At 34.5% G+C, this 112803-nt stretch overlaps 14 protein-coding genes and 1 non-coding gene across 19 annotated transcripts; 3 read left to right on the top strand and 12 right to left on the bottom strand.

Moving 5' to 3' along the window:
* Positions 1-16801: 16801 nt before the first annotated feature.
* On the bottom strand, positions 16802-20572 carry LOC125806901 (putative disease resistance protein At4g19050). The gene is made up of 2 exons (XM_049486657.1): positions 19954-20572; positions 16802-19857 (listed from the first exon to the last, which is right to left on the bottom strand). The coding sequence occupies exons 1-2, from the start codon at positions 20570-20572 to the stop codon at positions 16802-16804; spliced, it is 3675 nt and encodes a 1224-aa protein (XP_049342614.1).
* Positions 20573-26044: 5472 nt separating this feature from the next.
* LOC125806798 (AUGMIN subunit 1) lies at positions 26045-30233 on the bottom strand. The gene is made up of 7 exons (XM_049486550.1): positions 30198-30233; positions 28396-28750; positions 28169-28301; positions 27949-28083; positions 27587-27710; positions 26466-26603; positions 26045-26381 (listed from the first exon to the last, which is right to left on the bottom strand). The coding sequence occupies exons 2-7, from the start codon at positions 28673-28675 to the stop codon at positions 26274-26276; spliced, it is 918 nt and encodes a 305-aa protein (XP_049342507.1). The 5' UTR covers positions 28676-28750; positions 30198-30233; the 3' UTR covers positions 26045-26273.
* An 868-nt stretch (positions 30234-31101) lies between these two features.
* Positions 31102-40645, top strand: LOC125806792 (condensin-1 complex subunit CAP-D2). The gene is made up of 16 exons (XM_049486543.1): positions 31102-31293; positions 31457-31815; positions 32433-32593; positions 32678-33863; positions 33963-34154; positions 35185-35826; positions 35922-36098; positions 36503-36570; positions 36660-36882; positions 36966-37065; positions 37223-37338; positions 37409-37466; positions 38212-38363; positions 38472-38673; positions 40155-40313; positions 40391-40645. Exons 1-16 carry the CDS (start codon positions 31158-31160, stop codon positions 40489-40491), a joined length of 4032 nt encoding a protein of 1343 aa, XP_049342500.1. The 5' UTR covers positions 31102-31157; the 3' UTR covers positions 40492-40645.
* A 3418-nt stretch (positions 40646-44063) lies between these two features.
* Positions 44064-47832, top strand: LOC125806899 (putative disease resistance protein At4g19050). Its single transcript, XM_049486656.1, has 2 exons — positions 44064-44676; positions 44762-47832. The coding sequence occupies exons 1-2, from the start codon at positions 44064-44066 to the stop codon at positions 47830-47832; spliced, it is 3684 nt and encodes a 1227-aa protein (XP_049342613.1).
* Positions 47833-48409: 577 nt separating this feature from the next.
* On the bottom strand, positions 48410-50692 carry LOC125806898 (putative late blight resistance protein homolog R1B-16). Its single transcript, XM_049486655.1, has one exon. The coding sequence runs from the start codon at positions 50690-50692 to the stop codon at positions 48410-48412; it is 2283 nt and encodes a 760-aa protein (XP_049342612.1).
* A 4703-nt stretch (positions 50693-55395) lies between these two features.
* Positions 55396-55458, bottom strand: LOC125807153 (small nucleolar RNA snoR60). The gene has a single exon (XR_007441647.1). It is a non-coding gene; the product is annotated as a small nucleolar RNA snoR60 (small nucleolar RNA).
* A 1673-nt stretch (positions 55459-57131) lies between these two features.
* Positions 57132-58939, bottom strand: LOC125806897 (uncharacterized). The gene is made up of 2 exons (XM_049486654.1): positions 57623-58939; positions 57132-57533 (listed from the first exon to the last, which is right to left on the bottom strand). The coding sequence occupies exons 1-2, from the start codon at positions 58937-58939 to the stop codon at positions 57132-57134; spliced, it is 1719 nt and encodes a 572-aa protein (XP_049342611.1).
* Positions 58940-60906: 1967 nt separating this feature from the next.
* On the bottom strand, positions 60907-64587 carry LOC125806896 (putative late blight resistance protein homolog R1A-3). Its single transcript, XM_049486653.1, has one exon. It carries the CDS (start codon positions 64585-64587, stop codon positions 60907-60909), a length of 3681 nt encoding a protein of 1226 aa, XP_049342610.1.
* Positions 64588-68149: 3562 nt separating this feature from the next.
* Positions 68150-69899, bottom strand: LOC125806895 (uncharacterized). Its single transcript, XM_049486652.1, has 2 exons — positions 69349-69899; positions 68150-69197 (listed from the first exon to the last, which is right to left on the bottom strand). Exons 1-2 carry the CDS (start codon positions 69897-69899, stop codon positions 68150-68152), a joined length of 1599 nt encoding a protein of 532 aa, XP_049342609.1.
* A 1103-nt stretch (positions 69900-71002) lies between these two features.
* On the bottom strand, positions 71003-73129 carry LOC125806894 (uncharacterized). Its single transcript, XM_049486651.1, has one exon. The coding sequence runs from the start codon at positions 73127-73129 to the stop codon at positions 71003-71005; it is 2127 nt and encodes a 708-aa protein (XP_049342608.1).
* Positions 73130-75615: 2486 nt separating this feature from the next.
* Positions 75616-77625, bottom strand: LOC125806893 (disease resistance RPP13-like protein 4). The gene has a single exon (XM_049486650.1). It carries the CDS (start codon positions 77623-77625, stop codon positions 75616-75618), a length of 2010 nt encoding a protein of 669 aa, XP_049342607.1.
* A 675-nt stretch (positions 77626-78300) lies between these two features.
* On the bottom strand, positions 78301-79479 carry LOC125806892 (probable disease resistance protein At4g19060). The gene has a single exon (XM_049486648.1). It carries the CDS (start codon positions 79477-79479, stop codon positions 78301-78303), a length of 1179 nt encoding a protein of 392 aa, XP_049342605.1.
* Positions 79480-83149: 3670 nt separating this feature from the next.
* Positions 83150-93267, top strand: LOC125806841 (cystathionine beta-lyase, chloroplastic). 2 transcript variants are annotated; one of them, XM_049486592.1, is made up of 14 exons: positions 83155-83212; positions 83451-83503; positions 84126-84282; positions 84374-84522; positions 89303-89373; positions 89464-89555; positions 89810-89897; positions 89975-90086; positions 90224-90320; positions 90410-90491; positions 91254-91371; positions 91612-91719; positions 91837-91939; positions 92849-93267. In XM_049486592.1, exons 1-14 carry the CDS (start codon positions 83155-83157, stop codon positions 93022-93024), a joined length of 1464 nt encoding a protein of 487 aa, XP_049342549.1. In that variant the 3' UTR covers positions 93025-93267. The 2 variants fall into 2 exon arrangements, with proteins under 2 accessions (XP_049342548.1, XP_049342549.1); XM_049486591.1 differs by lacking the exon at positions 83451-83503 and having other exon boundaries at positions 83150-83212.
* A 388-nt stretch (positions 93268-93655) lies between these two features.
* LOC125806871 (uncharacterized) lies at positions 93656-100338 on the bottom strand. Of its 4 annotated transcripts, none has more exons than XM_049486627.1 (9): positions 100184-100338; positions 99541-99604; positions 96926-97031; positions 96264-96431; positions 94559-94844; positions 94356-94486; positions 94189-94278; positions 94035-94111; positions 93656-93834 (listed from the first exon to the last, which is right to left on the bottom strand). In XM_049486627.1, exons 2-8 carry the CDS (start codon positions 99586-99588, stop codon positions 94050-94052), a joined length of 891 nt encoding a protein of 296 aa, XP_049342584.1. In that variant the 5' UTR covers positions 99589-99604; positions 100184-100338; the 3' UTR covers positions 93656-93834; positions 94035-94049. The 4 variants fall into 4 exon arrangements, with proteins under 4 accessions (XP_049342584.1, XP_049342585.1, XP_049342582.1 ...); XM_049486628.1 differs by adding an exon at positions 97132-97276 and having other exon boundaries at positions 94356-94844; positions 100184-100314; XM_049486625.1 differs by having other exon boundaries at positions 94356-94844.
* A 2858-nt stretch (positions 100339-103196) lies between these two features.
* Positions 103197-105407, bottom strand: LOC125841104 (two-component response regulator ORR9-like). The gene is made up of 5 exons (XM_049520117.1): positions 105182-105407; positions 104696-104796; positions 104364-104441; positions 103813-103883; positions 103197-103687 (listed from the first exon to the last, which is right to left on the bottom strand). Exons 1-5 carry the CDS (start codon positions 105285-105287, stop codon positions 103363-103365), a joined length of 681 nt encoding a protein of 226 aa, XP_049376074.1. The 5' UTR covers positions 105288-105407; the 3' UTR covers positions 103197-103362.
* Positions 105408-112803: the final 7396 nt, after the last annotated feature.

The raw sequence follows: 112803 nt of genomic DNA, 5'->3' as shown, positions 1-112803 counted from the left end.
ATTGTGTGTTTGGTAAGGAAACAAGGGTGAAGTTTAGCAAGAAGGTTATTCATAAAATCAAAGATAAATTAGATTATATACATTCAAACTTGTGCGGTCCAAACAATTTCCTTCAAAAGTGGTGCAAGGTACTTTATGACTTTGATTGACAATTACTCAAAAATGGTTTAGGTGTATTTTAAAAAAAATAAAAGATAAGGCATTTTTAACATTTGTTAAATGAAAGACGATGTTGAGAGGCAAATTGAAAGAAAAGTTAAACGTCTTCGAACTGACAATGGATTGAAATTTTACAACTTAGAGTTCAATAAATTTTGCAACATGGAGGGCATAGTGGAACACTACAATAAAATGGTATTGCAAAACATATGAATAGAACACTTTATGACATGGTACAACATATGTTTTCACACTCATGTGTTAGCAAGGATTTTGGGCTGAAGAAATCAATATATTTTGTTATTTTGTAACACCTCGGAACCTAGTAGCTAAGTAGGGGTCCAAGGGAAAGGTCACAACCTAGAATTTGAGCCTTGGCACCCTCCATAAGGCCACACGGATCGAGAAGGGCACCATGAGTCATGGAGACCTTAGGCAGTAGCTAGCCAAGGGAGGCTCACCTCCCACGAGCACCTTGACGGCTCATGATGGTGCCCGTGAAGGTGAGGCAATGAGCTCTTTAAGGCTGCCCAAATTGAGACCCTCTTCATGAGCCACTTGATGGCTTGTGACGGCCACTACGGGTCGTGGGAGAGGTTGTGTAAAAGAGTTGGGTTTTAGGGGTTGAGTGGTGGCAAGCCAAGCCACTAGTCAAGGGACCATGGTTGCCACCATGGTTCGTGAAGGCCACCACGGCTCGTGGTGGTGGTTCGGCAGGATTTTCAGGGGTTTTTGGGTTTTTTTCGATTTTAAGTGAATAAATACTATGTCATTTTACCCAAGCCTAGGACCCCTACATAAGTGATTTAAACCCCAAATCTCACCCATTCAAGTCATTATTTCTCTCTCTAGAACTTGAAGAAGAAGAAAGAGTTCAAGCTAGGATCAAGGTCATGTCTTCATTCCTCAAGCATTTGTGGGCTTTGATATCAAGGTATGATGTTTTTCATCCATGGAGCCCCTAAGATTCCCCAATTGAAAGGTAGAAATTCTCCACTTTGAGTTAGGGTTTTTTTCTAATATTGTGGGTATTGATGAATGTTGATCCAATTGATTGATTGTTTATGCTTGAATTGAGTGAAATACATGTTTTTAGGAAGAATTTACATATACTCATCCTTAAACCATGTTTCTAGGTTGATTTTGATATAGATGGGTTTGATGCCATGAAAGGCAAATTTGTGAATTTAGATGTATTCTTACAGGATTGATGAGATACATTAAAATTGCTTAAGATTGAAGCATATATGATGATTGTAATATACATTGCTTTGAGAGTGAAGCATATATGGGGATTATGAGATGTACTACTTTGAGAGTAAAGTTTATGTCATGAATTGTTGATTATAGATGTAATGACAGTGGAAGGAATAGTTTCCACATGAATTACTTTAAGTATAAATGTTAAAGGCTTTCTCACATTGAATGATTTTAGTTTGAAATGATTGCTCACCTAAAATGAATCTAGACTAAAATTCTAAGAAATATATGAGGCAAGAGGCGAATACCTATGTCCATTAGATGAGAAGGATATGAGGAGAATCCCCATATTTCTTAGAAGAGAGTAAGAGGCGACTACCTTTATTCCCTAATGTTGTACATGGATGCAATTACCCATGATCCATTATTGAAAGATATGGAGGCGAATACCCGTATCTTATATTAAAAGATGTGGACGCAAATACCCGTGTCTTATTATGAAATGACATGGAGGTGAACACATGTGATTCCTTATAGAATGATGTGGAGGCGAATGCCCCTATCATATGATGTTGGGCATGGAGGCGAATACATGTGATCCCATAAGATGGCCACAAAGGCAAATACTTGTGACCATATATGTAAGGCAAGAGGCGACTACTCAATAGCCTTTATGTAAGGCAAGATACTACCATTAGCCTTTATAGGAAGGCAAGAACTTGATTCCCATGTATATACAAGATAAGCTAAAGACGAGAATTATAGGGGATGAGCTTGAATGATGGCCTAAGGTTGCCTATTATGATGAGTAAGACTAGTGGAGGATTTCCCATGTCTTGGCTAAGTATGCTTTGAGGTTACTTGAGAAGTATTCCTTTTATGTTGATATGATCTATTATGTACATTGATTTTGCTTATGATTTATTGTCTAACCCTTATGTTTATGTTGATGTTTATGCAAACTATCATATTTAGTACATTCTTGTAATAACACATACTCTTGCTTACATTTCTTATCCAAATGTAGGGTCTGGCGTTCCTGACTTTCATCCTTGTGGCTAGGATCTTAGTAGAGGCAAGACTTGAAGATTGGTGAATCCTCACATCATTCGAGGATTTGGCCACCATTTCCTTATGTTCTTTCATTTTATGTTTTGAACATTATTGTATGGGTTGTGTCCCAGTGACTCTTTATATTAGATGGTTTTGAGACAATTGTATAAGACTTCCCTTCGTTTTATAAAACTTTGATTGTGTTGAAAATGGTTTTAAATTTTACCCTTTTTCTATTATCTTGACTATGAAAGCTAAGTGGTTTATATAAGGCTTCTTGAGGTCTTGTATGTCATGTTACATCTAGGGTGTACCCTTGGGTCGTGACATGGTCAATAGGTCCATCTGCAGCTATTAAGTTCAAAACTCATTTTGAGGTTTGGTCCAGTTCACTTCTTGATTATTCATATTTAAGAATATTTGGTTATCCTGCTTATGCTCATGTGAGGGATGGAAACTTGAGTCGAGGCCAAAAAAACATATTTCTGAGATATGCAATTAGAGTGAAAGGTTACAAATTGTGGTGCACAGATCAAAAGACTCTGGGGTTGATTATCAGTAGGAATGTGACATTCAATGAATATGCCTCACTAGACATCGGAAGGAAAAGACAATAGTGGAAGCATATCACAGTGTTAGTGACCGTATAGAGCTAGAAGTTGAATCTACACTAGCTTAGCCCAATAGTTCAAAAGTGGAGGGGGTGCAAGACATTGATTAAGATGACAATGATGATGCACCCATGAAAAAACAATCATATAGTATTGCAGTAGGTACGAAAAAGAAAGTGATCAACCAACCAAAAAAATTTGCATACAAATTTTATAGAACTTGTTGTATCAATTGCAGAGATCATTGACGTGTTTGAGCCTAATATCTATAAATAAGATATTTCTAGTTCAAAAGCATATCAATGAGTTGGTGCTATGGATGAAGAGATTGTGTCTCTTCAAAAGATTCAAACATGGAAGTTTGGATCATTGCCAAGAGGACAAAAGGTAGTCAAATATCATTTTATCCAAGATGTTATATCTAAAGGGGTTGTAAATGTGAAGAAATTGTCTACACATGATAATCCAGCAGATATGATGACCAAAGCAGTCCCGATCAATAAGTTCAGGCATTGCTTAGATTTGATTGGTGGATTGTACTCAGTAAGCCCTTTGGAGGGCCGAGGCAAGACAAAGAAACTTTATTTCAATTGATGAAAGGAATTCAAGCCAACGGGAAGATTTGTTAATTATGTCCTGAATTTTTCCCTTTGTATATTTTAGGAAACTATAATTACTATTAATTTAAGATACCATTTTTCCTAATAGATTTGGAAAAGGAAAATATTGTCCTTATAGGATTGGAAAAACATTTCCCTTCTAGGTTTGGGACTACTTGGGATGTATATATAAGGTATGTAGTTGGGGATTCTAAAACATTGTCAAATTTGTTCTCTTTCTTTCATAGTGGAAAACTTAGTGGGCATTCGGTATTCAATTCAGAATTATCAAATTTTAGGTTCGATAATTCGATAATTGATAGTTAAAAGTAGATACTAAATATCAAAATTTTCATTTTGGTTCGGTAATCGATAAATTAAATTTTGATTTGATATGGTATTCGGTAATACCATATTGAAGTTGTAGTCGATTAGATTACAAAGTTAATACTGTTTCTCCAATTATTTTTATTTTTTATGTGGAGACACAATATAATAGAAGGTCAATAAGTAAGAAGACATCAAGAAAAACAAATAGATACAACTAAAAGACATGTATTTGGGTTGTTTATGTTTATTCTTCAACTTTTTCTTTTGACTTGTACTAATGAGTAATGAACATGTTGATATATGACTTTCATTAAATAAATAATTCGGTATTTGGAAAAAATGCCAAATACCAAATGGTACTAATGTCTCATACCAAACTCATACCCAAACCCGAATACCATAATTCTAAAATTTTTACTCATGAATACCATATCAAATACCCAATTACCAATTATCAAATAACAAAATATCTCGATTCAATTCAGTAATTTGATTTTCGGTATTCCATGCCCATCCCTAGAAAACTCTCTTTGTTTTTGTTAGGCGGAGTAGGCCTAGCCGAACCTCATTAAATACTTATGTTATTCCTCTACTCTATTTTCTTCATTTGTAATTGTGTGCTAGTTAATCCATGATATTTCTTCAACATTTAGTTTAGGACTACAACATTTAAAAAAATTCTTTACTTTTTTAAACTTCAAGTCAAAATCAAACAAACAAATTAAAATGGAGGAAATATTTCTTTAAGGTCTTGGTTTCCTTTAATGATTTCTTTTTTAATCAAGCCATTAAATAGTCTTGGTCTTTGTCTATTTATCAAGCTATCGATGTTACCATAGTGACAGGGGCGGATCTACGTGGACAGGTGGGGGTGCCACGGTACCCAGTGATCTCGGAAAAAACGGTGTATGTATATGTATATGTAAAATAATTAAATATATATTAACTTTGCCACCCAGTAACTTTGCCACACATTCAATGCGGATTCGAACCTCGGTGCAAGCACCTATTTTTTGCTTGCTTCTTTTTTTCTTTTCTTTTTTGTCTTTTTCATTAATGTGTAAAGGGCTTTAATTTTTTTTTTCTCCATTCATTCTTATTTATTTACTATTTTTTTTTTTTACTTTCTCTTTCACTAATTATTAATCACTTGATATGAGTGTTACGTGTTTATTCTTTATCAATTAATGAGTACTGAATTATGAACATCAAATAAATATTATTAAGAATACATTTAAATAGTAGTTTTTAAAAAATATAAGTTTTAAAAATGATGACTATTATTATTAGAGTTTTTTTTTTAATTAAAGGTTCTTTCGATCTTCACCGACGTTCTTGCTAAGTAAGATGATTAGGCTTAAACTACAAATTTTATTCTTTCCCTATTATATATCTCCGACAACACATAAAGTCAATGAAATATGAATATATTAAGTTAATACTGTTAGATGGTTTATACAAGCTCATATTTTAATGTGAAAATTTTTTTTCCCTCAAAGTTTCAGCGAATAAGACTTCTAATTCCAAAAAGGAAATAAAAACGGAATTGTTTAGTTATCTCTAATCTCAGAACATCTAAAAGAAAATATTACTAACTTGCATATTTGATTGATTTGTTTATAAAAATAAAAAAAGATTAATAATTCGAATTGTAACCCAAAATTAAAGAAACCAATCCTTTTATCTTACTTGAACGATATGGCACCCACGACCTCCAAATTCTAAATCCGCCTTTGCATAGTGAGGATTATAATATTTCCTCAACAACGTGAGAACATGGCCTATAGTGTTCTTGATCATTTGCAATTCTTTGTAGTCTATTGTCTTTCTTTAAACTTTAATAATGTTTTTCCACATCTTTAATAATCATTTGCAATTCTTTATAGTCTATTGTCTTTCTTTAAACTTTAATAATGTTTTTCCACATCTTTAATGATCATTTGCAATTCTTTATAGTCTATTGTCTTTCTTTAAACTTTAATAATGCTTTTCCACATCTTTAATGACCATTTGCAATTCTTTATAGTTTATTGTCTTTCTTTAAACTTTAATAATGCTTTTCCACATCTTTAATGATCATTTCCAATTCTTTATAGTCTATTGTCTTTCTTTAAACTTTAATAATGCTTTTCCACATCTTTAATGACCATTTGCAATTCTTTATAGTTTATTGTCTTTCTTTAAACTTTAATAATGCTTTTCCACATCTTTAATAATAATAATAATAATAATAATAATAATATAAAGTCTTGGTCATTGTTATCAAATAATCTATATATAAAATCTTGATCATTAATGTTTAATTTGATCTTGTTATCCTTCCCGTATTTACCTAATCTATATATAAAGACTTTATTATAATATAAAGTCTTGGTCATTGTTTTTTTAATAATCTATTGTTGTTTTTAACTTTAATTGATAATTAATTTAGTTATATCAGTAAGTAATCATAGTTCAACTATAAAATATGAATACTTATATCACTACAATAAAATATTTTTAAGCGATAATAAATATGCACATTAATCAAGAGTGTAAAGTTTTTACTGACATAAGTTAATTGTCATTTGATTCAATGTCTCTATAAGTTTCAAGGATATTTACAAAGAATTTTAATTGCCTCTAAAATATATTTAGCGACAATTAAGTTAATATCATTTTTTTTTTATGTGGTGCACCAAGCTAGGGAGGGGTAATGAGAAGAACAAAAGAATCGGGATTGACAAATTATTAACTTTACAACAAGTATTGGGTTGTTGGTACTGAGAAGGAACTTTAGGTTCCAAATTCGAGTTCTGGACATGAATTAGTTGTTTTTATCATGTTGTAATTTACCTTTCAATATGGGGTTTTTTTCATAGAGTTAAAAGCGGAATTTTCGCAAATAGTCACTATAATAAATTTAATTATGCTTCATAGTTATAGTTTGCATATTTACGAGTTGTAGCTATCGTTTAAGCTGTCTGGTTTGTATAATTTGCGGGTATGTTTGTATAATTGAGTTGTTTTTGTATATACTAGAAATAACGAATTTATATAAACACAAACATTTGAACTTTAAGCAGTTATACAAAAGTTTACAAATTATATTATACAAATTTCGAATTATACAAACTCGAAACCCCAACCCACGTAATTATCACTGAATGTTGGTCGCGAGTGGTAGTTAACTAAACCTATAACTATGATGACTAATTAACTAGTATATATTTTCCTAACCATGTAATTTTTCCTAGAGTAATTTACCTTTTAATATGGGTGTTCTTGACGCGAATCCAGAATATTAGTCAGATCTCGAGGAGGATATCATACGACGAATAAAAGTAAAACACATTACAAGTATTTCAACTTCGAGCATGTGGTATGCAATCGTCTTTGCTAAAAAAAAGGCTTCATCTCTAATGTGGGACAGTTCGACACAAATTTAGAATAGTCAAACCCAAAACCTTTAACTGAATGCAGGGTGAAAATAAAAATATATGATGAAGGTCTCTAGTTTAAGCCCTAGTACCTAAGTACGGAGTCACATTTGTCAGAAAACTTCAAGTCAAAATCAAACAAACAAATTAAAATGGAGGAAATATTTCTTTAAGGTCTTGGTCTTCGTTTAACGATATATATTTTTAAACAAATCATTAAATAGTCTTGGTCTTTGTTTATTTATTAATTAAGTTATCTTACCATAGTGAGGATTATAATATTTCCTCAATAACGTGAGAGAACATGGCCTATAGACTATAGTGTTCTTGATCATTTGCAATTATTTATTGTTTATGGTCTTTGTTTAAACTCTAATAATGCTTTTCCACGTCTTTTCACATCTTTAATAATGATCATTTGTAATTATTTATATTCTATGGTCTTTGTTTAAACTCTAATAATGCTTTTCCACGTCTTTTCACATCTTTAATAATGATCATTTGTAATTATTTATATTCTATGGTCTTTGTTTAAACTTTAATAATGCTTTTCCACATCTTTCTTTAATATATATACGAATTTTGTTCTCTTTTTCTACATAATCCCATTTAATGACTATTAAATTTTGAACTACAGTTAAATTTTGACTACTAAACATTTGCTTAAATACATGGAGGGTATAATTTGTCTGTTCTTTTGTCTTATAAATTGAAAAGCAATCATATTTTTTAGTTAAATATTATTAAAGGTATCTCTTACACCATTAATTCTGTATTCAGAAAATAACAGTTGCAAAAATTTAGGGGAGTTCTATTATAAGCCTCAACCCCCACCCCCCCCCCCCCACCCCAATATGATCCATCACGTCGTAGATTTCAACGTTCACTACCTCCTAATATATATATATATATATTTAATTGAATACACAAACAAAAAAAGAATAGTCATAATTAAATACTTTTGCTAATTTTAGGAAGAGAGATAATTTTACATAAATTTTTCTGCTAGTTTTAAGGAGAAATAGTTGGAAGTTAGAAGAAAGAAAGAGTACTAAATATTTTTTAGGGCAAATTACAGAAATCACATACTTTTAAGGCAAAATTACAATCTATCCCTTAAAAGTTTATAATTACATAAATCCCTCAAACGGATACAATAATATAAGCGTTGATACATTAATCTGATGCGCGAGATACATTAATCGTTAAGTAAGATACATTACATTTTATACATGATACACTAATCTGATGAGCGAGATACACTAATCTGATGCGTGAAAATAAGGGATTTTGGAGATTTGTAAAACTTATAGGGGATAATGGTAATAAGTAAACTAAAATGTGAGATTTCTGTAATTAATCCTATTTTTTATCCTTTAAAGAAAAATAATTTGAACAGAGAGATAGGTGTGAATAGAAATTTCACACTTATTTTTGTGCAAGAATACATGTATGACTGTTAAATGCTAATTATTTTTAGCCTTTTATTTGCTAAATATTTATTTGGTTAAAACATGTCAATTTAATAAGAGATGTATATAGGGAAAATTATGTGAAATGACAAATATCTAGAGTACATCATGTAATATAACTATAATTTTTATTATTTTTAATCCGTAGATACAATTTCGGGAAATTTTGCTATTCAATTTCCTAATTGTATATATCAAGAATTTGTATAATTTGGTCCCTAATTGAATAAATCCAGAATTTGTATAATTGAGATTCTGATTGTAGAAATCCAAAATTTGCATATGCTTAACCTAGCTATTTGTATACGATTTGTGAAAAATTCACAATAAATTACCATTTATGTATATTGGCAAGCTAAATGTACACACGGAGTTTTGAAAAATTGATATATTGTCGGTCATGGTGATGATATCTTTAGAAGAAGAGAGTAGATTTGTCGTTGTTAGAATGAAATTGTATGGTGAAATTCTTGTTTGGGGAGAGATAATTGAGTGATAAATATGGAAGGGGAGGGGAGGGGAGAATTAAGACTTAAGAGAGAGCAGTTGATTTGGGATGAAAGAGTAGATTAAGCAGATAATTAGTCCATCCTAGTTTTAAGGGACGTGGATATCTAATTGTAACTTCAATAATATTTGATATTAAAATATTAAAAGTGATAATATATGTAATTATTTGAGTAAAGGTAATGTATAATTGTATATATATAGTAGTAATGTATGTCTAATAAGATAGTTTCTCTCGTATATATGTGTCAATTCCTCGACAAACTTTGCACTAAGCATTGGGTTGCTTCGGCTTCTCCTCATTTTAACTGTCGGTCCATTTACCTTTTCAACATCTAGCCCAATTGAATTATCATGAGCCCATGAAGAACTACTTCCATTATCAATAAACAAAACTATTTTAAAAGAGGGGAATTTTTGCTTATAGTTATTCAAAAATAACTTAATTATGCTCTATAACTATAGTTTGCTAATTACGATTCATTGATACATGTTAGAGGGAGGAGAGAAACGAGCAAGATTGGGAGAGGGAGGAGAGAGGCCAGCGAGAGAGGGTAGAGAGTGGAGAGAGGCGAATTGTATATGCATATCTGTCAAATTGTATATGTATATCTATCAAACAATTGTATAAATGTAACTGATATACATATATATTTGTATATCTAGCGAGTGAGATTGGGATAGGAAGGAGAGGGACGAGCGAGATTGGGAGAGGGAGGAGAGAAGCGAGCGAGAGAGTGCGGAGAATGGAGAGAGACGAACCGTATATGTATATATTTCAGATAATTATATATATGTAATTGGTATACATATGTATTTATATATCTGGCGAGCGAGATTGGGAGAGGGAGGAGAAATAACAAAGAGTAGAGAGAGGCTAATTGTATTTGTATATTTGTCATGTAATTGTAAATGTATAACTTGTATAAAAGAGGAGAGAGGCAAGAGATAGGAGAGAGATGATGTAATTACAGTTAAAATTAAGTTGTGAGCCGTAATTAATTCAAACTATAGCTATGTTAGCTAATAAACTAGTATATGTTTGCTTATTCGTGTAATTTTTCCTTTAAAAATCCAAGTAATGATTAATGTATAACTTACATAAATCTCATAGTGTAAGAAGAGTAAATTACATCTTATCCCTACTCTTTTTCTAATTACAATAATCTCTTAATTTTTACGCAATCATGATACATAACTCACTATCCAGATACTTGAGTTATCTGTGTAATTATATTAACTTGAGATAAGGATGAAAACATATATGTGCAATTCCAATAGTTTCATAGAGCATTGAGAGTTTCTTTGTCTCACACCTTGTTTATAAGAGACTTTTGGGAAGAACGTCAAAGTTAATTCAGCGGAAAAAACATACTAACATTTTTTATTGCATTATATCGGTTTTGTAACTATTAACTTTTGTCTCAAACTAATAAATTAGAAGTGCAGAAAATCAGGCTACACGGAATGATTGCGCATTGTTACAGCTCCTCAATTGAAAGTTCTGTGTTTAAACACCAAAAGTATATTGGGTATTTCAAAATTACCTTTACAATCCAAAAAAAAAAAGAAGCAATTTGAAAGTGTAAAGAGAACCAAAAAGGAGGGGAAAAAAAGAACATGAGCAAACGTAAAGTTGAGTGACTTTCTACGTGAACAACTCAAAGTTGAGTGACTTTCTAAGAGAACTATTCAAAGTTGAGTGATCATCTGAGATATTAACTCTTTATATAGATGAGTGAAGTATCTTAAAGGTTTTGGAAGAGCAGATAATTAAAGTAATGGAACTTGAGCATTGAAAAAGGGTTGTTACAGTGATCGAGGGAGGTTGAGCAGCAACTAGGAGAATTAAATTAGGGCTGAGATTATCAGCAAATTTAATTTTTAATAAATTAATATTTAACTAATACTATAGGGTCAAAACGTTAAATCAACTTTGGGGTTAAACTCTTCCGACTTATAGTAATACTAGATATGAAAAAGCCCGTTAATGGGCCCAACATTATTGTCTTAAGTTGTATTTATACGTAATTAATCATATTATTAAACAATAAATTAATTTTCAATATTTTCACGTAAATAAATTAAAGAGTAATAATGGGCATTACACTTTGAAGTACTTTTTTTATTTTATAAAATTAAAAAATAACTTATAACTTATATAAGTTATCTCGACTAATATTAAAAGAATACGTAATCTAATATTCATTTTAAAATTATGTTAGACATTAACATTAAATTAAATGACAAATATATGTTAGACATAAAATATGTCATCTTCTTTAATTTTATGTATTTGACCCATATAAAAAAGGGTAAACCTCAAGCATGTTCTAATTTGGTGGATGTAGATATAATTAACTGAGATGACATATTTATGTGGTTAACATAACCATTTAATAAGCATTTGTAATCACGCGCACATGGTTTTTTTTTTTTTTTCAAAATTTGAACAATAAATGTGTGAAAGTGTTTAGATGTTCCGATGGAACAAGCCATAGTTTGAGTATCGAAATGAAATTTAGTAACAAGTTTAATGGACTATTAATATATAAAGGCAAGTCATAAAATTATTTTATTAAATAATATTAAAATTCTATATCTAAATCGCACAACTACAGTTCCATTCAATTATTTTTGTTTATAACAAAATAACAAAAATTCAGGTAAAATTACATTTATTTTGTCTATCTTAAAGATAAAAATATTTTTTATGTAATAATATTTTTACTTTTTTAGTATGATAAAAATTTGTTTTAAATTTCTTGATCATGGTAAGATGATTCATACTTAAAAGTATTTGTGTCATCTATGTCTCTAATGAAAGAGATTACATGTAGTTTCAAAGCATAAGTTATGTTTGTTAGTTTTCTGTCTAGTTTCAAGAGGACCTTTCAGGATGAGTTGGGCACTCGGGTTGACCTTAGCACAGCTTTCCACCCGCAGACAGATAGCCAGTCGGAGCGTACTATTTTTAGGTTCTTGAGGATATGTTGCGGGCCTGTGTTATGGATTTTGGAGGTCAGTGGGACCAGTTCTTACCTTTGGCGGAGTTTGCGTACAACAACAGCTACCGCTCTAGTATTCAGATGGCCTCATTCGAGGCATTATATAGTAGGCGTTATCGCTCTCTAGTTGGTTGGTTTGAGTCTATAGAGCCTAGGTCGCGTGGTACAGATTTGCTTCAGGAGCCCCTGAATCAGGTGAGGGTGATTCAGGATAGGCTCAGGACGGCTCAGAGTAGGCACCAGAGTTATGCGGATCGGAGGCGCCGACCTTTGAAATTCTCTGTTGGTGATCGGGTATTCCTCCGTGTGTCGCCCATGAAGGGCGTGATGAGGTTTGGGAGGCGGGGCAAGCTTAGCCCCAGGTACATTGGGCCTTTTGAGATACTCCGGACAGTTGGGGAGGTTACTTATGAGTTAGCCCTACCTCCAGCATTTTCAGCCATCCATCCTGTTTTCCATGTCTCGATGTTGCGGCGATATGTTCGTGATGAGTCTCATGTGCTTCAGTATGATGCAGTTGAGTTGGATGATCGTTTGACATTTGTAGAGGAACCAGTTGACATTCTAGCCAGAGATGTGAGGAAATTGCGCTCGAGAGCCATTCATGTTGTTAAGGTCCGTTGGAGGCATCGTCCAATCGAGGAGGCTACCTGGGAGACCGAGCAGGAGATGCAAGAGTAGTTTCCTAGCTTGTTTGAGTCTTCAGGTACTTCTTGACCTTTACTTTCGCCGACGAAAGTCCTTTTTAGTAGTGGATATTGTAATGACCCTCCAGGTCATTTCTGTGTCTTGCCTTCTGTGTGTCGTTTAGAGCATTCCTGTAGCGACCCTAAGTCATTTATGACTTGCTGGGACTGACAGTTCGGTCACCTGGTCGTTCGTTTGGTCTTGGTGCGAGTTTTTGTGTTTTGGAGCTTATGAACCTTGAACGATTATTTTCGATCAAAAGTTCAAGAAGATGACATCGGAATCCAATTCTAACGATTCCATCAGCTCCGAAAGGGTCATTTTAGGCTAATAGCATGGTCGACATGACTCCCAAGGTTTTCAGTGAGTCGGTGCAATTAGGCGTTTTAACTTTAAGTTTAAGCCTAAGTTTGACTTTGGTCAACATTCTGAGTAAACGCGCTCGGATGAGAATTCTGTCAGTGCGGTTAGCTCCGGAATGTCGAGTTTGGTCTAGATTGACCCTTCTTTTGTGTCCCAAGGTTCTCGATAGCTTTCCGAGCCCTTTTGTGGGTTTTGACTTAAAATGGCTTTTGGAAGTGGGACCTACTTTTTATCGAGATGACCTCTGATGGAAATTTTGACTACACCGTTGAGTCTGGAATATCGAATTTGGTGTGGTTGCATATCTCGTTTGCGTGCACGGGATTTCGAACGAGATCGGAGCTCCCTGTTGGAGTTTTAAGTTTTGGAAATTATTGCAGAAAATCTACAATAAATGCAGAGAAAACAGCAACATATTTCCAAACTTCAAACCCTCATAACTCTCTCATCTCTCATCCAATTTAGGCGATTCGAAGTGCGGGAGCTTCGTATTTTTGGTGACATCGTTGTAGGGTGTTCGAAAGTTGTTGAGTGCGCATAGTTCGAGGTAATTTCGCGATAAAATCTGACTGCAGTACCATTTTCGAGCCTTTATTTTTGGTATTATTGTTTTGGTCATATCTCACTCAGTTTAGCTCGGTTTTGGGTGATTCGAAGTCCCACATGTTCAGAATTGTCGTGGCTTCATCGTAGAGTGTTCAAATAGTGTTGGGCACCTTTCGATTTTCGTTTATTTCAAGTTTAGACTGCTGCTGTAGGGTTTCTTTTAATTGATTAAAGTGTGGTTTCTTGCTTGTTGGTTTTTGCTATGTTTTTGAGCCTCGAATTGTGTTCCATTTCGGAACATAAGTTTGGGGTGCTGTTTAGGGTCTCTTGACGGAGTCAAATTCGGACAGTTCGATGCGGGTCCCACGATTCCCGTTTTGACTCCAAAATTGACCCGTCTCCGTTTGTTGTGATTTTGGTGTCTAAACGACCGTACTAACGTTGTGACCTTATATTTGATAGAGTGATAGCGTTCAAAGGTCGTTCGGGAAGGAAAAGCTCCGGTAACGTGATTTGGAGAGCGCGCGATCGGCCTTAAGGTAGGCTACGGCTTCCTTTCTTTTAGATTGAGCTTAATTGTGTAAAAACATGTCGATTGGAGTGAATTGGGGGTGGGTACCAGTTTACTACCTTACTTTGGTTAGATACCTCATGTTAGGATCGATTGGCCACATTTCGGGTATAGTATCATGTTAACCGGTTTAGTAGAGTTGCATGCTTATGTGCTAAATGCTATTGTATGCTTGTATGCTATGTATTGTATGCCTTGTTCATCCTTAACCGTAAGCATGATGTCTTTAGTCTAGGTTAGGCTAGCATTGCCTTAGACTTATGACCGTGTGGGCTGGATAGCCTTGACTTGTTGCCGACGTCGTTCGGATGACTTAGCTCCTTGTAGACTGGAATAGCAGCTTGAGTCTGATAGTTTGGGCCTTAGATTAGGCGTTATCGCTACTTGCTGCACTTCTGTATCTTCTCCTTCTCATTATGCGTTCCGACGCATTCTCAAAGGTTTGGTGCATCACTCGAGGCGTGGGATTGAGATAATATAGGCTTGGAGCCTTTTCTGTGATGTCTTAGAGTGGACGACGTTCCACGGTGGTTGTTGTTGGATTGAATCATATTGGAGATACCATCATCCCCGGGGTCGTTCTTTCTAGCTGGGCTGGGAACGTATCGCTGGCCGGGTAGACTCGGTGATATCGACGATCTCCCCCGGGCCTCTCTTTCTAGATGGGCTGGGAGTGTGTTGCTGGCTGGGTGTCCCCGGGTCGCTATTTCTAGCTGGGTTGGGAGTTGACTGAATAGTAGGACGACTCGCGATATCTACCTCACTCACGGGTCCCTCTTTCTAGCTGGGCTGGGAATGGACTGTTTGGTTGGGTGCCCCCTAGAGTCACTCTTTCTAGCTGGGCTGGGAGTGTACTGCTGGTTGGGTGGAGTCTGATGGATTATCTTAGTTACTTTGGGCTAGGAGCTCGATTTTCTTCTTTCTCAGTAGACTTAGCTTTTCTGTGTACCTGTCGAGCTTATGGGGGTTCGTTCAGGTTTTATTTGAGCTTGTGCACGAGTGTACCTACTGGGCATATGGGGGTCAGTTAGGTTTAGTTTAGTGTACTTAGTTTGTTTCTAGTATGCTCGTGTGCTTTCTTTTCTTATCCATTTTGACCTCTCTGTGTCTAGATTCTATCTTTTCTTATTGTTTTTACCCTTTTTGCTCAGTCGGCCTATGATGCATACTGAGTACCTGTTGTGTTGGTACTCATGCTACGCTCTGCATCTATTTCGTGATGCAGGTCCCAGTACCAGTTACCAGCGGTGATTAGTTCCAGCCTTCTTTTGCAACTGTGATTCGGAGACGAGGGCGAGCACTTGGCGTTTTGGGGTTTGTTCTGTCTCCTTCTTTTGTTTTAGCTAGTCTTGTTGCATTTGAGACACGCTTTGTTGTGGTCCACTTTTGGGACTTGTACAGTTTATTAGATAGCTCTGTACTAGTGACTTCCAGGTTCTGGGAGGGATTTCTGTATATATTTATTTTGGGTTGCTTCTGCCTTGTTATTCTTGTTTAGATTATTGTTTTCGCTAGTTTCTGCCCTTTCACTCATTGCTTGATGTTTTAGGTTGCGGGTTGGCTTACCTACTGGTAGGGTATAGTAGGTGTCATCATGACTCGAGAAATCGGGTCGTGACAATTGAATAATAAATGGGGTGAATGAAATTGATAATTGTTAAGCATTTAAAATTTATAATAGATAGTAAAATTGTAATGGTATAAAGAGAATGGGCCACATTGTTACACATGTTTAAATGCTATTGGTGAGGGAATAAGACAAGGCTAAGTACATAGTACAATTTGTATTGCTCCTTGTACAACTCTTCATTGCCATAGTCGTCCTTCCATGGCTCTTCTATATAATAGAAATATGATATGATTATATTTTACCATCTATAAGAAATTCAAAATATTAGTCCAAAATCCAAATAAAAAGTGTTGCAAAATGATTTGATTAATTATAAAGTCCATTCAATTAAAAAGTGTAATTTTACCTTGCAATTATCCGTAAACGTAGGATGTAACAACACCGTCTCCTTGCGAATTCTTAAATAACTTGTACATTGTCACTGCACTTAACTTAAACTTATTGTTTTTGGGAAGCAACGGCATAATGGAATTCAACTAATTCCAAATCATGAGTACACTTCAATATGAGCTATAATATAATATTGAAATGAACCAAAAGTCTATAACATAATGTTTATGATATACAAATTTTCTTACTTAGTAAGGTAGGAAACTCGCAAAAATGTCTAGAGATGTGTTACAGACTGCTACTTGGGCATCCTCATTCATTTTTTCTGGCATGCAGCAGCAGCAACAATTTCCCTTAAGTTTTTCTGAATCTCACGTTTTTCTGATACCTCATTCATTTTAAGGATCTCACGTTTTTCAACGATTCCAAGCTTTGGACATTCTCCTACAATCAAGGTCTGAAATAATGGCACGTCACCTGAAACGCTCTCCAAATTTGGTAGTGCCCACAAACATAACTTTTGCAAATTTTTCAACAGAGGTTGCGCTTTCTCATCTTCAAACAGAATCCTGAACTTCTTGCAGAATTTGATTTGAAGAATTTGTAAGTGGTCCAGGTAATAAGATGGAGAACAATTTGCGAGTTCCGGACAATGTTCCAGATACAGACATCTGAGAGATGCTAATGCATGGCTTTGTAGGTTACTGCCACTACTACATATGTTTTTCAAACAAACAGCATGAGATACCCTTAAAATCTCCAACCTATGCTCAACTTCAATACTAATCTCCTTTGAACTTCCTTGATTGTTATCGTCCCCACTAAGTATGCTTTCCATTTCACTGCATCCCTCTATCCAGTAGAATTTTGTCATTCTTATGCTTTCAGCACCCAAACTAGATAAGCTTTTGATGAATTGGTTATCAATCAAGAATAGAAATTCAGCTTGAGATGCTAAACGCTCAAGACCACGGGGGTAATCACTGAACCCACGGATCTCCAGAGATCGCTCTAGCTTCCTGCACTGGCACTTTCTCCCCTCCTCGCACTGACAAAGTTTTATGGTTCGGAAGAAAGTATCTCTATGAAAGAGTTCATTTTGGTAGAAATACTTACCTCCAATATCAGTCTTTTCCTCAATGGGATGAACTGTGAAATGGAAACTTTTGCCAATAGTTGGATTGTTCTTCAAGAGTTGAAGAACTTGAAAGTTATCCACAAATATGCCAACCATGTGACTGCTGGGAACTTTGTCAAGTGGCCAGCTGGAGATCCTCCAGGGACGGTGAAGAAGCTCCTCTGGGTGGCATATTCTGTTTCCATCTTTCATCTTTGGTAGCTCAAGGTGATTCAAACAATTCAACTTTGAGATACTATAAGGAAGTTTCTCAATTGGCGCCTTCAAGACTTCAGATATCTCCAGATCCTTGAACTCCTTTATGTTTGGGCAATCTCTGAGGATAAGGCAACGAAGATTGTGAAATCCCTCAAAGGAGGGCAAGTCTACAATGTGAGATCCAGAAAGATCTAAAACTTCAAGTGTTGTGACTCCTTCCAGATTCAGAAGGTGCAGACAACCTCTAAGAAAAAGATGCTTAAGCTTTTTGAGGTTTGATAAGGATGGCAAATGTTTAACCCCAGTCTCAGCAATATTAAGAAGGTGAAGATTCACCATATTCTTCAAGAAATCAACTTCTCCTAGGCACTTGAGACCAGCAAGATTTAGCTCCTCCAGGTTTGTTAGGGATTCAAGTGATGGAAATCTTTCCAATTTAGTGCATTTCTGTAGAAAAAGGCGACGGAGGTTATTCAAATGTGACAGGGATGGAAGATACTCAATGCTTGTCTCAGAGAGGTTCAGATTTTGAAGGCAATGCATGTTTTCAAATGAGTTCTCCGCCAATTTAGTTAGAGCCTTACAACCTGAAAGATCAAGCACCAGCAAATCTTTTAATGAACTTAAGTCTCCCAAGTTCACCAAGGAGCAGCAGCATGAAAGAAACAGCTCTCTAAGATTACTAAGATTGGAGATGGATGGCACACTAATGAGTTTTGTAGCTGAAAGGTCAAGAAATTGAAGGGCATCGGGGTTTTTAAGGTGTGGAAATTCTTTGAACTTGGAGCACCCCCTCAAAGAAAGACGACGTATGTTGCAGATATCTGAAGGAAGCTTCTCGATTTGAGTTTGTGAAACATTTATTTCTTCGAGAGCACCAAGTTGTTCTAGGGATTGATCATGAAATTCAACAAAATTTATGGCACCTGACAAGTCAAGAATTTTCAGCTTTTTTAGTGAACCAATCATGCGTAACCTACTTAGTGATTTACAATCACGTAACAAGAGATAAGTGAGGTTTTCCAATTCATTGATCACAGGTAACAATTTTATTTTGGTGTTTGAAAGATTAAGCATTTGGAGCTCCCTTTTTAGGTCAACACCACTTTTATTTTGGGGTGCAAAACTCTTATCAAGGAACTTTTCTAGAGATGTAGAACCAGAAAGATCGAGAACCTGAAGTTTTGTCATGCTTTTTAAACTTCCTATTTGCTTTAGGCTGGAGCAGTCTCTCAGAATGAGCCATACTAGTTCAGTGAGATGATAAAGGGATGAGGGCAGTGAGGCAACTTCAAGAGATGACAAATTAAGACTTTGAATATGAGGCATACGTTCAAAAAGATTGTCGGGAATTGTTAATGAAGGGCTAGGACCAGATATTTCAAGAACAGATAGTTTCTGGAATGAAATGTTGTCAGCTTCAGTTGATCTTAGTTTCAAGAAATTCTCAATGCCCCCTAAAAAAGTACAACCTCTAAGCACAAGAAGCCTAAGATTCTGCATCTCCAAGGATAATATTGGCTCGGGTTTGGATGTTGGGTTGAAAATTGCTAGAGCTTCTATTTCCCCCATGGATTGAAAGAGATCAACTGAGACTTCCCCATTGAGAAAGTTCCTATCAATCAACAATGTTGATGGTTTTTTCTCTTTTTCAAACTTACCAAATGTTCTCATGATCCCATCTGCTTGTGCGATTCGCCCAAGATCACCTTTAAAAACATTCCCCAGACCTAGACGGACAGTCTCTTCCATTCTACAACAATCATAAGCAGTACTCAAAAACAACTTTTTCCCACTTTTCCTAACATATCCTGCATGTAGCTTTTCAATGAAGCCATGATGAGCAAGAGCCATAAGAACATGGTGTCCCTTCTCGTAAGCATTCTCAAAACAATCGAAAGGACCAAGAAAGCCTTCCAGTATCCAGTAAGTGATCAACTCACTGTAATGTGCCCTTCCACTCTGGAAAGGGAATTTGTTTTTTGGGCAATAGAAGTCAATTAAGATGCTTTCCAGCAGCAACTTAGACTGTAACCCTGTATCATTAATATGTCTAAAGTAAGTACTTTAATTTGTGATTAAAACCTATCAGTTGATAGTCTGAATTAAAAGTATACATATATATCACATACCTAGAGTTTTATAGATTGTGTTTCCAATATGTTTACACCATGAAGAAAGTGACTCATGATTGTCATTGATTTGGTCATGTTCCACTTTGATGACTCCCTTAAGAAGTTGGTTTTCGACTTTGTCATGTGCAGTGGTTACAAGAATTTCTCGTACATGATTAGCCTTTAATTCTTTTATGCGATGAGATACCATATTCATGCTCAGCTCATCCATTTTACCTGCTCCGTCTACAAATATCAAGACAACCTTCTTGCTTTCGAGTATTTTTATCATCTCATCCTCTAATAGCTTTTTCGTCCTCGTCTCTTTTTCCTCCTTTGTAATATCCTTCTTGTTATTTTCAAGCTCCCACTCATCAGGAGGAGATAAAGAAGACAAGTTACAAGCTAGTCTTTCATCAATATCACCATTTGGAAAGGACAGCTCCCACAATATTGTGAAATCAAACATTTCTTCTACAATAGCACGACCACTTGACTTTTTTGCAATCCATGTTAACTTCTCAATTTCGTCATCTTTCCCAGTGAGGATGATCCTTTCCTTACCTTCAGCTTTTAACTCAGTATATAACTGCTCCAAATTTGACGCATTTTTAGTACGGAACGATGCTGATGCCATGACTCTGCAGCAATAAACTTCAAGGTTCACAAAAAATGAAAGGTCACAGCCTGATAGTAACTATGTGATAGTTATTTTTCACTATTGTATTACTTATTTATGTATAGTATAACTAGCTAGTATGCAGATCAAAACACTGGAGATTTCAAAATGAAGAACTTGACTCGTAATTTTATATTTTGCAAAAAAGACCCATCATTTTAAATTTATCAAAAAAAAGACTCATGATCGGCGGTGAAGAGATTGTTTATACCATATGTGTGAAAGAATTATATTAAAGAATGACTAGTTACTACTATTTATATATTGACTAGTGGATCTTTGAAAGTTTGTAATCGCAAATAGAGGCGAATCTAGGATTTTTCGAACATGGGTGCACCAAATAGAATGTATTGAAGTGAGAATTGATCCTTCATCCTCAAGGTCAAAAGCTCAACATTTAACCATGTGGACCATTTAGACTTCTTGTAGTACGGGTGCAAGAATATAATATTATACAAAATCTTAAAAAATATACATATAAAATATCTAGTTTTACGAAAAGACCACGGGTGCGGATGCCCTTTTTTTTGGCTCTAGATTCGCCACTGATCGCAAACATTTATTTATAAAAGAAACATTGGGTATGTTATTTATCAATGTGTCGCCTTAGGATATTTCGATATCTTATTTATTACTACTATTTTGCTCATTTGAGAAATTTTGATAGTTTTAATTCACAACTTATGTTGGTTTTATGTATATGAGAAAAAAATACAAACTTAAGAAATGCAAATTGGAGTTACAAACAAAACTTCAACTTCAACTTCAAATCAATTTAATTTTCGAATCATGTCCAAACAAGACCCTAATTGTGGCGAATCTACTCTTACTTAAATAGGTTCTAGTGTTTTCTCTTTGATTCTATTTTTTAAATATCTTTCCTTACTGATATTAAATAAATGGTTGTAAGAGGCAAAAAAAAAAAAAAAAAAAGATTCATAGATTCAGACTTTCCTCGAGTGAGTGTCAAAGTAAATGAAGTTTTACTAATAGTCCAAAAATGGATTTGTTGTAGCTAAGAGATAATGCTCTATCCATGGATTTGACTATTTGAACTTTCACCTCATTTAATTAACCCAATTTTATAATCCCCTTCCCGATTTCCTCTTTTCCTACCCCAATTTTTTTTATAAATATACCGTTTGTTTCTTCAGAAATTAAACATCTCATTGTCATGAGATACATAAAAGCTATACTAGACAAAACATAATATCATAATATATATTAATACAAAGAGCAAAATAAGAGAACCTGAAAATGCAGTAGTAGCAGCAAACAACTCAAGATTTGATTTGATTTGAATGGTAAGGCAGTAATTCAGCTACTAGTTGTTGTACTTATATATAAGATCTCTTCAGTTGAATGGTAGATTACTTTTCTCCTCCAAGTCAACTTTTTTTTTTTTTTCTATAAACAAAAGAAATGTAGTGAGAGGAGAAACACAAATGAAAAATTAAGCTCCAAAAAGCATTTGCCACCTAAATAAGGGGCCCTTTAAAGCATGTTTGAATTTGTTTAAAAGTTGGTTAAATCTATTTTTAAAGAAGTGTTTGATAATGTTAAAAATAACTTAAAATAAGTTTAAAATGACTTAAAAGTAATTTAAGTTTGACTTTTTATTTTCTTTTACTTAAAAGTTACTTTTTTAAGTTAATTCAAACGGACTTTTAATTGAATAATATTTTTATCGTTAATAGTTTAGTTCAAAAATATCCCTTCTCATATAATATATTAATTCGAAAAAAATATTTTTAATTTGAGCATTTTGGACTAAACTATTAGTTGTAGGAAATATTTTGAACAAAACATTTAAGATATTTTTATTACTAAAAAAAACCCACATGGCTCCACGTGAAGGCTCACATAACTCATTAGGCAAAGACAGATTAAACAAAGACCCAAGACCTACTTTCCCAAAGTTGTTAAGACTTTGAATTTCGTGTTTAAAAACGTATATAATGATGACAATGAATTGCACATTTTACAACTTAGATAGTTTAAGTCTCTCTTACAAAAAACGAGTTAATATCTCATATGATTACTCAATTAATACTTCTTTTCGTTGAAAGTCACTCAACTTTCATTTATAATCTCAAAGTCACTAAATTGTGGATTTTTCTCACAAAAAGCTAGTGAACTAATAGTTCTTTTCATAGAAAGTCACTCAACTTTCTTTTATAATCTCAAAATCACTCAACTATGAATAGTTTACCTACAAAGTCACACAACTATGAATATTTTACCTACAAAGTCACTCGACTATTGATATTTCATCTAAAGTCATCCAACCAATTTCAATATTTTTTTCATTAAATTTTGTTGAAATACAATTTTTGTTTGTATGGCATGTCTTGCATGAATGAGTTGGCTTGTCTTGCACGACTTGCCATAAAATTAAATAGTACCGACAAAATGAGTTCATATTTTGGCAATTCGTTCAATTTATTTATATTTTAATTGATCGGGTGAGTGATTTTTTATATGGGTAAAATATTGGTTGATACCAATATTCAACCCATAAAAATATGGATAAAATATGGGTAAACTATGGGAAATTATGAGTAAAATATGAATTAGCCAAATGGGTTAAGCTTCCAACATGTATTCACTCAAAATTCATGATATCACTAAAAATATTATAATTTCTCTTCATTTTTATGTTCTTCTATAAAACTAATTATTCTTCTCTAAATTGAAAGGGTGAAGTCTTTGGCCCTCCAAAATATATATATATATATATATATTAAATGTACATTTCTTTTGTTAATTATAATTATAATTTTATTTGTTTAATTTTATGTTGGATAACAAATAATAGTGTAAAATAACCAAATCATGTATTCGTATGGATATTGCTTAAAGTGCATTAAGCATATTTTACTCCTAAAATGCAAATATTTTCAACATTTTTCATCCAAAAAAAAGACTAAAATATTTTCTCCAAGTTAAATTCTTAAGTAAAGTATCATTTACTCATGAAAATATGAGTAAATATAGGTAAACTTGTATTTCACTTAACCAATTTGTTACCCATTTCATTTTTCTTTGTATCAAATATGGGCGGATTGAATTATTACTCATTTTATATTGATCCATTTTTGATCTGTTCAAATTTGACCCAACCCATCCATTTGTCACCAATAAATGCAACATTGAGTATGACTGCACAAATAATGGCTATTATTGATGAGGAAAAATTTATATATGGCAAACGAATTTAATGAAATAACGTTCTATAGGTATAGTTTATATAATTATATTTCATGGGTATAGTTTAGTTTGCTATGAAGTATTACTTTTGTATATAATGTTTTTTTTTAGTTTATAATTTATACAATGATTTTTTTTAATAAATGGATACCTGAGCGCTAAATACGGTAACCGAAAATTTACATAATCCCATGATTCAATTTAATCGTCCAAAATATATTTTTCCAAAAGGAAACACCATTACAACTGCTTTTCTCAAACAACTAAAGCATAAAATTAGTCAATATTCTTGTATATTCAACACCAGGTAAGGGTTTCTTTAAAAAAAAAACTTTATGTTTTGAATGGGAAGAAAGTATACAATTGATTAGTATAGTATATAATTGAAATTTTGGAAAACGAACTATTTTTTTGTTCATTCTAATGGTTCGGAATTATTTTTTATACGAGATTGGAGAAATTGTATATTAACAAATCTATTCTAATTTTTGGTTCGAAAAATTAAATGACATGATTTGTATATATGAACTGTATATGATTCGACAACAAGGGTGTGCTTTATTTTGATAAAAAAAAAATCTAATTTTATTGTATATATAAGTTATATGATTTTTATTTACTTTAATTGATAATATTGTATAAATGTAAGTAAATGTATAAAATTCTTACCATGTATATATGAATCGTATAAGATTCGATAAAAAAAAGTGTGCTTTAATTTGATATTTTTTTGTCTGTAATCTGTATATATAATTGTGTAATCTGTAATATTGTATATATGTATGTAGTTGTATAATTTTCTATATGTCTGTTATTTGTATATTAGTATGTATACATGCGTGTAAATTGTTTTTTTCTTTTTGTTTTTTTATTAATGATTATACCGTTTCTAATCTCTACAACAAATGTCTTCTTTGGCTATGCATTCTGGAAAATGGCACGATACAAATTGTTACGTCGATTATACTATAGAGGGGATAGTCTTTAAAGAACAAGCATCGTTTCTTGAATTTTATATCGTTTCTTTAAAGAACAAGCATCATCGATTATACTATAGGTCGATTATGAACAATTTCAACATGCAATGACGTACCTCTCGTAATCCTCTTAGATGGAATCAAATAATCTATTTTGATTTTGAAAAATTGATAATCTAAAAAGTAATGAGGGAATTTTGAGAAAAAACTTATTCAAAAACTAACGAGCATAATACATATGCAATTGAAAAATGAGGAAAAAAAGATTTTCACCCACGATTTAGGCGGTTACCTGCAAAAAGTAAAAACACGATTAGAGGGAGAAAGTGAAATTCAGTGAAAGAGTGATTTTAGGAGAAAAAACTGGAATGTTGGAGAAAAATCTGGAATGTGGAGTTGAGATAAATTTGATTTTGTATAAAATCATTCACAATGGCCAATTAAGTCTTTGTTGGTTCGGTATACAAAAAGGTGATGGGTCCCATTATTAATGGCAAAACAGCTAAAAGCCTAAAACTATATTTACTGACAATAAATATATAAACTATACCCTCATTGACTAATAACCTAGTAATGTTTGCCAACTCGTGTAATTTTTACTTATTGATATAATTGATTCTGCATTCATCTTTGCAAAATCTATCCTCTTTTTTGTCTCTTGTTCCCCTTTTTTAAATATACTCTTTAACCGACAAAAAATACAAACGTGTAAAGGAAGCATTGGTGAATTATTTTGCATGTAAGTTTTCATGAATTATTAGCTAACTGATTAATAGTTATTCGTTGTAGTACGAACAGAGTTTTATATTAATAGTCGGAAAAAAAATTCACATTTAAGATGTCATGTGCACTTCTTCTGAAGCTTGCTAGTTCTTCTTATCGACTCGTGCTCTATCATAGGTGTCACATCTACATATCTATATAATTCACATTTTTGTATATATTGAAGGTTTATATATACAAAAACAGTGCAATTCAACTAGTTCTCTATACATTCATGTCATATACACTTTATATTTTGTATACTTAATTGTTATTCTTACTGTTATACACCGGTAATAAATTTTCCTATAGAATAAGAATTGTAGGCATTCTCTTATATATAAGAGGCTAAGAAGCACACAGCTTCTGGACTGACTGACATGTCTCTGTTTGAGTTGTGTGCTTTCAAGCCAAACGTAGAGCATGTTGAAAAGATTGGAATTTGAAGGAGAAAACAAATTTATCTACAAAGGAAATAGGCTTTACTAACAACTTTTTCCTATTCAAATTACACAAATCATTATGAGTCGATTTCAAGTGTTTTTTGCAGTGTTGAGAATACACCATCATGACACACAAAAAGCGAAAGATAAAATAGCACAAGAGTCAAAAGAAAACCAATCCCAGTCTCATTTCCCAAATGCTTGACAGGCGAGGCACTACGAGCTGAAGTGAAGGCAAAATGGATGTTCGAAGAAAAGCATTCTACGTCACTCTGAGGAGGCAAGAGCAGACTGCAACACATCTTCAAGATACTTCTCAGCAGCAGCATACTGCCTTTTCTTGTCCTCAATTGCCAATGCCGCCAAGGCTTTGTCCTGCAGATGGAAGTCTTAAAAAGTCAACAGCATAATTTGAGAGACAAGAATAATGGAACGTATTTCACGTTTAGAAATACTTACAGGAGGTAAGTCTTGGTAGCTTCTCAGAGTATCAAGAATTGGTTTTGTTTTCTTCTCCAACTCTTTCTTATGCTCTGCCATCTCGACCAATACACCGTGACTTATCTCTGGGGTGTAACCAACACGATTAAGTACAGCCTGCATCCAAAGACCTTTTAACATCCACTTCACGGTTTCAGGTATACGAAAATACAAAATTCTGATAAGCTGCAAGTAATACATTCAGATCACAAAGTTTCTAGCATGTTGAGGCAAAAGGATCCAATCTTTTCAGATTAAAATAGCTTCTATGACATTTGGGCCTGCTAAGCAATTTATCGGGTCCTAGAGGTGCTGCCTTCTGACTCATCCAGTCATCGTACATGTGCATGCTTTAACCAATCAGCCAGAGGTGACCTTACTATAAGCCCTTACCAGTCATCGCACATCTGGTCCTAGAGGTGCTGCCTTGTGCCTTCTGACTCAATGTTTGCGACAACTTACAATGATTAAACCACTATTTAGCTCACCTTTGTCCACTAGTAGGGAGAAAAGGACGATTAGATATTTACAGATAGCAGAGCCCTCTGGAGGCCTTCATCAATCCTCGTGTCCAGCCAACTCATGACTGTTTACCTTGCACAAGATCATCCATTTAGCATTAAATGTGATGAGAGACACTGCCACGCGACTTTTTCATCTTTACAAAATTAGTACTAACAAATCTCCCATCACTTTTGGCACAGAGGAAGAGAAATAAAATAAAACACTCACTCAAAAAGTTGCAGACTATCATCTTGAGGATATTGAATCTTCTCTATACTATAAAGACTTTTGCAACAAGCTTTCTTCTTCACAAAAGTAAATGCAACTCAAAGATATGAAATTCATACACATATACATGAACACGAGCACGTATATACATACATATTCTATGGAAACTAGCTGAATGTTAAAAAAGGGCATGTCATGAAAATTAATAAACTTGAAGCCCACATTTGTAGGATATTCTACATAGAAAGATGTCTCATAACCGCCCATACGATAATTAAATATTGTAACAGCATCTTGACTTTTAACTGGGAGAAGAAAATGAAATCCATAAATTTGCAGCAAATTATTTAAGACAAAAGTAAAGTTACCTTATAATAACCATATTCCTGCAAATACTGCCTCTCTTTTGACTCCATAATTGCTAAGTTTGTTTTCCAGTTCTCCATTTGTGCTTCACATGGAGCAATATCATCTTCAAGCTGTGAGAGTGTTCTGCCGAAATACAGAAAATAGTTAAGAGATGAAAGATGGCATTGATTAACTGAAAGACCCAGGATTTCTTTTTGGTAAAAGAAGTATTCATTTCTTGAAACAAAATACGGCAGCAAGAAAGTGCCAGGAAGTCAAACTAAACGATATAAGAACATTGACTCCCAGTTGTGCTATCTATTACCCCATTCCACAGCATTATTTCATGAATGAGTGCGATGAGATGTAACAAAAGAATTACCTTTTCAAATAAGTCAATCTTGCTATTGCCTTTCGAGTGTACTCAAGAAGAACTTTTGATTCCTGCTGCACTTTAGCTCTCTTCTCTTCTACTGCTGTTTTCCGTAAAGAAAGATCTGCCACTGCAACAAGAAAACTACAATGTTTCTCCTAGTAAGACAACAAAACTAAAGGGGGTGAGAACTAAAAAAAAGGTTAATTAGTGAAAAAAGGTGACCTACCTACTTAATTCAGTATCTCTAACATCCAACAAATTTGCAACCTTGGCAAGAACATGTGCAGATGAAACCACATTAGATGGTAAACTCTCTTGGGCCAATCCCACACTCTCCAGTATCTCTCTTATCCTAGCAGCTGCAATCAAAATCATATAATCAGCTCAATGAGACAACAATCTCAATTTTGAACCAAATGCCGGCTCGAGTAGTTTAAACAGAAAAAGTATGACCTTGGGACCTGTACTCAGCTGCTTTTTGACGGTAATCATTGGCAACAATTGCAGAGGCTTGAGATTTGGCTTGTGAAAGAGTGGCAATCTTGTGTAATTCAGCGATGCTTCGAGGAGTGTACTCAAAATCAGGGACATCTTTACCCACAGCGTCAAATTGTGAAGTAAGCCAAGCTTTCACTTCCGCAATTCGATTTGCATCAAAACCACTAGTTTTTGATGATTCTGCTGTTACTGAAGTAATTGCAGAACGATCAGGTCCCCCCACTATATCACTCATCTCTTTCTTTCTTTTCTTGTTCCTCCCTTTTGAATTTTCAGACCCTTCAGCCAAAATCAGTAGACAAACACTTACCTGATATACATTGCAAGATAACAGTAAGGAATAACAAAGTGGACTACATAAATAGCTCCGAAATAATTATATCATTTTAGATGAAATGACTGTAAGTTATTAGAGATATTAACTACTCTATCAAAAAAATAAGAGAGTCACCTATCAAGATCTCTAACCAGTGGCAGATGCTATGCATAGATAGGTGGTGATGATGAACCCACCACCTTCAATTCAACATCGATTCAACACATACAGGACCATTTCTTCATTAGTATGTGCTATCTTTATGTGGTTATCTTTGTTGATTTTAGTACTCGATGTCACAAAGGAGTAGTTACTATACACATAGAAACACTTGAATGACCATTTCTCCATTTGTGCATCTCATCTTTGTTTGTGTACATATGTTTACGTTCACACTCAACGTCACAAACAAGTAGCAAGTACAGTAATACTCCTCACCGACTAACTTAAAATCCTCAATATGTCTCCGTCTCTAACATCATGCCAAGACCAACTCAAGGGCCAGTCTTGACAGGCTGATAAGGATTTAAGCAACAACAACAGCAAAAAGATACCCAGTGTAATCCCATAAGTGGGTCTGGGGAGGGTAAGATTTATGCAAACCTTATTTCTACATCTGCGGGATAGAGAGGTTGTTTCCGATAGACCCTCGGCTTAAAAGAAATGTAAATGATGCAGGAAAGTAAGAAAGAAAAAGAGACGGTAACATAGCAAAGGTACAAAACAAGTGTAACAACAACTATTGATACACATTGCGAAAAGAGGACTATGTGATACCTAAATCATACTACTAGAAGTACGACAACCCTCGACTACCTACTAACCTTCTACCCTAATCCTCAACCTCCAAACCTTCCTATCTAAGGTCATGTCCTCAGTCAGCTAAAACAGTGTCATGTCCTGTCTAATTGCCTCCCCTCAATTCTTCTACGGCCTACCTCTACCTCTCCTAACTCCTACTACAACCAACCTCTCACACCTCCTCACTAGCGCATCCTCATACCTCCTCATTGATGAAGATTTAAGCAAACCAAACTTAATTGTTTGTTAGCAATCAAAATCACTGTCCCATAAACTCAAAGAGTTTGGTAAAAGATTGTAAATTTATAACTTTCCATCCCAAGAACTAACAACTCAACATACAATACAAATATTTCATCTTGGGTGCCTCATTTCTCTCCTTTTCTAACAAAACTATTCAAAATTGAATTTTTAACGAATATTAGCAAAAACCCATCACAAATTTGGGGGATTATCATCACATAGTTGACATATACCAGTATGAAAACAATCACAAAGAACAATGTCATTTTGAACTTCCTTTACAAATTACAACCCAGTTTACCATCATAAAACTACAATTCAAAAAGGGATTTTTGGGTTTTTTCTTCATGAGAGACAGCAGAAACCAAAATCTAGAGAGAGAAACAATTGGACTTACAATTGAAATGCAACCCGAGAGAGATCGACAAGATTTTGGGTCCGAATTTGAAATCCTTTCTTGTTTTGGGGTAAATAATACTCCTATTACTCTATTTTTTATTTTACGTATAAATAAATTAAAAAAAAGTATAAAATTGGCTAAAGTTATATATGCCTTTAATAAATAAATGTTATACTATCCCATCAATATACTTTTAGCAAGTTGATAATTAGTGTTTATTATAAATATTTATTTTTATTTAATAGTATAAATTAGGATGAATAACCAATATTGAGTTGTAATGATATGTGATTAAATATCTCAAATTTTAAGTCTTAAACATATAAAATTTATGATTAGAATACCCCTATAAAATAAGCCCTTCAATGTCTAAAAAATAATAGAAATTACTCAAATTAGGATGAATGAAAAATTAACCATTTAAAAGTTAGGATGAATGACTAACAGAGTGGATGAATGATATTATTCAATTTTAATTAGAGGTTTCGAATTTTAGGAATATGATATTTTCTATTAGAAGCGAGGCCTTCAGAAATAAATTTAGTAATGTCTAAATTTAAATTTAATCGAGCTTGGTGTGTGTCTTAGATACAGAACGAAAAGTAAAGAAATAAAAAAAAGATGAATGATTTTTTTCCACCGGTATTCAATAACTATATCGGAGTTCCACTAAATTCAAATTCACTCCGAAAATCTCATATATGGGTAAAATTCCCTAACTCACTCAATACGAGGGGATTCGAACCCGAAATATAATAAGGATGAATGGTTTCATATTCCCGCTCTCCTACAGTTCTTTTTTCATTTCAAATTTTCTCATCTCATTCCCAGAACCTCTTGTTCTTCCTTCTGCTTAAGCTTTTGCGAATTCACAAATCAAACCAATCTAGGAAGTTTACACTTTACACCATTATTTTCTGTAGAAATTCTTCAAATCTTTGACCCCATTTCTCTAAAATGGCTCCACCTTTCATATTTCCCCCAAATTTATACTCTCTGGAAGAAGAAGAGTCCGATAGCAACCGTCTCTCAGTTCAAAATCCCACTTCACTGAGCAACCTCCGTCCTTCTGAATTGGAAGAATTCGTCAAAGGTTAGTTCTTTTCCAATCTTGGGTTTCAGCTTAAAGGTCAATTTTCCTTAATTTTTAATTTTTTTCGAACTTACCTACTGGGTGCTCTTCAATTTTTCACAATGGGTTCTCATTCTTTTTCGATTTAGACAACTGGGTTCTCTAAAATTTTTAATTTAAACAGGCGTTTCCTTTGACCTATCGGACAAAGAGCTATTCTGTGTGGAGGAGCATGATGTGTTTGACCGTGTGTATTCACTGGTGAAGGAGTTTGCTTGCCTTACTCCTGGTTGTAAGCTCAATTTGGTGGAGTCTCTTAGGTCCAATCTCAGTGTTCTGCTCCCCACTGTGGATTCCCTCTTGAGGGTATCTCAGCAGAAGGATGGAAATGCTGATGATGAGAAGAATGACAGTGAGGAGGATGAGTGTTCGCTTGCTGATAGAGTTGCATCATATCGAAATGCTTTCAAAATATACACTTTCTTCCTCATTCACATTGTGCTCATTGAGGAGTCTAAATCTAGTTCTAACAACAGCACAAAAGTAAACTCCTTTCTTTATCTGATAGTATGTGTGTGTGATGCATATAGTATATTCACAAGGAGTACAATTTTATGAAATGCTTATAATGAATTTACTGTTTTTAGTCAATTCAACTGCATGTATGAATGTGTATTCTTGCTGGTTAGGGGATATTGTAATCCTGCATGTAGAGTTGATACTAAAAATGACTAAAGGTTGTTACTCCGTCCGTTTCAATTTGTTTGTCTTAGTTTGACTTGACACCGAGTTTAAGAAAGTAAAGAATACTTTTGAATTTTGTAGTCTTAAAGATGTATAATGTACCAAAATGCTCTTTAATCTTGTGGACTCAAACATGCAACACATGATGTTGAAATCAAAGAATTGCCAAATTAGGAAAAAGTCATTCTTTTCGAAACAGCGTAAAAAGGAAGGTAATAGAAACAAATTGAAACAAAGGGAGTACTAAAATGATCTTGGGCAGAGTTTCAAGGGATTCTAGAGAATTTGAGTTTAATTGATTCTGTGATGGCCTTGTGTGTATTTATTTCCTTTATAGCTCTTCTTGAAATTATATCTTCCTTTTGTATCATACTGAAATTTCGAGGGCAATTGAGAGAATGTTTGGTTGGCTTTAGGTGGTCGCTAGTAGTCGAAAGAAGCAACTTGTTAGTGCATGGAATTGGGAGCCACAAAGGGCAAGGATACTGAATTCAGTTGCAAATTCATTAGAGATCAACCTCTCGTTGCTCTTTGGATCATCAGACCCTGATGAAAATTACTTGTCCTTCATTGTGAAGTAAGGTTTTTTCTTTTTCGTTGAACTGTTTATCTTTTAGTGGATCAGAATACTAACTCAATTTGATTATGTGGTTTGCTGTAGAAATGCTTTTTCGGTGTTTGAGAATGCAGTAGTCTTAAAAGATTCAGAGACAAAAGATGCGTTGACTCGCATAATCGGGACATGTGCTACCAAATACCACTATGCTGCACAATCATGTGCTTCAATTTTGCACCTGGTTCACAAATTAGATTTTGCAGTTTCCCATTTGGCTGATGCAGTTGCTTGGGCTGAGAAGAAGTATGCCGATGGTAGCATGGCTTCTTCTCTTATCAGAGAGATAGGAAGGACAGCCCCGAAAGATTATGTGAAGGATACAGTAGGGGCTGAAAATGTTGGGCGCTTTCTTGTAGAGCTCGCTGATAGAATGCCTAAGTTGATCTCAGTTAATATTGGCTTATTAATCCCACATTTTGGAGGTGAATCTTATAAGATGAGAAATGCTCTTGTTGGGGTGTTGGGTAAGTTGGTCATGAAGGCTTTCGATGATAGTGAAGGTGAAGTGAGTTCTAAATCGATTCGTCTCCGAACCAAGCAGGCCATGTTGGAAATCTTATTGGAACGTTGTAGGGATGTGTCAGCCTATACAAGGAGCCGAGTGCTTCAGGTCTGGGCTGAATTATGTGAAGAACATTCAGTTTCAATTGGCATGTGGAATGAGGTTGCAGAAGTAGCGGCTGGGAGGTTAGAGGATAAGAGTGCAATTGTCAGAAAATCTGCACTGAATTTACTTATTATGATGTTGCAGCACAATCCCTTTGGACCCCAGCTTCGAGCAGCATCTTTTGAAGCAACCTTAGAACAATACAAGAAAAAGTTAGATGACCTAGGACCAAAGTCTCAGCCAACAAGTGTTTTGGATGGATTGTCTTCCTGTGATGAAATTAGCAATGAAGATGGAGAGGTCCTCAATGTGGGTGAAGAGATGAACAAGGAACAGGATGACAGTCTGACAGACAGCTGCTTGCCTCATGAGGAAGATATGATAGGCCAGACAGATGATTCTGTGCCAGATTTTGGCAATTTGGAGCAAACAAGGACCTTGGTTGCATCGCTGGAGGCAGGCTTGAGATTCTCCAATTGTGTGTCCGCCACAATGCCAACCCTTGTCCAATTAATGGCTTCATCTTCTGCCACAGATGTGGAGAACACAATTCTTCTACTGATGAGATGCAGACAGTTCCAAATAGATGGTTCAGAAGCCTGCCTCCGGAAAATGTTGCCACTGGTAATGTTAACTTTGTATAATCGGAGCAACAACTGATTTCAATATGTTTTATTGAAGAGGACTTATTAAACATTTTGACCTAATAAAGCACAACTGCAGGTATTTTCACAAGACAAAGCAATTTATGAAGCTGTTGAGAATGCTTTCATTACAATATATGTAAGGAAGAACCCAGAGGAAACTGCTAAGAATCTCTTGAATCTTGCTATCGATACAAATATTGGAGATCTTGCTTCACTGGAGTTCCTGATTGGAGCCTTAATGTCCAAGGGAGACTTAACGAGCAGCACAGTATGTAATTTATAAACTCATTCCAATCGTTTTTCTTTTGAATTGCTAAATAAGAAATCTAGTGAGGCGTGTCTCAAGAAGTTATAAATTTTGTTTTTGAAGCATGGTATAATGGTCACATTTATTTTTTCGAGGAGCTCATGGTGGAGAGAACATGTCATAATTTAATTTACTTAATTATATTTAGGAAATGAATATCAGATGTTTATTTTGGTACTGGGTGATGTGTGCTGATTTAGTAGCTTTAGAGATTGTTGTTAAGCATGAGCTAGAAAGAGATGGGTTAAGTGTTACAATGTGCATTTTATTTGGAACACTTTAGCGTGGCTGAAATCTACCTCCACAAGGTAGGTCTGTGTACACTCTACCCTCCCCAACCACACTTAGTGGGATTTTACTAGGTATGTTGTTGTAGCGTGGCTAAAGATAATCATTATATCAGATAAAAAGTGTAATTTATCCTTCAATCCAGATTGGACCTATAAGTGGTTATTTCAATCATTTAAACCAGCATCATTGCTGATTTGCTAGAATGGTTATGTCTTTTGTGGTAATGTGGAACAATTTGACTGTCTTATCAAATTCAGGATTTGAGAAGAAGCAATCGTCTTTCATATAGTATGAAACTTGATATTAATAAAGAGCTTGGGTTACTTAACAACTTATCAAAGACTTGACGAGGATTAAAGGTTTTGTAAATTTTTTGTGTTAGAAAAAATTGCAACCTGACAAAATTGGCTAATTGACTCATCCTTTTCCATTCATAAGAGGTGTTTTTAATGTCTTTTTTTAAAAAAGAAGAAGAAAAGAATGGTGCTAACAACTTAATATCTCTGGCATGAATGGAAAGTGACTACTCTGTTGACTTCAATAAGCTATATTGCCTTTGCTTAACTCACTTTGACTTAATGTCAACTAACCCATTGTCATAGCAAATAGATAAGCTTTACTTATCTGATGCCTAACTCATCTGTCTTTTTTTCCTAAAGCTCAAGGGAAAACTTCAATAGTGACTCTTTTAATATTGCAGTTGTCAGCATTATGGGATTTCTTCTGTTTCAATATTGCTGGAACAAGTGCAGAGCAAAGTCGTGGTGCTTTATCTATTTTATGCATGGCAGCAAAAACATCAAATTCTGTTCTCAGCTCTCACTTACAAGACATCATTGACATAGGCTTCGGGCGTTGGGCAAAAGTGGAACCTTTACTTGCTAGGACAGCATGCCTTGCTCTTCAGAGGCTGTCTGAAGAGGACAAGAAAAAATTGTTAACCACTAATGGAAATCGGGTTTTCAGTATCTTAGAAAGCTTAATTATTGGATTTTGGCTTCCTGAGCATATATGGTATGCTGCTGCAGATAGAGCAATAGCTACCATATATACTATCCATCCGTATCCCGACAAAATGGCTGCTGATCTGGTGAAGAAAGCTCTTAGTTCTGTATTTGATTGCAGTGGAGGGGATGAGCTCCAAAATGGTAGCTCCAACATGCTAACCACAGTTCAAGTGACAAAACTCAGCAGGCTTCTTTTTGTTGTTAGCCATGTAGCTTTGAATCAATTGGTTTACATTGAGTCTTGGGTCCGCAAGATTCAGAAAGATAAAGCAAAGAGAGAGAAAATGATTACGGAAGATAAGGGTGATTCCACAGATAATACTGGTCCACAGAAGGTGAGAAGGCTCTTGAGGCACATTGATATTTTGATGAAGACTGCACCCATTTTGAACTTTAAACACTTTATAACATCTGGTCTTCTTTTTTGCAGGACAATGGTATCAATGCAGAACTAGGCCTAGCAGCTTCTGAAGATGCATTCCTCGATACACTATCTGAAAGAGCAGAGAAAGAAATTGTATCTGGATGTTCCTCTGAAAGAAATTTGATTGGCCATTGCACACCTTTTCTTTCTAAACTCTGTAGGAATTACAGTTTGATGCAGAAGGTGATTGTTATGCCTACAGTGTCTATGTTGTTGTGCTTTCAAACACCGGAACTATACTGACCTCTTTTGTTTTTTGCTCCTTGTTTAACTCACATGAATCTCCATAATCAGATGGACCAGTATGAATTTGAAAGGCAGTTTCACTGACTCTGAATGATGCACCTTTTGTTCAGATTAAGTTAATAAATTTTTTGGTCGCTTTGGAGTTCAAATGTGAAATGTTTGTTTCGTGTTCTATTGATATGTTACTTGGATGCTTTGGCTTTAGACTTTTGTCATCGAAGAAAATAGAACCTCCAAAACTTTATTAGTATACCTAAGGACAGTTTACTTCATTGTTGAATCAGTGGTCTCAATCCAACATCATTTAATGGATACTGACATGTCTTCTGTATCTCTTCCAGTACCCTGAACTACAAGCATCTGGAATGCTTGCATTATGCCGATTTATGATAATTGATGCCGACTTCTGGTTAGGCTTTTTCTCAATTCCTCTTTTCTTGTTTTATTACATAAGATTTTTGTAAAAAGTTCTAAACATGTGTCTATGTTACTTCCTAGTGATGCAAATCTCCAGCTTCTTTTCACTGTTGTGGAGAATGCACCATCTGAAACAGTTCGATCAAATTGCACTGTTGCTCTTGGAGATCTGGCAGTTCGTTTTCCTAATCTGTTAGAGCCATGGACAGAGCATATGTATGCACGATTAAGAGATCCATCAGTTTCTGTGCGAAAGAATGCTGTATTGGTTCTTTCTCATCTGATACTGAATGACATGATGAAGGTTTGGCTGGATTATCAATCATTTATACTTAGCTTTCATGTGGTAGAATTTTTGTCATCTTGACTTGTGTGTACCATTATTAGGTGAAAGGTTATATCAATGAAATGGCCATCTGTTTGGAAGATGAAGATGAAAGAATTTCAAGTCTTGCCAAACTTTTCTTTCATGAATTGTCAAAGAAAGGTAGTATGTCTACCCTACTTTTCTTTCATCAATTGCTAATAAAGAAGTTCATCTATCTAGTCTCTTTCTACTATTGAGCTTCTTTCATCTGTTGCGTGCTTCTGTGTACACACATCACATAATACTGATATTTTTCCTTTACACTTAATGTTTACAGGGAACAATCCAGTTTATAACCTACTTCCAGATATCCTTGGCAAGTTATCTAGCCAGAACTTGAAGGAAGAATCATTCTGCAACATCATGCAATTTTTAATTACTTCAATTAAGAAGGTACTATGAATTTGACATGCTTTTTTGGGCTTTCTATAGGATTGACTGAAATGTTTATATGTATTTTTAGGACAAGCAAATGGAAGCTCTTGTCGAGAAGCTTTGCAATAGATTCTGTGGAGTTACTGGTATGGAATTTGAAAATAGTTTTCATGTGTTGTAGAATTTGTGTACTCTGATCTAACTATAAATTGTCAACTGTTGATCAATAATTCAGAAGAAGAGAGAAAATGTATCGGGTACTTGTAGTTTTCATTTTGCTTACACTGCTAATTTAAAAAGTTAATCGGAATTAGTCTATTTCTTCCCTGGTTTTGGTCCTGATTACATATACTTGCCTAAGACTATATGTGAAAACATGGATGTCTCTTTCTTCTTCTTTTTTTTAAACTGTAAACTGTTCATTGAGATTTTCCATAACTTTCTGAGAGGTTTTCACATTTTTGTGGATAAATCATGATGCCACCTTGCTCCACTGCTATTGCTTTAGATTTTACAATATTTTTTCTTGATAATCCCTGCTTACTCTACATTTCAAAGATACGGAGGTTGTCTACTTTGAGTTGTGTTTCTGCGACCGTTAAAGAGGCTGATATACTTATTTGAGATTGATTGAGGAGTTGCCAGTCTTTCGGTATTTGGCACCAAGGCTTTATGGATGCTTCATCAGATACTTGATTTTGTACTCAGCTTTCTGTCTGTTATGTCAGGCATGTTTACCATATTTTTAGGAGTATCTTGCGAAAATAAAAAAGAAAATTATAATTAGGAGACCTTTAAATGAAGAGACTGTAGTGGATAGATTAGTTCTGATTGCTATTTGAATTATCACCGGATAAACTTCTGCATGTTATAACATCCTTTTTTATGCAGATGTTAGGTTATGTGAATACATCTCCTATTGCCTTTCTCAGCTATCGTACACTGATAAGAGCATGAGAAAGTTGATAGAGTTGTTTAAGACTTATGAACATGCCTTATCTGAAGACTCTGTGATGGATAATTTTAGAACTATTATCAACAAGGTAAGATTTGTTTTGGCATCACAAGGCTTGGACTAGTTTTCGGCAGTTATTGGGAATTCATTTCACCATGTTAAAGCTTTATCTGTCTATTTGAATGTCTTCATTTAGGGAAAGAAGTTTGCTAAACCTGAACTCAAATCATGCATTGAGGAGTTTGAAGAAAAGTTGAATAAGTTCCACATTGAGAGGAAGGAACAAGAACTTACCACAAAAAATGCTCAAAGCCATCAACAGAAAGTGGAGAGCTTGGAGAGCATCACGGTGACTGAAAAAGAAGAAGAGGAAATTGATGAATCTGAAATTACTGAAGGTAGATCTCTCCAAGTTTATTGACTGTTCAATAAGTTATTACTATTTCATGTTTTATTTACAAGGTTCTCATTTTGAACATTTTTATGGTGGAGGGCACCTGAGCTACATGCTTGTCTCTTTTTTTCTTTTCTTTTTTTGTTGGTAAATAAATAACTTTTATTGATTACCAGAACTGCAAAAAATACAATGCTAAACAGGATCAGACCCCTGTTTCTCACAACCGCTATAGCCTAAAGCAGCACCATCGTAGGGACTAAAGCAGAGTGGTGCTAAAGGAAAACATTGAGCTAAGCTTATATCTAACAATCAAGAAAACATGGTAAGAAAGACAACTATATGCCTGCCTCAAGGCATATGGTTTATTTGCCTTCTTTGAAGCTAGAGCCCATAACAGCTTAAGTATTACGGCCTTGTTCCAGCCACTTAAATGCATAACATTCAGCTCCCCTGCACTCCTAGGTTGACATACCTTTTCCCAAGAAACCAAGGCTCTTTTGGAGGTACCAGTGGATCCTGTCCACAAGTAGGTTCTGCACACTTGCTCAATTAGTTTCATTATCTTATTAGGGAGAATGAGCATTTGTGCCCAATATGTCTGCATACTAAATACCACAGATTTAATTTAATTGTAATCTCCCAGCATAAGTAAATAACTTGGATGTCCAGCATTTCACTCTTCCTGTAATTCTATCCACCACAGGCATACATTGGCTAATTCTGAGTTTTTTTTTATGACAAAGGAATGCCCAAATACTTAAAGGGTAGACTACCTTCATTATAGCCCAATTGACTTAAAATCTCTTGTTTAATACTTGGTTGTGCCCCTGAAAAGCACACAGCTTTTATCACAATTTGCTTGCAAACTAGAAGCATTTGAAAATTTGGCAAAAGCTTGCTGAATCAGTCGTATTGATCTCACCTCAGCTTTACAGAACATTAACAAGTCATCTACAAAACATATGTGGGAGATGCTAAGTTTTTTTACATCTCGGATGGAAGTGAAAGCATTTATCTCTTGCTTGTCTCTTTAATTTATACAGGTCATCTATGTTTTTGTTCCACCAATTTTTTTTTAAAACAATGTAGATGAGGTAGTAGCTGTTAACAAGACATTACGTGGTAGTACCTTATATAAATAGTTGATCATTCGCTACAACTTTCTTTTTTTAAATCCATAAAAATTATTTGATGGGGCTTTTCAGAATTTGGTACATTTAAGATGTAGATACTGATTAAAAAAGCTCTGAAATCATTTGGTAAGAGAGCTGGAGATATATAAAGAGGCTAGTGGCGAAATGGATTGATAAAACTTACAAAGTCAATGTGCAAACTGTATAGGCAAAATAAGTGTAGCCAACATGGTGCAGGATTGTTGTATCTGTTCCGTTTCTTATGATCTATAATGGGAAGGGACGGGAACAGTGCCTCATTTGGTTATCTTGAATCTTCTGTAACTTCATTTTCTTAATCATGTAACAGATTCTGAAGTCACTGATCCATCAATGGAAGCGCAAACAGAATGTTCACCTTCAGAATCAGGATGTGCTGAGTCAGAAGCAAACTCTCATGCTTCAAGTGAGGTGGCTGATTCAGCAATTGATGAAAATGAAGTTCAATCCCCTATAAGTCGCACCAGAGGTTCCTTAACGCCCTATATCCTTTGCAACTTGTTTCTCTAACGGGTTGAACAAACACTAACACTTCTACATTTGCAGGTGCCACTAAATCCAGAGCTAAGAGCAGCAGTAGAAGTGATCAAAATCTTGATACTTCCAATTCCACAAGAAGATTAACCAGGTCCAGGCGAAGGTCCTAAACCACCCTCGTAGAATTAACGTTTCCTTGCATTCTCAATTTAGTCGCGGCAGTTGACTTGCCTGTAAACTGCATTGTAAGCTAATTTTTTTTTTATGGTCACTGTTTCTCTGAGCCTAAGTATGTTGTGGATCATTTTCTTGTAAAAATGAAACATTCAGTTATTGGCTGATTTCCAGTACCCTCTGAGGCAATTATATGGTTCATAAGGGATTCAATTCTCCATATTTTAATAACTTCTTTTGTTCCACAATTGCTTTTGGTCTTTCTACTAAGTTATTTTTGTTCGTGAATCCAACTTGTTTGATATTGAGGTGTAAGAGTTATTGTTTTACTTCTCTATCCAAGTCTTTTAAAAGAAAATGCAAGTCTGGCAATGGTCTACATATTGTGCTCTATGCCAGGAATCACAATCAAGCTGATTACTGGGTTAATAGCTACTACAAGAAGGCCTTTGCTTGCCTCCCGATTACAAAGATCGCGTCATTCTTTGCCTAAGCTTTGGCAAGCAGAGTTACCTAATACACTGTGTTGGTAGGAGGTAACATGCATTTGCGGAACAATCAAAGTGTGTGCAAGTTGATTTGGACACCACCATTATTTTATTTTGTTAAAAAGACGGATATCTATGATCTTGACCATGTTTGACTAAAATGTTTCTTTATCATAATTTTTTTTTGATCATAAGTAAATGGAAAATAGTAGAGAACTATAATTTGTTCAAAATCAGGTCAATTACCTAGTACAATTATTTAGGTTTGGCCGTAGAAGGAATTTTACAATTTTAATATATATATTACTATATAAGAAGAGGGAATAAGTGTTCACCACAAGTTAACATGTGTTCCAATAAGAAGAGGGAATAACCAATATATTTATAAAAAGAAATGACATATAAAATAAAATGGAGAGAGTATTGGTTTTTCAAAATGGAAAAGGACAAAACACATATAAAATTAAAAGACATATAAAAAAAAGTTGGTTTAACTCTCAAACATAAAAAGTAACATATGTTATTAAAAACTTTAATAAAAAGTACTATAATTTACAATAAATAATAACTTAAAATATCTACAAGACAACAAAAAAAAGACTAATTTTTGTACTGGTTCTGTCACATAAATTAGGATTGGGATGATTTTAAAATTTTAATTTTGGTTATACATTATAAAATAGCCGAAAAATTGAATGATATAATTTTTTTTAAAATAATCGAATGAATCGTCCTATCAATAACCCTAATGTTACTTCTACTCTGTTTATTTTTACTTAAATTTAGAAAGATATGCTTCATTTCTACCCTCAATCTTATCGCTACATTTATTTGCTATTTAAAATTGAAATTAAAAAGACAAATGACAAATAAGTTTCTATATTAGCTCCCTTATGAACAAAATTTATTATAACAATCTTTACTAATTTTATAACCATACATAAACTATACTCCCTCCGTCCCATATTAGATGGACACTTCCAACTTTACACGGTGATTAAGAAATCATTAATACATTGGAAGACTTCACCATTTTGCCCTTTGTTTATATCAATGCACATTGAAATGAGTTACTCCCTCCGTCCCTTTTTAGTTGTCCACTTTAGAAATGACACACAGATTAAGGCAACAATGATTAGCACAGTGAAGTTACAATTTTACCCTTATGACAACTTTTCACTTCAAAATTACAACCACTTCTTTGAATTCAAGTGAAATAAATTGGAGGGAAATAACATACACTTTTACAATTTTCAAGAAGTGTAAATAAGGGTATAATAGGAAAAAATTTGTTGTCCTTTCTTGATTTGTCAAAATGGACAACTAAAAAAGGAAATATGGACAACTAAATAGGGACGGAGGGAGTACAAAAAATACACATACAATATAGGAATGGTCATATTAATTGTAGGGGTAAAATGGAAAAGAATTAATTAATTCTATCCTAATTTAATAAGTGCTCAAATAATATGAAAAAAATATTTTTAGTAAGATTCTCATCTAATATGGGACGGAGAGAGTAACAATTTAACTTTATTAATGTTGGGCCCGGGTAGCGCCCGGGCTTTCTTTACTAGTATATATATATATCGAAATAGAATGAGAAATTAAAAAAGTTCTGTATCATTTTTATTTTCTTTTTAAATATTTCTTGAATTTTTTAAAACTTCAATCTTACAATTATTTTACATTTTTGAAATGGATAAGGGACCACAACAATTTTTTTTTTTTTTTAAAAATGAAGAAGTTGTGGTCCCTTCTATATGGTTCAGTGTCCCGTTCGATACAATTATATTTTTAATTGAATTGATAATTTAGATATTAAACTGTTATTCACATTTCAGAGCGAAAAGAATAGTGGTAAAGTAATTCTATTTTTATTTTATTTTATTTTTTAACCAAATCATATCTTAGAAAATTTTATTCAATATTTAACACTAGTATATATATATATATATATATATATATATATATATATATATATTTTAAATCACTAATTTGATTGTATTCTTCTTAATTGTATATACTTGTACTACTATTTGTACTACAAGTAGAACTCTTATAATATAATTGTAAGACTACACTCCATTTGTTCTAGTTTATATTAAACTATTTCCTTATTAGTTTGGTTATATAATAACAATAGGATTGAACAACAATAATTAAAAAAAAAAACCACTATAATCTCACAGATAAAATTTGAAGAGGATAAAGAGGTTGTTTTCGATAAAACTCAGGTCAAAGAGAGTGAAAATCATCTTTTAAAAAAAGAAAAAGTCTTCATGCTTAATTAAATTAAATAAATTTCAAGGTAAATATCAAAAATAAAGTTTTTTTAATTAATTAATATAGTACATAATTTACACCAAGAGTATATATATACCACTTTTTTTTCCAGCACTTATTGAAGAAGACGACAATTTTTAATAGGGAAAAAGGACAAATATATCCCTGAACTATCGTAAATGGTATGCAGATACTTTTGGGACATTGATGCCTCTGTCATCCAAAAACTAGAGCATGTATGAGCCACTTTCATAACAAATGATATATCAAATCTAAATGGTAAAATTAAAGGGTATGTACGACTCTTTTCCCTTAAAAGAATATAAATGAGATTAAGAATAATCAAATGTTGTAAAATGTGTAATTCAATGCCATCATTATTTAAAAAATTAAATACGAAATAGGGCCCCTTATTTAGTTGGCAAATGTTTTTTTGGAGACAGTTGGCCTTTAGAGGAGGAAAGTAATCAATCATTGAAGGGATATCACTGTTTACCATTCAAATTAAACTTTGAGTTGTTTGTTTGCTGCTACTGCTTTTCAGGTTCTTTCTTATTTGCTCGTTGTGTTAATTTTTTTTTTTTTTTTTATGTATCTCATCATGACAATGGGAAATTAGTGGTAATCGAACTCTCGCTGACAAGTGAAAGTTTAAGTACTCAACCAACTGATCTTGTTTGGACATGATTTGAAGTTGAAGTTTTATTTGGACATGTAATTTGGATTTCTTAAGTTGTATTTTTTGTCGTAAACATGAAAATCCTCCCTTCATTTTTTGTTGCAGATAGTCAGTCATGGCACCAGCATCTTTCCGTACTAAATATGCTTCAAAATTGGAACAGTTATATAGTAAGTTAAAATCTGAAGGTAAGAAAAGGATCATCCTCACTGGGAAAGACGTCGAAATCGAGGACTTAACATGGATTGCAAAAAAGTCAAGTGGTCGTGCTATTGTAGAAGGAATATTTGATTTCACAATATTGTGGGAACTGTCCTTTCCAAATGGTGATATTGATGAAAGACTAGCTTGTAACTTGTCATGTTTATCTCCTCTCGATGAGTGGGAGCTTGAAAATAACAAGAAGGAAAAAGAGACGAGGATGGAAAAGTTATTGGAGGATCAGATGATAAAAATACTTGAAAGCAAGAAGGTTGTCTTGATATTTGTTGATGGAGCAGGTGAAATGGATGAGCTGAGCATGAATATGGTATCTCGTCGCATAAAAGGATTAAAAGCTAATCATGTACAAGAGATTCTTGTTACCACAGCACATGACAATGCTGAAAACCAAGGTCTTGAGGAGGGAGTTATCATCAAAGTGGAACATAATAAGGACCAAATCAATGGCAATGTGTCACTTTCTTCATGTTGTGAACTTATTGTAAAGACAATCTATACAACTCCAGGTATGTAATATACTTCAATTTAGACTATCAACTGATATGTTATAATCACAAATTAGTACTTACTTTAGACATATTAATAACACAGGGTTACAGTCTAAGTTGCTGCTGGAAAGCATCTTAATTGACTTATGTTGCCGCGAAAACAAGTTCCCTTTTAAGAGTGGAAGGGCACATTACAGTGAGTTGATCACTTATTGGATACTGGAAGGCTTTCTTGGTCCTTTCAATTGTTTTGAGAATGCTTATGAAAAGGGACACCGTGTTCTTATGGCGCTTGCTCATCATGGCTTCATTGAAAAGCTAGCTGCAGGGTATGTTAGGAAAAATAGGAAACCGTTGTTTTTGAGTGCTTGTGATCGTTGTAGAATGGAGGAGACTGTCCGTCTAGGTCTGGCGAATGTTTTTGAAGGTGATCTTGGACGAATCGCACAAGCAGATGGGATCATAAGAACACTTGGTAAGGTTGAAAAAGAGAAAAAAGCATCAACATTGTTGATTGATAGGAACTTTCTCAATAGGGAAGTCTTAGTTGATCTCTTTCAAACCATGGAGGAGATAGAAGCTCTTGCAATCTTCAACCCAACATCCAAACCCGAGCCATTATCCTTGGAGATGCAGAATCTTAGGCTTCTTGTTCTTAGAGGTTGTAATTTTTTAGGGGGCATTGAGAATCTCTTGGAACTAAGACCAACTAAAGCTGACAACATTTCATTCCAGAAACTTACTGTTCTTGAAATATCTGGTCCTAGCCCTTCCTTAACAATCCCCGACAATCTTTTTAAACATATGCCTCATATTCAAAGTCTTAATTTATCATCTCTTCAAGTTTCTTCACTTCCCTCATCCCTTTGTCATCTCACTGAACTAGTTTGGCTCATTCTGAGAGACTGCTCCAGCCTAAAGGAAATAGGAAGTTTAAAAAGCATGACAAGACTTCAGGTTCTCGATCTTTCTGGTTCTACATCTCTAGAGAAGTTCCTTGACAAGAGCTTTGCAATAAATAAGGAGCTTCGAATGCTTAATCTTTCAAACACCAAAATAAAATTGTTACCTGTGATCAAAGACTTGAGCAATCTCACTTATCTCTTGTTACGTGATTGTAAATCACTAAGAAGGTTACGCATGATTGGTTCACTAAGCAGCCTGCAAATTCTTGACTTGTCAGGTGCCACAAATTTTGTTGAATTTCATGATCAATCCCTAGAACAACTTGGTGATCTCGAAGAAATAAATGTTTCACAAACTCAAATTGAGAAGCTTCCTTCAGAAATCTGCAAAATACGCCGTCTTTCTTTGAGAGGGTGCTCCAAGTTCAATGAATTTCCACACCTTAAAAGCCCTGATGCCCTTCAATTTCTTGACCTTTCAGCCACAAACCTCATTAGTGTGCCATCCATTTCCAGTCTTAGTAATCTTAGAGAGCTGTTTCTTTCATGCTGCTGCTCCTTGGTGAAATTGGGAGACTTAAGTTCATTAAAAGATTTGCTGGTGCTTGATCTTTCAGGTTGTAAGGCTCTAACTAGATTGGCGGATAACTCATTTGAAAACATGCATTGCCTTCAAAATCTGAACCTCTCTGAGACAAGCATTGAGTATCTGCCATCCCTGTCACGTTTGAGTAACCTCCGTCGCCTTTTTCTACAGAAGTGCACTAAATTGGAAAGATTTCCATCACTTGAATCCCTAACAAACCTGGAGGAGCTAAATCTTGCTGGTCTCAAGTGCCTAGGAGAAGTTGATTTCTTGAAGAATATGGTGAATCTTCACCTTCTTGATATTTCTGAAACTGGGGTAACACATTTGCCATCCTTATCGAACCTCAAAAAGCTTAAGCATCTTTCTCTAAGAGGTTGTCAGCAGCTTCCGAATCTGGAAGGAGTCACAACACTTGAAGTTCTGGATATTTCTGGATCTCGCATTGTAGACTTGCCCTCCTTCGAGGATTTTCACAATCTTCGTCGCCTTATCCTCAGAGATTGCCCAAACATAAAAGAGTTCAAGGATCTGGAGATATCTGAAGTCTTGAAGGCGCCGATTGAGAAACTTCCTTATAGTATCTCAAAGTTGACTTGTTTGAATCACCTTGAGCTACCAAAGATGAAAGATGGAAACAGAATATGCCACCCAGAGGAGCTTCTTCACTGTCCCTGGAGGATCTCCAGCTGGCCACTTGACGTAGTTCCCAGCAGTCGTATGCTTGGAATATTTGTGGATAACTTTCAAGTTCTTCAACTCTTGAACAATCCAGCTATTGGCAAAAGCTTCCATTTCACAGTTCATCCCATTGAGGAAAAGACTGATATTGGAGGTAAGTATTTCTACCAAAATGAACTCTTTCATAGAGATACTTTCTTCCGAACCATAAAACTTTGTCAGTGCAAGGAGGAGGGGAGAGAGTGCCAGTGCAGGAAGCTAGAGCGATCTCTGGAGATCCGTGGGTTCAGTGATTACCCCCGTGGTCTTGAGCATTTAGCATCTCAAGCTGAATTTTTATTCTTGATTGATAACCAATTCATCAAAAGCTTATCTAGTTTGGGTGCTGAAAGCATAAGAAAGACAAAATTCTGCTGGATAGAGGGATGCAGTGAAATGGAAAGCATTCTTAGTGTGGCCGATAATAATCAGGGAAGTTCAAAGGAGATTGTTGAGGTTAGTACTGAAGTTGAGCATGGGTTGGAGATTTTAAGGGTATCTCATGCTGTTTGTTTGAAAAGCATATGTAGTGGCAGCAACCTGCAAGGCCATGAATTAAGATTTCTCAAATGTCTGTATCTGGAACATTGCTCGGAACTCGCAAATTGTTCTCCATCTTATTGTCTAGACAACCTACAAATTCTTCAAATCAAATTCTGCGACAAGTTCAGGATTCTGTTTGAAGATGAGCAATCGCAACCTTCGTTGCAAAAATTGCACATGTTATGTTTGTGGGCACTACCAAATTTGGAGAGCATTGCATGTAAAGCGGAATCATTGCAGACCTTGATTATAGGAGAATGTCCAAAGCTTGAAAGTGTTAATTTGTCAACCTTACATTCAGTAAAACTTGAGATCCTTCAAATCTCTTCGTGCGATAACTTGAGGGAAATTGTTGCTGCTTCTTACTTGCCACTGCCAGAAAAATTGATCATTAGAGGATGCCCAAGTTGCAGTTTGTAACACTGATCTGTAGCGAGTTCTCTACCTGAAATATCACCAACTATTTATCAAAACATGCCTAGAAATTAATGAGACAGCTGCCATGTGGACGAAACTTTATAGGCAGATTAAGTTGTCACATGCCTTTTGGCGATTGTATTCAAACACTTGGTCTAGTTAGATCCGAGGTATGTTTTGATGAATAGTTGACGATAGCTCAAGATGAGTGTTGATTTTGTTTTCCTTCCAACTTCAGTCGCTCAAGGCAGAGAAACGCCTCATCTCATGTAATTTTAGTGAATTGATATACATATTATTTTTGTTACTGTGATTAAATTTCAATCTCAATTTATTTCTTTTATTGTTACGTTTCTTGCACATAGATTTATTGTGTTTTATATGCATATATATATATATATATATATTAATGTCTTTGCTAATTTCGTTAGAAATTACATGCACTTATTCGGTGCTGTATTATCTTAAATAACTTCACATATAAATGGTAAAATTAATCAAATGACGAAATTGTTGAGGAAATAATGCTATTTTTTAAATTTAGGTGCTTGATATAAGCAAAAAAAAAAAAAGGTTCATTCTATCTAGAAATCAACGTGTCATCTGTCTTACGGAAGATGACCTTCAACTTTTTAGCTAAGTTTTCGTTTTGTTCTTCCCGAATTCTGAAGGCTGATTCTTCAACAGATTGGCTGCACCATTTCACCTCAATCTTCTGTAGAGTTACAATATCAGCAATATCCAAGGGGATCTCCCTTAGTTTCTTACATTTCTGCAACTCCAGTCGCTCAAGCCGAGACAACGCATCTTCAGAAATGTACCATTCCTGCAGGTCTAGTGTATCTAATTTCAAATACATAAGACAGGGAAACTGACCATCTTTTACCTCCCATACACTACCTTCAAAGGCTTTATTCAGCAGTTTCAGGTCCATAAGGTTGGGAAGTTCCCCAATGATTGATATTTGATCCCATGGAAGGCGAAAACCTGACAGGGTCAACCTTCTGAGGTTTAAAGGGAAATTGAACTCACACGTATTTCGCACTTCACCATAGTAATGTAGCTTGAGAGACTGAAGATGCTCAAGAATTCCCAGTTTGGGAAACAGGTTCTTCTTCCTAAATGAATCCCATGATTCCAAAAAGACGCATTTCAGTTTCTCAAGACGTACTAATCTTCTCAGTATAACTTCTGAATCTTCCCCGTAAATAAGCAATGGGGTTGACAATGTTCTCAGATTTGGAAACATTTCTTCAGGGGCACCGAAAGAAGAAGGACCACCCTTTATATGCAAATGCCTCAAATTTGTCAGACTCCAAATACTATCAGGTATTGCAACTTCTCCTCCTAATCCTATTGTAACAAAAGTTTCCAATTGCCGGAGGCTGCCAATTGAAGATGGGATTGAAGTCATTTCTCCCCGAACTTCTAAGTACTTCAACAGGGTCAACTTTTCAAGCCCAACTGGAAAATCATTGCCCACATTTATACGCCCTAAATCCAAAACTCTAACAAGTTTCAAGTTTTGATACAGAGATGAGATATTAGGCCTGGAAAAATCACATCTCCTGCCAGTTAGCACCAGGCTGCGGACAAGTGGACCAGAAACTTCTAATCGAATATTGTCCCACCGATTAGATGAAATGAACAGCCGACGATGATCACATGTTAATAAGGAGAGTGGGATATTGGAATCATTAGGATCAACACCACCACCAAGGTCCATCAGCTGAAAAAAGTTTTCGTGGTTGGCTTTAACTAAACAAAACTTGTGCAATCTGTCACGGACTTTACACCGTTTGACCACACCTTCTGAGCTTCGTTGGCAGGCCATTACAAGACCTTGTCCAACAAGATTCCTTAGGTAATCCATTGCCACAGCCTCAGAGCTCTCTGCTTCAGTTTGTTGAATGAATCCTTCTGCAGCCCACAACCTGATCAATTTGGATACTAGAATTTCTTCCTCCAACGGAAATGCTCCAAAATAAAGGAAGCATTGACGGAGATGATCTGGTATGACACTGTATTCTTTTTCATTAATGCTGAAAAGATATTCATCAATTTGGTTACTTTCCCCAACTTGTATCCAATCGGCTTCTGTCCTTGTTCTTGCAAGAATATCCGCCATCCAAACTATCATGGCAGGTATCCCGTGACATTGTTTGACCATGCGCTTTCCTGCTTCCTCCAGTTCTGGAAGACAAAATTGTTGGTGAAATATCTTCTTTTTAAGTAATTCCCAACTCTCTTCTTCTGTAAGCAATCGAAGATTATGTATTTTAGTACTATGCGCAGCACATGAAGCTATTTGATATGATTGAGTGGTGAGGATAATTCTACTTCCATTAAAATCATCTGGAAACAGCTTTCTCAAACCAACGTATGCTTCAGTATCCCGCAGATCATCTATTAAGATCAAGAACCTCTTTCCTTTCAAAGACAAATATATCATTTTTTTTACTTTCAACAGATCACCATCCCCTCCATTAGATGTGTCAGGATATCCAGTGATATTGTGCAACACTGCAAGTACCAATTTTTCAGTGTCATATACTTGGGAAACAGAAACGGCTGCACGAATATCAAAGTATCTGACAACAAGCTCATCGTGGTAGAGACTCATGGCAAGAGTTGTCTTTCCCAGTCCAGAAATGCCAAAAATTGGTACAACACTTAACTCATGAGATCCTCCCATCAGTTGATCTCTTAATCTCTCCTTTTCTTCCTCTAAGCCCACTAGTTCCTCTGGCATAGCAACACTTACCATGTCTCTGGAGGGCATTGTCGAATTAAGGACCTTGGGTTCAATGACATTGCTCATCTTTTCGTCAAACACCATGACCTCCCTTCTGATTCTCTTCATCTCTCCAACGACATCAACAATACAAAGCGTTGTAAAATTAATTAACTAAAACTAAATTAACCCAATCCAAACCCGGATCCACCCAAAAAAAGAAAAATACCCGACCCATCTTCTAAAACTCAATTATTCTAAAAGGGAAAAACCCAAATTATTTTCTTCAAGCTGCTGAAACTCAATTATTCAAATGCATTTCTAACATTCAAAATGATAACAATCCATGAGCTATACAGATTCAAGAAGAGATGCATTATAAATCTGGCCATCCAACATACTCATACTCAAAGAGTATACATACCACCCCCAAGAGCATGACTTTGTCTCCCTTAAATAACATTAACAAAATTAGCAAATAAGGTGCTTATCAACTACAAATGTTGTTAAAACTACAACATAATGCATACTGTGCAATAGATCCTTCAAATCTCTTCCTGCGATAACATGAGGGAAATTGTTGCTGCTTCTTACTTGCCACTGCCAGAAAAACTGATCATTAGAGGATGCCCAAGTTGCAGTTTGTAACACTGATCTGTAGCGAGTTCTCTACCTGAAATATCACCAACTATTTATCAAAACATGCCTAGAAATTAATGAGACAGCTGCCATGTGGACGAAACTTTATAGGCAAATTAAGTTGTCACACGCCAAAAGGCGATTGTATTCAAACATTTGGTCTAGTCAGATCCGAGGTGTGTTTTGATGAATAGTTGGCGATAGCTCAAGAAGATGAGTGTTGATTTTGTTTTCCTTCCAACTTCAGTCTCTCATCTCATGTAATTTTAGTGAATTGATATACATATTATTTTTGTTACTGTGATTAAATTTCAATCTCAATTTATTGTTACGTTTCTTGCATATAAATTCACTAGTCCTGGACACGTGCTTTGCACGTGAGTCCCACAAAAATATTATATGTGGTAAGAGTTATATTAAAATCACATTAAACAAAAATGAAATTTTAACAAAAAAATATTAAAATCACATTTTGAAGAATTTCACAAATGATTTAACGAAAAAATATAAATGAAATAAATGAACAATCAACCTATATAAATGACTTATTTATTGTAAAATGTAAATGCCAAATAATTAGATATTTCGGTAACCTGTCAAATTTGGACAACAAAATTTAATGTGATAAATAATTTACCTTTTTATGTTATTAGGTCGAAACCTGCAATATATTAATTTGTTACTTTTCTAAGAAAGGGACAATACAAACATAACACACCTTCTCAATTTGTACCAAAGTTTGAATTACCATATGTACTTGTAACAAGTATAAATGTTGTCTCCATATTACATTCAAATGACATAGTGTGTTTATACTCCTTTGTAGCATGAACAAAAAACTCCAATAGTTTGATCATGGTTATTTTTCATACTGCTTATCATATTTTAATTTTTTTATCCTTTTTTTCTGTTACTTTATTATTGTTTTCTCTAACATTACTATTCTGTATCCTTTGCCTTAATTCTTGTCTTCCCCTTTCGTTTATGTTCCCTCCATTTTATTTTTATTGTTTTCTTTCTTGCTTACACATTTTCAGTCATAAAAAGAAAATAAATAAAAGGATTATCTGCAAACACGGAATAATTAAAAGTGATTTTCCTTTCACTTTTGAGTGTAATTTATAAATATGTAAAATTTATTTTAAAGAATTTAAAAATATTCTATTTGAATTCATGAAATGATATAAAATAATTAGATAATTTAACCTTCGTATTCCAAATCATGATTCATAAGTAAACATGCATACACATTTCAAGATGATGAATACATGTGAAAATGCTTTCTTGTCAAAAATTTAAAAAATAAATATAAAATGTTTATTTAAGGAAATAGAAGCAACATATTTTTTTTATTATTAAACTTACTGATCAAAGAGAGCATGGAAAAATAATTCTTGAGTGACTTGACTCCCTCCTTGCTTATCAAATAATTCGTGAACATCCCCATATATATAATTGTTAACAATTACATTGAAGTTGGCAATAATAATGTGAAATAAGTGTCAAGATAACTCTTCAGTCTTCAGTTTTGAAATGCTTGGACTTCCGCTAAATGACTTTTCATCTTTCAATATCTTTATTACATAATATAATGCACATTTGAATACCTTAAAACTGTTCCCATTTATATCTAGTTTTGTATTTAGTTATTAATTTATTTATTTTTAATTTTGTACATAAAAAAATAATGTTTAAATGAAGGACAAAATGGTAATCCAACTTTGAGATTAAGAGCTTCTCACTTATAATAATACTAATCCTGAGAACGTGTGTTGCACGTTTGACCTCTACTACCATATAAAATTTATATAAGCTTATCTAACATGTAAAAAGTAAAAGCATTTGTAACATCAATCCAACTAATGTGAAAAGCAATACAATATACATATCATACAAAATGAAAAAAAAAAGTTAAACAAAGCAATATATTAACCAGAATAAGAAAGAATAACCAATAAATAAAAAATTACATTAGAATTATATGATGATAAACACAAAACTGCAGTGGATTGACCTTTTATGTTCAATTCTAAACTGTGTACCTCAAAAGTTGTGAAAAAATGCAAATATAGTAGAGAAAAAAGGGATTACCTAATTTTATAGATGAATATTGTTGTGTTGACAAAACAGAACCAAATAATTGTTAATAAATTTTCTTCCTGATTTTTCACTAATAGATGAAGAATGAAGAACATAAGGACCTGCTAAGAATATATTGAAAACTGAAAAGAAGAGTCATTATTCCATAATCAATTCAAATGAATATAGAAATGAGAGAAGTCAATTGGTTTGCCTTTTCACCTACTATGGCTTTACGTCTACCACTCTTCTATTTCTTTTATTCTAACTTTATTTATTTATTTATTATGTTTATAGAATTTATATTTATATTTTTTCACTTAACATAATATTTGCTTGAAGGATAAAAGAATTATTCAATATTTCATGAGCTTTAAAATCTACAAGGGTTAACAATTAAAATTCATTAAAAAGTGGAAAATGATAAGTTGTAACATCTAATCATGTTTTTGGTCTAGTTTAATTGTCATTATTGATTTGATTTTAGAAGTTAGTAAAATGTATTTTTTTAATTAAAAAAAGGGAGAAGGGACGGATTTACCCCCGAACTTTAATAAATGGTATGTGTATGCCCTCCGTTATACTTTGCGTCCACATAAGCCCCTGCCGTCCAATTATAGGTACGCGTATACCCCTCTCACTAACGGACCCCTAATTTCTTACACGTGTCTTAATCTTATTGAACTACCCGTTTGACCCTTTTTTTTAACCCATAACCCAACTATCCGCCCCATAACCCAATACCCACCCAATTTCCTCTAAAAGGATCCTAATTAAAAAACACCCAAATTAAAACAACAAAGTCCGTCCCTTTTCCCTAGTCGGAGGTCCCCGCGTATCCCTCACACCAAAACCCTAGTCGGAGCCGCGATTCCCTCACACCAAAACCCTAGTCGGAGCCGCGATTCCAGTTTGTCTTCGTCGATTCCACCTTGTCTCGTCGAATCTTTCGTGTGTTCTTCGATTCAACTTGTCTTCGTCGAATCTATCGTGTGTTGGTCATAATTTTGTAGTCAATTTTTCATCTATCTGTAGTCTCCCTCAAATCAGACCTAAAACCATGTTTGAAAGTTCTTGTGATTCAATTAGTAACTCCAAGATAATGACTTGTTTTTGTGGCGAATTGGCTCGTTGTTTCACTTCAAGGACTCCATTGAACCCCGGAAGAAGATTTTATAAATGTTCTAAACCTAAGGTACATTTTTCGCTAAATGTAAATTAATATGATTTGTGCTTGTATTTTGGTGATTATGAGTTCTTCCTCTGTTATTTTTATTAGATTGAAAATTGTGAATTTTGGAGGTGGGAAGACAGTTCTTCAGAAAACTCTTCTATTGAAGTTAATTTATTGAAGTCTAAATTGGAAGTTGCTACGTTGAAAATGGAGAATTTGAGAGAGTCGTTGAATGCGGTGAAGATTGAAAGAGACAATTTGAAGAAAAAATTGGAGAATTTAGAGAGTTTAAACTACTTTGAGGTGAATAAATCAAGAAATTTGTAATCTAAAGTGTCAAAGTTGAAGATGTTGTGTATATTGTCATTTACTGTGTTTGTGGTATTTGTTGTTGCAATTTTCAAGTGATTAACTGGTAGCATGAGGAATATATGCTGTTGAATTGTAGTTTCAAGGGTTGGTTATTTCAAGTATTTGTAGTTTCAAGTGTTAGTTATTTCAAGTATTTGTAGTTTCAAGTGTTAGTTATTTCAATTGTTCCTATGTATTAGTGAATATTATGTTTGAATGTTGGTCATTATTTAGTGTAGCTATTGCTTCAAACGTATTGTAAAATTTCAAGTGTTGGGTTTGAACATTATTTTGTGTCTTTTGCCTTAAAAATTTGTAGTATTTATTTGTGTTATATTAGTCAGTATGCTGAAGATCCTTTGTCAAAAAAAAAAGTTAGTATGCTGAAGATGGATAAACTTTTTGGTATTGCCATTATGTTTTCCTTGAATTTAGAGAATCTGAAAATGAAATGAAAGCTTGTCTTACCATTGTTTATGAAACGTGTTTTCAGGTGTTATTAAACTTGCACAAAGACACTATTAAACTATCAACATGAAAGTCACTAACTTTTTTTTTAAGCGAACAAAAATTCCATTACTTATCAGACAGCATCAGAAACTCGGTTTAACATCATCCATAAAGTCTTAAATTTAAAAATCGTGCTTTGCTTGCTGTGACTGCTTGGTGATTCTTCAACTCACAACACCAACTCTGTGATTGCCATTAGCTCTAATAAATCTAGGACTTGGAAATCCATTCAACATGGATGGCAATATTGCCAAATTGGACTTCTTTGGAAACCTGCGAACAGTTAGTTTGGAAACCTGTCAACCATTGACAGAGAAAATGGTCTAAAAAAATGTATACCACAGCAAAATACTATTGTACATCAACAGAACCCAACAGATACAAGACACTATATAACATTCACTTGGTCATATATAAGCAAAACGACAGTTAGTTTTAGCTGATACACTCAGCCTATACAAACAGTAGAAGTAAAACATAGTACCAAAGCTACAACTTTAACCTTAAAGGCATCAGCCTACAGTACTACCAAAACATCACAAAAACATCATTTAAGGCACCAGCCTACACAAAATATACCAAAAAAATAAGTTTAGCCTTAACATCATTTACGGCACCAGCCTATACAAAACATAGCAAAAAGACAAGTTTAGCCTTAACATCAATAAGGCACCAACATATACAAAGCAGTACCAACACAATAGCATCATCCTCTTCTTGGCCTCAACTTTTGTAGCTGGTTTGTAGTAACTGCACCCTGTCCATTCCAAGTTAAGCCAGTTGGTCCTATGGGAAGATTTATAGGTTCACTAACACCAAATTTGTCACCTCTAAAGCGTATTACTCTACTTCCAATTGGTTCTTCTGGGTTCTGTTTCTTTCTCAATCTTGTTAGAAAAGCTTCTTCTGAGATTGTTCTTGGCCTTAGCCTAGGGTCTTCATCATCATCCTCAGCTACTGGAAAATAGCTGCTGGAAGAAGTATATTCAAATTGACTTTCTTGTGTTGGTTGTGGGGCTGTGCAGTTGATGTCTTCCTCAGAAGCTTCATCTTCATCAACTAAACCTCTCCTAAGTTGCCTCTTTTTTCCCTTGCCAGATTCTTTTCCTTGCTTAGCAGGTTGCTTCCTCTTTTTTCCCTTGCCAGATTCTTTTCCTTGCTTAGCAGGTTGCTTCCCCTGCTTCTTAGTAGGTTGTTTCCCCTGCTTTGCCTTATTAATCATAATAGAAGATATAGAATTAAATAGTAAAATAGAATAATTATTTGATGAAATTAAAGATTAAATGAAAATTACCTTTTCACATCCTCTTGCATTGTGATTTTGTTCTCCACAATTACTACATGTCATCATTTTTCCTTTTCTTGTTTGCTTCCATACTCCTTGCCTCTTAACAGCTTCATCCTTTTCTCTTTCCCTCATAAGCTTAGGTCTACCAACAAGCTTGACCAATTCTGGTGGTTCAATGGCATGCAAATGATCACATTTCCAGAATGGTTCTCCCCTAACAGGTTGTAACTTGTGTTTGTAAACTGCCAATGCTGCCTCTTTACTATAATACCAATGAATTTCTTTCTTTGGTATCATTTTCTTGTGCTCCATGGCCTTAATTGCATGTGGACATGGAATTCCAGTCAGATCCCATGTTCTGCATGTGCATTTTTTATCTCTTAAGTTGACAATGTGTCTATCTGCACCTTCAGTAACCTCATAGCCATTATCCCCATTGCCACTCACCTTACAAACCTTGGAAATCTTCAAATACTGAATAAACAACAACTCACTTTTGGGACTAAATCCATCATCTTTCCACTTCCTCACAGCAACTCTTTTGCTGCCAGCCTCTCCATTGTTTTGACCCTGATGTCTTCCAACATTCCAATAATTGGCTTGTACCTTGCTTCAAGTATCCAGGCATTGAATGATTCAGTAAAGTTATTGTCCACAGCCTGATTTTTGCACACTGTATCTAAATAAGCTCTGCACCATGTTTTGGGAGGATACTTGTTTATTAAATCCTGTCCAGCCTCTCCATTAACTTCCTTCATCTCTTGAAGTTGGTCCTCAAACTCCTCTGTAAATGATGACCATGCAGCCCACCATAGCAACTTTTTCAGCTCACCTTTACCCCATCTTTTGCACCAATTTGCCTCAATATGCCTTGCACAATATCTCTGATGTGCTTCAGGTAAGACTGTCCTTACTGCTTCAAGCTGCCCCTAAGTATCAAATTAAAACAACTAAAATTAATAAAAGAAACAGTATCAAGCAAAGGAAAATAAATTGCAAATTAGTTGTATAATATTACCTTCTGCATATCTGATATGAATGTCAGTCCTTCACCATTTTGAAGTTCAAGGGAATGTTGCAAATGTTGCATAAACCATGTCCAAGTTCTCTTAGTCTCTTTATCTATCACAGCCCAAGCTAGAGGGTAGAAAGAGTTATTACTGTCTTGACCAACAACACACAATACTTGTCCCTTAGTTTTCCCTTTAAGGAATGTACCATCTAACCCAATAAGTGGTCTTAACCCAGACTTAAAACCCAACTTCATTGCCTTGAAGCAGATATACATCCTAAGAAATTTTCTCTTACCATTAGATAGTGCCTGTTTAGACAAATCTATCACAATGTCAGACCCTGTATTACAACTTCTCAATTCAGTAGCATAACCCTCTAACTTATTGTAAGAGTCTACAAAGCTACCTTCTAAACTCTCCAATACCTCTTTTTTGGCTCTCTTGCACTTTGCTTCACTTACATTTAGCTCAAAAACTCTATGTAAATCAGCCTTCATTTCTTTGACCTTGTATTTGGGGTCACTTTGCAATTTGTCCTTAAAATACAAGGCTATTGTTGAGTAATCTACTAAAGAGTTATCATATGCTGTTCCACACTCTATATGATCTACAAGTGTTTTGACACTAACTCCAGGAGTGGTCAAATCCCCAGAAATAAGAAGTAAAAATGGACAGCCATCAGCAACACATGTATACCTCAATCTTTTTTTATCACTTTTCACCACAACTAGTTCTACCTTCTTAGCTAGAGCATAAAGTTTACAAAACTGTTTTGCTTCAGCTATGTCCTTGAAGGCCATACCCTTAACAATCTCCTTATAATCTTGCAAACTATCAGTTATATTCCTTTTTTTTTTAGTAACAAAATTTTCTAATTCATCTGTATCATAATCTGAACAACTAAACACCATTCCATTATTACTGTCATCTTCACTTTCACTACAGTCTGTGCCCTCATTAACAATTGGTGAAAGTAGAAATGACCCATCATGCATGATAATATCAGTTACATCAACAGACAATTCACAATCTTCAGTAGCAAACAAGTGAATAGATTTATACTCAGTAGAGATAAAAGATGTTAAGGTCTTAACTCCCTCATCACCTATTATTTCAAAATATTTCCCAGTTGGAGCAAGTACAATAAGTTCTTGCACACCAACAAAACCTAACTTATTAATGTACTCATTCACTAAGTCAATAAAAGATATTAGGTCAGGATCATACCCTTTCCAATAAGTCACACATCCTCTATCATAATGTGGTTCTGGACTGGTTAGCCACTCACCACCATGATGAAAGTATATGGTAACTTCAACCATGTTAATGACCTACAAAGAGTTATGAAATAACATAAGTAACAGTGAGTATAAAACAGTGAGTATAAGTCACATTGAGTTAAGAAAGTCAATTAGTATGCATAAATAAGTAAGTTAATTAGTAAATAAGTAACAGTGAGTATAAGTCACATTAGGATTAAGTAAGTCAATTAGTAAGTCAAGTTAATTAATTAAGTCACATTGAGTTAAGAAAGTCAATTAGTAAGCATAAATAAGTAAGTTAAGTAAGTCACATTAGGATTAAAGTAAGTTAGTTAATTAAGTAACATTGAGTTAAGAAAGTCAATTAGTAAGCATAAATAAGTAAGTTAAGTAAGTCACATTAGGATTAAAGTAAGTTAGTCACATTAGGATTAAGTAAGTAAGTTAGTTAATTAAGTCACATTGAGTTAAGAAAGTCAATTAGTAAGCATAAATAAGTAAGTTAAGTCACATTAGGATTAAAGTAAGTTAGTCACATTAGGATTAAAGTAGGTAAGTTAGTTAATTTAGTCACATTGAGTAAGTTAAGAAAGTCATATTAGTTAAGTAAATCACATTTGGATTAGTAAGCACATTAGGATTAAGTAAGTCAATTAGTTAAGTCACATTTGGATTAAGTAAGTTAGTCACATAAAGTAAGATAGTCACATTAGGATTAAAGTAGGTAAGTTAGTTAATTAAGTCACATTGAGTTAAGAATTTCAATTAGTAACATTGAGTATTATCTCTTATTAACTGAAAGTGGTCCACAATTAACAATTAAATAAGCATTATCTCTTAATAACTCAAAGTGGTCCACAACATAAAGGCATGAATACAAACAAAAAATTCCAACAAAAAATAAAGTAGACCAAGTCAAGGGAATCTGAAACTATTTTACCAAACCAACAAATCATAAACTAAAGGTCCACAACATAAAGGCACGAATACAAACAAAAAAAAACATTTCTTTAACACAAAAACTGAAACGTGAACTTCATTTTCTGGAAGTGAAACCCTATAAAGTGTACTTCATTTACACTCTAAAACAAAAAAAAAAAATCTTTAATCCAATAACTAGAACGTGAACCCTAGAAAGATTTTCACTATAAAATGCATATTTTACACAATAAATAAAGAAACAACAAGAAAACTACCGAAATAACAGCAACAACAAATTTATTTACTATATATGAAAGCAAATCGAAAACAGCAAAACAAGAAAACTATGAAATCGAATGGGATATTTGGGTACCTTTGACGAAGACAAGTTGAATCGAAGAACACACGAAAGATTCGACGAGACAAAGGTGGAATCGACGAAGACAAACTGGAATCGCGGCTCCGACTAGGGTTTTGGTGTGAGGGATACGCGGGGACCTCCGACTAGGGAAAAGGGACGGACTTTGTTGTTTTAATTTGGGTGTTTTTTAATTAGGATCCTTTTAGAGGAAATTGGGTGGGTATTGGGTTATGGGGCGGATAGTTGGGTTATGGGTTAAAAAAAAAGGGTCAAACGGGTAGTTCAATAAGATTAAGACACGTGTAAGAAATTAGGGGTCCGTTAGTGAGAGGGGTATACGTGTACCTATAATTGGACGGCAGGGGCTTATGTGGACGCAAAGTATAACGGAGGGCATACACATACCATTTATTAAAGTTCGGGGGTAAATCCGTCCCTTTTCCCTTAAAAAAATTAGTGAAGGGCATTTTCGTAATTCAACTTTGACCATAAAACCTTTCCACTTTTAATATAATATGATGATATGATGATATGATATGATTTGTATATGTTAATGTCTTTGCTAATTTCGTTAGAGACATTTAGAAATTACATGCACTTATTCGGTGCTGTATTATCTTAAATAACTTCACATATAAATGGTAAAATTAATCAAATGACGAAATTGTTGAGAAAATAATGCTATTTTAATTTAGGTGCTTGATATAAGCAAAAAAAAAGTTCATTCTATCTAGAAATCAACATGTCATCTGTTACGGATGATGACCTTCAACTTGTCATCTACCATGAAGTATTTTTGAGGATTATCAATATTCAAGGGGATCTTTCTTAGTTTCTTACATTTCTTCAACTCCAGTCGCTCAAGCTCAGGCAACGCATCCTCAGACATGTACCATTCCTCCAGGTCTAGTGTATCTAATTTCAAATACTTAAGACAGGGAAATTGATCATCTTTTACCTCCCATAGACTACCCTCAAAGGCTTTATTCAGCAATTTCAACATCTCAAGATTGGGAAGTTCCCCAATAATTGATATTTGATCCCATGGCAGGCGAAAACCTGACAGGGTCAACCTTCTGAGGTTTGAAGGGAAATTGAACTCACACGTCTTTCGCACTTCACCATAGTAAAGTAGTTTGAGAGACTGAAGATGCTCAAGAATTCCCAGTTTGGGAAACAGGTTTTTCTTCCTCGATGAGTCCAAAAAGATGCATTTCAGTTTCTCAAGACGTACTAATCTTCTCAGTATCTCTTCTGAATCTTCCCCGTAACGAAGCAATGGGGTAGACATTGTTCTCAGATTTGGCAACATTTTTTCAGGGGCACCTAAAGAATAAGTACCACCCTTTATATGCAAATGCCTCAAATTTGTCAGACTCCAAATACTACCAGGTATTGCAACTGCTCCCCGTAATCCTATTGTAACAAAAGTTTCCAATTGCCGGAGGCTGTCGATTGAAGATGGGATTGAAGTCATTTCTCCCCGAACTTCTAAGTACTTCAACAGGGTCATCTTTTCAAGCCCAACTGGAAAATCATTGCCCACATTTATACGCCCTAAATCCAAAACTCTAACAAGTTTCAAGTTTTGATACAGAGATGAGATATTAAGCGTGGATAAATCACATCTCCTGCCAGTTAGCACCAGGGTTCGGACAAATGGACCAGAAACTTGTAATGTAATACTGTCCCACCAATTAGATGAAGTGAACAGCCGGCGATGATCACATGCTAAGGAGAGTGGGATATTGGAATCATTAGGATCAACACCACCACCAAGGTCCATCAGCTGAAAAAAGTTTTCGTGGCTGGCTTTAACTAAACAAAACTTGTGCCATCTGTCATGGACTTTACACCGTTTGACCTCACCTTCTGAGCTTCGTTGGCAGGCCATTACAAAACCTCGTTCAACAAGATACCTTAGGTAATCCATTGCGACAGCCTCAGAGCTCTCTGCTTCAGTTTGTTGAATGAAACCTTCTGCAGCCCACAACTTGATCAATTTGGATACTGGAATTTCTTCCTCCAACGGAAATGCTCCAAAATAAAGGAAGCATGGACGGAGATGATCTGGTATGACACTGTATTCTTTTTCATTAATGCTGAAAAGATATTCATCAATTTGGTTACATTCCCCAACTTGTATCCAATCGGCTTCTGTCCTTGTTCTTGCAACAATATCCGCCATCCAAACTATCATGGCAGGTATCCCGTGACATTGTTTGACCATGTGCTTTCCTGCTTCCTCCAGTTCTGGAAGACAAAATTGTTGGTGAAATATCTTCTTTTTAAGTAATTTCCAACTCTCTTCTTCTGTAAGAAATCGAAGATTATGTATTTTAGTACTATGCGCAGCACATGAAGCTATTTGATATGATCGAGTGGTGAGGAGAATTCTACTTCCAGTAAAATCGTTTGGAAACAGGTTTCCCAAATCAACGTATGCTTCAGTATCCCGCACATCATCTATTAAGATCAAGAACCTCTTTCCTTTCAAAGACAAATATATCATTTTTTTTACTTTCAACAGATCACCATCCCCTCCATTAGATGTGTCAGGATATCCATTGATGTTGTGCAACACTGCAAGTACCAATTTTTCAGTGTCATATACATGGGAAACAGAAACGGCTGCACGAATATCAAAGTGTTTGACAACAAGCTCATCGTGGTAGAGACTCATGGCAAGAGTTGTCTTTCCCAGTCCACAAATACCAAGAATTGGTATAGCACTTAACGCATGAGATCCATTTATCAGTTGATCTCTTAATCTCTCCTTTTCATCCTCTAAGCCCACTAGTTCCTCTGACATAGCAACACTTACCATGTCTCTGGAGGGCATTGTCGAATTAAGGACCTTGGGCTCAATGACATTGCTCATCTTTTCGTCAAACACCATGACCTCCCTTCTGATTCTCTTCATCTCTCCAACGACATCAACAATACAAAACGAATGGTAGAATAGAGTACCATCTCTTACCAATAACGAGTCAATGACATATTCAGCTCTGTATGCAACAGTCATTATTTGGCCTGCAAGATTCCTCAGTTTCTCGTGCTCATGGCGCCTCTCTCCACATTTTTTGAGAAAAGAACTTAGGAATTCCAGCTCGTCAGCAATTCCCTGTACACGACGCTTCAGGCAGTCGAGTGGACCTGCCTGCTGGTTAATCAGCTCTATCAAATTTCTGATAAAACCCAGGTCATCTGTCCTTATGATATTCACCTCAGGCAATGTCAACATGGGAACTCCGATCTCCGACTTAAGGTGCTTGATCTTTTCGATTAAATCAACAAGTGTAGCTTCTTCTTCCGCAAGCTTGTGCTCTTCCATTTCGTTGAAATTAAAGAAGAAAAAGATGGTACATCCCACCTTAACAGCCAGATCTTGAATACGGGTGAACTGACCTTTCAATGTCAAATGTTCTGTATAGTGCTTGAACGGATGTGCGCTAGAAGTGCTCCAGTCTCTCATCTCTCCCAAGAGAAGTTGAATTGGATCAACTTTAGGATCATCCGAGTTGTCACTCTCAATGAATTGCTCCGGAGGGTCCTTAGTGAAAGAGCTGAGGAAGGTGAGTTCATGGTGGAGGGCTTCAAAGGAACGAATCCAAGGTGGCTGATTGTGTTTTAGCTCTGTTAGACAATCTTGGAGAGTATCTATGAAGGATGCCAAGTCTGGATCTGAAATGTCAGTCTCTGTTGTTAATGGACTCAGTGCTTCGAGGACTTCCACGTAAATCCTTCTGATGTCTGGAGTGATAGGATTAATTTTCCGTGTCAGTTCCGTGAGCTTGTCCTTAATGGAACTTGTACTGTTTCCATCTTTTTGGTCAAATGAACACATGAAAGGAAGACATGCTGCTTCTATAGCTATAGCTTCAGCATAATTGGAGAGATGTTTCAGCTTCTCATGGTCGGTGCAACGTGTAGCTACAAAGCTAAGAAGATTTCTCAAGAATCTTAGCTTAGTTACAAGTTGTCTGAGTTCTTCCTCTGGGGAAAAAGTGGAAGAGTCCGGATAGCGAAGCAGATCCTTCAGATTGTCAATCAGATTGTTCATGAACTCCACCACCACCCGTGTGTCTGGCGTAGGAGGAGAAGACTTCACAATTTTGATGTAAGTCTTCTCAATCTCTGGCTTGAGAAGTCGTGTGTGATGCAATACTTGAAAAGACCACTCATCCGAATCTCTGGCTTGGATATGACTAATTGCATTTCGCACCACAACTTCGATTTGCAGTAAGAGAAGTTCCAAATTCTGATTCTCCGTACAGCGTTTTGCAGTCCACCAGAGAAAAGTTCTCAGGAAGACGAGCTCCAGTTTAAGCATGGGGATCTGGCCTTCTTTTGAAAAGATCAGGCCCCGAGAGCTCAGAAGGCGGATCAGATGATTCACGGAATAGTTAACAGAGGTGTATGCCATTGTAGTAAGTCAATGATCTCAAACAGGATTTTTATGCATATACCACTATCAGAGAGTTCAGTCTTAAGTTACAAATTGTTCAAGATTGTTAAAGTGCCTACTTGTACACTGGGAAAGTTAAAGGTCATAGTTGTCCGCTGAAGTCAAGTTAAGGGTCATGTTTATGTATTATGCCATTATAATACATAAACATGTCATTTAACTTGGCATCAACTAACATCTATGCTCTCCAACTTTGAGTGTGCACAAGTAGGCACTTTAACTTGTATAAAATTGAACAAACGGACACATGTGTCCTACGTGATATAATACGTGGAGGATTCCATGTAGGCTCACTAATCCATGTAGGACCGTTTGTATTTCACACATATGACCCTGCAATATTCAAGTGTGTATTTGTTCACATTTTGAATAGTTAAAGTGTCTACTTGTGCACTGACAAAGTTAAAGGTTATGATTATCCGTTGAAGCCAAGTTAAGGTCATATCTATGTATTATGCCTAATTTTAATTTATTATTTTGACCCCCTTCCTCTGTCTTCTTCGACACCATTTCCTACCTTTCTTCTTCCTTGTTCTCATCATTTTCAGTCATATTTTTTTCCTTCATCAATCAATAAAAGTTACTACTTTTTAAATAAACTGCAAATCCGATTCCGTATGGTATCAAGCACTTGAACTGTGTCAAAAATTACTTGGCTGATCTTTTGGGGTAATTTATCTCATATGGTCAGTTAGATAATCTAAATTTACAACTTATTGTGTTCTGACTTATAGTATAATATGATATGATGACTATTTTTTTAATGGCAGACCGCACCGGTTATTCCTGTCAATGGCTCAATATACGTGTGTGGACGACACCTTGAAGTGTTTTGAATGGCTGGAGAATTACAGAAAATTGACTGATCCCGCCACAATCAATGTCGTCAAAATGTACCTAAGATTTATGAAGACGTTTCTGGTATCAGCAGAAAAGTTGCCGAGTACTGAAGAAGACACTTATCTCATCAGTTATGTCCAAGATTGGGTCCAAAATGCTGGAAAGACCATCCAATTACTTTGTGCCAACGCGGTAGAGGAAAGCAAGGTAACCGAGGCATGGCATGGGAAAATCAAGGATCTCACCTCGAAAATCACAACATCTTACAGATCTGTTTTACAGTTGGATGCTACAATGAGCAATATCTGTTTGGTGGAGCTGATTGACTCAGTGTCAAACAATCTGAATGATCTGCTACGCCACAAGACTGAATCTATTCAGGACTCTATCAAGAAAAAAATCAATATTCTTCAAGTGAAGTTCCGGTTTCTATGGAATTTTGCTTGGTTTAGCTCGCGAAGTTGCATCGAGCATCACAAGTTAGAAGATGTTTTAAGAATAATTGAAGTTGCGGCAACCACTACTGCATGTCTCTTGTTCCAGTGTGTATTCGAGGATATGGATACGATAATGGAAACCAAGTTCTCTCAGGTCTTGCTGACAATTCAGCTCATTGAGCCAGACTTGAGGTATGCATACTTCAGAAGCCTGAAGTTTTTGTCATCGCGGCTGGAGAGCAGTAGCCCCATGGAAATTGAAGTTGCTATCCGATTTCTCTGTTGTTTCCGTAATGATCTCAAGGAGCTCCTAAGTCCCAAAGCATATCTGATGTCTTCTGCGAGAGATAATGTGTGCAACCTTTCCAAGGAGCTGAATTTTTTGATAGCATTTCTGATGGATCCCCCAAAGATAGATGACAGGAAAAATGCAAAGGATCTCTTGGCACGTCCCAAAGCTGTGGTAACAAAGACTGCACATGTCATCCACTGGCTTCTTGTAAGCATCAAGAATGAAGATGATGCCAGTGGAGACTATCCGTACCTATTATTTGATCTTCTAGAAGAGATCGATTTGATTAAGAAAGAGATGATTACAGATAATTATCTTGATCTCTGGAAGTCAATAAGATCAAACCTGATCCCAAAGGTTAATTCATTGGGATTAATTGATTTTCTTTTAGAAACTATTAATGTGGTCCTTGATAACAAGACTGATTCAGTTGATTTCATTAGGCATCAACTTGAAATAGTCAAAGCTGAGCTAGTATCCCTCAGATCTTTGCTTCGCGTCAATGATCTTGAGACGGAGGTCACAAATGTGGTGCACGAGGCAAAACATGCTATCAGTGCGTTTATCATACGGGAAAGTCCTCGTTGGCATTGTTCGTTACAGCTCTCCAATGTTATAGTGAAAATTCAGGATGTCAACAATAAGGTGGCTGCTAGATTTGTTAGAGATCAGATTGTTAAGATTGGGGCCTCAGAGAAAGAATGAAGAACCAAGCAATTTTTCCATTTTGCTGGTTTTTGTAGTAATTATATTTTGTTTTTTATGTTCTTTCTTATAGAAAAAGCTTGTTTAATTCTAGGGAAACATTTCACATAGCTGAAATAGTTTCTTAGGATAGTGTTTAGCACGACTCAAGCAGTGCTTGTACTCACTTATAAATAAACTAGGTTTCATACAAAGGATTAGATACTTTTCAGGAGTAGAAGTAAATAGAATCAGCAAGAAGAGAATTTTTCTGTCTCGGAGAAGTATATTTTAAAACCTACTTGCAAACACGGGAAAGTTGGGAGCAAAAGAATCCCTCAGCTTTTTTACTGTTTTTCTATGTTACAGCTAAGTAAAGGTGAGAGATTACATAAAAGCTTAACATGTTGGAGAATTTGTGGTGAAATGAAAGTTCAAAGAGCAATAATGGAGAATTTGGTATATGACAATGCAAGCTAAAAAAGTAGTGGGGTCAAAATGACAGCATTATTAAAGTGTGAGTGTTTGATTAGATAAGATTTCAAAAAATCTGATTTCATATGGTAGACAAAGAAATGTAGATAAAAAGTTAAAGTAATGTTTGCTTTTGGAATTTTCTCCCCAATTGATTATGTGAATCATGTTGAAGCCCTTGTTCTCAATTATTGAAGTGGAAGTAACTTTTCGTTGTTTTTCAAATTCTTGGACATCTTGAAATTTAACTGAGCTAGTATCTCTCAGATCTTTGCTTTGCGTCAATGATCTTGAGACGGAGGTCACTGATGTGGTGTACGAGGCAAAACATGCTCTTATCATATGGGAATGTCCTCGTTAGCATTGTTCGTTACAGCTCTCCAATGTTATAGTAAAAGTTCAGGATGTCAACAATAAGGTGGCTGCTAGATTTGTTAGAGATCAGATTGTTGAGATTGGGGGTGGCACTGGTGCATAAAATTTTGATTCTTAGGACAGTGTCTAACACGACTCAAGCATTGTTTGTACTCACTTTACTTATAAATAAATATTATATTACTATAATACGATATGATATGATTCAATGTCGGTGAATCTCCTCTCTCTGCTAGTCTAAGGGTAATTTGCCAATTGGATTAATTTTGCCGGTTTGGTGCATTATGAATCTCCTCTCTCTCTCTCTCTGTTATTCTTTTTCAAATTTAAATCTGTGAATCAAATAGGAAACCTTTTTCCACATTAAAAATTGAGCAAATGAATACACTGTAGTAATTTGAACCAACAACATAATTGCTTAAGAATCCCCGAGAGTTTTACTGCAAGGCGATATAATTGCTGTATCCTCCTTTTTCAGATTGACACAAATACATTTGCGGCAAATATGCAAATTACAAGCTGTGCAGAGCAGGGCTTCTGTCTCATACAAATGGTCTCGACATACACCACACTGGGACTTAAATTCACCTTTTTCGACTAATTTTAGTGAGTGCTCAGCAATTTGGATGGTGCTACCAAACTTGATATTGCGAGACATACCATGTCGAGGGATGCAATGTGGATGAAAAGATTGATCACATTCCCTACAATGATAGAGCCAATACTTGGGATGTGCAAATGTTTCACAGATCTCACACAAGAATTCATCTGGATGGTCAGTGAAAGGGGGGAAAATGAGAGTAAGTGGGTGTTCATCCCATTTGTGGGTGGTAGTAGCCGGCAATAGAGCACAATCATTTCCTAGGTAGAAACCACAGGCTTTACAACCGTATGACAAACCAGAGAGGCGTCTGCCACAAGCGCTGCAATCGACATTGGAAACTGAAATTCGACAAAGGGGGTGCCTATGTGATCTATGAGCAATAGCTTTAGGTATAAAAGCACACTTCATATCAAGGTGGAAGCCACAATCTCTCTCTGTGCATTCAAACCACCAACCGTTAGTGTCTAATTTACAATGACTGCATTGCCGGAAGAAACAGCAATACTCTGGATGCCTTATGTAAAGTGGATGTTCCGGGTGAAATGGATGATACAGCTCCAGATCTCCCGGTAACTGAGAGCAAGTTATATGTAGAAAGTAACTGCACTGTTGACAACTATAATACCGCCGGTCAACAATAGGCCCAACACAGCCATCACAGACTAATTTATCCTTGTTTGTGTTATTTGAAAGAACTAACGAATGCATCTTGTGTTGAAAATTGTCAATCTGCAATGGCATTAGATTTTCTAAAATGCCGTTTTGATTAAGAAACCTTACTATAAGTTGCACAGTTTCATTAGCCTCTGGCAGCAGGGCCAAGTTCAACTTAGGAAAGGCCTCGATGTTATCATCAGCTGCCCTGAAACCGTAAAATACAGAAATCAGTAGAGTTAATTTAATTTTCGGAGATAACAATCGGGGATCTTAATAGCTCAGTTGGTTGCCTAGCTACATGATCTAATCAATAGAAAGTGTATAGATAGATCTAAGAATGAGAAAAAAGTCCTTACATTCTCTTTTTCCCGGCACATTTGACGTGTACAAAGTATCTGCAAGGACCACAATGATAAACCCAATAAGCAGGAAGGAGTTTTTCGCTGCAGACTTCGCAGGAGAGTTTGAATTCTCGAAATTCTTCTGGAAGAGAAAACTCGAGGGAGAGCTTGTGGTCATGGTCTCCGTGGTTGAACTCCGGGTCCAAATTGGCACAGCTGTTATGTATCCAGAATTGACATTCAGTACATAGATAAGAGGGCTCTTTATTGTCTTCCTTACCACAAGCATCACAATGGAAAGTGGCGGGCCTTCGCTGGAGAATTAGGAAATGATCATGTTGTTTACGACTTCCTGCAGGATTCAGTTTCCATTCTTCTATTCCCTGAGCACATGAAACATGTATCCGGAACCTACAGATCTCACAAGCATGGATATTAGATTCTTTGCAGCTCAGGAAGCACATGTTGCAAACAGAGTCCTCATCGAGAGGCCGCTCGATGACCTTTAGCTTGTGTCTGTGTTTGGGAAGTGTGAATTCTTGGGACAGATTACTCTTTTCTGCCATTTCTAACTCTCCCTTCTTCTCTTATTTTTCTTCAAGATTGGAAAAGTTTGGGATTTGCCCAAAAAACAGAGAGGTGATCAGTGCGACATGTCCAACCTTCCGTTTATCCAGCATATGACCTTTGAATAAATAAATTTTGATAGAAGGACGTAGATCCAAGTCGAGGATTTGAGTAGATGGTTAGTTGCATTAGTATTATTTTTGCTATTTTCGTAACTTTACTATTTCCGTATTTTTATTATTTCTCTATTAGTATTTGTTGTCTCGTATGCTTCTATTTTTTTACTATTCTGCTATTGCTTATAAATGTTGTGTTTTTTCTTTAGCCTCCCCACTTTGACAAGGTAGAGGTAAAGTCTATGTACAGTCTATTTTTTTAAAATCTCATCTATGAGGAAGAATATATTGGGTATGTTGTTGTTGCTGATGTTGCTGTCTTTTTTTAAAAAAAAAAAATCCGTCTATGTCCTATACTTGTTTTGGGACACGATGAAATCTGGATTCAAGCTGAAAAGTCTCACTCCATATCCAAGGCTGAAATTTGAGACTCTTTGAGGTGTAGTTGGTGTTTTGCCCAATTTATAACAATGACATTAGTATATATTAATATTGATATAAATTTTTTCAATATAAATATTTTTATTAAAAGGAAAACTTTAAAGATCGCATTTTTCATTAGCATATTATTTTTAAAAAAAAAAAAATGAAAAATATCCCGTATGTTAACTTCAAATACATGAATCTCCTTGTCTACTTGTTATGAAATACATGTTAAACCAATATGGATTGTGGTGCACTGGTGGGACTTCTCCGTCCTTAAATCTATTATTTTTCTATGTTGTCTTGGGTTTGAGCCTGACAAGCTCCCCGCAAGGATGTATAGCAACTTTCAGAAAGTGGAAAGCTTCTACCTTCAAAATTATATTACAACTTCGACCCTACTGTAAATCAAAATATAATATAATAGAACATTTAATATGCCATCGAACTTTGAGAAAAGACTGATTTATGTAAGAAAAGACATGTAAATGATCAAGAAGATCACAATAAGCAACATCATGTTGAAACACAAAACAACCTACACATGTTGGGAAAAAAAGAAGCTACTTGCCCACAATGAGTTTTGCCCTAGCATGACCTTCACTAATTTGGAAATTGTTTCCCAAACCAAAATGAGTCATCAACAACCAGACCAAAGTGATAAGCTGTCCTCCTTTGCTAAGTTGTTGGCAATGTTCATTGGGGTTGCAGTTAATTGCAGCATGGGACAGCATTTCAACCCATACTTTGCTTATTAGCTCCCATTTATCGATGCCATGATCAAGCTCTTTGGCTAGACGACGTCCATCAAACAAGGCTGATTTACTTCTATCCCCTTTCACTTGCACTGGCTTCACCACCGCGTTCACTTCAAGGATCGCTTTACAAGCTCTTACATGTTTTTCCTCTCTACGCTTATGGACTTGCTCGCCTTCCTCATCATTCATTGTTCTCTTTAGACAGCTACAAGTAAAGAAATTATTGCAGCCTTGATTATCCTTATTAGTACTCTTCATTATGTTTCTGCTGAGGAAGAACTTTTCGGCTTCAGCACAAGTGTCTCTGTATCTAATCTGTCCGATACCTGCCACAGCCGACATCATTGAAGGCTGCATCACAAGGAGATAGAGCATATAATCTGAAAGAATCTTTGAGATCTCACGGTAATTGACAGGGGAACTCTCATCGATAACAATATTAACTTTACTATAGCAGAGTTCAGTAGCAATGTGCCATACCAGAAGGACTTCATCGAAATTAGACTCAGTAATATAGGGCAGCAGATGACTAGAGCTATTGGCACGAAGTGTCCAATCTCCTTTGGCTAACCATATTTCCTTTGCTGTTTCTAAATCCTCCGCGAGTGAAGATTTATTCTTTATTTCTTCATAGATGAAGTCCCTCATTTGGTCAGTGAATTTCTCACACTTCACATACACGACTCGATTCAATACATCAACAATCCCAAACCATTGATATATGCTTTCCTTACGCTTGGAGCGCCCACGTACACAATAGTTAATCAAGTTGAATTGTGCAATGGATTCAGCCCACCTGCGGCTCAACCATCCACAAGCTGGTTTACGCAAACGCCATAACACATACCCCTTTTTCTTCAGGGCAACTGTCGTCCAGTCCGAGAAAAGGATCATAAAAAAGGAAGTGAAATCCAAGATAAGAGCACCAAGGAGAAGTGTGTAACTGACTCCGATCTCCCACCTTGGAAGTCCCCTTTTATCCCAACGGTAGAAGAGGATTGCGGCAGCAATTTCGAGAGGGAAACAGATGAATCGAAGTACATAACCCCAGTAAGAGTTAGCCACAATCATTTTGGTGAAAAGAACATCATAAATGAAATTGAGTTCAACCTCAATAACTCGAAAAGCATCAATCGCTTCTAAGCTGAGGAAGAAATTTCGACTTTCATTCCGTTGGCGGAAGTCAAATATGAGATCAACAATTAGTCCTTTAAATTTCTCAAAGAAGTAATGAGCTTCTTCCACTACCTCAAGATCAGATAGCCCCTTTTTAACTGACTTTTCCTCCTCCAAATTATCTCCATAGAACTCGTGGATCATTTCTATGTTCGTCGGTAGGTTAGCTGCTTTCTTCGAAGAGTATTCATCCATCAGCTTGGCATAGTTTGGTCCGGGATCAGGATCTTTCATAATAGACTCTCGAAATCGATCTAAACTTGCAAGATACAGAGCCCGAATACGCTCACCATATTTGATAACTCCAACCACAAATATCAGCACTGTTGGGATCAACAGTTTGTTTTTGGAAACTGTTCGGAAAAAAACATAGGCCACAGAGCTACCCTGTGTCACAAGTCCCAGGAAATGCCTGTGCCACAGGGCGTTATCCTCGAGGGCAAAGGCACTAATAGTGTCAGGGCCCCCGAGGTGTACTAACAGAAAAGGTGCCCAGAATACAAGAACATCTTGAACTTTGTTCTCGGCAGCAAAGCGGTTATCATCCCCTTTGCTGTCAGAGATGTGTCCAACTGCAAAATTAGCAGCCCATTCTACGAGCAAGTAGCCGGACCAGAGGGGCAGTGTCAGGTAGACAGTTGAAACGCGCTTTCTAAGCGGCGCGAAAAAAATGAGGATTATTTGGAGAGTAAGGCTGAAGAGAATCACAGCACGAATATCCCATGCGTCCCATATCTTCTTCAAATTGAAATTCATAATTCACTCTTTTTACAAATGCATCTTGTTTTGGTGAAGAAGCAATAATAAGTTGCTTAGTAGAAAATGACTTCACCTTGACTTGCTCCAAAATATGCTGACACGCATAATACATAAATGTGTTTTTTAACATGACTTCAACGGATATTTATGCCCTTCAATTTTAGGTGCTCTAGTAGATTTTTTTTTCTTTCAGGAAAACTTTTTATTGCACTACTTTAAAATATGATTCAGATGTTCATAAGACATCATTGCATCTGTTACAACACAACTTGGGAAGGCAGAATCTCAAGAAATCCTATTTATACATGAAATAGAAATTTTAGCTAGACTATGAACTAATACATTCCATGTTCGAGGAATATATATAATCTTGATTTATTCAAAAGACTTCATCAATCGTCAGACATCCTTGCAAATGGTCTCTATTTCTCAAGATGTTATCAAATTCTTTTGTATGACATTCTTTGCATCTGACCGTATCTGAACTTTTGACCAACCCTTTTGTAGTGGCTCTCAGCTTTCCGAATTGTTAGTGCATCAGCAGTTATGGCCTTCCCTACAAATTGAATAGGAATACTAAAGGCATGAAGCAAATGACCACAACACATACATCCTACATGAAGTTTTATGTGTAATATTTTGACTGTAGTGTGATGTTCTTTTACTAGTCCAACTTTTTTATTATTACTTTAATTAGTAATTATTTTTCTCTTATTAATAACATACACATTTTTAGAGTTCAATTTCCTGCTAAAATGCTCGTTAAATATATTTAATCATCCACCTGAATCCGTCATTCAATTTGTTGGGTATAAGAAATTGATTTTCTTTAATTTTATTTACTCGTGGAATTCATGCTTACCTAACATATTTTGTCATATTAGATTTGTTAATGATAAATTTAGTGGAGTTATTTTTATAAGATAAAAGTTTAAAGTTGAGTGATTTTATTGATACAAAATAAAGTTCAATAACTTTGCAACACAAATTCTCATAATTGAGACCTTTTAAGATATCAACTCTCTAAATTATTACTCTCTCTATTTCGAATTTGTGAAGCAACACATACTTATATATTACGAAAAGTGTAAAGCTCGAAAGTGCAAAATTTTACCCCTTTATTAAATCAAAAATGTTATAAAACATGTAATTAGTTAAATTTTAAATAATAATTCTATATACTAAATACTTAAAGTGGGAAGGTATTAAGTCAAAAAACGAATTATTAATTTTGTTAAATAACTTAAATATTGTAATCTTCTTGTATGGTGTTTTTTGGCCTTTGTATAGTCTATTATAACAAATTTAATTTATTCTTGAGGTCTTAATAAATTTATTATTAATTTTAAGAATCATTAGTCTTTTTCAACCTTTGATCTTCCTTGAATTGGTGGAAGAGGAATTTCTACCATCATTATATTTATTACATTACATAGTTTATAATAGTTCTTAAGTAACCTCTGAATGATTTGTTTATTTTTTCATGTACAGTCTTTATAAGATGTAATCATTTTAATTTGTGTTAGTAACCAACCAAGTAGAAAAGTAGAACCTATCAATATTTGTGTTACATTTCACTTTATCCTTTGCAAAATATTCTTTTCAAAATTGGATTTATTTATTATTTTTCTCCTTATTTTTTTTTAATTATTTACTTTCATAACTCATATCTATTTATCTATGTAGTTGTTATTCTTAATATTCATAACCTCCAATTATTTAATTTAAAACTTTGAGATTTCTTTTAGTATTTCTTTCATTTTTATCTATATAAATTTATCTTTTGGTTTTATAAATCCCTTATTCAAGGTTATCCTTTTCATTCTATAGTTAAAGTAATGAAGTGCTTATATCAATTATCGTACTTTTTAATTTATGCTTTAGTTTGACTCAATAAAAGTATGTCATTAAATTTATCAAGTATTATTTCTTGTTATGCTTCTCTCTCCTCACATGTTCTAACACTTAAAAAAATTGACTTGGGTGAGTCAAGAATAATTTATATTTATAATATCTTAGACAGAATTTTCATGTTTGGTGATGCATGGTTTTAATCATTTAATATTTTATAATATCTTAGACATGATTGGAGGAGATAGATTTGATGCCTCAAATCAAATCAATGAATTAAAAAGCTAAAGATACCAATAGCTTGAAGACAATCATATAAGTGTAACCTTTTGAACTTTGTGGCAGACAAGTGAATATGCTTTAGCTTTCCTGAAGTAGCACTAAGAGGGTTTTGGTCTTTTTATGATAGTACTAGTTTCTGAACACGTTCGTGTATATCAAGTTATTTTGTACAAGATCAATTTTACATTAATCACATAAGATTATTGCAATACATTCTGAGTAATAAAAGACAAAGTAATTACTCATAGCTACAAAAAAATGTACAAGATTGATGGAGAAGGAACTTAAAGGTATCGTTTTGACGTCGAATTCAACCATTACAAGATTGGATGATAGTGAGTTGATGAACATTAAAATGTATTTGTCTTGTACTTCCAAATTCCATGGGCATTGCAGGGGAACATAGTGAGCTTTGGACATTTCACTTTCTCCAAATATTCAACTTTCGGGAACAATTCTCGAAATTCCATCCACTCCATCGCTATTTCCATCAAGTACTTGAGACGTAGTGTTTTCACGTTATTCCAAGATTTTGGATCAGTTCTAAACTCGAACTGACCCAAATCGCCAAGTTCCCCTCCTCTGATGTACAGTTTATTCAGCTTCCCCAAATTCTCAGGTTTTAGCCAAGTGGTTGCACTTCGCTTAGGATAACATTTCAGGTCCAACTTCTCCAATATTGGAGGAAAACCGATTACATATGAGACATTCCCATCTTCCTTCCCTGTAATTAAACGATTCAATGTTTTCACAATTCCCCCATGTTTTGGAACACTACTCGAGTCTGGATTCCCAAACAAATTTCTTCCCCATTCTATAGTTAGGATGCGGAGTTGTTTGAAATTCACAAGCACGGACAAGTCACTCCGTCTAGGGAAATCCTCGATTTGTGTATGAATACTTAATTTACTTAAGTTTTTCATGGCCAACAAATCATCCAGAGTGCATGAGTGTGATTTGTCTGTTGAATCTGCAACTTCAAATCCCTTGAAAACCACGAGATTTGTTAGTGCCCCGAGACCTTTTGGCATACCACTGAGCAAGTAACACTCCGATAAATCCAAGTGTGTCAAATTATGAAGTGAACCAATGCCCCGCGGGATCACCTCAAGACTGTGACAAGCTCTGAGATCTAAGACATTAAGGTTCCATAACTTGGAAATTGACTCAGGGATCTCTGTTATCCCTGAAATTCCTTGCAAACTCAAGAATTTAACATACTTTAAGTTAGCTAAGCCTTCTAAATCTTTAGGTTCCTCCACTTCAATATGCTTCTTGCTTGTGCTATCCCACCTTCCCAAGTAAAGAATGTTCACATGCTTCATCTCGATAAGCCATTCGTGCTTAAGCCGTAGAAAGGTTTCATTCAAATTGAACACCACATGAGCCATGGGCTTAGAGTTGTCTGATTTTGATGGCGTATTGGAATTGGACTTGTTCTTGCCATGGGACTCCGACTTCTTGTCTTTCCGAGAAACCAGACAAGATGTTAGAAAACGAGTATGCCCTCTCATGGGGTCATCAGAATCAATGAAATTTTCCCTCTCAGCCAGTATAGGTACTGCAGCATGAACCAAAGGATGCAACTTGTAGCTATGAGCTTTTTTCTTAAAAGGGCACTTGTCGTAAACTGGATGGATGAAGTTTTTTGAAATGAGTTCCTTCAAGACCTTCTCTGCATCAGCCTCTGCGTTTACATCAGATCGAATGAATCCCTCGCCAATCCACCAGTACATCAGGAGCCGCTTCTTGATTGTTGCACCATTTGGGAACAGAGCAAAACAGAGAAGGCATTGTTTGTGTTCACTATTGAGGAGATTGAAACTTGTCTTGAATTCTTTGAATATCACATTGTTCTTAAACAGATCCTTGTTATAAAAAGAATGAACTCCATCTAGATGCTCGTTCTTCTCGCGATTGGGGAGATTCTCTTTCTTCTTTGCATCTCTAACTGTTGGCGCCGAGTACCTAACTTTCACCTTTGAGGGGATTTCTGTTTTCAACCTCATAACGACCTTCTCGACATTGGAAATTTCTTTATATTTAAGGTTCTCCTTCGCACGCTCCTGTTGTCTCACGACCTCAGCCTTGTATTTTTTTATATTCTCATAGGCCTCGTCGATGAATTGAAGATCATCATCCATCAGTTCATACAGCTTCTTTGCTTTCATTTCCTCATTAGTCATATATTGTTGGTTTCTAATGTGAGGGACCGGCTCCTGTTGGGGCGTGGAAGTTGATCGGTGGAGATGTTCTTCCTCTTCACTTTGTATTCCAGTGGAGGCTTCAGATATATCTTGATCTGAATACCTTTCAGAATGGATTATATCAGAGTAAACATGGTCGATTGCAGTTGCCATTGTTGATGAAGCAAAGAGAGAGATGAGCAAGTTTTAATAGGAATAAAAGAAATTTATCAAACTCTAAAAGGTATTTAGATCAAGATATATCTGAAGTCAAATGAACAGTTTGTTAGAGTGGGTAAAAGTCTCACATTGGTTGGGGAATGGATTGGCGGTCTGCTTATATAGACTTGGGGAATCCTCCTCTCATGAGCTAACTTTTGAGGTTGAGTAACACTCAAATGTCGTATCTTTACAATTTCAGTATGTGAAATATATTAAACTCTAAAAGGATTTGACATTTGAAAATGACCCTACGAAGATCTTAAGCTAAGATATGTGGAATGAACCGAAATGTCTTTTGATTAAGACATCAAACAAAAGCTAAGATATGTGGAATGTACCGAAATGTCTTTCGATTAAGACAAACAAATTGAAACGGAGTATTATCAGTGAAAAAGATCATATAACTAAGGAGTATAACATTAATCAAATGACAACAATTATGGTCAAACAGAAAATACATTGAAATACCGTTGAACTTCGAATAACAAGTTACAAGAGAGCAACACAAGACTGATTAATTGCTGACATATTCAGTGGAAATCGAAAGAAAAAAAAATCGTGAATTCTTGTTTATGGGTTGCGATTAGAGCTGCATCTTCTCAGAAAATCGATGTCCTGATATAGGTTTCAGCTGAGTGGTGTTGTGTATGCTGGTACTTTGTCAAGTTGTTCTTTCATGATTTCCCCCATGATCTTGGCAGCCAAAGGGAGGCCACCTAATTTGCTCATAATTGTATCCTCTAAATCTTTATCAGTCTGATATTTAAGCAATTGCTCCACTCTTTCTCCTGCTGAATCTATCAATATCTCCCGACAACTCTTATCATTCAATGGCAAAAGGGGATATACGATCTCCTCGCCAACCATTTCCTTCGCCAATTCCTTTGATCGAGTTGTGACAATAACAGCTCCACCCTGTTGTTTTGGCAATCCAAGCGCGAGTTTTTCAGTGCAATTATCTTCCAGTTTTGGTTCCGACCATATGTTATCAAAGAAATCGTGGAAATAGAAGGCGTCATCAAGCACAATCAAATACCTTCTACCTTTCAGTACACTTCGGAGAGCAAAAAGTAAACCCAATAGACCTCGATTTTCTCCTGTAAATTCGATCACTTGGTCTTCAACACCGAGACACTTGAGCATCCTTTTTAAAACGTCTTCCTTATAGTAGTCATCAACATCCTCGGGTGATTTTGACATACAAACCCAAATCCGAGGAAAGAAGTTGTTCATTACTTGCTCATTATTGAAAGCCAATTGGCATAGCGTCGTCTTCCCAACTCCAGCCACACCAGAAATACCAATTGCCTTAAATCCGTTAACTTCATTGTCTCTCCGGATAAGGAATCTCACCATGAAATTTTCCTTTTCACTAAACCCGAATACTCTGTTTCGATCTACTGTCCTGTAACTCCACTGAGATTCAGTCATAATAATTTTGCTCTCTGAACCTCCACCACTAGACGTTGATTTTTCTCCTTTAAGTGCACTTTCCATTTTCTTCAATTTGCTGTTAAGTGAAACAGCGAATCGGATTCCCTCAGGAGAGTAAATGCTTTTCCTTTCCATTACCATTTGCCAATTCGCAAGAGCATTGAGGAGATAGTAAAGGTTTCCCCTACGGCTCGATTCACCACCCGCTTCTGAAAGATCACCATTGTTGACATCTCGAAGCAAACCAATTACGTTTTCAAAATGTGTTTGGATATTAAAGAGGACCTTTGATAGACAATCTTCACTTCCCTTCGCTTGCTGTAGTGATGAATCAAGTTTATTCAGTAGATATTCTTCTGTATCGTCAGCCATTCCAAAGCACTTGCCTGGAGAAACTTGATCCTAATTTGCTTAATTCGCTCTTTGCTATAGCTCGGAAAAACGCCAAATTGTTGTAGTTTGCTGTTCTTATTTAACTTGGCGGAATCCATAGGTAGACACGTAAAGTTGGTATCATCTGTCACTTACATATTTCAACTTCGTTTTAAAAATCTAGCATTGCGGAAGTGTCAAATTAAATGAGGACATTTGTCATTTGTATGCTCCAAATATTTTTTGAGTAAAAAGAATAGTAAAACTATTTAAACAAGATCATTTCTAAGTTTAGTTTGCAAGAAGCTTCAAATGAGCTCTAATGAAGTCTGCAAACTTTCATCTCAAATACTTCCAAAGTGATGAAACAATGTTTGAATCAAGAATTTCAGCACAAATACACCATTATCGTTCATTTCCATCAAAATAGTTTTTCAATTATTTATTTTTTTTGGAATAAACAAAATTTGAAGATTTACATTAGACATTGGCATGCCATAAATATATGGAAATAAATTAACCATAAAAAAAATCTGAATAAACAAGAATATTATTGATAAAACATGTGGGTACAAATCAGTATGTTCCCTTGATTGTTCTCTCTTAATTTTCTCCGTGATTCGAGGGTTGTTAGCAACGTATTTTTCGAACTATAATGATTTGGATTATATCTTCACAATTCGAAGATTGTTAGTGGCGTATTTCTCGAATTTGGATGATTTGGACTTGATCTCCATAAAAAGATTTATGGATCTACTTGAAGTATTTGAATACTTTGACATATCTTGATCTCTTTATGAATATCAATTTATGAGATATTCAAGATCTTGATCTTTATAAGTACCCAAAAGTTTGTGATATTTTTCAAATTTATTTGATCTTCATTGATCTTTGTGAATATTCTATGAATTTGTGCAAAAATCGAGATACCTCTTTATTACACGATATTTTTATTTATATAATAACATATAACAGATACAAATAGTAAATCGAGGTACCCCTCAATGACAAATTTGAATATAATTTATATATGCATAAGTTAGGGTTTAGGATAGAGTAGCTTCCAAGAATCCTAACTATATTGAACGCCTCTCGTAGAGTTCCACAAAATTTCAATGTTTACTCTGTCATTTGACTTCTCTTCTTAAATGATCAAAGTAATACAACAACATATCTAGTGAGATTGCATAAGAAAGATCAAAATTTATTATTAATAAAATGTAATGGAAAAGCAAATCAAGTGACTATCTAAAATTTTTAGGGATCGTTTGGTAGGATGCATTAAAATAAATAATGTATGTAATAGCTTTGTGTATTATTAATATCTTATTTGGTACATTTTTTCAACCTTTCTATTTGGTATTATGATATGCATAGTTACACAGTTACACATGAAAAATCATGGCATTAACTATGCAAGAAATTTTAATACATGTATTAGTATGGATAAAGATACAATTGTCCCTCAAAACCTTTTTCACATCCTTTCAATTGTACTTTGTGGAGGGTTTTTTTGTAAAGATTATTTTTTTTACAAATTAACTGATACCAACATTAATAATGTCAGTGTTACTAATACATCTTATTCAACACTATTGTTATACACTCTATCAAACAATCCTTTAGTCTAATAGTGGTACTCCCTTGGGGGGGGGGGGGGGGGGTTCTCCGTTTTAATATGTTAATTTTATTTATTGTTTTAATCCGTTTCAAAAAGTATGCTTCTTTTTTTTGACAAATTTTTAATTGGAATTAATTTTAACACGAAATATTTAATATCACAAGAATAAAAATTATTTTAACACATTCGACATATCTTTAACTTAGGATTATAAAATTTAATTTTTTTTTTTTACTTTTTTATACGTTAAATCAAAATCAAATAAACAAATTAAAACAAAATTCTATTAAGGTCTAGGTCTTCCTTATTCATTTTTTAATCAAAGTCACTATAGTCTTGGTCTTTATTTATTATTATCTTACCATAGTCATGATTGTAATATTTCCTCAATGACGTGAGAGCATGGCCTATAGTGATCATTTGAAATTCATTTTAGTCTATGGTCTTTGTTTAAACTTTAATAATGCTTCCTTTGACTAAAGTCATTTTGTATTGTTTTGGAATTCTTGTAACCTCTAGTCTTTTTCTAGACTTTAATAATGTTTTCCTTTTACAAAAGTGAATTTCATTTTAGCTTTACATTTCGTTAATAAAATATCTTAAAGTCTTTATTTATAAGAGACCTTCATTTTTATTATATATAAAATAATAGATATAAAAAGGATACTTCCCTTTTCTACATAATATCATTTGGCGGTCGTTAAATTGTAGTAGCTTCTTAACTATTGAACATTTTATTAAATACATCGAGTTTAAAAAAAAATATACAAATCAAAATATGATAAGTAAAATAAACAAAAAAATATATGATAAGTGGCATTTGAAGTAACAAGATGAAACAAGTAGAAAATGAAACAAATGAGAAAACTTGAGTGGAGTACAACTATTAATCTCCCCCACCACACATTAGCCTTAATTATTTGGAAGTTCGAGAAGACAAAAACTAATAATTGCTTGGTTATATTGGAGTATTATTATTACTCTCCCCCACCATCATATGGTCCTTAATTATTGTAACAAGCAAAAATTAATATTTTCTCAGTTCGTTTTTACTTATTCATTTTCGAATTTATATGTTTCTTAAAAAAATATAATTGATATAAATATCTAGTAGTAGTTGTTGTTGTTGTTGTTTCATAGGTTGGCTTGGGATGAGAGTATACAAATTACAAACTTTCCACTAAGCATTGGGCTTCTTCGGCTTTTCCTCATTTTAACTCTCGGCCCATTTAACCTTTTCAGCATTTAGCCCAATTGATTATCATGAGTGAGCCCGTTCACAACAATTATAATTTCTATAACAATAACATTAAAAAATCTTCTTTCATTTATCAATAATTAAAACTATTTTAAAAATTCAATTAATGATTATTTTATTTGACTTCTAGGGTTCATGCTCAAATTGTTCATAATTGTGGTCTAAACCCTGATTAACATGTTGTAAGCATTTAGAATATTAAATTTTTAAATCTATAAGAAATTTGGATTTTGTTACCTAATACATGTGTAGGTGAGAGGCAACAGTATTACAGAATAATCTAAATGTGAGCAAGTTGATTTGGACACCACCATTCTTCTTCTTAATCGTATATAAATGACGTATTTAAGAATACTTATTACTAGTCCTAACATAACTTTCTATTTAAAGAGTCTAACAACAAAAAAATACAAGTAGAACTCTTATAACATAATTTTTTAAAGACTATACTCCATTTGTTCTAGTTTATATTAAACTATTTCCTTATTAATTTGTTTATATAATAACAATAGGACTGAGAAAAAGTAATTAAAAAAAAAAAACCCCACTATAATCTATAAAATTTGAAGAGGATAAAAAAGTTGTTTCCGATAAAACTCAGCTCAAAGAGAGTGAAAATCATTTTTTTGGAAAAAAGAAAAAGTCTTCATGCTTAATTAAATTAAATTAATTTCAAGGTAACTATCAAAAATAAAGTTTTTTTTAATTAATTAGTATAGTACATAATTTACAGCAAGAGTATATAAACCACTTTTTTTCCAGCCCTTATTGAAGAAGACGACAATTTTGAAATGGCATGTTCTCTGTCTCTCAAGCAGCCCTTCAGCTCTTTGCCTACCAACACAACCACCCAGGTTAGCCCAAAATGATTTATATCTTAATGCGGGTGTAATTTTTTTTTTCTCTTTTTGTGTAAAAATCATTGGGTGGAAGAAAAAATGGAGAAATCTTGAACTGGGTTGCAATCTTTATTCAATCTTGACTCGAGAAATTGAAAAAAGTTTGGATTTTTAATGATTTCTATGCCTTTGAGAGCTTCATACAGTTGTTTTGCTTATTGGGTGTTTCTAATTTTCTGTTGGGGAAGTTAAGAATGTTTAAAGTTGAGCAATTTAAGGATATCCAATGCTTTTGAACCCAATGGTGTGGCCTAGCTGTCAATGAAGTAGGTTGAGAATTCAAAATACTAGGTGATTTTCCGCATGTGTCCTAGCTTTAGTGGATAGAGTTAGATAGGAAGTGGCAGGCCACCTGAGGAATTAGTCGAGATGCGTGAAAGCTGGCCCGGACACCACAGTTCTCGAAAAACGAAAAAAGCTGAGCAATTTAAGCTTGAAAAATTGAAAAGTTGCCATCTTTGTGCCTCTATGAGCTTCACAAAGTTGTTTTGCTTATTGGGGCTCTCTAATTTTCTTTTGTGGAAGTTAAGAATGTCTAAAGGTGAGCAATCTAAAGTTGAAAAATTGAAATGTTATCATCTTTATGCATTTATGAGCTTCACAATATTGTTTTGATTTTTCTGGCCTCTCTAATTTTTCCTTTTTCTCTGGGAAACGTCAAGAATGTGTAATGTAAAGTAATTTTTGATTGGTATTTCACACAAACTAAAGCTTTTGTTTAAGCTATGGCATCATCTTCCGGATGTTTTGGGCTCTTTTGCTAAACTTAGATGGAATAATGTGATAGATTGTTTTTGCTCTTACTTGTTGAGCAGCCAAACAAGTGGCAAAAGTGTTGCTTCTGATGGAATGTTGTGCTAATGTGTAGGGTAAATTGCCTATTAACTTTCCAGTGACATTTGGGTGCATGAATGGGAAGGGAACTCTAATAGAACAGAAATTCCAACTGAATTGCTCAAGAGACAAAGAGATGGATCTCACTGCATCAGCTTTGAGTGATATTGCTGCTGCCGAATGCATGGATGGTATGTACCAAATCCATTTTTAGACGAGGATAAACGAGATTTATTCTTTGGGTTTATCTTTGAGCTAATAGTACGTTTTGATTGATGGCAGAGATGGGGACTATGGAACTACCTCCTCGAGTTGAGGCTAGGGAAGCAAAAGAGCCAAGTGTTTCAACAATGTTGATGAACTTCAGTAATGATTTTGATCCTTATGGTGCCTTAAGTACCCCCTTGTATCAAACATCTACTTTTAAGCAAGTAAGTTTTGAAGAAACTTTGTGGAATGCAATTTCATAATACATTGCAAAGCTGCATTTTTATTCCGGAAGAATTTAATGGTGCAATTTTTGCAATCAATGCTTCATAGTTACTTGTTTCTACTATATTTATCTGAGATGTAAATCGTCAAAATATTTGGAGGTTTTGTGCGATATATTGGATTAATACATGAACCAATTTGTAAATATTATAATGTGAAACAAGGATAAGAATGGTAAGTTAGTATTACATGCAAAAGAGTAAAGACCAAAAAGAGCAACTAGGACACAAATTTTAACCTTCCTTCACTCCTTTTCTTTTTCATTTGTGTCTTCAGCATGTCTTCTACTTTTCTCCCTGTAACGTCCACATCACTACTATCGTTGACCTACCTTTTCTGAACCATTCACAATAACATGAAAAAGATTGGCAGTGGAATGCAAATCTATTTTTTAAAAAAGAAAATATATTGCACTGTGTATATGTAAAAAGACCCTTCGTAAGTAGTAGGGTGTTATAGGAAAAGGCTGAAAAATCAAATATAAAGTGCCCATTTCCTTAAGCATTTAAGAGAGCAAGAGTTATTGTATTCATCTTTCATGAAGAAAAAGGGTCAAATTAGGAAGACCGAAGATAGGAGTAGGCACCCTTTATAAAGCTAAGTGGTTAACCTTTGTAAGGTAGGAGAAGTCCTTAAAACTAGGGAACGGGAATAAGCTCAATCAAACTAAGAGAGCATGTCACAAACTCTAACTAACTCGAAGAAGAAAATATTCCTGAACGAGTTGCTGCAAAGAAGAATGAACGAAGAGGGGATTTGCATTTGGCTTACCCAGTATGGCCATGCCTTTTAAAGCAAACCAAATGAATAAAATGCAATTGAGAGTGCTTAACTAATTCCAGGACCTCCAACAGACCTTGGGATGGTTTAACTAACTCGAGTAAATGACCATGGCCGAAAGAAGAGGATGCAGGAGAATAACCAATGTAATGACTGATTTCTTGAGGTGGATAGAGGATATGGAGTTACATGACCCTTGTCTAAAGGGTGGGAATTTCACTTGGTTCAGAGGGCCTAACCATCAAAGTGTTGTTAGGCTGGATAGGTTTCTCTACTCAACTGAGTGGGAAGAACAATTCAGAAACATTAGACAACAAATTATGCCTAGAGTTATATCTGACCACAGCCCCATTATGCTACAATGTGGTGACTGGGAACAAAGGAAGCCTTACTTCAAATTTGAAAATTGGTGGACTAATGTTGAGGGTTTCAAAGATTTAATTCAGGACTGGTGGAATGGTTTTGTTGTGGAAGGATGCCCAGACTTCAAACTTAGCATGAAATTAAAGATGCTAAAGCAAAAACTCAAAGAATGGAGTGGTGTAACCTTTGGGGAACTCATCAACAAGAAAAACAGGTTACTAAATGAGCTAGCTGAGATAGATTTGATTCAGAATGACAGAATGTTGACAGAGGATGAGATGATTATTAGAGCAACGATCCTAGTTGAGCTAGAAGAGTTAGCAAAGAATGAAGAGACCGGGTGGAGACAGAAATCCAGAGTATTATGGCTAAAGCAGGGAGATAATAATACCAAGTTCTTTCAAAGAGTGGCAACAGCACATAGGAGATACAACACCATCGATAGACTGGTTATTAGCAGGGAGGAGAGTAAAGATCCGAAAAAAATCAAAGAGCATATAACAGAATTCTATAAGAAGCAATACACTGAATCAGAAAGCTGGAGGCCACCTTTTGTGATGATGAACTTCCCCAGAATAAGTCAAGAGGAGCAAGAATGGATGCAGAGACCATTCTCAAAAGAGGAAGTGGTACACATTCTCAAATTGTGTGATGGGGATAAAGCCCCTGGCCCAGATGGTTTCACTATGTGTTTCTTCAAGGAGTTCTGGGAGATCATAAAGGATGATGTGATGCAAACAATTCATAACTTCTACCAGAATGAAGTGTTTGAAAAATCCTTGAATGCCACCTTTGTGGCATTAATCCCTAAGAAGTATGGAGCAGAGGAACTCAAGGATTTTAGGCCAATAAGTCTGATTGGTGGAATGTACAAAATCATCGCTAAGTTGATCACTGAAAGAATGAAAACAGTTATGGGGAGACTGATTAACGAGAATCAAATGGCTTTTTTGAAGGATAGACAGATAATGGATGCTTCTTTATTGGCTAATGAGTTGGTCGACTCCAGGGTAAAGCAAAAGATACCAGGTATTCTATGCCAATTGGACATAGAGAAGGCATATGACCATGTAAATTGGAACTACCAATTTAAAGTTCTGAGTGACATGGCGTTTGGGAGGAAATGGGTGAATTGGATTAAGTTTTATGTGTCAACAGTGAAATTCTCAATCATTATAAATGGGAGTCCAGAAGGTTTCTTTCAATCACAAAGGGGACTGAGACAAGGAGATCCCATGTCCCCTTTCTTATTCCTTCTAGCAATGGAGGGACTCAACTACATAGTTAGAAAGGCTAATGAATTGGGGTGGATAAGAGGCTTTGGTGCATATACTAATAGAGCTAATAACATGGAGATTACACATCTACTGTATGCAGATGATTCTCTTGTGTTCTGTGGTGCAGAAGTGTCGCAAATTAGGCATCTGAGGGCAATACTAACCATATTTGAAGCCATTTCAGGTCTACATGTGAACTGGCAGAAGAGTTGCCTGTTCCCAGTTAATCAAGTCAATAATATGCAAGGCCTAGCCGACAACCTGGGCTGCCAAGTGGCCTTTCTTCCCACCAAATATTTGGGGATGCCCTTGGGAGCCAAGAACAAAGAATTGGAAGTATGGAGTGAAGTCTTGGAGAGAAGTGAAAGGAAGCTGACAAGGTGGAAGAGTCAATATTTATCTCTGGGAGGTAGAGTGACTCTCATAAAATCAGTTCTGGATGCCCTCCCAACTTATATGCTAAGTCTTTTTCCACTACCAAAAAGTATTGGAAAGAAACTCAACAAGTTGAGAAGGGTGTTCCTCTGGCAAGGGAACAAAGAGAAGCAAGGATACAACTTGGTTAAATGGGAAGAGGTGATAATGAGCAAAGCACAAGGAGGTCTGGGCATTTAGAATTTAAGTATTTAGAACACTAGTTTGCTGCAAAAATGGTTGTGGAGATTCTGTTGCGAAGATACAGCATTATGGAGGAGGGTCATAGCTGAGAAATATGGCCTACAGAGTAATTGGATAACTGAAGAGGTGAATGGTACTTTTGGGTGCTCAGTATGGAAAACTATTAGGAGAATGTGGACTGACTTCAATGCGCAGGTGACTTTCAGAGTGGGGAATGGCCTGAAGATCAGTTTCTGGAATGAGATTTGGTTAGGCGATGTGAAAATGAGGATACTCTTTCCTGACTTGTACATTATCAGCCTACAACAGAATGACACTATAGCGCAGGTGTGGAGTCCTCAAGGCTGGAACCTTATGTTTAGAAGGGCTCTAAATGATTGGGAGGTTGAAAGAGTAGCAGACTTACTCCAGGCCTTGAACCTGTTCCTTGGCATCAATGCAGAGTCCGACAAACCAGTTTGGAAATTGCATAGTAGGGGAGTTTTTACAGTAAAGTCTTGTTACTGGGAAAGAAACACCAACCACTCTTTGACAACATCTTGGCCCTAGAAATTAATATGGAAGATTAAGATCCCTCTAAAAGTTGCTTGCTTCACTTGGTTGGTAATTAGAAGAGCTTGTCTAACACACGAAGTGCTACAAAGAAGAGGTATACAGATCTGCTCAAGGTGCTTTATGTGTGAACAAGAGGCTGAAGAAAATTGCCATTTAATTTTGCACTGCAGGATGGCTACAGATCTGTGGAACATGTTCATTTGTATACTCGGGGTTAATTGGACAATGCCCAGAACCACTTTTGAGGTACTAACACGCTGGCAAGGAATTGGGAAGGGAGGATCAAAGGGAGATTGGTGGAAAAATGTACCTGCTTGCATTTGGTGGACACTATGGAAAGAAAGGAATGGACGGTGCTTTGAAGGGAGGACTAGCAGTTCCCAGACGATCAAGATGAGATGCCTTGGTCTTTTGTTTTTTTGGTGTAAGCAAGATTTAGTGGGGGAAGTAGATAGTTTAGTGGAGTTTATAGGACAATTGTAAATTTTTGAAAATTTGGTTTTGGATTTGAGAATGATGGCACCCCCCGGGGGTTTGTAAATCCCTCCTCATCAATTTCTTGATGAGGTCTTTTGTGTGAATACAAAGTTACCAATTTCAAAAAAACTCCTTTGACGAGTTTTTCTGTCTGCAATGGTAATTTTGTCACATGACTGGCTGCACCATCCTAAAACAATTCTTATCCTCATGAATCATGTTTAAGAGGACAACTGAACCATTTAACCCACGCCTCACCTTTGAGCTTTGCAAAAATTCTGTGATCCAAGATGGGCTCAAGCTCCAGCAGGATGTGACCATTAATAGATAATGTTGCGTTTATGGTTGGGATTGAGAGCTATTAAGAATATTGTGTAGAATATTTTTAATCAGAAGAAAGTTTCCTTGTTTAATGTACCCAATATTTCTATATAAGAATCCCTCTTGTACGTTGTTAAATAACCATTTCCTCTCTCCTTTTCTCTTTTGACAGCACAATTCATGACTTCTTTGTTGCTTTAATTGTCTCTTCAGATCCTTTTTTAAAAAACTATTCAGCCTTCAGCAACAGAGTCCAGCCCTACAATTCCATAGAAACAAGTAACAAAGAGCGTGTCTTATCTTTAATTGTTTCTTCATCCTGCTGCAGCCTTCTGCGACCGAAAATGGGCAATATGATTATACACGGAGTGGAAATCCAACAAGGGATGCATTGGAAAAGTAAGTTAAACAGTGTACTGCTAATAGTTGAAAGTTCATCTGTTAACATTATTGTTATCAATACCATTACCGCATTTTGAAAATTTTCAGGCTTCTTGCAGAGCTTGAGAAAGCAGATCGAGCATTTTGCTTTACCAGTGGAATGGCCGCCTTGGCAGCTGTAACTCGTCTCGTTAAAGCTGGTACTTCTAAAAATTGTACATGCAATGCATTTGTGTAGAAGAATCTGAATATGTGTATACCAGATAAATTATGCAACAAACTTGATTAAGACCTTCTTGAAAGTTTGTTCTGCTCATTTAAGATGGTTATGCTTTCTTGTTGGATGAGACATTGAATCTTCGTTTGTGTCATGCTAGTGTTTTTTTTTTTCTTGACATCTCGGCAAGCATATGATAGTTAACAAAAGAATAGCTTCAATTTGTTGATTTTATAGGTGAGGAGATTGTTGCCGGGGATGACATATATGGTGGTTCTGACCGGCTGCTCTCACAAGTTGTTCCAAAAGCCGGGATCGTGGTCAAGTTGGTATCTCTTTTATCAGTGTAACATTGTTTTCAATCAGGTTATTAGAATTTTGATTGTCACCTTATTTGTACAGGCGAGTGGATACCACTAACTTAGATGAGGTTGCTTCTGTGATTAAACCATGGACAAAGCTTGTTTGGCTGGAAAGCCCAACCAACCCTCGTCAACAAATTTGTGATATTCGTGTGGGTAATTTACAGTAGCATAGTAGATTATGCACGTACAATTTTCAGCTTTTACTGTAGCTGATAGATAGTAATATATTGATCTTCAAAAGACAATGATTTTGTCTCATATTGTTGTCTCTTCTGATTTATTCCAGAAAATAGCCAAGATCGCTCATGCACATGGGGCTCTTGTGCTGGTAGATAACAGCATTATGTCCCCAGTACTGTCCCATCCTTTGGAGCTCGGAGCAGGTATTGTGCAAATACTTTTTGTTCCACTAACTGGAACACTCTCCAATAACATGCATGGGATGTTGGCTTACTTGTCCATGGTTTTGTAGATATTGTGATGCATTCAGCTACTAAGTTCATATCCGGTCATAGTGATCTCATGGCTGGTGTACTTGCCATCAGAGGAGAAAGGTTTTCCTCTATTTCGCATATGTTTCATATTTTGATTTATTGTTATCTTATGGTTGTATATTCTTAGTTTTTTTAGTCTTTTTTGGTGGCCTAAACCAATAATCACATTAGGCTTGACTATAGTGAACGTGAGTTTGTGATAGATGCATTATTGGTTTCTCTTGCAATGAATCACTTACCCAACCCATAGTGAAACTCTAGACTGTTCAACAATAGGTAGCAAATGTTGATATGGTCATATGCTTCCTTTTCCTCTTCTACTTTTTGTACAAATAAGATTTCTATTTTCTTTGGACTGGATTAGAAGGATGTCAAGGACTATTGTCTTGCAACTCACATAATTCTTTACATGGAATAAGGGCCTTTGCTGAGACCTGAGGGTGAGCCTTCATACAATTTTAGTATGCTTACTCAGGGTTATATGCAAGTCAAAAATGGATCCCTTCCATATGGCTAAGGCGTATACAAGAAATCCTCTTTATGCAACACCCTATAGACCCTGCACTGCACAGATTTGTGCAATACTTCGTGACACTGAAATTCTTTTCCTGAATGCACTGGCTGCCCTTATAATTGATCATGAAGTTTAAGAAATTAACTTCTTTTTTGTTGATAAAGTTAAGTTTAAGAAATCAGTTCATTGACAAGTCTATATCTGAAAATCCGTAGTTAGTTATGTATAGCGTATTGAACGTAAGTGATGTCTGATGCCTTGTTTCTCTTTGAACATCTCAAGTGTCCTTTTAATAATTTGCTTACCAGCTTGGCGAAAGAGGTGTACTTCCTACAAAATGCTGAAGGTGCAGGGTTAGCGCCATTCGATTGTTGGCTTTGTTTAAGAGGAATCAAAACAATGGCTCTTCGTGTTGAAAAACAACAGGTTTAATTTTATTTGTTTTTCTTTTATTTTGTGGTGAAATTAGTTGTTCCACCATTGTTTCTAGAAACATATATGCCTTCCTGCGCCTTTGTTAATCTATTATTCTTGACCCTACAGATTTTCATGATTATGGCATACATACTACTGCATCTTCATCTTTATATTGTGCAGAGAAGTTAGGCTGGTTCGTAAAACTGACAGATCACTGGCATCTAACTAAATAATTTCAATATCTTGCAGGAGAATGCACAAAAAATTGCTGAATTTTTATCTTCCCATCCACGAGTGAAAAAGGTCAACTATGCAGGTCTTCCTGACCATCCAGGGAGATCTTTGCACTTCTCTCAGGTATTCAAACATGTGATTTTTTCTGGAAATTTGAACTAAGGCGCTATGGTTGTCGGTGTCCTGCCACCATGAAGCTTTCCCTTGAAACTTACTATTTAAATGTTGATCAATTTGCAGGCTACTGGTGCAGGATCGGTGCTGAGTTTCCTGACAGGTTCTTTGGCACTCTCTAAGCATGTTGCTGAGGCTACCAAGTATTTCAGCATTACCGTCAGTTTTGGTTAGTTTCATCTTAATGCTCAATTACATTTTCCTATATTTAAGATCATTTTTTCCTACCAAAGTGTACAATTCCTAATGATGTTTGCCTTCTCTCTCTTTTCCCTGATGATTGTAGTAAACATGCAATATTGTTTTGCTTTGGTAAGACAGAAACCATATTCTATAGAGGATGAATACCATATAAGTATCAAAACAATGTAGCTTTTTGAATACCACATCTGATAACAAACCTTAAGAATGATCAATGCAAAAAGAGATGGAAGCATAGGCAATATGCCTTGATACTACTGCAATCAAGTATAGGGGAAAGACTGAACTACCAATAAGAAGCATAGGCAAAATAACATGGATGTGGTCCATGTGGAAACTCTTACTCTATAAGTCTAACAGAAAGACAAGGAGATAGTGTGTTGGACTGTTTCGTATCCAACTCAACTCAACTCAAGTATATTTGCTATCCATAGAACACTTCCAATGGCAAGAGAGATAAGCGTAGACAACTATTCAGGTCTTTTGGTTGGTTTTAGGAAAATCAGCCGGGGATCAGAATTTCAGCTTTAATCCAGTTGTTATAATTGTAGATTTTGTTTGGGGATATAGAAAAATGATGAAAATTTTAATGACTCTTGCTTGTAAACATCTGCATGAAAAGCAAAAATTGTTTTTGTGCATTTGACACACTGGAACCATTTGATAACTTGAACTTGTCCGCAAGATAATGGTATGGTGCAGAGTGACGCAAAATGATTCATCAAATGACCCCTTGTGTTTATGCTTCAAAAGATCTTTTTATTCGTATATAATTCAAAATTGTTTACATTGATGTCATTCATTTTATTCCCGCTCTTCCATTTGCATTTTCCTTTGTCGCTATCCAAACGTGTTATATGGTCCTCAAAATTTGCAGGAAGTGTCAAGTCACTCATAAGCTTGCCTTGCTTCATGTCCCATGCTAGCATACCTGTTGAAGTACGAGAGGCTAGAGGTCTTACTGAGGACCTGGTTCGAATTTCTGTTGGGATTGAAGATGTCAACGACTTGATAGATGATTTAGACTATGCACTCAAGACTGGGCCTGCCTAGAAGATTAAGCAAGTTTGTGGAACTGATGCCAAGCTTATGTGCACCTTCAATTATAGCGCTTGTCGCGTCATTTCATTCATCTCAGGGATTTATTTGATATTTGCAAGTTGGTTCAAAATGAAGTTGATTTTGAGTGATCTGCTAATCATATCATGTAATAAATTTTGCTCTCTTTCGAGTTCTTACTTTGATTTTTAGGCAAAATTGAAGAGTTGAAAAGGTGATCAATTCATGGCATTTTGCTATCCATTTTGTTGTTTCTATACCTTTTGGTTGGCAATTCGACATATATACATAGCCTTAGTGTTTAGGCCAACTTGTGTACACTTCAACTAATTCACGAGTATTTACTACTTTCCATCAACACATATATCAGATAATTATGTCCATGAAGGCTTGGGAAAATGTGGTGAAGAAACACCAATGACTGGCATAATTATGTACAAATGTTTTAACAATTGATGCAAGTCATGAAGCACAACTTCAGGTCATTTTATTTTAAAAAATAAATACATCAGACCTTTTGAAAAAATAATAAATACATACATCAGATCTAATTCATCAATCATCACAACCCTATTCACAAAACTCAAACAAAATAATGCTTTCTTTCTAGGATTAAAAAAAAAAGTAGGAGAACCATTCCCAAGAGCTTTTTGCTTAGATTATTGTGTTTTACACCAGAACCACAGACATGTCAACCATAACGAGTATCTTGAAACTGACAAACTAACGTCTTCACAAGGCGTCAAAGCAACTTCCTTTCGCAATCCTATTTACAAAACCTTCTGAGACCAGGAGCCATTGGACCTGCAACAATCGCAATCATACAAAAAGGAAGTAACGTCATATATGTGTTGCACCTATATAACAAAGAGTGTAGAGAGATTGGAAACTATCAATGTTGATAACAAATACAGAACGAATCACAGATTTCTCAGCTATGGACATTAGGCTGGAATGCTTCTATACTATACTCCCTAATTCTTGAAATCAAGACAAGATGGTACCATCTGATTGTTCACTCAATCACTGGCAAAATCTTCAAACCTCAAGCCTTCAGATATAGCATCCAACCTTTTAACGTCTGCTAAAATGTGAGGCATTGATATAACTACTTGCTTACCAGGTGAAGGAAATCAATTAACATGCCATACGACTAACCTTGATGTTCTCTCCTATCTTGTGGATCTAAGAATAAATTGTTAACATCCGTTGCCAGGAAGGCTGATCCAGAATAGCTCTCCAAGATATCTACAAATGACAGAACTTGAAGATAAGAATGTCCACTTGAGAGAAATATTAACTAAGAAGAGAGGGGAGGCACAAACCAGAACTGTTAGAAAAGTCAGCTGTTAAGTCCGACAAACTAAAGTTTCGAGGAATCTGCCCCAAGAAACCAAATGAAGATGTATCAGCATCCAACACAGTCTCATTTACTGGTTGTGAATCTGATTCTACACTGCTGAAAGATGATACAGATGGATCCGTAATTCCAGGATGAGTTTCGAGGATATTTGTCTCAGTACCATACATGAAGGGTAAATTTCCTGAATAACCAGCTTCTGACTTGATCATCCCCCCTCTCACACCTTGCAGCATTCCCAAATTTGAGCTCTGAGCCAATAGCATGTTTGAGGATGCATCAATTCTCCTTGCATGAGCAGACACATCAATAGCACTTTGCATACATGGTTGAAGCGAGGACACACCATTAGTGTATACTTGAGATAAATTTGCATTAACAGTCTGGTGCACATTCTCAGGCTTGACATGAGGTCCAGTATGATCTCTTGCTTGACATGTTGAGTTCGGTGGGACTGTAAAAGTGTAACAGTCATCAGATAACTTTCATCCTTATTCAACAAGTCACTGATGAAATGATTGCATAATCAAGCATGAGATTTTAATTTCAGTGTTGTACCAGCAGTCCAAAGTATAACATATTAGTAAAATATGCAAATTACTACATCTCTTTGGTTTTGCTGAATCAAAACAACATAAGTAGCGAAATCTAATAAAGTACAATCAATGAACCACAGGGACAGCAGGAGGCGGAAGTAAACAAACAATCAACAAAGAATATAGGGTAATGGTAGTTCAGCTAATCTAGAATCTGAAATAAATCTATCATAATATCATATATCATATATTGAAAGAAGCAGTATTTTTAAATGAAAAGAAAAAAAGTAACACTGCTCCTGGGCTTTAAGCAAGAAGCACACGCGTCTCCGAAATTAAGTCCCAATTTAGCAAAATAGATTTAGCACAAATACATAAAATTAACCGTGATCAAGGCAAACATGAATTCGAGAGCCTAATTGATAGCATCCATGAAAGCATACCTCCATTAAAGTTGATGGGTTCAATGAAAAAATCAAGATGTTTATTGAGGAAGAAAAGCCCAAGAATTATAACAAGTGGACTAAGTGCTATGCCTTACATATATTTCATGGTCCAAGTTCGACTCCAAGAGCCGAAATATTGGAGCCACATGAAGACCAAGTGGAGGGACCACATGGAGCCCAAGCACAAAAAAGAGCCAAAATTTCAGCCCAAGGTGTGCTGAATTCTCGCCCAACAAGGGCTGAAAATCACAACAATAGGGAGTCCAAATATGAGATGAAGTCACGTGGGTTTTGGGTGCAAATTTGCCAATTTTCCCCTTATTCTTGTTAGCTAATATTAGGAAGAAGTTTGATATTATTTTTACATGTTTTCCTAGTTTAAAGGTTCCCTAGTTATTATTTCCATAAAAGTAGGATTTGAATCCGATGCCATTTGGGATAGGCTTCTCCTGTATATAGGGATGAGTTTTGTTATTTACAATCCTAAAGCATCAAAACAAAAGACTATGCTATGGTGAGGAGAAGTCTAATTTTAATCTCTTGCTTCTACTATGTCTACAGATTTCTAGGTCATTTTATGTATCAAAATTCAGCAATCAATTCCATTACATTTCCAAATTCAACAAGTATTCAGAGTCTCATATTAGAAGCAGCCTTAGAACCAGAAGACAGATCCTCCTGTGCTTCTTTCTCATTTGTAATATACTCCTTCCACAGTTATTCATTCTAAAGCTAATAAGCCATTTAGTTTTCTAACAATTTCAAAAACAGAAATTTGTTGGGCTTGGAGGGAATCCATCATAAATTTTACAATGCAATTGAAAAGAAAAAACCAGCAGAATAATTATCTCCAGGAAGATCAACATGGCAATCTAAGATATTATTCCTTACTTTGACGAATCTGAGATCCATTAGGGATTGGTTGTGTTGGAATCATCTGCATTGCCTCAACCTGTCTCTCAAGCAAATCATTGAATCTCTCTATCTGATCCTTCACCATCAACCTTACATGATATGCCCTGAAAAATTCTTGGTTTTCTTCTTCAAGCTTCTGCCACACTGGAAACATATCTAGATGTCAGATTTATCTCTTCTGCAAGAGACACGTGGAGCGCATAGATAACACATGTTGCTTACAGATCTTGAGAAATGGGATATTGACCAGGTGAATCCAGAAAAATAAAATTTCAGATACCTCATTTCTATCAAACTTCAGTCTAAACGTTAGTTCCTCTAGTTACTAATTCTTTCAACAAAATAGAAGTAGGTGAAGTGGTGAACAGAGCGTTTGTCATTGAAAGGGAAAAAATTATCTTATTAACAATTCTGTCATCTTCATTAGATCAATTCTGATAACAGGACAATTTTTAGTAGTTTTTTCATTTTCCTGGTCAATGAATCCTAGTTTATCCATATATCAGGTCACAGCTTGTATGTTTTTCCTTCCTTCCAAGTCATGGAATACCAAAATTACATCTGAGATGATATGGAAGTGTGCTAGCGTCGCATCGGCAAAAAATAGGAACAAAATGTTGGGAAGAGAAAGGACGAACCAAGCTCAGTGAAACCAGGCTCAATTTTTGCTTGATCTAAGAGGGTTCTGATAACTTCCTCCTGGTTCATGTAAAGCTGTAGACATCTTTCTATAAGATTTTGCACCTGACATCAAAGAAGCTCATGTTGGGAAAGAAATGCATGTGGAATGCGAGCAATTATACAGCAAGGAAGAACTTGATAATTGTGTAAGACCACTCCTTACCTGTAAGAACGAATTAAAAGATGCAAAATTTGTGGTACACCAACAACAGTTAAAGAGGTTCCATATTTCTAACTATAACAAGACAAACCCTATCGCAGAAGAACAGCTAAACAACAACCATATTCGCAAGGCATGAACAGTGAACCTGCAAACACAGATTAGAAACCTATAACAAATTTGGAAGTATCAACTGCATCAGCACCTAAAACAGAGAACTTCTAAGCTAGGCCTCATAATCCCATTTCCGATAAGAACTAGACAAAAAGTTACAAGCAATTGGCTAGGTCCATCAAGATATTGTAATACTGTTCTATGAGTCCATGAGGAGATTAATACATCAACTAGCACTTGGTGAGTCCATGAGGAGATTACTGCTCTCTATGATAATTTAGCTTACTTCTTCGAAAGGGAAGCAAAACTTCATATTTCTTTTTTCTACCATTTCAACTGTTGCTTTGACTGAGATATTACTTGAAATATTTCCTTTTATTTGGCTAAGTTACAAGAACATTTTCCATTACAAAATCAACAATTCACAGGTAACAACTTGTGCACTTGTGACTACCGTGTGTTGTGAATCTAAAATCAATATGTACTCAGGGAGAAAAAGAGTGGCATCTTCTCTATACCAGCAATTATCCAGAATCATTCATCTTAAAGTCATGGATTTACAAGAACAAATTTTATGATAGGAAGTCCGAAGTCGACAGAACATTTATGTGTTTCAATGGGATTGTTAGGACTCCATACTGTTATCTCTTGTACCCTTAAAAAGATTTAATAAAACAACAAAGTGTTATATCCTCAGACCGAGTAACAAATCAGAGTAAGAGAATCACAAGAATTCTAGTCTTCAAAATAGGAGTAGAAAACCATGAAGATTCTAGTCTCCCAAAACCAAAAAGTAAGATGAATACAAAAAATATTAACATAAACTAAATTCCTTCAAGATTGTTAATATTTTTTGTTTTCATCTTTCTGTTTTTGGTGGACTAAAATCTTTGTGGTCTTCTACTTCCTTTTTTTGAAACTAAAATCCTTGTAAGTTTTGGTTTAAAAATATAAAATATTTGCCATTTTATTTAATTTGGTTAAGGATACAAGAGATAACAATCTTAAGGAACTTAATCCCCTCATTGTCGCCCAAGGTTTTGGATTAATTCCCCCCATGATGGAACTTAATAAACTATTCTATAATAGTGGCACTTCAAATTACAGAACTTCAGGCGAACTCCAAAAATAATGCAAACCACACTTGACACTTACTTATATTTTAGAAAAAAAATGCAGAAGAAAAGAGGAAGGGGATTTTGAATTTCAGTGTTTTCAATATATCGAGGACATGACCCTAGATAGGAGAATATAAAGGTAGAGGATTAGGGTACAAGGTTAATACATAGTTGAGCATGGTCTAGTTTCCCTTATCAGTAGTGTTATTAGTAATTCACCTACTATCGTATTCTTAAATTTCACTATTACTTGTTGTTTTCTTTGCTTCGTTTATCGTATCATTTGTAGTTGCTATTGTTCTTTTCTCCGCTATTTTCTTAATGCTTCACTTGTGCCAAGGATCTAGCGGAAACAACCTCTCTATCTTCACAAGGTAGAGGTAAGAATACGTCCACATCACCCTCCCCAAACCCCACTTGTGGGATTACACTGAGTATGTTGTTGTTGTTGTGTTTTCAATATATCAAATCTGAGGCAAAACCTCTAAATTTATAGCCAACAAGAGGTGTTTGTTCAGAATTTAGGTGTGTTGTCAAGCCAAACAAGCGAGTGACAGCGCGAGGGCATACCATCTTCCCAACTCTTAAAAACCCAACACATACAACAATCCCTAGTGCTGCTTACAATATTAACCACAGTGCTTATCAGCAACCAGAAAATATGTCTTCAGATACTTCCTTTGATTCAGATGATTAATGTTATTATAGAGATCATTAACTGATTTAGATGGTAGGTTTATCACAACTGACCTAAAGGGCGACGGCCAGTGGCCTGTAAACAATGCCCACAAGAATAACTAACACAACCTAGGCATCCGCATTCAACAAAGGAAGGAAGCTCCAAATAATAGCCTCATTTACATACTCTGGCAGTCTCTTAAATTAAAAAGACATAAATACATGGATATGCATGGTTAGGCAAAACTTCTCAAGGAATTAAAATACTTTAATCAGAATTAACCGAAAGAATTTCTACAAAGAGTGTTCCTTTCGAAGCACTGAAGTGCAATCAAATGCCTAATTTATAAGCGTAAACATAAAACTGCATGCTCTATTTCTTCCATTGACATTCTACTATTACAACTACACCTCAGTTCCGGACAAGTTCTGTCCATGTTTCTCCATTTAAATGTTTCATACAAGCAGTGCATAAAACCAATGATTTAAGCAATTGTCTTACCAGTTGTATATCTTGACGTGATATCTTCTTAGCTTCCCCCTCAGACATTTTCAATCTTTCAATACTGCAAAAACTCAGAAAAAGCCAAACGCAATTCGTGTTAACAAGGCTTGGCAAAGAAATGCAATCCACCTCTTGCTAACAAATATACAAAACAACCAATTCACCTGATAATTAAACTAAACTTAGCATTAGACACCTAAATTACCAAAAATCCCCAAAAAAAAAGGAAAAAAGGAAGAAAAAGCAGCTACCAGCTACATTAACACGTCCTATCAAGCAACATCAAAATACAGCTTTTTTAAGAATCAAAAACAAACTAACAAAAAATTTCCACAACTATTTTCTGATTTTTTGAATAACAATTCAACAAAAATGTCACTAATATTGAACAAAGACGATTCCATAAGATTCACAATAGACAAACAATTTCAAGCAAATGAATTTTTTACCAATTCCGTACATAAACAACTTCTAATAACATTAATTGCGTTATAATATCAAAAAAAATAGCTCTATGAACAATCCTAACCTCTTAACATAACTACATCAATATAAATGAATCAAAATCAAGGTAATTACGCAAAAAAAAAACCTATTTCTTCACGGAAACCAAAAAAAAAGAGTTTTCGATCAATTTGACCTGAAATATAATCAGTTCACCGGAAACAACCGTTGACGACTATCAGCGGTGGATTCAAATAGGGAAATCGCCGGCGCCGATCCTCCGATTTCGCTCTTCTCAGTTTTCTCTCCCTCGCGCTTTTTCTCTTATGCAAAGTTGTTGAACAGATCATCAAAGACCAGAATCTTTTATTATTGTTGTCTTTTAACCCCCATTATTATAGAATATGCGTTTTAAACACCCACTTGTTTTATACTTTTCATATCAGGTACCAACTTGTTAAGTTTTTTATTAATGAATCGACCCCGATATTTCAAAATATAAACAATTCACTCCCCTTTTCAAATACTCTCTCCTGTTTCTTATTATTTGATCGCGTTGACTTGATACTTTCCTTAAGAAAAATTATTTATTAGGAATTTAATTTATTAACATAACCTTATAGATTGTATTTTGAAAATCTATATTTGACTACTAATATTTTATGCAGTTATTTAATGATTAGAATAAGATTGGAATCTTATAATAATTCTTTTTAATTTGCTAAAATAGACAAGTAAAAAGAAAAAAAATATACATAAAATAGAAGGAGTAGTAATTTTCAATATCAGATTGACACACCATTTGAATCGAAGGCTTAATTTAGACAAAAACCTTTGTCAAATTAATACACTCTCTGTCTCAATTTATAAATATGGCGGCCTTTTATTTTAAGATGTCTCATAATATTCAACGTATTTTATCTATAATGATATACGAAATATACAAATTATATATAGTTAGATCTATTTAATTAATCAAATAAGTTTTAATATATTGTATTTTGATGTAACAAACTATACTTTATACTCTCCACTCCATCTAGGTATCTTTCATGGTTTTGGCACAATCAATTTAGATGTATCAAAGTCATATAAAATTTACTTAATTAATAATGGTGAAAAGATGGATTTGTCACGTTTTGTTTGAATATGAGATAAACAATATAAGTAAACTCACGTAGGTGAAGAACTTTTAGTTGGACAAAGCATCAGTCTCAGCATCAACAGAAGAAAAGAACTGACCGATCGTTGTTCAAGAGAGATCCCGAAGGCTCGAACGCTTTTCATTTCACTAGTATTATTAAAATTTAATTACGATTAAAAATTATATATGTCGAAATTCACCACTAACGGTTCAAATGGTGTAAGGTACTTATATAATATTACTAAGATCTTTTTGTAATCTAGTTCACTTTACACACTCTCCACTAATTAAGTGCTTAAATAGTTTACTTTAAAATTTAAAAAATACTAATTATTTTCTCTACTTTAATTTGGACTTGTGGCACACATAGAATCAAACTAATTTAACATGTAAGTAAATTATTCCAACAAAAAAGATTGTTCAATGATCAGTATTTTTAATTTGCTACAATTCTTAATTAGAATTTTATTACTTTAGACTTAATCTTTTTTAATGTGTGTGAAGATCTAAAGCATTAAGAGGATTTGATTTGTAGATAGTTGAAAAATATTCAGATTCTGCGTGCTGTAAAATCTAGTAATATCTTGCTTTTTTTTCAACTTTAAAAGCTATGTAAAATTAGCAAAGCATATACTAATGACTTTTGTTGATCATGATATATGCTATAAAGTACTTTTATGTTGTCAAAATGATAAAAGAAAAATAGGGGTAAAGACATTAAGTGCACCCCAAAAAATAATGTTTTCTCCCTCTTTCACACTCTTTATCACCTTGCCTAAAAAAGTCATGTCGAGTGTGTGAACACAGTATCATTTTAGTAATTGAAAAGAAAAAAAAAAACCTATATAAAAGTGAGACCGTATAGACTTGACTTAAAGTAGACAATATTATACTAATGATTTGACGAAATGAGTATGGATTTTATAGAGTAATGGTGTGGAGGCCGATTTAGTCCTTTGGTCCGTTTACAAACGACTCTACTACTTCTATTAACTTAGTTCAAGGGGGAGACTTTGGGTACAAACAAAATCTCACATTAACAACTGAAAGGACAAAGAAGTTGCATATATAAGATACAGTGATACTCTTAATAGTATTGTATGAAGTCTTTCGAAAAAGTTCATACGATTTTGACTCAAAACAAATAATATCACACCATATTAAGAGCGTCTGAAAAGTCATACTACATCATAAATGGAAACCTTAATGTGGGGTTTGAGTACACTCATTAATTAAAGATTATAATTTGATGCCAAAGTTTCTAATTTTACATCAAAAGAAAACAGGTTGAACCTTTTTTCTATAAGGTGAATTGGACAATAAAGTCAAAAAGTAATGACATTCAACTCACCAATTGGCTGTTTAAAATTTTACCCAAATCTTTCATTCAAGAGAAGATTGAGAAAAAATAACTTCTGAACAAAAAGTAAACAAAGGCATCAAATGTAAAAGTCAATCTTGCTTTCATCAAAATTATCATGAATTCTTGAAAACTAAGTAACTCAATAGTTTCATTTTTTTGTCTTACAATAGTTTAATCACTTCAAAAGAAAATGGGAATCCAAAAAAGTCTAATATGTGAGTTAGATGCATATTACTGATAAAGACTTGAAATTAAGTGGAGGAAAGTAACAGAGAGGATCATAGTGGTCGATAAGAGCACAAACCTTGTTGCATATGATATGTGTGTGTGAGATACGCGTTATAGATTTGAACCTTGTCTAAGTGGAGAAGAATAAAGGCGTGATGTTAAAAATGCTTGTCTATTTACAAGAAGTAAATTTCAACACATTTTTATCTACTTTTGGCAATACTGTTCCCCTCTTAGATTAGCAAAACAAAAATGGATGAAAATTTCTTCCCATGTAAAATGTACTTTGGCCCATCATTGAGCTCAAAAGCACGCGTACCATGTCTTATAATATAGTTTACTTTTCTCTCTCATTCTGATGTGGGATTTGACTGAGGTGTCATATACACCACTTTTCTTCAGAAGCTTGCCAGCCTAAAAGTCTGTACGTCCTTCTTTTCAACCCGCCCTTTGGAGATCACATCATGTTATAAAGATGGATGATTTTCTCTTCCCCTCTACATTAGGATTTATCTCACATTGTCCTAAACTATGTTAATTAAATAAAAAGTTGAATAAAGGAAAAACAAAAAGGGGTTATCTGGATTAAATTTCCAAATTGAAGAAGAAAAAAAAAATGTTAACATATTTGCAACAGAAATTAGACTGTTGTGAGGCCACTCAATCTTTGTCTTGTTCTGTCTGGTGATAGATTTTCTTCTATGGCCTTTCTCTTGTTGTTGTTGTTACTGTTGTCTTGTGATTTCTGTTGTTGTAATGTGTTGTCTGTTTCTTGATTTTCTTCTGGTGGAACAACATATGTTATGTCTATTGATTCTTGATTGTCTTGTGTGACAATGATCTCAGGTTGTTGTTGTTGTTTGGGGCTTTTACATTTGGTTTTCATCATATGAGGTTTAAGTTTATTAACATCTGATAATCTTACTGGCTTCAAGAAAAATTCTTCTGCTCCTTCTTCTAAGCATCTGTAAATCAATCAATATGCAATTCAATTAGTCTTGGAACAACAGTAAAGTTATCGACCTATAGGTCACATGTTCGAGTCGTGTACACACACAAAAAGAGATGAATTTGATTGTTCTGTTCTTACCTACTGATTCTTGAAGGAACATTTTCAGATGACATAATGACTACTGGTATGTTCCTCAGAGATGCAGATTCCTGTTCAAAAGAATGAAAAATGTAAGTAAAAATGCAACGAGTGCATGTCAGAAACTCCAAAAATAGTGTATTTTTTAAGAATCCAACACAGAAACATGTCATATCCTCGAAAAATAGTGTACATCGAATACGACAACATTTTTTAAGAGGCAGAGTGAAATAGTTGAAAATGACAAGGCACATGACCCTTTCAATATCTAATAAGCACTATATTAGATATGCAATATTTGCTCATTAGATTCTCAAATGATCTCAAAAATTGAAAGGTGAGAAAAGGACATCAAGTCCAAGTGGGAGAAACACTTTAAGAAAAGAAAAAAGATAAAATCTTTAGTATGACAGAAGCAATTTATGTGGAAAATTTTGTTATCAGAGTATTTTTTCCAAGAAAGGAAAATGACAGAGAATTTGGAAAGAAAGTAAAAGGGGAATATAGCAGTAAACAGAAAGAGAGAAATAGAATAAAAAAAATAAACATACCTTAATTTTCTTTAACAAATCATAGCCTGTCATCCCAGGCATACAATAATCTGTTATAATAAGATTAATTTCCACTTCCTGCAATATTTCAGTAAACAAGAATTAATTTTTCTGTCCAAATTTTCTTGGAAAATCAGAGTGAAAGTTCAAATTTGTAGCCCCTCCGTTTCAATTTGTTTGTCTTACTTTCCCTTTTAATCTGTTTCCAAGAAAATTATGATACATTCAACATATGTTTAGTTTAAAACTACGAGATTCAAAAGTCTTTTATTAAATTTCGTATAAAGTCAAAACCAAACAATCGAATTGAAACAGAGAAAATAGTAAATTACCTGTTGGTTGCTAGGAGAAACACAAGGGTGATTCTGTTCATCATGTTCTTCTTGTAAACCAAGAAATTCCAAAGCTTTACTTCCAGAATCCACAGTAGTAACTGCCATCAACACAATACAAAATGCCCACAAAAAGAATAAAATCAATACCAATATAAACTAACAGTTAATTAAAACCATTTTCAAGACATAAACTTTTTAGTTTTTCATTTGGTATCCAGTATTCATATTAGTCATCCGACTAATTCAGATGTCAGAAAATGACATCTAATAACCGTGAAAATGAATGATCTTGAACTTTTTAAACTCCGTCAAGGTGAGAAGTCAAAAGTGTTGCTCATTGGAGCAAAACTTGTAATCAAAAAGTTCAAAACCGCTCATTTCTAATAAATCACCCTTGGAATTCACTCCTTATCAAAAACCTTCTATAAGCAAACTCGAGACTTCTGAATAAAGACAGAAACTTTATGTGAATCAAGAAGTTACCTTGGCAAGAAGAGATTTTAAATAGTCTTTCAATGAGTTTTCTATCAATTAAACTATCATCAACAGCTAGAACATGAAACTGTAGATCTGCAGCTGCCATTCCCATTTTTATTTTTTTTCAAAACAAAACAGAGAAAAAAAGTTGAAGTTTTTTTATTTTTCTCTCTCCAAGTATTTTTTTTCCAAGCTGGTTTTTGGAGTTACAAGGCAAGAGAAGCAATAAGTAAGACCAATGAAATAATAGAAAGTGGAATATATATAAAAAGAATATGGATTACCAAAAAGATTACAAATCTACAACATGGGGTTGCCTTGCTTTTATAATATTGCTTGATAATGATGATGATTCTTGGAGTTTTTTTGGGGGTTTTTTCCATGTATATAAGACCAAAAGAAAGAAAATTATTATAATAATATATTCAATATATTTTTATATCATAAGAAGAAAAAAAATATACGAAAATTTTACAGACTTCATAAATATAAAGGTTATTTTCTAAAGATCTTCGACACAACTAACTTTGAAGGATATATTCTTCTAACCAACTAAAATTTAACTACTTGTTCCATTTGTCATGAAACTTTTCTTTTTAGTATGTTTTTTTTTTAAAATCTTTCTATATTTAGTATGTTGTTTCATTTTCCATTTTAGTTTGATTGAAAAAGAATATTTACTTCTTCTTCTCTTATTTAGTAATCTTTTAGTTTAATTTTTCACCTGTTATATTTAAAATATAAGATGAAATAACATTTTGGTAATTTTTTAATTTCAACTTTGTTGTCTTACTTTCCTTTTCAGTTTGTTTAAAAAGAAGTGACTTTTTTCTCTCGTTTTAACTCTCCACATGATATATTTAAACTATAAGATGAAACAATATTTGATATATTCAACATATCGTTAGTTCAGAACTACAAAATGAAAAATCTTCTTTACTTTCTTAAACTTCGTTCATAATAAAAATCAGACATATAAAATAAAACCGAACGAGTATTTATGTAAAGGAAAATGCAAGTGGGAGTTGAAGTGTATTGGAGGGGTAGAAGGGACCCGCAAAAATCCATCAAGAGATACAGGTGATGTAAGCAATGGTGGCCTTCTTTTCTCTTGTGAAATTTAATTATGTGTGCTTACCTTATCTTTGAGACATGGCAATTTCTTTCAAGATTTGTTTCCCATGTGTGCTCCTCCATCTCTATATGTTTTTCTCACCCCATTCTTATTCATGCATCTTACCTTTTCGAAAAGAGGCGGATTCATAATTTTAAATTTTGACGTACTTTGATACTAAAAGTTAGAAGTATGGTTTAATAGATAATGAATAAGACTTTTTGTATATTTTAAGTGAAGTTTCCTAATGTAGATATAAATGATCAAAATTCAAAAAGAAAATTTAAATTTGGATTTCTTATAACTTCATGAACAGTTGATATCCTTTGAATGCGCATAGGGTGAAACTTTGCTCCTGTGTTAAATAGCTCGCAAATCACACAGGAGAGGTAACTGCACTAGGCAAGTCTGATGCGATGAGCTCGACCAAGAAGACAAATTCGTTGACTAGGAATTTTGAACTTAAAACCTCTAACATGGAAGTCGATGCCTAAACCTCTAGGCCACCCCAAAGGGTGATTCATGAGCAATTTTCAATCGTTTCATATAATTCAAAAGCAAATTTGACTCAATAAAATAATATTTATGTTAAAAAGCTTATTGTTAGTTAATAAAAGCGTTGATATTTAGAGGTTTAGATCAATCATTTGTCTGAATTCATAACTTTTGATATTTAGAAATTTAGATCAATTGTTTGTCTGAATTCATAACTTTCAAATATATAGGATTATATTTGAGCTCATAATTTAATAGTATAGTAAGTTTAATATTTAAAAAAATTTAAAGTTAAATCCATTAAAATTAAATTTTCAATATACTTTTATTAATTTGACCTCAACTATTACCAAATAACAAATATGATCTGATTTACAAGATTTAGGGATAAATTTAAATCTTTTCCCCATATATAACAAACAAAAAAGACAAATAAAATACATAAATATTATCATGTTGATGTCTATTTTTTCGAAAGAAGTCAGTATAATTTATTGTAATGAGATGGAATGAGTGGAGGCACATGTCTGGCAGATCATGGAATCTTCCAAACAATTTGACCAAGACAGAAAAAAATTACTCTTAAGTTTTTTTTTCCCAATACAATAAATAGATAGACATTTTAATTTGATATCAAATAATTGAATATTTCAACTTCAAAAGATGCCTAATCTATTGAACACTTTAATTTAAAAAATGATCATCTAGACACCTTTAAAATTTATGTGTCAGATTTATATTGAATGTCTACTAAACACAATGAAAACAAATTGAAATGTCTAGAACATATTTTCAAAATTAATGTTACTATTGTTGTGGCAATATGGACAATGAGAAATAATATCTTCGATGAGACGTAGTTACTATTGTCGTTATATTTTCAACGCAATTTTTTCTTTTTTTCCAAAATAAAAAGAAGTAAAAAATAAAATAATAACATATATATATTACTTCCTAGAAATGAGAAAGCTAATATTGTTAGGTTAAATTAACACATAAACAATTTTTAAAATTTGGTAAGATATTCTGATTAGACACTCGAACTAAGCTAGTATATTTCAAAAGAATACTACAACTCTTGTTTCAACGAGACACTTTTGATTCAAAATTTGAGTAAGTAAATATAAATAAATTGTGTGTTCGCATACGTATCAGTGTGTTAGATAATCAAGCTAGCCACACAATATATTCTTTTCTTTAATTATACGCATTCTAGCATCATAAAATCTTAGACATTTTCTACCCGAGATCGATAAAATCAAATAGGACCCCACAAAAAGATTCCATCAAATAAGGAGAACCATATTATTAATTCAACTGATAATAATATTATATCGAATAAGTTATCGTCACATAAATTGGAACATACTAAGTTATGTAATTGACCAATGTAAGTTCACAAAGGCATGTGATAGACAACCCAAAGACACATACAAGTACTTTACATTATGATAAAAACTATTGAATCTTTCACAAAGCCAAAGGAGGGAAAAAAGAAAAGAAAAGAAAAGAAAAAAGAAGATCATAACTAGACAAGGCAAATAAACAGCTATTAGGGTACATGGAGAATAACAAGTCCTTTTCAAAAAAAAAAAAAAACCATAAAGATGAAACATACTACATGCAGTAAATTTAAAGCTATATTATTAATTTAATACAAAGTTCTTTTATTTAATTTTGTGAGTTGGAGGGAAAATGAGAAGGGATGGATTTGTTTGAATTTTATATATTTTTATATGAACTTTAATTTGATATAATGATAATTGAATAACAAGTCCTTTTCAAAAAAAAAAAATCTCAAATTTGAATCCCTCACACCTCAAAACTAAAAAAACAACCTCTTTTTTTTTTTGTTTCCCACCCGGTGTCTGGAGCCCACATTGGAGCCTCGACTAAATCTGAATCGCGTACGGCAGGGCCCATTCGAGGATGGCTCTCCCAACAGAATTTTCTCCATACCCAGAGCTCGAACTCGAGACCTCTGGTTAAGGGTGAAGCACTCCTATCAGTGCACCACAACCCATGTTGGTAAAAACAACCTTTAATTAGGTAGTGTTTTACCCTATCTACTCAATGCAATAAGGAAGAGTATATATTAATCTATAGACCTAAGTTTATACAAAGTCATCTACACCATCATTTTTTCTAAGTTTCACTTACGAATTATACTGAATACATTGTTATAGTTACTCAATGTGATTTCGAATTAATTGAACCAATAAATTTAGGATATGATATGATTAAAGAAAAATAGAAGGGGGTGGCCAATAATCCTACCATCTTTATTGGAGAAGGAAGAGTATTATCAGTTTTTGGTAACAGTTTTGATTTGGAACAGATTGTGTCTACCTATTGAGGAACCATGCATGTTTTTATCATCCTATTTTTCATCATAACTTTGACCCTACCAATGTTTTTAAGGATATTCCCATCTAAAATGGATCCACAATATCAGATTTACTGTCTTTTTGTCCATATATTCTATATATTAATATTATTCTCCATTTATTTCAATTCTTGTAACAATATTTGACTACAAATAGAGTTTATAAAATTGAAAGAAAAAAAATCACAACTTATGATCTTATAGTTCATGTTATGACATTTTTGTGAATAATTGGATGGTATCGTATCATATATTATTGTGTGTATTGTATTATATTGTTTTGTGGAGTACAATATTAGGATGGATTATATTATGTTTTGCTATGAAATATAATTGATAATACGTAGGTGGAGTTAGAAGCCGACGTATGAATTTGATCAAATTTAGTTCAAATTTTATAATTATATTAAAAAATTTACTAAATACGTATAACATTTAGTTATAAACTTGACGTCGTTAACCTAGAATTTAGAACCCGTAGAGTTCAAATTCTGACTTTGCCTTTATAGTTAATGATAAACTGATAAATTAAAGTTGGAAAAATAACATTTTCTTAAATGAATTAATAAGGAAAGAGTATCATCTAAAATGAAACACATTTCCGTAATATGATCAATCTTAGTAACTTTTAAGTCGATTGACACTTCAATTAAACTAATTTATGGCATTTTAATTATAGTTGAAGTTTCATATTCTTGTAACTAATCCACATGTTTATTAATAAAATATACAAGTATTTTGCATCTTTTTACTCTCTTTTTAATTAAAATGTTAATATCTTTTTTGAAAAAATATAACTAATCATCACATGGATTTTATCATTTATTTATTGTCTTTTTAACTTGGTCCCCAATTTTATTCTGGATTGATACAGAATATGTTCCTTCAATTTTCAGTTTTCTTTTTCTAATTGGTCCCATTTTTAGAATCCCAAAATATATACAAAATGGGTCCCTAAAGTCAAATGCATGGACCATTATATTGGACCTCCTTTTTCACTTTACCTATTAGGAGTTGAAATTATAATTATATTACCTAAAACTTGTTATTAGCATTCAACTATTCACTATTACTTAATTCCTCTGTTTCAGATTATCTATCGTGTTTTCTTTACATGCCTCTTGATATATAGATTGTGTTTTCTTAAACACCCTCTTAATGTGTTTGACTATTTCACCTTCATTAATGTCTTCAGATATAATATCTCTCCATTAAATATTTAATCTATTGATGTGTTTGTGATTTAAAACAATAATGATTTATGATTGAAATGGAGAAAAACTAATTAATTTTGTCTTGAATTCATAAATTGATAAATAATTTGAGACAAACATTTTTAAAAATAACGACAAATAATTTAGACTGAGAAAGTATTCTTCAACCATGGAAAATCCTCAACATCGCCTCTTATAAGTTCCCATCGTATCTCAATTCAAATATTGTTGGTCATACTTTCGAATCATGATCATCTCCTCTATAAGCTATTGTCTCACCAATTAACTGATGTGAACCCCTCCTCGAATAGATTTATTGATTAGGTTTGTATATAATATCATGTTATTGTACGAATATTTAAAGAAAATTAAAGCCAATTATAGTAAGTCCTCCCTTCGAATAAAGTCAGCTCGCATTTTAATCTGAAAATCTTAAATGTGAGAATCCATTAAGCAATTAATTTTGAGGACTAATCAAAAGCCTTAAGCAAAATTGGATTTTATTCTCCTAATTAATTAGATAATAATATTATAATATTTGACTTATGTATGATTTATATATATAATATGGTTCAATAATGTCAATTAGTTGACATTATTGATATGCCTAATCTCTTATAATTTTTTTAATCAACATGTCTCATAATATAAGGTTGGTCAATATATAGAAGGACGTGATAAACTCACTCTTTTTAAACAAATTATTTATGATTAAATAATTTACTTGTCTATAGGTAACACATTTTTTTTTACCTTTGCTTACATATTATTTTTTCATACTTTATTTGTAAGACGATTATACTGAATATGTTAGTACTATTATTATCATCTTTTCTCATAAATTAATTAGTTCGCGAGTAGACAATCGAACTATGCAATTTTTTCTGTCTAGTAAACCAAAAAAAAATACAAATATATAAAAAACTTGTCGACCAGAAGCCATGCTTGAACAATAAAATAAAGATAGTTTCCATTTGTTAATAAATTAAAAAGAAGAAAATAAAAACAGAAGATAGAATTAAATAGTAGTAGTAATGAGCTGGTGGAATTAATTGCTATATGATTAAACTAATTTGGTTCATTGAACCCTCCACTATAACCATTACTTTTAATTAATAAAGTGATGGGCTTGTACTTTGAGATCTTATTTTCTGATCATGCATCATTAAAATACTACAATTATTTATTTTTATATATATATATATATATATATATATATGAACAACAATTAATAAGCCAGCACACCAAGCAAAACCGGTGGTTTCTTGTTTACGATAGAGCGTTTTTATGTGATAGAGCCTCCTCAAGGAATATAAGATTTGAGTCGACATCCAAGCGTGAATGCCTTTATTAAAAAGAATATAATTTTTATGTAGAAAGTCTCAAATTCAGAATCTTAATTAAGTTGGGCTAATTTCTTGAGAAACGAACTCATAAGCTATGTTCAAAGCTAGATTGATTAACCAACTAATTACTAGTACAAATAACATAAAAAATATAACCACCCTTATTGAAAGAAGCAACCCCAAAGATTTGGAACAAAAAATGGTTAGTGGTGACCATTGAATAAGTTTCTTTCGGCTTAAATTAGGTTAAAAACGCCGAATGTATGACATGTATACGTTCGATCGATCATATAGGATTAAATTTATCAAATTGAATATATACATACACATATATAAAGAAGAAAAATACCATGTCAAAACATAAAAATACTAATTTTTGACAAATATTAACATTTTTACCAAAGAAAAACATAATATTAGCAAAATCAAGTTATATTTCATAGCTAATCACGCTTATAATACTTTATTAAATAGAATTAACAAATTTGTTTATCATTAATTCATGTTATTTTAATTTTATAATGTAAAGGCTTTGAAATATTAGCAACAAAACCAAATACAAGTTATGAATTATAATTAATTTTTTGGCTGAATATTTAATTTATTTGTTGATGGGAAGTAGCAACTAGTAACGTAGTTGTTATAAAAATTTAATAAAGTATGTAATTATTAATTAAGGTACATTGCACAAAGCACAAGTGATAATAAACTAGTACAAGTTGCTTAAGAGGATCTCTTTTGAGATAATCCAAATCTTAATCAAGCAAAATGCCAATTAATTTATTTTCTTGAGGTGTTAATCAACTAAATCCAGTTGTTAGGACATAGATTAATAGATTCTTCTTACATAATGGACAAATCGTGTGGGCTAATTAACTAATTAGCAATGGTGAGCTACAAATTACGATTCAAATATATCAAGGAAAAATTCCAAATCCACCCTTCAACTTTGTAAAATTATCCAAAATTGCCCTAATTAATAGTTGAGGTCATATATACTACGATCATAATTAATAAAGAACTGTCAAAATATGTCCTTATTCACTAACAACAGAATTTTTCAACATATTAAT

This window comes from Solanum verrucosum, unplaced genomic scaffold (genome assembly GCF_900185275.1).
Source record: "Solanum verrucosum unplaced genomic scaffold, falcon-dt-bn FXZP01000196.1, whole genome shotgun sequence".
Classification (NCBI taxonomy): domain Eukaryota; kingdom Viridiplantae; phylum Streptophyta; class Magnoliopsida; order Solanales; family Solanaceae; genus Solanum; species Solanum verrucosum.
Note: the sequence above shows the minus strand (reverse complement) of the source record. Positions and strands in the feature narration are given on the sequence as shown.

What these genes read in the sequence shown, in the direction of transcription:
- LOC125806901 (XM_049486657.1), bottom strand. Translation starts at nt 20,572, where the DNA reads ATGGCATCAGCATCGTTCCGTACTAAAAATGCGTCAAATTTGGAGCAG. An exon ending in CACAATCTATAAAACTCTAG is followed by an intron (nt 19,858 to 19,953) that starts GTATGTGATATA and finishes TTAATGATACAG; the next exon opens with GGTTACAGTCTAAGTTGCTG.
- LOC125806892 (XM_049486648.1), bottom strand. Translation starts at nt 79,479, where the DNA reads ATGGCTGACGATACAGAAGAATATCTACTGAATAAACTTGATTCATCA.
- LOC125806893 (XM_049486650.1), bottom strand. Translation starts at nt 77,625, where the DNA reads ATGGCAACTGCAATCGACCATGTTTACTCTGATATAATCCATTCTGAA.
- LOC125806894 (XM_049486651.1), bottom strand. Translation starts at nt 73,129, where the DNA reads ATGAATTTCAATTTGAAGAAGATATGGGACGCATGGGATATTCGTGCT.
- LOC125841104 (XM_049520117.1), bottom strand. Translation starts at nt 105,287, where the DNA reads ATGGGAATGGCAGCTGCAGATCTACAGTTTCATGTTCTAGCTGTTGAT. An exon ending in TTTCTCCTAGCAACCAACAG is followed by an intron (nt 104,442 to 104,695) that starts GTAATTTACTAT and finishes GAAATATTGCAG; the next exon opens with GAAGTGGAAATTAATCTTAT. An exon ending in GTTCCTTCAAGAATCAGTAG is followed by an intron (nt 103,688 to 103,812) that starts GTAAGAACAGAA and finishes ATTGATTTACAG; the next exon opens with ATGCTTAGAAGAAGGAGCAG.
- LOC125806897 (XM_049486654.1), bottom strand. Translation starts at nt 58,939, where the DNA reads ATGGTTGAAGTTACCATATACTTTCATCATGGTGGTGAGTGGCTAACC. An exon ending in TCATATCAGATATGCAGAAG is followed by an intron (nt 57,534 to 57,622) that starts GTAATATTATAC and finishes TTTGATACTTAG; the next exon opens with GGGCAGCTTGAAGCAGTAAG.
- LOC125806898 (XM_049486655.1), bottom strand. Translation starts at nt 50,692, where the DNA reads ATGAAGAGAATCAGAAGGGAGGTCATGGTGTTTGACGAAAAGATGAGC.
- LOC125806792 (XM_049486543.1), top strand. Translation starts at nt 31,158, where the DNA reads ATGGCTCCACCTTTCATATTTCCCCCAAATTTATACTCTCTGGAAGAA. An exon ending in ATTGGAAGAATTCGTCAAAG is followed by an intron (nt 31,294 to 31,456) that starts GTTAGTTCTTTT and finishes TAATTTAAACAG; the next exon opens with GCGTTTCCTTTGACCTATCG. An exon ending in GTTCTAACAACAGCACAAAA is followed by an intron (nt 31,816 to 32,432) that starts GTAAACTCCTTT and finishes GGTTGGCTTTAG; the next exon opens with GTGGTCGCTAGTAGTCGAAA.
- LOC125806896 (XM_049486653.1), bottom strand. Translation starts at nt 64,587, where the DNA reads ATGGCATACACCTCTGTTAACTATTCCGTGAATCATCTGATCCGCCTT.
- LOC125806841 (XM_049486592.1), top strand. Translation starts at nt 83,155, where the DNA reads ATGTTCTCTGTCTCTCAAGCAGCCCTTCAGCTCTTTGCCTACCAACAC. An exon ending in ATGCTTTTGAACCCAATGGT is followed by an intron (nt 83,504 to 84,125) that starts GTGGCCTAGCTG and finishes GCTAATGTGTAG; the next exon opens with GGTAAATTGCCTATTAACTT. An exon ending in TGCTGCCGAATGCATGGATG is followed by an intron (nt 84,283 to 84,373) that starts GTATGTACCAAA and finishes GATTGATGGCAG; the next exon opens with AGATGGGGACTATGGAACTA.
- LOC125806871 (XM_049486625.1), bottom strand. Translation starts at nt 99,588, where the DNA reads ATGTCTGAGGGGGAAGCTAAGAAGATATCACGTCAAGATATACAACTG. An exon ending in GCCTGGTTTCACTGAGCTTG is followed by an intron (nt 96,432 to 96,925) that starts GTTCGTCCTTTC and finishes ATATGTTTCCAG; the next exon opens with TGTGGCAGAAGCTTGAAGAA. An exon ending in TGGATCTCAGATTCGTCAAA is followed by an intron (nt 94,845 to 96,263) that starts GTAAGGAATAAT and finishes ACACTTTTACAG; the next exon opens with TCCCACCGAACTCAACATGT.
- LOC125806895 (XM_049486652.1), bottom strand. Translation starts at nt 69,899, where the DNA reads ATGGCAGAAAAGAGTAATCTGTCCCAAGAATTCACACTTCCCAAACAC. An exon ending in TGTGCCGGGAAAAAGAGAAT is followed by an intron (nt 69,198 to 69,348) that starts GTAAGGACTTTT and finishes TTACGGTTTCAG; the next exon opens with GGCAGCTGATGATAACATCG.
- LOC125806899 (XM_049486656.1), top strand. Translation starts at nt 44,064, where the DNA reads ATGGCACCAGCATCTTTCCGTACTAAATATGCTTCAAAATTGGAACAG. An exon ending in GACAATCTATACAACTCCAG is followed by an intron (nt 44,677 to 44,761) that starts GTATGTAATATA and finishes TTAATAACACAG; the next exon opens with GGTTACAGTCTAAGTTGCTG.
- LOC125806798 (XM_049486550.1), bottom strand. Translation starts at nt 28,675, where the DNA reads ATGAGTGATATAGTGGGGGGACCTGATCGTTCTGCAATTACTTCAGTA. An exon ending in AGCTGAGTACAGGTCCCAAG is followed by an intron (nt 28,302 to 28,395) that starts GTCATACTTTTT and finishes TTTTGATTGCAG; the next exon opens with CTGCTAGGATAAGAGAGATA. An exon ending in AGGAATATGGTTATTATAAG is followed by an intron (nt 26,604 to 27,586) that starts GTAACTTTACTT and finishes CTTTGGATGCAG; the next exon opens with GCTGTACTTAATCGTGTTGG.